Below are 141,209 nucleotides of genomic sequence, written 5' to 3'. Positions count from 1 at the left end.
TTTGAGGCACCCTTTTTGCTCCTTCTTCCCCTTCCTCTTCCAAGCGTTCTGGTGCCAACTTTTGGCTGGGAGGAATCTTCAACAACATAGTCCTTTTTACCCTGTTTTCTTATCTCTGTGGCTGCCGCTAAGAGCACTTCTTGTTCTTGCTTATTTATGCTGCTAGCCTCTGTATTCTGCGCAGGTGATATAGGTACAACTCCATCAAGAATTCCAAAACCTTTGGGATTTGGTTTCTTTTTCTGTGGTCGTTGCAAGCTGTGCTGTTCCACTTTTCCACGCAGCTCTACTTTGCTCAGCAAATACTTTTCCCATTCTGCCCGCATTACCTTCATAAAAGGTAAAACATAAGCTAAGCAAACCCTAAAGCTAATCAATAATCATAATAGGCTCCAGATACTCTCATTAAAGAAAATATTATTAGCTTTATCTAAATAGGCTCAAGCACCAATTTCACTCTTTTTTTTTCCACCTGCCAATTATCATCCAGTTTTCCACCATAAAGGAAGTAGGGAAAATTATGGTGTACATGCATGAATAAAGTGTCGAGAACATCTGTAGCATATGCTATAGTGAAATAGAAACATCCGATATAGAAAAGAAACCTTTTCCGGGCTGTTCATGATGCACTCTTCAAGCTGCATGCATGAGCGTTCATCTTTGCATGCTACTAGCACAATGCCACCATCGTCATTGTCACCTATAGCCAAAACTTCTTCCCCCAACAAAGCTTGCTTTTGTCTTCCATCTTCTATCTCTTTGAGAATCTCCTGCAATCAAATTGCCACATCAAGATAATAGAATGGAATGTATCTAACTATGCATGTCAATTTGTATGCAGGATTTAGCCACAGAAGCCAAAACATGAGGCTAGATCACAAAGAGTAATTTACCTTGAGATGAATCACCAAGTTATAAATATATCTGTGTGAATTCAAAGTCCACTAATAGAAAACACAACTATCAGCAAAGCAAGTCTATCAGACAGCCAAAAAAAGGAACTCACTCACTCACACGTAACACCTTCCACTTTGGTGTATGTTCCAAAACCTCCTCAAGGAATATCCCATTACTTTCGGTAGCGGATGAAGAACCAGTAGCTGCCAAATATGTAAAGAAAATGGACCCAAAACCTTGTCAGAAAAACTTTATAAATCATATTTCTTTTCAGAAGGGTTTGAGAACCTTTGACCAAGAATTTCAGAAGATACCTAACAAAGAGTTAAATGATAGAATAAATATATGCCTTACCTCCATCTTTATCATTGCCATCTTCCTTATATTTTCTCTTTCTGCCAGTCACGCTCTTACTCTTCAGCGCATTTAATTGTGTACCATCAGCACGCACAAAATGATAAACCCGTTTCTTTGCATAATCAAAAATCTTATAACTGGACTCTGCAAATATCCAAACAGACCGAAAACTCTCCGACACTCGCAGTGTATCCAAATACTTTAAGTAACTCACAGCATCATACCTACCCAACAACAAATCCAACAAAAAAGATAATATGAGTCTTTAACAAGTCAGCTGTTGCAATAGATCAGTGCAGATTTTAAGCAACACATCAATCATAAGCAAATATTACCAGCAGAATTTAAGCGGCAGGTCAGTTAAGATTCCAAATGCATATTAGTCAAAACAAACATAATTCACCTGAAATACAGAAAGGTCTCTTACCATAATATAATTCATGAAGCTACATGAACTTTGTTGAACTGCAACTAAAACAATTCAAACGCGAGGGTCACCAAGTAGCCCCAGAATTTCTTTTAAAGGTGACAAAAGTGAAGCTAACACACTATGTGGGAGGAAGAAATTTCTTTACTTAAGATTGGCAGACTTGTAATAGGGAACATACATCAAACAAATAAAATGAATCAAGCTAACAGAGGTGAAGAAAATCCCAATTACCTTACAAGATAATCCAACAACTTTCTCAAGGTCTTCAAATCAGAAACAAGTTGCTTCGTCTTCTTCCCCAATGTATGCCAAATCGGATCCAGCTGCCTCCTTACAATCTCATCAAACGACTTGAACAACCCGTTCTCTACCGTAAGATCCTCCACATCAACCTTATTGGTCTTTCTCATCTCCTTCAAGCAAGCATCCATGACTTCAATAATAGCCTTCTGTATCCCCACCATGTATTTGGTCATGGGCACCCTCACGTCCACCACCACTGGCGGGTCTCGCTCCAGGTCCTGCGACACATACACCTGAAACCTCGGCCAAAGGTGCAGTCTTTTTATGTACAAAGACTTCATTATCCGCTCCGTCTTTGCAAACCCCGAAACCATCGCATGGGGCTTATCGGAGAAAGCGCGAATACAAACATTACGGTTGAAAGACTTGAGAATCCGAGCAATGAAGGCCTCTGTAGCTGTTTCGGTGAGGGAATGCGCGTGGAGGATAACAAGACCCCCAATTTTGGAGGTGGGGATTCTTTGCGTGAGAAGGTCGACGATTAGAATACGGGAGGTGACGAAGCAGACGTTAGCAGAGGAGTAGAGTGAGAGGCGGTGGTGGTGGGGAAGGTCGGCGGAGATTTCAGGGATGTTGAGGTCCGGGAGGAGGTGGTGAAGATGGGATTTGAGGGAGGAAAGGTTTGGGGGTTGAAGGAGGAGGAGTGTTCCTTGTGATGGGTCGTGTAGAAGGAGGAGGGAAGAGAGGAGTTTCGGAATGGAGAGCCCAGAAGAGAGTATCACCAGGCCCCCTGTCGGATCGTCGAGGAGGTCCGTCACTATATGCTCGTGGAACTGGACCATCGGCGGCGGGTACGAAGGGTCCGCTAGGAATGTCTAAGATTGTAGATTCTATAGGGATTGGAAAATTGGAGGGTAGTTTGAAGTATTGAACAGTTTTTTCACACCCGTTTTAAAAAAGAGAACGGTTTTCAAAGGTAAACCCGGTCTGAATCTAAAAACAGCGTCGTTTTCGGTTTTTTGACATTGTTCAGTGGAAAGCCAGACCGGAAAACTTGGCCACAGCAGTTGACATTTGAACAAATCATGCCACATTTGATTCAATCAACAATGACAAAAATACAAAATAAAAATCCACTTGTCGTCATTGTTTTGCTTGTAGGGATTTTCAAAGAAATCAACATGCAAATGCAGGAGAAAAAAAAAAAGAGAAGATTTGTATACAAAAAGCAACAACAAAATCCACGATTCGGGGTTTATCATGTAGGATAGGAAGGATTCCAATATGACTGACTTGGATTGTTTCTTGTTAACAAATACATATGTGATATACCCGCCCTAGCGGGCAATTAAGCAAGTTTGTTCGCAATTTCCATGTCCTCAGGAAGAACATGCAGAATCTAATACAGTACTAGTGTATCCCTTCCTTCCTCCATTCCTGATGATCGGCTAGGCCTAGGCTTATAAAAATTTCAATGTTTAAATGCCATTTCATTTGGCACAATATGGTGGGAATATAATTGGGTCTCAAGTCTAACCCATTTAAATAGAAGCACAAAAGCCCATTTGGTTTGAGTATGAAAACACATTATATACACAAATGATATTTTATAATTGAGAGACTACGCCATCATCGGATCCGTGGCGCAATGGTAGCGCGTCTGACTCCAGATCAGAAGGTTGCGTGTTCGATTCACGTCGGGTTCAATTCCCAAATGTCTTTCCGACCCCCCCTATTGTTTTCGTTTTTTGTTTTGAAATTCTGTCTTCTGTTACTTGCCGTGTTTGTCAAGAGAGGAAGGGGGTGCAGTTAGTGAGATGGTTTCATCAATTAAGCGATTGGGAAAAGTATTTATGAAGATGACGATGGAAACTATGCAGTAGATTGCCTGGAAGGGAATTACTATTGTCTATTAGCTTATTTAGTCATGGAATGGTTGTTGTATAACTTGTATTACGGGCTCAGGTTAAACGCCCGCATGGGCTTGGAGTATTTGACCTTATGTAATTGGACCTGTACTTGAATTTTTGTCACAAGTCAAATCAGCAAATTTTCTTGAGTCCAATGGGACTTGTTACCAACTAGATGGCCCAATTACTTCTAGGACCCAACAAACCAAAAGAAGGGGGAGTGAGTGCTTATTATTATTGCTTAAAAGAAAGTAGGTATAATAAGTTAACACAAAGTGTAAAAGTAAAACTGTCTTTGTTAATATTATTATTTATAGCACTTGAATTTCTAGTTTTCTTTGTTGGATTGATGGGGATATTGGGGCGTTTTGCATCTCAATAGGACCCGTCTCCATCTCTTCTGCTTGGTAAGTTGAGTGAACACCATATAATACATAGAATATAGTTATCAAACATGCCCATGTAGCAAACCTTTGGAAAGATAGCAGTTTTAGTGTTGTCATCAGGAACAAACTAAGGAAGATTGATATTGCAGCTGGCCATGGCATCAATGGCACTGACCATTCCTCCCTCGATCGCCCCATGCCTTCAGGAACCATGTAGATAAAAAGCCCAGTCATCGCTATCATCAACCCACCAAATACTGGTAAACCCCACAAATGCTGCTCAAGTTTCCATGACAAGGAGAAGCCGATTGCAGAAGATGAGAGGACCAAGAGGTACAAGAGTGTGTGTGATGGTGGGTTCTTGCTAATGATCACGTATCGACGGTATATAAGAGCATTGGCCACCAGGTAGAACACCAATAATGTGCTGATTGATATCATCTCAAACACAATGCTTAGGTCTGTGAAGAGCGCAATTGTTGCTGTGCAAAGCCCTACAGCATGAAAATTAATTTAGACATTTCTTAACTTTCTGAAAGAAAAAAAGTTAAAAAAGAATCAACCAGTACGTACCCAAGAAGATTGTGGCATTGACTGGGGTGCCAGTGGAGGGATTCACCTTGGCTAACCAAAAAGGGACTAGCCTTGCCCTTCCAATGACACAAAGGTATCTAGCTTGGCCTAACATGGCAACCAGAAGAGAAGCAACAATTCCCAAGCTTGCTCCAGCACCAACAACATTGCTTGCCCATCCCCAACCAATCTTTTGAAAAACCATGGAGTATGATGCTTCTTTTGCTATCTATAAAACATTTTTAAAAACATCGATCCAATAAGCCACAAAAATATGCACTACGAAGGACCCACTGATGCACCAAAATATATTTACCTCATTGTAGGGTACCATGACACACAAAGCCAAGGCCATGAGGCAATAAAGGGCAGAGACAATGAGGACAGCGCCAACAATGCCCACAGGAAGGCTTTTGGATGGGGTTTGGATCTCTTCAGCCATTGTTGAGACTGAGTCATAGCCAATATAGCTAAAGTAAACTATAGCTGCTCCATCAATAACACCCTTCACACCAAAAGGTGCAATCCCTCCCGGCTTTACCAAGTTCTCAACACTTCCACTGTGGAACCCAGCAATAATAATGAATCCAAAGAAAATCACATGAAACACTGTCATTATCAGGTTCAGTATCGAGCTCTCCTTTGTACTGCAAAAGGAATATCATCCATCACTTTCAAAATCCCACTTAAAACAAACAAAAGAAAAATATATCAACAACACTACTTATTGCTATTGACCCTTGTCATAGCAAAATTAATCTAGTAGCACAAATCTTCCTCCACCAAGACCCAAAAAGACAGAAATATACACTGAGAGAAATAAATGTGCGTGAATACAACAAAGTAGAGCTATAAAATTAAGTAAAAGAATATATGTAAAACAAACCTGTGGCAAAGACAGAGAGTGAGAAGAATAATAAGAGCAACAGCAGGGATATCTAACATATTGTAACCTTTTACTAAACCATCCACTTCAACCCTCCATGAATTGGAATTGTTTTCTCCAACAGCGCGACACAGATAGTCTGTAAAACTTCTTGCCACTGCTGCGTTGGACAAAACATACTCCATCAGTATGTTTGCCCCAGCAAAGTACCCCACAAACTCTCCTGTTCCATTTCATTAAAAAAAAATAATAATTCAGAATTGATGAGAGAATGGTATTTGAAATTGTAAGAACTCTAGTGTTTTTGTTATGTACCAAATGTCACTCTTAGATAACTAAAGGCGCCTCCAGCGACAGGAATCTGGACTGCAAATTCAGTGTAACACAGAGAGGAAAGCAGTGCTGATATTCCGGCAATGATATAAGATATGAAAACTGAAGGGCCAGAATTTTCAAGGGCCACAGGACCTGTAGTAACAAACACTCCCACACCAAGCATTCCACCTATACCAAGGGCTATCAGGTCATACCACTTGAGTTTCCTCTTCATGTCAGCACCAGACCTTAGCCTCACTTGATTGAGCTCTTGGTCTGGTGTCCACGTTGCTAGCATTCTCTTTCTAAGCCTGTGAGGAGTTTGGGAGAGAGATTTGAGATATCTTGAGAAGGAAAAATTGTTGGGTGCAGATTGGTTAACATTGGTAGTCATGTTTGTGAAAAAAGAACTGGTGGTGTGGTGTTTCTGTCTTGGTTTAATTTCCATGAAGTGAAGCATAAGGAAAGGGTTTCTATATGCGTTTGGTTAAGAGGAGGATATATTGATGCTTTGTGGAAAATACATAGATGTCCTTGGTTTGGCAATTAAAAAGACAAAAGTAGCCTTTTCTCACTCACTAACAGCCACAGCTTTTTAAGGCCCCAAGAGGCCAAGACCCACCAAAGGGGTTCTTCAAACAGGCATGCAAAAAGGCTTATCCATTTTGATTATTAATGAATCATAATATTAGTTGGGAAGGGGGATCCTTTGACCCTATTCTTTTGGAATTTCCTCTATGAACTTTGAAAAGATGTGACAAAGCATCCCACAGGCACATTTTGGTAAAAGCAATGTTTTAAAGATTTTCAAGAACGTTTGGACTTGATTCCTCAGTACAGAATATAGCAGTTCCTCTGTATCAATACATTTCTAGTGCTTTTGACTCCGGATTATCTAGATTTCAGAGCTGTAAGTGCGATAACATGGATCCATAATTCATTTCTTTTTCAAAAACTAACAAAAAAGGAGCAAAGGATAAGGATTGATTCATTTCTTGCTTGATTGCCTTACCTTCATAGCTGAGATTCCTCAAACTATGTTAAATATATTAAAGTTTATTTTAAGTAATAGCAGAACAATTCAGTCGATATATAGTTAGTCACATACCAGAGTAACAATGATGAGATTATACTGCATATAAAAATTAGGGTCATTTATACGTATATAGCAAATTCTTGATACTCTTGTTATAATAAGCATGGCCGGTTAACTGATAATATAAACTTAAGTAATCTCAAACATCATTTGTCTGAGTCTGCAAGTGGTCTAGCTATATAGTTTTGGATTAATATGTTTATTTTTCAGTCTACCTAGTAAGAAGTATATACCTTAGCATTTGTGAAGCATATCTATGCAGATTTCTAAGTCGTAGCATCAAGTGAGTCTTTTACTAATAAAGAAACTCATCATATACCATCCATTGGAAAGGTGCTGAAGATCCTTTTCACTAGCCGCCCAAAATGGCTTTATGTAACTATCAATAAAAGGAAAGATTGGGTGAGAATTAGTTATAGTAGTTAACAGTTAAAAAGCATAAAAGAAGAAGAATTTTCATTAAAAGTCACAAAGTGGTCTATCTGTTTTTTTTTTTTTGAGGGGGGGGGGGGGGGTCTGATGCTGCGCCAGAACCATCTTATGAGCACCAATCAAGTCAAAAAGGCACAATTCCTTTATGTTTGATTAGAATCAAATCCAATATCCAAACCATCCATTCAAATTAAAGATAAGGAAGAGAGATCTTAATCTTGATGTATAGTGACCTAGCTGATAATTAGGTCCAAATCCAATTGATTGTCGTCACCAATAATACTTATATACAGTATTATTGGCATCAATAAGATTTTTATCTTTTTGATGATTTGAAAGGAATATATAGTGCCATGAGAATTTTGGGTTGTCATTGAGTGGTCCATGGTCCTCTTAATTCCATATCCTCATGTCAGAATGGGAGTCTTGGCTGTTTTACATCCATTAGACCTTATTTTGCTGGCAAAATCTACTTGGATTTCATTTCTATGCAGTGTAGGGGCTATCAAGACCTACAATGTGAAAAGTCTGTTGTACTAATCAATAGTTTTCTGAATTGAAATGCTTAATCTTGTTGTTTTCCAAAGTGAAATCATGAAACTGATCTTGCAGTGGATATTGTCTGCTAAAACTCAATATTATGTAATGATTTTTAAGCAGGTAGCTTCTCAAGGCACTTCCTTTTTGCCTTTGCCTATTCTTGCAAGTATTTCTAAGGAAGGCTGCTTCTTAGAACCACTGACATTAATTTTCTACAAAAAAAAAAAAATTAAAAACAGAGTCATGATGTGGCTGGCTCTATATGAACAAACAATCAATTCTCATTGAACATCAAAATCTCTTCAAAATACTCATGAATGAACAGCTAAAATATAGCAAGGTTTCTAGGGTTCAAATTGAGCATTGATCAAGTGGGTTAGTGCTAATGCCTTACTGCGGTTGTGAGGTCAAAATGATTACTACAAACTCTGTTGATCATAACAGTAAATTAACCAAAAGGAAAATTGAGAACTAGCTGACTTCATATATAAGTGTTTCTGCAACTTGGTGTATACATGACAATTATTTGACTTTCACTGATAATATTGGGTCCAGAAAAGTGGCAATAAACGTCCATTTCTTTTAAAAAGTCCAAATTACAGTTAACCATTAAGCGTCAACAGTCTAAAGCATCTATAATAGCCATACATAGAGAGATTGGACAGATTTGGAGCCATTAAGATTGGGTTTATTATTTAAACTAGTCATACAGTAGTGAGCATATTCACATAACTGAATATTAAGGGGAAGCATTAAGTGAGTGGAAAATTTTCTGTTATTTTATCATATTTATGTGCTTTTCAATTTGATTGGTAGTTAAGTTGCACTCAGGAAGGTTGTAAGAATAAGAGGCATTCCTGAGGCCTTTTGCTTTTGATTTTCTTTTCCATTTCTAAGTGGGTCATTATACATTTATTAATTTCCATTGACCTCATTCTACACCTCTCACTCCTTTAGTGAGTGTTGCAACAGTATCTATTACATTAGATATGTCCGTTTTAATATCTTATGCCAATGGAACCTTGGTCTTGTCATATGTGAAAAGTTCTCTGTTTTGTATATCAGATGAGACAATCTTAGTGGCAAAAAGACCGAGAAACGAAAGGAGAAGAGGGAAAAGAGCGAGAAGAGGGAAAACTTGCCTTTTCCTTAATTTTTTTAAAATGAAGAATCGACTTATAGATTGAGAAACTTGTCCTCTGATTAAGCCCAGAAGTTGTTATAATTGTTTAGCTGTTGATTGTGGAAGCAATCCATACAAGGCACCAACCTAGTGAGTCATTGGCATTCATCTAAGCTAATGAAATTCTTCATATATCTAGTCTCCCACTAAAATGAATCATTATCCTAAGATCATGAACTATGACCACATGACCTAATTAATTTCCCTAGCTAGAGAATAGGCCTTTCCATCAAAGGAAAAGTACCCTCCTTTCTGCAGGCATGCACCAAGAAAGATATCCTTTAAGGTCACATTTATGTGCACTAAACAAGCATGCATACCCATTATGCCTTCCAGCCATAGCATGGTTAAAGGCATTAAGAAACCTTTCACATTATCATCACACTCATGTTCTCTTATTCTATACAAGATAATGACACCACTTGTTAAGGGAAATGATTGTAGCTTCATTGCCTAGCTATTCATTTATTACTAAGCAAAAGCCAAAGTTGAAGGATTGAAATGAATAGCAAGTTGAAATCGCACAACCATTTTTAGCAGAGTCATTTGTATGTGTGTATGACATGATGTTTCTGATGGGTTAAAAATCCTTGATATGAGAAATAAGCAGACTAATGGAGATCCTCATCATTTCCATCAACTGCCAACCATATTAGCCATGTAATTATGTCATCTGGAATCTATATACTTTCCTCTTTTGGATAGTAGCACTTGTGGATCCATGAGTAATAGCAGAGTTCAAATTTTATAAGTCATCTTGACATAGTGGAAGCTCTCTAGACACCATGACAGCATTTCACCTTGTGAGATTTTTTTACTTTTATCTTTTTGTTTCTTCTTCTCTTGTTTTTTTCTTGTTTGTTATTATGCTGTTATTGGCTTTTAAGATTACATTTTCCAGCCACTTGAGCAAACCCCAAAAGTGAAGTTGAAAAACTACAAGAAAATGGAGTTTAGTTACAGTAAAAACCATGACTACCATATAAAACCAACCGAAAGTGACATGGAAAGTAGGACAAAGATTGAATTTACCAATACGAAATGGGCTGTGTGGATTTTCCTTTGCTAATCGAAATGTTTTCTTTCTAATTTTAATGTAATTTATAAAGATGGTCTGCCATCATTGTAAAGAAACCTATGGATTTTGTATCATAAATAAAAAGCAAGTTGATTGAAAACTGCTCTGGGCTCTGGCATGATTCATGGCCAACCCAATATTGTATACTTTCTGCCTCACATATGTAACATCACCAATGAAAAGTGATCTTCATGTCTTTTCTGCATGCCATGCTTTTTTTACTTAAAAGTAATTAAATGAAGGGTTTATGAGTGTTTCATGCTTTGAATGATCCATCACTCTCTTATCTTGTCCTTACAAAACTTCAAATGCCAACAAGAAGGACAAAACCTTAAGCAATACAAATATATATGAATACAAGGCAATGTTTTTGAAGCTGGAAACCATAAAGCAGGAATATCACACGCTAGTTGGTGTCTTTTGGCATTCATCAAGTCATGACCTTCTATGGCGCCCATAAAAAATTTGCTACTTGAACTAATTCATTCAAGTATGAAGAAGATCTTTCTTCGGATTCTTTCTTGCTTTATTGTCCATTCTTGAACACCATTAAGGCCTAGCTAGTTCTGAAATCTTTTTTATGGAATACACTTGATAAAGTTCAGTTGGAGCTAGCACACCCAACATAATGTGGGGTTGGCGCCTTTTCATCTATTGTCCTGATGATGTCAAATTTCATATTTGCTTTTAAAGTAGTGACTTTTAATTTCTAGGAATCCACATGAATGTTGTTCTCTTGAAAACAGCTAGAGGATTTTCACCGGTGGTTTGCTCCTACTGCAACCATCAATTGTTTGTAGGTGCGAATCGAGGTGTTTTTTTTTTTTTCGATTGTAAGAAATCTTTGCGTTTGCGATGCGAGGATAAAGCTGCATATATCTTCCTTTTTTTTTTCTTTTTTTTGTTTCAGACCCCGTAGTTGTGGCAAGTATTTGTGCTACGTACTGAGATATGATTGAGACTGATGATAAGGATTTTCAATCATTAGTTGTAGAATGCAATAGAGGAGGTGTTGGAATGATAGAACCAGATTTGTTTGATGACCATAACATAACCTTAACCAGATCAATGTACCAGGAATCTAGTTATATTGAATTGTAGATATCATGAATAGGTGAAGTTTGTAATGATTCAAACCATAAAGAATTGGTCTGATCTTATTCCTTCAACTTTAGTCCAAAAGGCTCTCTCTCCTCTCCTCTCCACCTTTTACACATTCAAAAAACAAGCTTCCCAAAGCTGACAATGTTGGTTTGGTTGGAACAAAATATAGTAGACTTTACCAACATAAAAATGTGTACTCAATGCAGTTGCGAGAAAATAACTAACTAGCAAGAAGCAATTATTCATAGTTGCAGAATATGACTAAAAAGTCTCATTTTCTGCCATTATCATTTCACTATATATTCAAAGTTGCAGAAAATCAATGAAGCAAAACTAATTGGAAGGGAATTTTTTTTTTTTCCATAACAAAGAAAAGAATAAAGTTATTGGTGGTCTTTTCTCTATCACTATCACATTGTGATTGTAGGATTTTAATGGTGGGGGTGGGGGGTCACAACGTGATGTTATTCCTACTTCCTAGGTGGTCTATCAAGAGCCACTTGTAAATCTCCTAACCAAACGTTGTATAATCTATTCTCCAAATGATATGATGCTGTAGGGCTGCAAGGGTGTTGGCCTTTGAAAGGTTGAACACAAGTGATGATGATAATATTGATAAATATAGGTTAAAAGGAGATTCCAAAATCCTGTATGTGCCTCACCATGAAGAGAAAGACTAGTAATTAATCATGAGTGTCATTGGCTTGTCTGCCCAGCTGAATTGGAACCATGTACTGCTGGTGTTAGCTTTTGAAATATTGTAATCATTCTTCAAAATTCCAACCCATTTCCAACTTCCAACCAAGTGTTTATACATAAAATAACGTGGATTTGCGTCTCTTTTCGCCAGATTTTAGGGATACTTGAGCGTCAAACTTGGGAGGAATCCATATAAAACATGTCATCTTTTCAAAAGTTGCTTAAACGAAGGGAAAATAACATTTTTCAACAGATACCACTATCAATTTCTAAAACCTTTAAATTGTATCAGATGCTGCTACATAGATCCACATGACTACTTACATGACCACCACCTCTAACGCTGTATCGGAGACTCGCAGGATTTACACAGCCAATAGAGTCTCACCTTTTAGCAGGGTAAGTTTGCTAGTCCAACAAATTGGAATATGGCTTTCCCCATTAAACAAATGAATTGCACAAATCTATTCATACAACGTTGGCAAGTCCCATAGGATTGGTTTTCCGAAATTATAAAACTATAGCATGGATTTGTCACCATTGACACAATCTTGTCCTTTCCTTCTCAAGTATATCTATATCTGGTGTTGCCTCATCACGTCAATAAGCTTTGCGGCCAGATTTCATGCATTGTGTAATTACAGCGGATTTCTGTTTACGTCTTGGTATAGTGACTACCGACATCGAGTTTTACGCAGGGCAGCATACCTAAAAGCGAGATAATTGGCAATCTCATTACAGAGTATATTTATGCAAATTTCATCAGATTCTTTACAGAAAAGGGCTCACCATTGTGGTACAAATGGCGCCGTCCAAATCAGTGAAATCACATCACCCACTTGGACTGGGTACCTGATGAAAACAAGTACAATCATGTCACAAAGACGGACATTAGAGAAGTTATAAGCGATGCTGCTGGAAAGAAGGCCAATCTACACTCTACAGTGTTGAATACACAATATTTTAGCATTGAGCAACAGCTTAATTCCAGTTCATGAACCATGCAAATACTACATGGACTCAGTACAATCAAAATCAACAAGTAAGGCATACAAATATGCACATCTGTATAGGAAGCAAGAAAATGAACCAAGAGAAAGGGTAAACAGTAATAAGTAGATTTTCTATGGATATTCTCAAAAAAACAGACATATATACACCTTGAAAAGCTCATACACTTCCAAGAAATGCAAAAATGAAGAAAAGAAACAAAACCGCGATCCTAGGACCTAGGTCCACGGAAATTCCAGCAAGAGTATGAGTTGCATTTGCATTGGAGATTTGGATCTTTCCTAGGATATAACCATCAATAAATGCTTTATCCTACGAGAAAACCATAACATGGACATAGATACTAAACAATTGAGCAAACAACTTCAAACAGTAGCTGCATGTCTGCACCTCAAAGCTTCCATGCAATCTAAATCCGGAATAAAACTCTTACCAGCTGTCACCCAAGTGATATATCCCGTCCATCTAAAAGTAACAACCCATGCTGATTATAATGAACCTGCAAAAGCACAAGGCCAAATGCATGATATAGTCTTTTCATCTGTATGATTTCCCTCTTACAAGTTTAAAGGGAAAACATCCTCAAGAAGCTAACATGTGTACCAAAATCGTCCAAAGAACAACAAATCCTAATAAAGAGAGCAAATACTTCTCACAAAAAAATGTTTGACATCAACAACTTCAACCGCAGTTGCCTTTAAACATCAAATACTTCCATAATCGAGGTTCCGAATGAGAGAGTATTTACATTAGCACAAAATAGGAAAGCATACCTTAACATTTAGGAATTTTCCCGGTTGAAAATTCGTGATCTGCCAGAAAGGGGGAGAACCATTAGTTCAAAACAAGGTATCCTCTCCAATTTCAATTCTTTAGTTGAAAGATTATATGATCCCTTACTTAACCAATGACAACAAAAATTCGACGAGAAGGCAATTATCTTATTGTTTAATGCATGAAAATAGAGGTCAGTATGAAATAGGAGGTTATGGCAATCACATTAAATAGTGGATTAGCGCAGCTAGTCCCTAAATTCACTTTATGAACTTAGATTCCTCAGATTCCTCCATCTTGAGCCTGCTGTGATTCAGCTTAGACACCAATTAAGAAATCATCAATAAGCATAGCTACAAGGACACATTTCCACATATAATGTGATTAGGAGTGCAGCTATATGGGTATCCTTTCAATCTTCATTCAAACCTCGATTGTCTATCAACCAAGGGGGATAAAAGTTCAATGATTGTGAGTAACTAATTAACTTTGGTAGCATATCAAAACTGCTAACAATTCATAGCCAATAGGAGATTGCGGTTTGCAGCTTATCATAGAAACACTTTAAAGCATCTCATTCAGATCCAAAGGTCGAAATGTTATAGGATTAACCTTCATTTAGTGTTAGGCACATGTAAACATGTAGTCAATGATAATGATTAATGAACTACTTAAAATAGAAAAATTGAACTTTGAAACAGAAAATTTGGCTCATATGGATGTTGAAATTATAAGGCACTGATTGACGAAGAAGTTTTCTTAGCTGGAACACCTGTTAACAACAAACGGAAATAATTTGGTTACTATACGAAGTATGGACACATACCTCATGCATGTTCTCTAAATATAGAAAACCGGGAAATCATCATAAAGATCTGCCAGGAATATCCATCACTTTTAGGTTTTCAATAGCAAATTTCGAACTAATTGTCAGAAGAAATATATTAAAATGTAAAGATGACTCATGGCTATTGAATTTTTCACACGCTGATTCATGAAGACCCAAAGACAAACAAAAGCAAGTCTCTTTCTCAATATTCTAGGACTCAAACTTGGAAAGGTGAAACTAAAAGGGGAAAATCATCCCTAGAAAAAAGCATCTAAAATTTTAGAAGAAAGAGTATGAACCAAGAATAAACTCAGAAATATGATTTCCCAGACTGGCATACCTAAGAGGAAAAAAGACTTTCTTGTCACTCATAAGAGTATCTTGACATCAACACCTAAACAATAAGCAAATGATAGTTTGACTAACAAGACACCAAAAATGATAAGTCTGCAGCAGTTGGGGTCTTAAAGACATCTTCATGCTATGCCTTGACAAATCACAAGCTCGATTTGGCTACAAAAATAGTATTTAAGAGCTCAAATATGACTGGAACCTTGCATCTTTGCCAGGTACATGCAAAAAGTGCACCCCTTGCAGGAGAGATTAAATATGCTCCCAATGTGTTTGTCCTGCAAACAAGGATAGGTGATTATACCAGCAAACAAATTCAGTTCTAAGAAAGATAAAATTGAGATGAAAAGTTATGGTACCAGTCGGGCAAAGGGCTAAATACATGACTTTCGGGTGTTATTAAAGCATGGTCTCTTTTGTAGACACTGCGTGTGAAACTGGGAAATCTGCCAAGAGACAATCATGGGGCATTTCAAGTTATTAGACATTCTTTCTGGCCCTAAGACAATTGGAACATTGAAGTATTGAGTTATCAATTTCTAAGCATCATGTAATAGCCAATGAACCATACAAAATTGCCCTGTATGATTGCTGTTATTAGGAGAGAGTTTTAATTTTTCCTTCTCTCATTAGAACTTTAGGAGTATTCTTTTTTATAGATATATTAAGCAATGCTAGGCGCCATTTGTCTCAAGAAAAATCATGCTTTTGGAAAATTCCTAACCATGAAGATGCGGAGGCGATAAAGTGGGATTCGTGGCCTTCCAGTACAGTGGTTTCTCACTTCCATCAGCATTGAAGATGAAAGGCGCCGAGAAAAACCCTCCATCACTCCACCCAAATCCAATCAAACCTCGTAGAAACAGAGAAATCAATAATTCCATACCGTAACCAAAACCCAACTGCATAAAAATGTTAAATTTTTAACTGATGTGTTTTCTAGGCATCCAAACCGAAAGTAAGTTGAGGAGATAAAGGGAGGGCGACAGTACCTATTAGACTGAACGAGAGAGAGAAAATAATACCGCGAGAGTGACAACGGGTTTTGCATTTCGTTGGTGAGTTTGCTGGTTTCCTTTAGACCAACTCTTGCGCAGCTCCGTTCGTGTGTACAAGATCAAGATTTGTCACTGGCCTATTTGATGTCAGCAAGCAAGTAATAAGTAATAACATCCATTTTATTTATTGTTATATTTTGTTTTGTTTTTCTAATTAAAGGAAATACAGCAAATAAAGGAGTGAACAGCCTCAGCCGCGCAGAAAATTAGAAATACAAAAAAAGAAGTGAACAGCCGCGCATGCAGAAGAAGCGAGGATTTAATCGAACAGGGTTTATCATTCGATCTGCAAATTCAACAGGCGTCGGTGCTCTCTGCGATATACGTGTAGTATGGACTATGGAGAGCAATTCGATGGCTTCTTTAGCATCTTCACTCTCAAACAGCTTTCAACAAGTACCGCCGGTGGCTATTCCGCCAATGTGAGATTCTATTTTGGCGACGACGGAGTCATCTCCATTGCGGCTTTTCGAATCGCTTCTCCATGCATTGATTAATACTGTATTGCCTTTACCTCATCAAAACTAATTTGAGGGAAGTTCGGTTTTTAGAAGAATTCATTTTGTTTGTTCGGTTTTTGAAAAACAATTATTTGAGTGGCTAGGTCGGATTTTTCTTTGACAATATCATAAGCATAAACTTGAACCTTTTGTTCAAAAAAAAGAAGAAGAGTAGTTTTCTTTTGCCTAGTTTGATTTGCTACATAAACTGTGTGACTTAATTGAAGTAATGATTTGGATCTGCTTGATTCACTTAGGATTTTATCAAGGACGAGAATATCCACTCTGATCGGCGCCACCATCTGGCTTTGTCATCTCTTAAAGAAACTTGGTGAGTTAAACCACTGATTCTGGTAAAAATCATTGTAATTCCTTTTTTCCCCTTCAATTTATGTGAAAGCATTGCGTCATGGACTCATAGGAACATGATTTTTTTTTTTATTTGTTGCGTCTATATTTATGCATTTTGAATGAAATAGAAAAAGATTCCATTTTCAATCTTTTTTGTTGTTTACATATGCATATCTATGTGAGAAACTGTTTGTCAATCTCATGAATGCAAAGTTCACCACCAACTTTTATAAGGTTACTTGATGGGAGCATCTTGCATCTGGTTGATGCAGACAAAATCTACGTCATGAGCCGGACATAAGGAGTCCTAATGTACCCAACCAAATAAATTTTGGGCCAAGGACAACAGCGGGATTGGTTAAATAGTGGTGCCCCCCCGCTCCCCTTAATATTTCCAATCAGTTTCCTCTCTCTGTCGGTATTAATCCATTGCGACAGAGTGGGTTGTTAAGATGTAAACGGTACTCCTGGTGCTATGATCTGTGTGTGCGTGTGTGTCTGGCTCTATGTTGTCTTGTTTTCCATCTCTCTCAAATGCACGCATATTTTCTTGAGTTTAAACACACTTTCAATATGTTTACTAATTATGCTTTCTCCAGGGACTAACCATGGTGCTTTGCAGTCCTTTTTTGTGGGGATGTTTTATTCCACTAATGAAGATGGTTCGTGCAGTTGATCGCGAAATTCTTAACCTGGTTAGAGTGCTTTAGTTGATATGTCTTGGGATTTCTTTTACACTTGCCTGTAAAATTGTTGCTTACTATCTACCTTGTTTCTTGCTTTGCTTTTTTCTTAAAAAAAAAACTCAAGAGTTTTGAATAATTTTTAGATGTTATTAACAAGCATGTGCCTGGGAGGTTTTAAAAGCAACCTTGGTGCCCTCTCTTCTAAGATCTATTGGTCTCTCTATCGGTATGGTTCAAAATGAAGAGTTAAATAAATCGGGTGCAAGCTCTACATTTCAGGGTTCAAACAACTGGATACATATTTTGGATATAAATAAGGAGTACATGCTATCTCTGTCTGAATCTTTTCCGCTTTAACAGATCACTAGCATCATCGGCGCAGCTCAAATGCTCTCTAGACAATGCACACATGATATCATGTGAACTTAATTTAGGGTACTGAGATGTAATTTTTTTTTAAAAAAAAGCGATAAATAAACCATAATAACCAATTAGCACATAATCCTGATCCCTAACCAGATCATAGCTTAAAAGTAAACCACTAAAATACTAAATGGTTCCAAAAGTAAATCGTGATCGGAAACGTTGCCACATTTAATTTGAAACAAATGATAGGGGCTCAACTCTAACCAATCGAACTGATTACAAATGCCGACAAAACGCATAAAATAATCTCTAACCTATTACCATTCTCATCACCCAATTCAAGACATCAAAACCAACACCACAACATGAGAGTCTTAAACTGGTACTGTCTAGGATCTTATAAGAGGGAAAAAAAACACATTCCAAAAAACATCCACCGCCTATTTCTACATCCCTGCCACCAAGACATCCACCACTTATTTCTACATCCCTGCATTGCCAACCACCAAATAGGCCACAAACCTTACAGTAAATCTCCATCAGCAGAAAGAAACAGCAAATTATTGAAATAAGGACCACCTAAAATTAATGAAAAACTAACACCGCCAAAACAAATTGAGCAAGCAATATATTTTAACTCCAAAGAGCAAGCAAACTGCAAAGCATATTCACCAGTCAATCTATTTACAGTTCAACAACACTAACAATACCTTACTCATTTGCAAGACAAATAGAATGTTATTTACTGTAGTATTCTTTTACCTTGCTGTGTGTGGCTGGATGTAAATGGCAAGACACGTACAGATTTCATTCCTGTCTTCCAGACAAATTTAAACCATTTGACCTCTTAACTTTCACTGACTGCTGACCATATTGGCTACTGCTGATCTTTATCAGTTCATTGTCCATATTAACTGGATAACACCAATTACTGAATTATACGTACTAATTATTCTTCAATTTAAATATCCTCCTCAACCAAATTTAAGAAGATAATCATGTCCAGATGCACAAAAACAGGGAGAGCAAATTTATACACAAATAGACCGACTTATGAGAACAATATATACTTAAAATGAAAATTACATGTGACAATCGTACCTAAATAAACATTGGCGTGCATTGTTTGCACTTAATTTCCACTATTTTTAATTTAGATTGCAAGAGTGAAAATGATGTCCTTGATGAACTCAATTAGTCAACTAAATTCACAATTTCCTTCCTGAAGTCCTAATACTTTTCAACTCAATTAGCCAATTAAATTCACAATTTCCACTCTTTTTATCGCGTTTCACCCTCCCAAAAAATTTTAAAATCCCAAAAAAGATGATGTCCTTGATGAACTCAACTCTGATTTTTTTCGCCATCTATGAAATCACAAATTTCTCTTCTTATATCGATACTGTTATTTTTTTACAGTTGTTCTCCTATGTTTCTTTTCCACTTTCGCTCTAGAGGGTCTGTTACTTTCAAAGTATGAGTTTTTCTTTTTTCTGTAGCTTGAGACTAAAAGTGAGAAGAGAACAATAAAACATAAACTGACTCACATCATAAATTCCGGACCATGGTTGATGTATAAAACCGTATTCACTATCTTCAATCCAAAGGCATCTCTTGTGGTTCCGTGGATTGACGGAGCTGCGAGATCCATGAGACAAAACCAAGACAAAAGATCGATTACCATTCACAAAAATCATCTTCCCAACTCTCGATTCCAACAAATAAAAAAACAAAGAAAGAAGTCATGATCAACAACCTCAAATTTGAAGATCAAAATTAATGCATCAAGAACACAACCAAATACAATAAATATAGTAATTTGACAAACCTTTCCATAAAAACAACAAATCATTTTTACCATCAGTCATTTAAATACAACCTATTTAACATGTTAAGCTACAAACTAAATCAAAGAAGCAATCAAGGAAAGTAGAATTACCTGATGGAATGTTCATTTCATTTGAAGTCACATCAAGTCACTTTCATACTTTACAATATAGATTTTTGAGGGAAGCCCGTAATATTTGAATCTTTGCTATGTTTTCTTGTCCATGTAATCTAACAATATATTACCCATCGAAAACTTCTAATCCGTTATTTTGTATACAGTTTTAAATAAAATTCACTCATGAACCTTGAACCCATGTAGTAAAAAATAGGTCCATGTTCGTAGTGGCTGGATGTGAATGGAGAGACCTAGATTCTCTCTTTTCTCGTTCAAACATTCAAATCTCCTATAATTTACCGGGTCTTTTTGGCCTCCAATTAATCCATCATTGATCTATACTTTAGTCACCTATAATTTCATTTCACAAAGTTCCTATTCCCACATTTACTGTATTATCTTTCTAAATCTTTTCCTACACACAGTAACGCAATATAAACAAAGATGCTAAAAAGAAACAAAAAAAGAAGAGCAAAGAAAAGTAAGATTGCCTAACATTATGCTCAATAAGGATAACACCAAAGAAGGACAAATGGTAAATCAAAAGCCAATATTCCCTGAAACAAATACGAACAAAGCAATCAAGAAAAAAGGACTACATAAAAGGAAAAAAGAAGAAGAAAAGAAACCAACAACAAAGCAAATGAACGATTAATCAAATGCATGGAACTGAATGTCCGAAGAAAACATCCAAAAAAAACACCACCATAATAAACCGAGCACTGACAACATAACAGGAAAACATAAAAAGGGTTGTTGCTGACAAGACTCAATTGCATAGGATACTCTCCAACGATTTTAGTTCAATCAAAAGTGTAAATTTTCCATCAAAGAAATGCATTTGGTGTACAAAAAGAACATTATCGATGAGAATTGACTTGGCTCCGTTTGGTAGAGTAGAAAGTTTGATTTTCAATGTTAGCGGAAATGTTGTAGAAAAAAAGCTGAGCTTAAAGCTGTGAAATATGATGTGAGGTGTTTGGTGAATTAAAAGCTGACGCTAACGAAATAACTGTTGACAAAAGTATTATCTTGAATTTAATAATAAATTTTTAATCATTTTTTTTCATTTTGTTATTAAAGTTAATTTAATAAATATAATTTATTATTAAAATTAACTTACGTATATTAGAATTTTTATATCAAAACTGAAAATGTTAATTAGTCAAATAAATATTATTAGATTAATTTTAAGCATAAATAAATATCACATTTAAAAATTATATTAAATTTTTAAACATTTAATTTATTAAACTTATAAACAATAACTACTTTATTCAATATATTATTAAAATTGTGGGGCCCACATTAATTAATGTAAAAAGTCAAAAAGTTAATGAATTGTGGGCCCCATTATTAAAAAAATTTAAAAAATGTGGAACGTTTATGCTAGAGAAGCTGCTACACAATATGCAACGGAACCGGAGAGAGGCTGCAGATCTGTTGTACCAAACAGGCAGTTAGAGCCTCAATCAATGGCATGGATTCAATGTCTACTACATCATCACCTACAGACGACCAATGAATATATATAAAGCAAGTGACTAAATTAGGATGTGCTTATCTATCTATCTATTGTCCCTCCCAGTTCAATGACGCACACATCAGCTGGATCTGACTTCCTATCCACCGTTACCTACGCTACTCTCTCTATCTAGTCTTGAATTGCATCAATGATGTAAGGTACAACCTGAAAATTGCACAAATTGAATTTCAATATAATATAAACTTATGAAAAACCAACTTATAAGAGTTGGAAGTGACGGAAATTAAACCCGCACTGTTTTCCCCAAATAACCTCCTCCTCTCCTTGTCAATAACCAACTGTGATTGTGAAACAATACGGACAAAATAATTAAAATCACTTAAATTCGGTATAAATCTAGTGACTGTTTTCTATCACCAACATTAATACTTGCCTGATAAATCTTTCTATGAGTGATTTTGTTGTCAGGATCAACTTGATATCCATGAACCTCCCATAGTTTTCATTCCAAGATCCAGGTCCACCTTCCATACCCAAAAAACATGTTCATCAATTTTTATTAACCCAAAATACCCTTGTCGATTGGTAATCCAAATTGTGCAAGAATGAAGTGATAACAAGTTTTTGTGCACCTCGCCAAAGGGGACATGGTTCCGACATAGTGTTTAAATAAGGATCTGAAATTAATTTTAAAATTAGTTACCAGAAACAACACATTTGAGAAAAATTAGCCTAAGAAATCCCAAGAAGAATACCTATTTTGGCGCCCCTGTTGTATGCGTACGCTTAAGCCCGAGTGTCACATCGCTCAAGTGTGGTGAAGTGGAATGTTTTATAAGATTGGACAATCCTATTACTAGTAAGCCGGTTTTCTAGTGCATAGTTAGGTCTATGATAATTGGTATCGAAGCCAAACCACACTTGGGTCGGGCCGCGTAAAGGGTTACCTGTTGACCCCGTACCCTGTTGAGGGTGTTAGCCGCTTGAAAGCCTCAAGCAGAGTACTCTCAAGTGTGGTGAAGTGGAGTGTTTTATAAGATTGGACAATCCTATCACAATTAAACCGGTTTTCTAGTGTATAGTTAGGCCCATGAAATCAATATGTAAACCTGTGGTTGCCACCGACAGGAGACGATATTGTGATCGACGAAGGAGGGATGGCGATGGCAGTAATCATCTTGGCTATTAGCTCGAAAGAGAGGTGAGACGATGGCAAGGATAAGGTTGAAAAATTGCAATAAATACCACGTGTGAATCTCATGTTAATTCAACAATAACAGGTGTGTCTATGTATGAACCTCGGCTACAATGGATAATACCCACAGTCAGTTGTAGTATGAACCTGGGCTACAATGGATAATACCCACTATCGATCACTTGTAGAACGCTAGACACCTGTCTTCCAAAAAATATAAAAGGAAACAGACTTGTAAATCGTTGGATTCCTCACTCCTCTTGCACAAGGACAAGTTTCTTATGGACGTTGATGTACGTAATTGCTTGTTCTTTTCATGGTCATATGTAGCACTTGAACATTATTGCATTCTCTTAAACTTTGTTAGATAGACACCTGGAATTGTGCAGTTGTGTTGATCTGGATTTTGTGATGGAGGTGCTTTACACCTTGCATTTTTCTTATTTATTGAAATTGCTAGAGCTCCCTTGGGGACTAATTGATGAGGCGTTATTGGTAGTTGGTGTTGTCTGTTGGATAATGCTTCTAGTTTCATTCCCCATCACAAATCCTGTATGTAGTTTTATCACTTTTGAGTTTCACAAGTGTAGGAAAAGTATGGTGAGATGAGAAAATTTTTGGAGAGGAGCCATACACGAACCCCCTGGTCCCAATATCCCAGCAGTGTCTCCTTCCATTATTTGCTCCAACTGGGTTAGGATCCTTATTGGAAAGTGACGTCATCATTCAAATATCATTGTGGTACTGGTAGTCACCGTCTCTGAGTTGGGACTGTTTGGGAATGTTATGTATGTAGGAGCATTGAATAGTAATTTTTATACAGCAATCAACTAATGCATGTTTAGTGAGAGTTTAGGCCGGCCTTTTTCTTATTATAATGAGGACAATTATTAAACTGATTCCATTGATTTGTGTAATTTTTTTTATAGCTTCATCAAATTGTTGTTGGCTGGGTCAGTGCAGATTTACTTAAAAGGAGGGCAGGCAAGAAGCTAAGCCAAGAAGGTTACTTGAATGGGAACAAATGTGAATGCGCAAAGGTTTCGTCATTGAAATGTCATGCACGTGTAACATGAGGGCTGCAGCTACAGTACATATATATATATATATATGAGCATATACTTTGCCCATTGAGGTTGGTTCCAAATCCAATTGCCTTTAGGAAACTCTACTCCAGTGCTAGTAATCTTATTTTTTTTGTCTTTATCAAGTTGTGCGCTTGCAATCTGTCATCGGATCCATGCAAGCATGTATAGAGTGTGACAGATGGAGGAGAATTGAAAAGATATTTACCTACCCCATTATAAGATTCGGAAGCACTACATGTCCCTAATTTTGATGTCCATAAGTGTCCATAATCTAGGTGGCATGAGGAGAAGTGTGGGGGACCATAGAATATAAAATGGTTCCCCACACTTCTCTTCATGCTACCTAGATTATGGACACTAAAATTATGGACACATATCATTTTAGTATAACGATTTCGTCAATTAGACTTGAAAATGAAATTTCCTCTCTTTAATAATAATTATGAAAGAGTCTTTGCATAGTCAATGACTAAGGGCTAGTTTGATAACGCATTTGTAAAGTATCAAATATGTTGACAGAAATAGTGATAACAGAAATGCTTGATAATTTTAATAGCAGATATATTGCTTGAATGTTGTGTGGTGTTTGGTTGAACTTTTGCTAGTAACATTTTTGTTTTGTAGCATATTATGATAAATTACGTGTAGGGGTATTATTCATATTAGCTGTAATTGACCAATATACATGTATCCAATTGTAAAAGTTAATATATATAATTTATATATATTACTTTTAATAAATTAAATATACGTACTTAATTATCAATTAATAAATGAATTAAAGTTTTAATTAAATTAAAATTATTTTTAAGTACTTTATTAAATGAGAAATATTTTATAATATGTGGAACTACTTCACTTGAAGATTGTTGTTGTCTTACAATTACGCAAAAATATATCCATATAAGTTTAACACATATGAGGGTAAAATTGGAATAAACATATTATGATGGGGACAAAATGGAGAAAATGGTCCAATGTGGGAAAATTGTATCAAGTAGTATCATTTTCAAAAGTAGTATAAATGCTCTCTAAAAATCTCTAAGAATATGTGCCCATATTATGGTGTTTGGATGACTACCAACATTTATACTAGTAAGTAGTATAAATGTTGATAGAAATTGTTATCCAAACAAGGCATAAGAGAGTCTACATAACAAGCACGCATCAATACATCATCAGTCGGTACTCAGTAGTGGGTTATGTATTAATCTATCTTTCTGGACCAAGTGGAGGGAAAAGTCTCCATGGACAGCCAGCTCCCTCTCAGTCTAGCTTAGTATAAATATGGGGGATTGGATTTCTTTGCAATTCCCATCTCTCTTCATATAAAAATAAAAAAATGGTGTCTGCTGCTCTTACATTTGGTTACTTGATTTTCATTTGCGTTGTGGTTGTCGTGCCTGCCCCATGTTACTCTCAAGACGCTTTTACATGCTCAAGAGCTACCAATTATGGTAGCCCATATTGCCAAGCAACTTCAAGTAAGTATTGTTAATAGTATAGCTTTCAATTCATGCAATATTTATCAACTATCTATTTATAATGAATTTATGAGACTTGAGATTTATAATAATGTTTTGTGTAGCGGGAGTATGCGGGTTTGGTGAATATGGAAGGACGGTGAATTATGGAAATGTGGCTGGGGTTTCAAGGCTTTTCAGGAATGGAAGTGGGTGTGGTGCATGTTATCAGGTCCTCTCTAATGCCCCTATACATACATAGTTACGTTTCATTATAATTAACCAAAAATTTATAATTAATTGTATTTTGTACCCCAAACAACTAAGGTGAAGGGAACTAGACCAATTGTTTGTTATTTTGATGGATGATGACTTTTGTACTTTGTAGTTTTTTTTTTAATTTGCAGCTGCTTAATTAATAAATTAATTTCAGGTTAGGTGCAAGGCACCCCATTTATGCAGCGATGATGGGGTAGATGTGGTTGTGACCGACTACGGTGAGGGAGACCACACGGACTTTATAATGAGCCCGAGTGCCTACGCAAGGATGGCATGTGATGCGGCGGCCTCGCATGAATTATTCGCTTATGGCGTGGTGGACGTAGAATTCCGTAGAGTCCCATGCTCAGGAGGAGGTTATGGCATTCTCATCAAGATCCATGAGCACAGCAAATATCCCGACTACTTGGCCATAGCCATTCTCTCTGTTGCTGGAAAAAACGATGTCTTAGCTGTTGACATCTGGGAGGAGGATTGCAAGGAATGGATAGGCATGAGAAGGGCATTTGGTGCTGTGTTTGACACCACCACCACACCAAGGACTACTTCCATCAGCCTCAGGTTCCAAGTGAGTGGGAGTGCAGGGCTGACATGGGTGGAGGCACCCAATGCCATCCCACCTGATTGGAAGCTTGGGACTGCTTATCAATCCAACATTGACTTCAATTGAACTACTTACTACTCTCTCTTTCTAGCTAGGAGTGCCTAGATAGTGGGAAATAAGAACTCTGTATTTTTCTTCCATGTGATGTGATTGTGAGTATATGTGTCATGTATGAATAAAAACATATAGTAGTAGTCCTTGTCATTGGACTTCCTGGATTTGCAGCACTTATCTAGCAAGTTTGATCTTGTACTTCCAAGTCAAGTCAAGTCATTTTATCTCTCCCACCGGCCGACTTCTTTGTTCTGGAAACACGTCTTCCATCTTCGATTTCGCCTCAGTGCTTTCAATCTTGAGCATTTGTATGCATCACCTCATAGTCGATTTCTCCTTCCACTTGCCTCTCTCTACAAAGCAAATATAATTACTTTTTGGCATGCATCTTCGATTTCGCTTCTGTATGGATCCCGCCTCTGTATGGGTTTCTGCGGGTTTTAGGGTTTATGCTCTCCACTATTCACTCTCTTGCCACAGGGCTCTCCCTTTCCAAATCGATCTCGCCTCTATATGAGTTTGTGCGGGTTTTAACTTTAAGGGTTCGCTCTGTCCAAATGGATCCCGCCTCTGTACGGGTTTTAGGGGTTCTGTACTCCTCTGACTGTTATTTGCTTGGTCGCCTGAAATAGTTGTTACTGCTGTTAAAAATTATTTGGGTTTCATGTATGACAGTGTGCTTTTGTTTATGCATGTGTGTGATCTATTTCAGCTTCAATTTTTCCAGTTGTTGGTGTGCTTTTCTTCTTCAAAGGCAGATGACATCAGTTCTAATCCCCAGGAAAAAGATAGCCTTTAATCATTTTTCTTTGGGGTATGTATTTACTTATATAAATTGATATTGATGAACATGGTTTGTTGTTTGGTTAACCATGTCTTCTCCCTCATGCGTTTTTGTTCTGCCTCCTACTAATTTGTCAGTTAACTAGGTTGGTTTGGGCTGGTCTTGCCTTCTTCATGTGCTTTTTTTAATTGACCAAACAAATAAACATTGATAGGTGCTATTGCCTTCCATAATAGGGTTACTAGGATATTATTAGTATATTATTTGTTTGAGGGATATTTTTGATATATAAAAATCATTATCTTGTAATGTGTTCACTGGGAGAGGACAATGCATTACACAATAGAATGAAAAGAATAATGTGGATCCTACAAAAAGAACAAAGTTTATTTTGTTAGATTTGAATTCTTAAGAGAGAGAGAGAGAGAGAGATACATTTCCCACGTGTTTCTTTTTGATTGTAGTGGGAATGTTGCTTAGCAAGAAAGCTTTTTCTTTTTTTCCATTTTTCTGTCACAAATAATTGTGCAAGTAATTTGCCCTTTTTTTGTAACAAACAAATAGGATAAATTAATGATGATTAAGCTATAAAAATAATTTATTGTATTATTTTATATTTATTTGTATAAAAATAATTTATTGTATTATTTTATATTTATTTTTCAAATTTTTGTTAAATCTTACGATTTAATTTTTCGATCTTTCTTGTCGACGATAAATTAATGATGATTAAGCAATACCTGATGTTGTAGAAAATTTCAAGAAGGCACAACCCAGAGCCAGCCTCCCCACCATCTCAGCCCTTTGGGCTGTGGCAGTTCCCAGCTGTGGCAGTTCTCAGCCCATCCACATGGAAAAGGCTGGACAATGAGTTGAAGACTTGGGCAAGCTTATAAGCTAGACACCAAGCCCCTCAGACACAACCCAGAGCCAGCCTCCCCACCATTTCAGCCCTTTGGGCTGTGGCAGTTCTCAGCCCATCCACATGGACCCATCCACATGGAAAAGGCTGGACAATGAGTTGAAGACTTGGGCAAGCTTATAAGCTAGACACCAAGCCCCTCAGACACAACCCAGAGCCAGCCTCCCCACCATTTCAGCCCTTTGGGCTGTGGCAGTTCTCAGCCCATCCACATGGAAAAGGCTGGACAATGAGTTGAAGACTTGGGCAAGCTTATAAGCTAGACACCAAGCCCCTCAACAACCGATGTGGGATTTTAAAACCGATGTGGGATTTTATTTTATCGGGGAGGAGCACACCTGCTCCGATACCATGTAGATATTTCTGGGCCCTTTGGGCCTCCCCCTAAAAGGCCTATTAAGGGGAGAGGGGGCTTGCTCCTATATACATGCACTTTGCCTGGTTTATGACCGATGTGGGATATTTCATCCTAACAGATGTTAATTTGTGATAAGTGACGGGTAAGATGGATGATGATTTTTTGTCATAACAATACATAATAATGATAAGAAACTCAAGAAATAAGAATGTTATTACAAATTAGTAAATTACACATTTGTTATGTTAATTAAAATAAACATATTCGAGTCAAAACTTAGAGAGAGAGAAGTATACGTTACGTCGTCGGCGCGGAAGGTGGTGGTGGGTGGGGACAGTAGAGTGGGAACCTCAGTCCCAGCCGTAGCTTTGTCGTCTATTTTAGACCTTGGCCGCTACGAGACAAGCCTATCCTTGCTTTAGAGTGCTCCATTGAGACTTTTTTGTTTTCTAAGATAAATGATTTCAACATAAAACGAAAATAAATAAAAGTAAAAAATAACACTTACAGAAAACACAGTGGCCCCACAACAAAAAGCAGTTCGTGCAGACAGAGGGATTCCAAGAGATGATGATAGTATAACGAGTTTAATTAAGTAATTGATTGTTTTAAAGTGGAATTTTTTTTTTATTATTTAAAGAGAGATCTGAGTTTCTTTAACATTGACAATTTCCTTTGTAGGCGCTGGTGGAGAAAGCGTATATGGGGGGAAGCTTCTAGGTAATGAATTGTTTATTTTATTAGTTTAGTGATTACTCTTTTATGAAATCTTTATAACCATACAGTCTATAAGTGTGTATTACTCATTAAAAAAAGTCTATGAGTGTGTAATTGCTGTTGGCTACATACCGCTGGTAGTGGATATGGATAATCATAGTAGTCAAAGCAAATTCAATTTCCCTTCTCTCTTAAAGCTTTCACAATTTAAAATGTCTTGTGGGGAGTATGAACTTATTTGGCATTCTGCTGGATCCACTGTTGATGATTCTGTGTTCATGGTTATGCTAATTGTTGGTTGTTAGGCCGCTAGAGTCATTGGACCTCCTGACCAATATCACGTTTAATTTATGTTCCTGACGTTCTTGAGATGCATTCCTTAGTGTGTCCATGCATATTTTGATTTAGATTTTCAGGACTTAAAATTCTTGGAGGTAACAGTGCATGTGATGCAAATAAACCCAGAATCACAAAAGGTCAAGAACGAAAATAGAACAATATGAGAATCACTCTCAAGAACAATGACTCACTCCTAGGAATCTCTCCTATCAAACATTATTTTCTCAAATCAAAACCAGGTAATCATTTCATCCTAAAACCAGACTTAAATAGTAAAATAAGACTTAAATACGTCCCAATTGTAGTGCTAGAATTAAGCACCTTATTATGACAGTTGCTAATCTTCCGTCACCATCAATTCCATGATCAAATATGCTGGTCTTCCACCACGATCTCCTCCCCTAATCCAATCTTTTGACTTCCCATATTTGTCTCCATGAATTCCTTGAGCCTCTGCTGGATCTGTGCAATGATAGCCTCTTCAATCTTAATGTCAACTTGCTAGGCTTGAAGCCCTAGGCCTAGCTTTGCACCATACATACTCTCACACACACACACACACACATATATATATCCATGTTTGAGCTTTCACTACATTGGCTTGCTAGCATTCAATATTGCATCAGCATGTGACATTATATAACTGATATGAAAAGTCTGGTAATTAACAGTTAGTGAATGAAATTAGCAAGTGGGTTTTCCATCAGAGGGGCCATCTAAAGGTGAGGCATGTTGTAGTCTGTGACATCCTATTCTGCATTGAGTTTCTTTTTTCTACGTATGTTCTATCGTATTGAGTATTGACACTTATTTTCTATTTGCAGACGTTATGAGACACTGAAAAGTTGGCGAAGCAAATGGCCCTGCAATGTATAGAATCAAAGATAATCTGGTTATCATTCGAAAAATTCTTGCCTGACTACGTTATCTTCCAATTAAACAGCTATAGGTAAAAGTCAAAGTTTGGTTCTGATCTTATGCATTTTGTGCTATTTTAGGAAATTTTCTTCGAGATATATGACTGGTCTGAAAAGAGCTATATGTGGCCAATCATGTTCAGGTCCAGTTCTATATGATCATTCCTTATGTGCTACAGACCCTATCAACTGATCAAAAGGTTTGCTTCCCTGATGCTGCATGTACATGTCATCTCCATATCCAACATACCTAGACATCTTACTTTACACGTATCTTTCTGATTATGCAGGGTCGTTATCATACGGTACATCATTCAAGGTCCCTGATGTTTATGGAGTTTTCTGATTCAAAATTGAGTGTCACAGACTTGGATACAGTTGCTTATCGCTCTCTAAACAGGTGAATTTCTCAATACTTTCGGCTGCACAATAGAATACATGTCATGCATGATTCTTTCAATGTGAGGAAACCATCATCGAGTTTATTTGTGTTCTTTTTTCACCGCGTGAAAATGTGATATCCATTCATTTCTGCTTCAGTGTCACAGACTGGTATTAAAATAACTATTCGCTGTCATTTTCTTTTTTGGGGTTGGTTTATGATTTTCATTATGGGATTTTCTATGGTTTATCGTTCTTAGAAGTCTTCTTCTTTCTCTTCTCTTCCTATTTTAGATTTGTGTGTCTGTAACTTTTTGAGATGAGAAGAAAAATGGACAGTATTGTATTTGTCTGTCTTGGTTTGAACTGTGAAGATTTTCGAGAGAACATGTGGATATACACTGACAAAAAAAAGCATACATCAAATCACCCATGCAAATTAATTTTGTGATACAATAGTAATAAAAACAAATTACAGAAACTCAATGAGTTTAAGGTTTGATTGCTATTCTGTTTCAAGTCATTAGAAGAAGAGCAAGCAATGTATTCTCACTCAAGAAAGCCAATCATTTATGGAGTTGCAAGTATGTGTACAATGGGTTTCTATAAAGCTGATTTTTGGTGGGGGAAAACTTGAGTCGAATTGCAAATGTATAGTGCTTTTCGAGTACCTTCTTAGATTTATGTGAATATATGCCCAAGGATTGAACATTGTAAATTCTGTATCATAGTTAAATTATCCAAAGATTGAAAAATGGTGTCTTCTCTCAATGCTTCCTTTAGCCGATATCAAATTATTATGCACTATGGTAGAACTTCATGCCTGAAAAACAACGAAAGGGTAACACACCCGCTGCAACGCGCGAGATAACCACCTACTTGTACATCTGCATTTTCCTTTTTCATCTCTAATATAACAAATAAGTTCTCTCTCTCCCTCCCCCCTTTGAATTCTTCTTGCTAATGCTTTTTTTGTTTTTCCATTTTAGAGTGGATTGTTTTTAAACTGATAAAAACATATTTTGAATGGGTAAGAGTGCTGGCAGCACAAATGGACCGTGATTACCTTAACTTTTGCTGTCAGTCTTTCAACACTAGAGAGATCTCTCTGCGGAGAAGTGTTGATTTTGACATCGTGGAATTAATGGGAGGCACATAATTAAAGACAAAATTCCTATACCTGGTCCACTCCACTCCTTTGTGCATATATGTATATACTCACCTGTAACCGAATTTGGGAGTAGGGCGGCTAATGCCATCAATAGAAGACATTGTGGAATCTTTGTCCCCACCAGGCCACCATTTCTTTTTCTAGGTATGCCAGGGTTTCTTTCTTTTTCCTGTTCAAAGCCTAAATGTGGCACCATATGTCTAAGCTGGTGCTCTAAAAGTCAATGTTACTATAATTACCCCCCTCTCCTTAAACTTTTTTGGTCTAGAAATGACATCTTCGGACTTTGCCACATATTTTTTCCATTGACCGTGTCATATGCTTTCTTCATTGTCAAAGGGAATTCACATAAACTATAGTTTCTCTCCTTCAAGCTATAATGCAGTCTTAACAATGAGCTCTTGGTTAATGCCTATAAGATTTGAACCTCCCTCACGCTAGTAATAATAATTTCAAAACAAGCATGACTTAGCACTAAAACAAAAGAGAGAGGGAAAAAAATAATTTACTTGGTGTTTGACAATGCATTTTAGTGCCTGACGTGTTGACTTGAAAACTTTTTTCGTGATCATGAATGGACTTGGAACTAGTCTCCTTCAAATTCCATAACTCTTCCTCCATATCCTTCACCTTCCTAGAAAGGGCATCACGCCTGGACCTTATTCCTCTACGAATGCCTTAGCTTTCATTCCAAAGTATGCTTGCACAATTTCCATCAAGTGATCAACAGCAAACTGAGCCAGCTGCACGAATTTGAGGGACTGCCACCGATTGTGTAGAAATCTTTCATTCAAGTCCTTTAACCTTGGTGTCGCACACTCTCTGTAGTCTGTACTGTGTTCCAAACGGAAACCAGGAAAAACATTTTTTGCTCTTGGACGTAAACTTGAGTTTGCTGTAAAGTCTTCATACTTGGATAACAAGCCAGTAAAAAATGAACAGAAAGCAAAGTGGGAAAAATAGCAGAGCAGATAAGAGAGTGAGAGAAATAGCAGGACAGAGGTCTTCGTATTATTGATTGTTGTGTTTTGTGAAGGAGAGTAAGTCTCCTTTATATAACATGAACTTCATACCGTTACAAGTAACCTCATGAGTCATAGCTACGACACAGACTACCATACCACTTGCCATACACAGCACACACCTTTATACATACCATACCTCGTAAATATTCTAACAAAGCCTTTAGGATGGGGGCTAGTTATTGTGCGATGATAAGCGCACCAATCTGCACGAGTAGATTGACAATGCAAATTCAGACCACATTAAGCATTTCAAGAGAATTAACTTGTTACAACAGATAGACATATCAAGACATGCATATAATTTAGCAGTTCCATGACTGCGGAAATGCTAGTGCTGAACTTACAGTGGTGATAATTACCAATGCTTAAATAAATTCACACGTTATCTTCTCCCTGCCTCAGTACATCCGACCTGTGCACTTTGAAGAGCCACAGTAACAACTCTTCTTCTTAACATTGCCATCAGAATCATAAACCTGATCTATCTTGTAATTGTAATGGTAAGTCAACTCCTTCAGTGGAGGAATGTTCTCGGCGGCAAACATCATAATGTGGGGAATCCTCTTGTCCTCGTGGTCATAGAGGACATTTTGGGCATAAAGATTAGGAGAACAGCTATGGTTGATGAATCTCCCAACATTTCCATACCTTGCGGCATCAATGGTGAAGCCAACACATTCGACAACTTCATGGGAAGTTGATTGTGTCTCATGCATCATAGTTGAAAGTTCATTCCAAAGATCACCATCATTGTAGTTGTCCCCAATATCAAACAGATACTCATCCATACCAGTTCTTTTTTCAGCTTCATTCTCTTCAAGGAGCTCTCCCGCATACTCACCTATGAAACTACCTGAATGAATAAAATCTAGAGATCTCAAGCCCCAGCCCCGAGATTCAGTTTTAAAAATTTCAAGCTGAAATTTGATACCTAGTTGGCTGACTCTATTATAGCAAGAGTGTGGACACTTGCAAGATGGACCACACTCATAGACAAGGGGCTTTGTTTCAACTATAGCACCATTGTGGTTATATGGGATCTCACCTCCATTCTTGGCAACACAAGAACATTTCCCTTCTAAGCATCCATTCAAACAATCACATCCCTTGGGAGGAAGAGAGTGGTACCAATCTGGATATATCATGCCAGTCACATACTTGAAGGATGGGGGCTTTTCATCATCTATTGTGTTAACAGCAGATATGGGAATTGGCTCTTTCCCTTGTGAAATATCATCCACACAGACACCATTGCGTACTTTTAATTTTTTCGACTGCTTAACTTCTTTCCATGCAAGCTCTGGCTGCCCTGGAATACGTGTTAACCTAAATTTAAAGACCTTACTACCATGTGGGCCTATTTGCTCCCAATAATCTTCCACCAAATATAACCCATCATATACATAAGTCCGACCTCTTGCATCTGAAGTGTCAAAGGCCCAATCCTCACCGCGGATAACCCTTATGGGATTCTGTGCATTCTTACTATTTGCCAAAGCAAGATTCCCTCTTTCAAGCTTCTGATCTACATGTTCCTTATTGCTACCATTTGCCACATTCCCTCCTGAGCCTGTATAAGTTAAGACATCTGAATCCAACTCATTATCATAGCCGCCAGAAGCTACAACACTTACAGCAAGAGAAATTCCTCCATGCTTCATGTAGTCTATGCCACCTTGAGTTAGGCGATGCATGCCAATAATATTAAGCTCCACCCTGTACTGAAACTCATCACCAACTTCAACTCCAGGGACAGATCCAATTATTTTATCTGTGTTAATATATCTGTTTTTGTCCTTGAGAATTTTCGCTGCTTGACAATCAATCCTCCTGTGTCGATCCGCTGGCTTTGCTTCAGCTTCCCGCAAGAGCTTCCGACAGAGAGCTTGGAACAGACGCAATGTTTCTCTCACCTTGTTTCGAGTGACATTCCCATCACTATCATTGCTTTTACCAATCAAACCAATGGGCCAGGATGGAGGAAGGCTCACATCAATATTATGTGCACTAACATGAGACACTTCATCCTGCCGTGTAGAATTTTTGACATCTGAGGCAACTAGTTGATGCATAGCTGGAAAAGCATTTTGAGTGGAAGATGACCTGCGCCTTGAAAATGTCCCTCCAGATTTTTCTGCTTTAACTTTCCTTGGCTTCACAGCAGACTTATACCTTTCTAGCAATAAAGGATGATGTTTCTTCCCTGTACTTTTAGCAATACCTCCAGCCACATTAGCTTTGGAGGATCCTTTAACCAGCCTGCAAGGAGAATTTGACGCAGCCATTTCTGACGAGAATTTCAAAACTTCACAATCTTCATCTTGCAAATGATTCTCAGATCCAGACAAATCAGCAACATTCTGGTCAACAGTTTTCACCTTTGTGAAACCAACAGAGTCTTTCCCCAGACCTTCGGCAACACTCTTGTCCATTCTGACAGCAGTTTTGAGCTTTTTATTCTCCAGTGCCGTAATAATTTTGTCTTGCTTCCCTATTCTTTTAGAAGGCCGCCCTTCAGATTCAACTTTAACTTCATCCCTGACAGATTTAGGCTTATATCCTTCCAATTTGCTAGTCTGATCATCTTCTCTGCCAACATCCACTCCCATTCCCTTCACATTAGTCTGCATTGTCCCTTTCAGTGGCTCGTCTTCGCTATTAAACTTTTCTTGTCCCAAACACTTGCGTTCTGAAGAATCTAGAACTTCCAAATGCTTTTCCTCGTTAAGAAATGGAACATTTCTTCCACAATTTGGAGGAAAGTCTCTAACAGCAGAAACTCGTCTTCGAGGAGGATAACTTCTAGCCAAAGTTTTCTCCAGATCATTCCCATTAGGGTAAGCAGCGGAATCATTGTGAAGTGGCAACAATCCCAAATCACTTGGTGGAACCAACTCTTCATCCAGAGCAGCATCATCAACCTGGCAGAAATCGTTTACTATGGCACATGTTTCTTGTTCAAAAGCTTCAAGTGGTGTAAACAGTCTGGCATTATCCAAAGCTCCCACCCCCTCTGACAAATCTACTGCTTCCATCTGCTTGATATCCACTGACATAAGCCCATATTTGGGATGTGCTGAACTCTTAAGCCTTTCAAATTCAGATTCCGAAGTATCTTGTTGCCCAAGCATTTCCACACAAACTGAACTTTTCTGTGCACAGGTAGACTGGGTCCCAAACCCGGTTTCAGATAGTTGAATACTACCATCTTTATACGTACCCTCCAAATTCTCAACTGTATTGTTAGGAGCCTCGTCTTTGTCTGGTCTCAAACTGCTACCAGTAGCAAAACGTCCACACCCTGGCGGGAAATCTCGAACAGCAGAAACTCCTCTCTGCTTGTAAACGGGCAGACTGATGTGTGAAGGAAAGTGATCATTTTCCATCATTTTTCTTCCTGATCTCGCCTCTGAATAGCTACTACTGCTCAAGTTACACACTCTTGTTGACTTTGCATGCACCACACTGTCCACAAACCCCATAGCAACTCATGAAATAAACAATGAAGCGCCCAAAACCGACCTGAAAGCCAAAATAATTATCATAGACATAAGATAAAATCACAGATTAAACAGAAATCAACACAAAAGTTGCCACGATGCCCAATAAATCTAAAATTAAAAATAATTTTTGTTTTTTTTGAAACGAGGGAAATCCTATGCTTTGCACAATTGAACCTCGGCGACTTGAAGTGGCCCCTCACCACCAGCGTTGGTAAGACCGCAGGCTTATTCTTGCTATGGATATTCGAATCAGGGTTGTCGCCAAGCTAGTCCAACTTATCCAAACGTCGGGGGACAAGGGCCAAAGGGGCTATTAGTCCACAGACAGTTGATCCCAAGTGAAGCAAAGGGTCCAATCAACTCAGTTGTTAACATCATGAGTTCCATTACTTTCTCGAGCACCAGCCCATCACCATACATTATGTCAAATACAACTTGACAAGGTTCGGTTAGGCATTTTAAAGAGCACACAGCTTTTGGTGTTCCGAGACATGTTCTAATAGGAAAGATGATCAAATGCATAGCGAGGACATCAATACCAAGGGCGATAACGCAAACACCACGCCACCGACTAAATTTTCAACCAAACAAAAAACCCTAGAAAGAAACAAAAGCCAAATCAGATCTAGGGCATGAAGCACAAAGCGATAATTGCAGAAAGTAAGTCATACAAGTAGACACACTCACACACAATTAGAGAGAGACCGTACAGAATACAGTAGACCGCAAATTGTGGAAAACTGACCGCCGGTGGAATATAGGGGAGCAAATTCAGATATTGAAACGGAAAAGTACCACTGAAAAACGAGCTTACAAGTTTTTCCGAAGCCAGGAGCCAATTTCTGGTTTTCACGGTGCCGACAACATGACCAATCATGGAAACAGCTTTACGGCTTTCAGTCTTCAGTAACCATGGGCTAGACTTGATGGGCCAAGCCCACCCATGTAAAATGTAGCTGAACCCAAATAGCGCCAACTTCACACTTGTTGGTTTCTATTTCTAACCGTCGGTTACGTCATCCACCGCATAAAAATGGCGGGAATATAGTTTTATAAATTTTTAAAAAAGCAAAGAAAAAGAATCTAAAACGGCGAAAAAGAAACCCAAATGGATGAGAGGCAAGTGTCCTTTGGATTTTAAGGATTGTCCGAGAAGATGAAGAACAGTGATCCTAAGCTTCGATCGTCGGGCTCAGCCGTGCAAGGATCATCATTCCCTACGGAGACAAAATTTTCTTCTCATGCATCACACAAACAAACTGACTACTCCTGTTCTTACCATGCCAAAGTAATAAAACTGAAAAGCAAGTCAAGTGTGTGTTGTTTACACGTAATTTCCGCAATACCCAATAAAATTGCATGCATAACTCAGAATATTACCACCTCTTTTGCACTTTTGAGCCATATATATTACATCCTGTTTTCAACCTATACAAAAAAAAAAAAAAAAACCCACCCGAATTCATCTCTTGAAGCATCGAAAGTGTTTGAGAAGATTGCAGGGTGAATTAAAAAGCAACCATCAAACCTCATTCACAAGCTTTTATGCACTTGATATGCAAAACAAGTTGCCCCAGTCATGATATGCCGCAGAAGCTGCATCTATTATTTGGCCAAGTGAACAAAGTATCATTTTACAAACATCACTACCGACCAACAAGATGTGGGTATATACTGCTATTACTAGTGCTCTCCTGTTGGCCGTAACTTATAGTTGGATTAAGGAGCTCTGCCTGTGGGAATGAGCCGTTAGACGGCACATCCAGCAGCAGATCCTGGTCAGGACTTTCATCGACAAAATGAAGAGAGTCCAACATGAGAGAGCTACTTTCAGGAGGCAATGCAAATAGGCTTCTTGGACTAAAGCAAGAGCCATCATTGTCCATGAGTTCTTTGCTTTCATAAGACGCCTTCATGATAACCCTTTTAGGGCTCTTCATCACACCCTTTGCTTCTGAAAGATGAAATATAATTTTGAGAACAATTCCATGTAAACTATGTATATGTTTAAGCACGCACAATTAACATTCACTGAAAAGAACTGAAGAAGCAACTTCTATAGAATAACATAAAGATGGTCACTCAAGACAAATCCCTATCATTTTGAACTATAGGAAAAGGATGATGCACTGTTCATTTTTCCAGTGAAAAGATCAGTGGCCCTATATTGCTGCTCCATTAGAAAATTAAAGCCATCAGTCTATCTTTCAAGACCTGAAACATTGTGGTGTCAATACTAATGTCAGCTCCAAAAGGATGATTAGGATAGATTACATATGCAATCTCAGTTGTCGCTGGTTATGTGTCATCGGCATTCAACTACACGTCATTTTACATATACAAGTTTTTCCTTCAAATTTAAAACCGGGGTACAAAAAGATGATAGAAGAAAGGCATCAGAAATGATGATGGATTTTTTTCAGAAATCTAGCTTCAGTAATTTCAATCCAATGTCACAAAGATTGACGCTTGAATCCATGCATATTACACAATATAATTAAGCAGACAAATTCTTCCAGCTATTTGCTGTGAGACATCAGACATGTTATTTAACCTTTTGAAATGTCAAAGCTCAGCCCTTGTCAACTCCATAATATGATATACCCAGCCAAAATATTTGACTAACCTAGAATTTTATGATTTTCGCTGTCATGTGATCTCTTGATGATAACTGAATTATTTGATGCAATGGCATTTGGTCCTCTTCCAACAACAAGTTTCCCAGGGCTATTCTTAAGTTTCTGCAGTAAAAAAGAAGAAAAGAATGGTAGGTAGCATTGCAACTTGATTCCACTCTCCAAATAATTTATTGATGTTGTTTTCATCCAGTAAAACTAGTAAGTGCAGAAAGCAAGCCAAACCTTCAGCTGATGATAATGTTCCACCCATTTGGATTTTGTTAAATTGAATAATGCAAGCCTTTTCAAAGTCTTACAGTCTTCAGTCTTTGCACCTGAGAAGGAGATATCAAATACTCCTTCCGCCAGTAGTTGCTGAAAGGAAGACATGTTCTCTTTGAATTGAGGACTATCGAACATGTTTCCAAGGCTGCAAATGCAAATGCAACAATACATCAGAATTAATAGATCACGCCTCAACTTCTTGGAAACTTGCTTATTCAGTTTCACAAAATTGATTGGACGCAAATTATATTCTTGTACAGTCAAAAATCAAGAACATAGATACAATTGGTCAGTACACTTATTTTTTACATGCGACTTCTGAAAGATTATATTTGGATGCAAAGACCTTGGGCAATTGAATGTCAGAGTTACGACTCAAACTAGACTTCAACACTGCAAGTATTGAAGTAATGCACCTATAAGTGCAACTTTGAATAGCGGAACTAACCTAAAAACAACACATTTTGTCATTTAAATTAACAGATTGTTTATTATACCAATGTGACTTGCAATTCAGAGAATACTGGCCGTGGATAAAAAATAGAAAATCGAATGAATGTCATATACCAACCTATCAGGAAGTTTGGCAGTGTCAGGTGAAGGTAAATATTTAAACAACTGCTGCTGCTCCTCACTTGACAATTTTTTTGTGAACTCCTCGAAGTTAAGAATATCCTACACCAAAAACAAACAACAACTATGATATGCTATTATGCTAAAGAGCACTTAAGATGAACATGTTTTGAACATTACTCAATTCAAGACTAAATATCACTTTCCAGCTTGAAAAGCTAAGAGATAGGCAAGAACCGCATACCATATGAGAGAGAGAGGACGTTATATTCAGGTATTAAAATGGACAACAAATATACACCGTTGAAAACATTTTTTTTTGCTGATTATGTAAGTATTTCTCTTTTGAAGAACATTCACATTAATATAGAAACTAACTTCCAGATTATTGAGAAACCATGTGCAGTGTTCAAAAACAATTCACAATATCAGATACATAATTCTCAGGCTCTATATGCTTCTAAAAGAGCCACTTATTACTTAATTGATATTTTCTTTTTGCTAAAAACAAGCATATCATCAGATAATAACCTGATGTTTGACAAAATTGGCACCATAGAGACCATCAAGAGAATATAAAGGATGAAAGCTCACATTGAAATCTATATTACACAGTGGTGAACCACGACTTCCCAAAAGTTGTAGTTTTTCATGCTGAAACTTGTCCCTGAAATTCCAAAGAAAATGGAACAATTAACCATGTTGAGAGTAATATTCTTTTTTCAATTTCTTCTTTTCTTGTTTCGTATGAGTAACTAAAATGCATCTCATCTGCTTTTACTTCAGGCCAATACTTCAAAAACATTTGTATCCCATATCATGCAGTAAATCCACAAATCAACCGCCTTGTAACATGATTTACAACTTACAATAACTCTAGAATTTGTGGGAAATTACACAACCGAGGCAGTCCAGTATTTTTGCCACATGTTTAAAGCCTATATATCCACTAATCCCCATGTATGTATTCATTAATGTGTTGCATTATATCTTTCAGAGGCGGCATGGATTACAACTTCATATTTGAGCTAAAAGCTAAAACCTAGTTTGCAACTACTAACAAACAATTGGCTAAAATTCTTCTGCAATTTCTAATGCTGTATGAATACCTTTTAGGCTGCTGTAGTTGCATCCCTTGTCCCATAGCTTGTTTAGCTTTGTCATTCATATACCTTGCTGCACTGACACTCGTATTCACATTATCTATGGGGAGGGCCACAGAACGTGAATATGCCTCATTTGCCGAGTATTGTCTGTTTTCAACTGACAGAGAACTTGCTTCAGATTCCTCATCTTGAGCTATAGAGCTAGGATGTCTAATGAGAACGCTTCCATGTCCTATCTCAACCGAAACCATTGGTTTTTCACTATCAAAAAGCAAATCCTCTTCAGAAGATCCAGAGAAGTAGGAAGATTGTTGCTCATGCAAAATAGTATATAAGTCCTTTGTAAGTTTCTCAACAGGAGAAGGCTTTGGACGATTGACACAGGTCCTCTTCCTAGAGGGAACTGTTGAGTCCCAAACAACTGACTGAGCTGGACCTGCAAAAATGTCGAAGAAGAAACTGCTTAAAGACAATATAATAGAGCAAAATAGGAATGCGAAGTCTTAAACCTTAGCAAATATACATCAGAGTTCTTGATCAACAAAAATAGTGCTGGTAAAGAGAACAATAAGTCCTGAGCTACTTAAAACTGAATCTGCTTACAGTAATAGACTGCCTTAGGGAAAGCCTGAGATTATGCTAACATTAGATAATCAATTACATTAAAGAATCTTTGATTAAGAGAACTCAAGGACACATTCTGGCTCCTGTTAGCAACCGAAACCACCATTGGAGAAGGCACGTGCCACAATGATTATTACAAGGATTAAAAATAGTTGAATTCCCATATGCAGATTTTCAATAGTATGCAATTATTCAAACAATAAAAAATTATCTGTCTGTTTTAGAGTTGAGCAGATGCTAAAACAAATTTTCAGCTGATATTTAACCTGTCAAATCACTAGCATCCCCACTGCCAAATTGAGCACAGCTTTCAGAGTTAGATATCGCTGAACCAGAACTTGATCTATTACTAGTATCTTCATCTACAACCTTCCGGAAACCCTGGCTGTAGTCAGGGGCAAACCCTCCATTTATGATGCTGTCATGATTTAGCTTTCGTTTTAGAAGTTTCAGTTCTTTGTTCTTATTTATAGATATGCTCTTCACTCTGGACACCCTATGATCCTCGTAATCATCAGGGTCGGCACGAGAATGAAGTGGAGTATAGTTTGCAAGAGTTCCCTTTGTCCGCCATCGAGATCCACATGCATTGCACAATACTGGCTTGTCAGGAGGCCCATTGCGCCAGAGAGGGGTGCCTGTTCCCAAAGCTTGGTTGTCAACAATTGATGCATATTTAAAAACGCTGTTTAGAATATAAGAGTCAAGCAATACAGAAAATCACTAATACAAATATTCAAAGAAAGTGAAAGGTTCAAAATAAGAGAAGTAGCTGCATGCCATGAAACAAGCACTAGTCAGCAACTGCTTATGTGAATGTTTTGTTTTTCATTCACACTAGCAGTTGGAAAATACATCTAGCATTTTATTCAACTGAACATGCAACAAGGAGAGTGCTTTCTCAGACTCTATTGAAAAGCATAGTACTGAAAATTTTTCTGCTATTACAAGATAAAATTAATATAGGAATGCTTTGTCACACCATAATAAACGGATCATGACCATCAGGATAGACATCTTCCAGCCTCTTAAGCAAGAATCTAGCTCTATTGTGGGTTTACTGGTGCTCTTTGAGCAACTGTAGTCAATAAAATATCGAAGAGGCCCAGACACCGACAAATACCCAGCAGAAACTTACAAGTGAAGACTATTCAGGTGAATGTTGTTCACTGATAGAAAGAAATAGATTATGCGACCCTTGAGATGCTCATGGGGAACAAAAGTTTTCAGAAGTAGATATCTTACTCAGGCAATGGATATAATACAAGAAGAAATGTCAAAAAAAAAAAAAAAAAAGATAGTATAGTAGGCTTGCGATTATGCATTAAACATGCAGAGGACTTAGGTGGTGGTCTTTTGGATTCAACAAGCCATCCTTTTCGATTCTCGAAGTACAAGGAACAAATCCTTATTGCACGTCCTCCAAATGAACAGCATACATAGGTATAATCATTCAAAAGGAAATGTCCGGAAGGCAGCTAGGGTCCTACGAACAGTATAAATGGGAAAAAAAAGTATAGAAATGAAAGCTTATATTTGAAGTACAGCCGGTGGTGTGATTTCCAATTGTAGTGTAAATGGAATAGAAAATGAAATAGGACTCCACCCTTTGATTTAACTGTCAAAATTCAAAGCATATGTGTACTGTCAAGACCAGTGGTACAAAGTTGGAATGAATTGGAAATCAAAAAACAACAGTATTGTTTACTAGATTTTTCATTCAACAGACTGCTATTTCTATTTAATTTTTCATAGCATCAGTTACAAAACTGAACCTCCCAAGTTGTAACCACTTGCTTGGTACAAAGTTGGAATGAATTGGAAATCAAAAAACAACAGTATTGTTTACTAGATTTTTCATTCAACAGACTGCTATTTCTATTTAATTTTTCATAGCATCAGTTACAAAACTGAACCTCCCAAGTTGTAACCACTTGTTTCCCACACATACGGTAGCTTAGGTGGCTAACCGGCCATGTTGTGGTGTTCAGTATCAGTAGCACCCACAGAAAATCTATTCCGCAGTGCCAGATGTTGCGTGTTCAAAGCTTCAAAACTCTATGAAAAGGGAGGTTAAAGCATAAAAGTATGATGCAGAAATTATAGGTCTTTGTATAAGAAACAACACCTACTTATAAAGAGGGATGATGGACAAAAAGAAAGATATTAAGTACTTCAAGAATTTGGTAACAAGAATAAAGATTTCTTGCAGCATTGAACACAAATAACTTCAAGAGGTGGTTTGATAGGATTGTCCCACATTGGAAGATGTGGGAGCTAAGGTGTTGTCTATAAGGGGAGGTATGGGTCTCCCTAAGACCCCAAGGTTTTCTAGTATGGGCTGGGAGGCCTTGGTTACAGCCGGCCCATGTGGGCGGGTGTTGGTTGGGCCTTGGGTGCTGAGCGTGTATGGGCGCGACTCTATTAATGGTATCGGAGCGTACGATCTTGACCCACAGGGGCAAGGGCCCTTCGGAGGGGCTGGCCATGGTGCTCGACCAATGTGGGCGTTGGTCTTGAAGGGGAGGATGGTATCGGAGCGTACGATCTTGACCCACAGGTGCAAGGGCCCTTCGGAGGGGCTGGCCATGGTGCTCGACCAATGTGGGCGTTGGTCTTGAAGGGGAGGATGTGGGAGCTAAGGTGTTGTTTATAGGGGGAGGTATGGGCCTCCGTTAGAGCCCAAGGTTTTCTAGTATGGACTGGGAGGAAGGTTTTCTAGTATGGACTGGGAGGCCTTGGGTACAGCCGACCCATATGGGTGGGTGTCGGTTGGGCCTTGGGTGCTGAGCATGTATGGGCGCGACTCTATCATGGCTTCAAGATGAGTTGGGGTGTTGAGGGTGCAGTAGAGAGATTGGTTGAAAACAAGTATATTTTGGAATGATTAGCTCGTTGTATATTTACTTCAACATTTAGAACCCATAGAAAAGCTCAATCCCACAACATTTTCAGAAATTGAACTGAAGTGCTTCGATAAACGAAGACACAAGCCTAAAAAAAGAGGCTGCCAATGAGTGTGGGAAGGATGAATGAGGAGGACAAACACTCACAAGTCCAGTACACAGAGACAGAAAATGGTTCAGAACAACTGATGGACTAATTGTTTAGCAGTTCCAAATTCCAATTGCCCAGACTACAATTTTAAGAAAAAAGCACACAGGAAAAATTTCTATCAAAGAACTAAAATGAATGTGGGAAGTTGTGTCATAGGGGTTCATCTTTCTGTGATTGATCCTTGATTCAGCGAAACAAAACGCAACAGGAACAACATTTGAACTTGGTGTTTTGGGTTCAAAAGCCATTTAAGAGGCAATGTGAAGACTATACAAATCAAATATAGAATCTGTAAATGACAAGTATTCAAGAACTGAAGACTCAATTTGCCCCAGTGGGATTTGTTGAAATTTCGACCAACTGCAACCAATAGATAAAAGGTTGAGAAAAAGGAAAATTCGAGGAATTGGAAGCAACTGAATTCAATAACTAAGTCAAGCTCAATCCACTATAAATATCCAAATACACTTCCGGACTCCTCTGCTTCAAAATACATATAGCAACACAATTAACATATAGAAACGACTCATTTTAAATTTATTGACTTTGCCCAGTTAATATCCTCTTCTTTGCGTATAACTATTCATTTCATGGCAGAGCATTTGTATCAAGCAGACAGACATTCATTCGGATTAAACGAAATAGACAAGTCAGGTTTTCCTCGTATATTAAAAGGGGGGAAAAATGGAGAAACAACAACTCACTTGCAACTCCACAGTGATAGCAAGGCCCTTGCTTGCCCATCTTTCTCTCTTCTCCTTATCGTGAAAAAGTAAAAATCCGAAGAAATTCACGACCAAAAGGGCGAAAAACTAACTTATATCGAAGGAGGCTACAGGAGAAAATGAAAAAAGAAATCGAAAAATTGTGAAAAATACTATGGTTATCTTGAAGCCTCTTATGGCATATACTGCTGGGTTTGGCAACAAACCCAGAAAGAGAGTTGGCAAAAGCCCAGAAACCCAGAAGAGTATCTGTGTCAAAACAGTCCAAAGAAGATAAAAAAAAAAAACTCAGAAATAAACAGGAATTTTCTTTGTTTCTATGGGCGATCTCTTAGTTTTAGCTGGGAATCTGTACAATCCAATGGAGAAAAGAAAAGTCCATTGAGAGAGGAATCTAATAAATGGCTATGAAAAAGAGGAAGGTGAAATTGAGGGATGAGAGAATGTGACCGAGTGTATGTATTATAACCTCTTGTGGTTGTATTGTATATGAAGTAAATGTTTCAGCTTTCTTTATTTTATTTACTTCTTCTTGTTATTATTGAAATAATTTAGTGTTTTTTTGTCCATCTTATTCAGAAAAATATTAGTTATCTTTTAACTGATACAGGGTAGAGGAACATTATTGCACATATATCCTGTTGCCTATAGACTTTTTCTTCTCTGTTGCCTAATAAATTTTGAAAACCCCATAAATAAATCAGAATTTTCAAGGCATGGTTTTTTTAGCATCATTGGAAGAGATTTAGAAAGAAAAAAAATGGAAATGCATAAGCAGGAAAGGGAGAAAGAAACAAGAGGGTGGGTTCCTTACTTTTCTCTCTCTATCTCTCTCTAATATTCGAGGAAAAATAAAATATGTAAACTTCTTATGTGTATGTGGTGACATGATGTTGATAAATACAAATACTGAGGGGTCTTCCAAAACAGAAAATATTTTTTAAAAAAAAAAAAATACATTTGGCTTAAAGTCACCGTCCCGCGTGATGATTCATGGTGACAACCCCATTTTGTCACCGTTTGATTTGGTTTAAGTATTGTAAACTGGGACCCACATAGCATAATATGTGTTGGCATTTAGGAGCAATTAGAAATCAATAGGGCTGTTACTGATTTATCTACAAATCCGACGTGGTTTTAGTATGACCATGGCAAAAGGCAAATCTCCAAATTTAAAAAAGAGAGAGAATTTATAATTTCCCCTTCCCCAAAATGCAATTTTTGTCAAAATTGATAAGTTTTTTTTTTTTCCTGTTTTTGTTGTTGTTTATAAAATGAAAAAGAGAGAGAGAGAGAGAGAGAGAGAGAAAATGTTGTCCATTATGCATAGTGGGTATCACACCTTTGTTAGCTTTTTAGCTGCGTCTTCTTTCTTAAATATCATAGTATTGATTGGATTTTGGAGTTGGCATAAAGTCTAAAAAATTTACTATGAGGAGGGTGAGGGTCCATTCAAAGTTTTTAACCATCGGATTGGATTGGAAGGTTCCTTTTCATCAAAGGATTTTGACCCCAAAACAACCAGCAAGCGCACAACTCACCATGTCTATTGTAATCTATTGATTCACATCCGATGACTCTGAATTATCAACCTCTGGAAGGAGTGGGTCAATAAGCCAAAAGGTCTAATCCCATTCTCTGGTATAACCAATGACCCAATCTTCAATTCTTTATATTTTAAATTGATATATATCCCTCTTACGAAATGTTCAAAATAGCCCTTGTCATCTTCTTTTTTTCTTCCTGTTTGATTTCTAGTTTTTCTTGTTATTGTTGATTTCTAAACTAACCCATCTAGAATTTGCCAAGACCATCCAGGGTGAGAATGTGAGATTCATTTGGGGTCAATGTTAGGGGCCGTGTGCAATTGCTTTTTGTAAAAATATATTTGCCACCAAGAGTCCAAGACAACAACAAGCATTCTTAATTTTACAGGGGATTGAAAGAATTTAAAGAAACTGGGAACGCTGAGACTCAGAGAGCTCACACATTTACAGCATTAGAATAAGCGTGACGTTACAACAGGCATCATTACGAGGTTCCAGCATTTCTTTGTCCGTACACAGGATGGCTCATTCCTGGCTCTGAATTGGTACCCTGCCTCAGCTTTCTCTTCTTCCTTGGGACCTCATGACATGGAGCAAAAAACTCATGCTTTAGAGCATCATCTGCGCTGATCCTCAGTCTTGGGTTTACGATCAAGCACTTATCCACGAGATCAAAAAGCGAGCTAGGGAACACGTAAAGGAAATATTCTCTTTGTGTTCATTTTCCACCAATTCTGTAGTGTCAAATAGGGCAAATACTGTGTATCATATAGTTCCTGAAGTGAATTGGCAAGCTTTAGTTCAAATTCATAATTCTGACAGATTTATATTTGTGTAGATCAAAATTTTGTATTTACCCCTGGGAATGCACATTCTCGGTCATGCAGCTTCGCATGTTCCCATATATCTTCACTGCCATTTAACTTAGCAATATCCTTTATGTTCCTGAAAGAAGTGATTTTGATTAGCAAAATATCGAAACAAGATAGGTCCTAAGACATTTATAGATTAAACATGAGAATTCTTACTCTTCAGGATCACCATAAAACGGTGTTCTTCCAAGCATAAGGTAAAGTAAGGTGACCCCAGCAGACCAGATATCAATCTTGGGACCTTGATGAGGACATCCGAACAAGACCTGCGTGAATTACATGATGCATCATTTGCTCCATTGGAGAAAAACAATATCAAGAAAACTGAATACGTTACAGTGAAGCACATAGTTCTAGTAAAATCTTCTTACATTACCATGGGAACTAGAGCTAACTGCAAGGGAGTGAGGGGCAAATTTGCTTAAAAAGAGTCAACAATATTGCTGTGCTGCAATGGGCATTAGTGAGGCCAATTACTCACAAAAATTGATTATACCATGGTTCTACTTTGGAGGGCACAAGTTGTCAGATGTACAACTAAGAAGGTCGTAGTATACATGCCTATTTGAAATAGATTTTCAAACAAAACTAATTTCTTGTTTTCACTTTTGGCAGAAACTGTTGTGTCAGCCCTTCATCATTTGATAGTAACCCACCCCCATAGGTGCTGGATACAATATTCATGGAAAAAGGTTGATCTTTCAGCATTGTAAACCATCACTTGTTACTTTAGCCATCCTAAGGCGCTGACATTCAGTATGTTCTTCAGCACTACTAGAGAAACTTTCTCAAATCTCTCGACCAATGTACTTAAAATCAATATTGCAATTGAATGGGTTGAGGATAACCTCATTTATGTAACTTCCTTGTTTGCTTTGTGAGCGAGAGCAAAGATGTTGAAGCTGGAGAATTTGGAGAATCTATGTTCAAAGCAGCAGCATTCCTTATGTTGGTTTAAATTTAAACTAATTTTCATCATAATGACTTTTTCCCTTATCTCCAACTAAATGATTTGACTTCCATCTCACCTTGTTCAGATAACGTAACTTTATTGAAAGAAATGAACTCTAAATGCTGTTTTAGTGCCTCTAAGCAGTAAACGAGTGTATGCTATAACCATAATACCAGAAAACATCTGTAACAAGTCCTCTTTAGCTTAATTAATTTAGAAGGAGAATTATCCATTTCTTTCTCTCCGACACAATTTTCAGGAAACATTATTTGAGTGATAATTATTAATAAAATGAGGAGTCATCGTTGTGCTATCAATTGTAAAATTGCTTTCAATCACAATTATCTTCACAATTCTATCAGTTAATAATAAGCACGCTTTTCTTTGGCCTAACATCTCAATCTTTATATTGATAGCAGTGCAGAATTCTATTTTTAGAATTGTCATGGCAGCACTAAATTGATAGCCTAAGAGCTGATCTAAATCAATGCAGTCATAGTAAATTCATTTCAATTACTCACCTCTGGAGCTCAGAAACCTTTGGTTCCAACGCAAGGACCTTCTTTCTTCTGCTTTACATCTCCTGAAGGCAAGTTAAAAAATGAATAGTTCTTGCAAAAACTTCTCGTCTAACTAAAGCGTTCACACCATGCTAATAATCACACCTTTGCTCTCGACTGATCCAGCACCAGTAACAGCCAAGCCATTTGAGTGCAGTGGCATTGGAGTGAGAGAAATAAATTTCATAGCCACATTTGCTGGGGTGGCAGCAATCCTTTTCCTCATAGGAGCTGGAATGCGTGATGCTTCATGATTTGGATGTTGCATTGCTTCCTGCAACAGGCTGTTTAACTCCTTCCTACCTTGACAAGGAAAAGGTTCTCTCGGCCTCTCTGCTGAAGGAGTTCTAGTACTTGTCACTTCCTTGCCAGACATCACCCCAGAACCATCTGGACCCTGACTTTTTACAACATTCCCACTGAAGAAATGGGAGGCCTTTGTTTGGTCCACAACCTTCCTTTTTAGGTTCTTGGGTTCTAAGGTGGAGCCTTTTGTTTCCTCAGGATTGATAGGCCTTGATTTAGCACTTTGGGGAATCTTCGTTTTTGTGGAATCTGCTTTGGTGTTGGGAAGCGGGACCTTATCAAAGCTTAGAGAATTCCCCACCTTTAGTTTGCCTGAAATAAGTTGACATTAGTTCTAATTTCTTAAATTTCAAAGAGTAATATTGCATCACTTTGAACAACACAAAGTAGCTTCTATAGTAGATGTTGGTTTCCCTGGACAATACTATGCAAATAGGAAAGGCATCATTGATCTACAGAAGTACGAGTTAAAGGAAAGATCTTAGACAGCATTCCTATCAGCAAACAATTTATTTATTTTGATAATTTTATAAGTTGATCACTTAATATTTTTGGCGTGAACCCATCTGCAAGGCAAGGCCACATCAGACATATCACTACAGAGCAAACCTCCTATTAGCAATCACCCACAAACCATCAATGCTGATTAAACTTAAGGTACCTGAGATGGGATTTTATTCACTGAATATCGGGTAGCACATTACAAGAAAAATGAAGAAATAGAGCATTAATTCTATGAAATAAATGCATGCCATTCTACTTCCAATAAGTAATGACAAGACCAGGGGAAAAAAGGAGCTTACAAGAAATCCCACACTTCTGATGCAGGTCCTGGAAATTATAGAAAAGGAGCCAAAATATGCGTCAAATTCCAACAATTTGATAAACTCTTTTGATTAAAAAAGGAAAGAAAAAAGAAGAGGAGTAATCGGTGGAACCAAATCAAACAGTCATCCAAATATGTTAACAAGTACTACTAACCACCGCAAGGTTGAAATCAATAAGATATCCTTTATTGTCCTTGCGAAAGAAAAGAAAGTTTCCAGGTTTAACATCCTTATGAATTACTGCCTGCATAGATGAAAAAGACAGAGAATCCTTACGCTTTATTGGTCTTACAAGAGAAAAGATAGTTGCAGGTTTAACATCCCTATTGGTCAAAAGTATGCTTGCCTGCTTATGAAGACTTGAAAGGGCTCTGAACATGCATTAGCCATACCATTGAAGCTGAGAAACATCTATTTCTTCCTTCAAAACCTAGAAATATTAAAGCAAATGTCATGTTGAAGAATTCAACCAAAAAAATCTTGCAAACCTATTACTTAAAATTTACCTCAGGTCTGTCATGTTGAACATGCTCTAAAACAAAACAATCAAAATTTCCATTCTTGATGCAGCTTTCATATTTGATAACAAAGTTTCTACCCCTGAATAAGTATCACTTGCAAATTAGAAACATGGGATCCTTGAAAGTTGTAATATAATAAACATAATTGTAATCACTACAAAGCAAAGAGAACTTCCTCATAATTCTTACCCAAATCTCTCCAGCATCCTCAGCTCATTGTTGACATGGTGTCTATGTGCCTCTGCATGATGGCCTAAGGAGTTGAAAATGAAATTGGGAGAGTAAATTGCTCTGACTAAATATCAGTATAGCTTCAGCCTTCAGTAAACAATGCGTAGAATTTGTAAGATATTTAAAAACATTGCAAGGAAAGCATTGTTATTTATGTGGATACATAATTGCAAGTCTAGGGGTAGTCACCTTATACAATCACAATGCAGTCTGAGGCCATAACCCTTTTTTGCATTGAATTCGAAAATTAAAATGACATCTAGGAACTTCAGCATGCATAGTCCCTGTCTGACACTATGTTTACACAGTCCAACACTAAGTCTACATAGCCCGACACTATGTTTACACAGTCCAACACTATGTCTAGTGACCATCAAAAAAAATTCAGAAATCAAAAGGGACCAAAAAAATGTCACAGAATACGTCATCTCACATTTAATGGGAACTGTAACTCCATTGTTTTTCCTTCGAGCCCTGTAAACAGTTCCATAACCACCTGGCAGTTTAACAGTATGCTATCAATAAATCCCAAACACAAATGGGTTGGCAAGGATAAGTACAGAATACTGAAAAACAAAAACAAATAATTTTAGTACCTGAACCTTCTTCCTCTTCTATGGCATAAGATTCAAAATGCGGGAGAGCCTTGAGCTCTCGTTGATCCTACAAAGCAAGCATCAACAGTTCTAGGTATACAAGAAACATAATTAATACTAACAACTTACGCTCAATTAAATGCAACAGGGCTTACCTTGAGAAAAGCAGAGTTATCATTTTTCTGTCCTTTGTCACAACTTTGCTTTAAAATCTGCCTACTGCTGATTGCCATCTTCTCTCTTTCCCAATATTGGTTTTCTTTTAGGTTGCTGTCACCCTTCGGGTATTCTACATATTTGTTCAGAAATCGCCGTTTTGGAGCGATTGCATCCCTGAGGGTGATCTTCATTTTATTTGAGGGGTGCGACAACCGCTTTTGAGCAATACTTAAGTCTGTTGCTAACCTCTTTGCATGACTAGGTGTTGACTCCTCATCCAAATATGGTACCTTATTATTACAACTCATCTTATTCATTCTTTTAAACTTACTCCACTGATCTTTTCAAAAGGCCACTATTAGACGGCTGGAAACAGTTTTGTCCTTCTCCTTTAGCATCAATGGAATCAACTAAGCACTCATGCATACATTCCATGATTCTCATGTGTTCAACACTATCAGTAGTAGCACCACAGCCATCATGAACAATTTCAGCGGCCTCCATCCCCTCCACCGGTGATGCATGGCTCTTTGCATCTTCTATGCAAATCGTGGCATCAATATTTCTTATGCCTCCGAAATCTGTCTCATCAGTGCCTGGTTCTTTGCACGAAACTTGATTAGTCACCATTTTAACTGGACTAGCAGATCCAATATCAAAATCTCTTGTCAGTGTTTGCTTAAGTACCTTCCTCTGCACAACTATGCTTTTATTCATTTCATCAGGCAAGTAGTGTGCCAGCATCATTCCATTTATCATGACTTGTTGTTTGTCACAAGGCTGCCAAAATATACTCCTTCTAATGTATTCCGTTCTGTGAATATTTACCTGTATGACCAATATAATTTAACAAATTAGTAGAGAGTGAACTTACTATGTCACATATTAGCAGCAAGTAGAGAGCAGAAAGTTTAAAATCATTTTATCAAAGAAGATAGTGATGACTTGGAACTGGGGTCCATATAAGTATGACCACATATTGGTATTGCAAACTATAAGGCCCTATACTTTCAATAAAAAAAAAAACAATTATGAAGGAAAACTATAACAGCGTTCATGTCATAGATAAGGATGGAAAAACTGGACTTTAGCACTGCATATTTCACAGGATAAATGGTAAATTAGGCAAATCGAGCTGCCACCTCCTAATAGACATTAATTTTCAGCATCAGTAAATTGCTAAAGTAGACTTTAATACTCCACTTGATATCAATTATTATAAAGCTGAGATGTGGGATTGCTTGTGAGCCCTCCTTTTCCAATATCCTTTCACTCCTTTTCCAATATCCTTTCACGTGATGTATAAAGGAACATAATTACATTCAACAATGTCGATAAATCAATCACAAAGAAAAATTCAAAATCAAAAAAAAAAACAAGCTAATGTATTAGTAAAATAGTTAAAAGAGAAAATTAGATCGCTAAGCATATATTAAATTCTGACGAAGATATTCCCGGCAAATCAGTAACAAGAGCATCCATACCATACAGGAAAAAAAAATGAATTAGTTTGAAAGTACCTCTACATAGTCGCATCGACTTCTTTTGGACACTAGCACCTTCCCTTGATCTGCAATCAATAAACAAGTAAACAAATCAAAATCCAAAGCATAGACAAAAACCACCAAGGAGCAGCTCAGGAATGGGAATTTACCATTACAACCTTCTGCGAAGTCCAAAAGTAACCGCTTTCGCTTCCTAGCAAAACAAAATTTCCAAAAGTCGTTCCACAGTATATAATCATTGATCGCCACTTGTCGCACAAACGCGTCAAGGCCACCGGCGAGTTAGGGAGAAAGCAGAGAAACTCGATGAGATCAGGGGATGCAGGGAAGAGAGTGCATCAGGAAGCGAGCTCATGAGGAAGAGATGGGCGACCGAGTTGGACGATGAGAGCGAAGAGATGCCATGTCTTTCGTTGCAAGTCAATGACGGAGAGAGAGTCTGTGGCGAGTCAGGGAAGTGAGTTTCCATACCGAGTTTGTGAGAGCGAGATCTAGGGCTTGAGAAACGGAATGAAGAAGATGAGAGTGATTTCGAGAGAGAGCGCGGATTTGCTGAGTTTTAAGTTTTTGCACGTGTAAAGTTCCCGCTTACATCTTTCCGTCTGGGATATACCAAGTAACTTTAAAATAATTGAAATTCGAAATTTCAAATTTCCTGTTAGTGGAGTATTAGCTAAAACGTTATTTGATAAAAGAATGGGGAGAAGTATGCTGGAAGCCCCTGTACTTTGTGAAACGGATCGTTTGAGCCCATGTACTTTATTTTGGCTCTTTCAAGCCCTCCTACTTGAAATAATGTGCAACGTTAGCCCTCAACTCCATTTCCGTCCACAAATGCTGATGTGACACTTATTATTTGACATGGCATGCAATTTCTAAAAAAAACAAATGCTGATGTGGATTAAACTATACAAGTCTCTCTTCATTAGGGCTTTCATCGGTGGATTTCATATGTAGCCACACAGATAGAACTCGAGCTCTCCTCCATCGCGAACCTTCGATTTTATAGACTCGAACTCGATTAGGGTTCTTCGCGAACTCGCAATCTCCCGCACTCGAACTCTCCATTGCGAACTCCAGGTGAGAGCTCATTCTTCATTCTAATCTTTCGTTGTGGTTGCGATTAGGGTTCTTGTTGGATGTGCGATTTCGATTTCAATTTGGGTATTAGGTTGGGGTTTCCTTTTTCGATTTGGGTCTTTTATTATGTGAATCAGTTTCGGTTTATGGGAATCTACAGTATGATGGGAATCAGTTTGGCTTAGGGTTTTTGGGTTCTTGATTAGGGTTCTTCAGTATTAAGGGTTTCCAATTTTGGTACAGGGGTTTCATTACAATGGTGAAAGTGAGAGCAATTCGCACTTCTTTCTCAGAATTTGAGGTATGTGTTACCATGTTTTAGAATTTTTTGTTCATTGATTATTGGTGTTATAAGATAGCTTCTGTTAATTGATTATTGGTGTTACAGGATAGCTCTAGTTCAGATAGTGATTATCATGAAGATGTACTCCCAGAAGATAATTCATCAGAAGATGATGAAGAAATTATTGCTGCCAGAGAGAAGCTAAAAAATTATACTAGAGGATGGAAGTCAGTTGCACTATTGCAGGAAAGTGACAATGAAGATGAACAGAATGCAGGGGCTAATGATCCTCCAGATGAGACACAAACAAATGAGGATGAAGATGTCTTTGAGTCTGATGGTCAAATAAGTGAATACATTGAGTCTTCTGACCCTGGTAGCTATAGGGATAGCACTGAGGAGGATCCAGAGCTGAGGGATGATGCTGTGAGGAAGAAGAGTAGATTCCCATCATTCAAATCTCATAAAGGTATACCCAATTTCGAGCTTAGTATGTTGTTTAATAGTAATGAGGACTTCAAAAATGCGGTGAGCAATTATGCTATATTGACTAGGCATGATATTAGATTCACTAAGAATGAGCCTGATAGGTGTAGAGCCAAATGTATGGGAACTTTTGACTGTCCTTGGCTTATATATGGGTCATATGATAGAGAAATTGATAGTTTTCAAGTGAAAACATTCAATCCGGAGCACAATTGTGAACCTAAAAGGGGTTTGAAGAGACTAACATCTAAGTATCTGATCAAGGAATTCTATGATTTAATTGTTGCACACCCAGACAAAAAGATAAGATATCTTAAGCCATTTATGGAAAAGAAGCTTGAGTTAGATGTTAGTTTAGGTCAGTGCAAAAGGGTTAGGAAAACTGTCTTAGCAGATCTTGAAGGTAATTGTGTTCAAGAATATGCAAAGCTGAGGGACTATGCAGAGGAGTTATTAAAATCTAACCCTGGTACTACTGTTGATCTGCTTACTGATAGGTAGAATTTGGATGACCCACCTATATTCAAATCATTCTATTGTTGTTTTAAGAGCTGCAAATATGGTCTCTTACATGGTTGTAGACCAGTTTTAGGTGTGGATGGATGTTTTTTGAAAGATTTGGTGAAAGGGGAGTTGCTTACTGCTATTGGTAGGGATGGTAATAACCAGATGTTTCCAGTTGCATGGGTTGTTGTGATGGTTGAGAACACAGAGACTTGGACATGGTTCTTGAATTTATTGAGACACGACATTGGCACAGCTGAGGGAGAGGGATGGACACTGATTAGTGATAGACAAAAGGGGTTAGTGGGTGCTGTAGCAGATACTTGGTCCGAGGCTGAGCATAGGTTTTGTTGTAGGCATTTGTATGCAAATTGGTGCAAGACATTCTCAGGGCGACATCTAAACAACTTGTTCTGGACCCTTGCAAAGTCAACAAACAGGTATGATTTTGATCATAATTTGAAGCAACTTCAGGAAGTGCATGCAGAGGCTGCCAAAGATTTGATGTTGGTTGATCCAAGGTACTGGTGCAAAGCCTTCTTCAGTACACATTCCAAATGCGACTCATGTGACAATAACTTGTGTGAGGCATTCAATGGAACAATTTTAGAAGCAAGGAACAAGTCCATTATCTCTATGCTTGAAGACATTAGGCGAGCAATGATGCGAAGAATCAGAGACAAAAGATTAGGTGTATCTAAATGGAGAAATGATTGGGGTCCATTGATTCATAAGAAGCTTCAAAGCAACATTAGGGATAGCCACATCTGGACATGTGAATGGAATGGGGGGGGGGGTAGTTACGAGGTCAAATGTGGGAGGAGTCAGTACGTTGTTCGACTGCGACAGGGTGTGTGCACATGTGGTGCATGGGAGCTTACTGGCATTCCGTGTGCACATGCAGTATGTGCAATACATTATGCTGGTGCGAAGGCTGAAGATTACAAGGTGTTGTGGTACAAGAGCAATACGTATCTTAGGGCATATCAAAAACCAATTGAGCCAATACGCGGGGAAAATATGTGGCCAAGGAGTGAGCAAGAACAGGTGGTGCCTCCAAAGTTACGAAAAATGCCTGGCAGACCAAAGAAGAAGAGGAGAAGGGAGATGCATGAAGTAATACTAAAAAACAACTTGACAAGAGTAGGGAGGTCTATGACTTGCCATGTTTGTAAAGGGAAGGGCCACAATGCTAGAAACAAAAAGTGTCCAGGAAGGAGTGGACCAAGCAGCCAAGTGAGTTACCTTACTGCATCATCGGCATCTCATCTAGTTGCTGCAACTACAGGGGTTGCAAGTTGACAATTATCTGGTAGCACTTCAATTACAAGAAGAGGCAAATATGTTAGCCCTTTTCAGAAGGATTGCAGACCTAAGTCCCAACCAAGGAAGAGAGTTATGCTATCTGGTCTTGGATTGTATATCAACCCTGAAACAGGTCGTTCGATCCTCAATGTAAGTTATTTCATTCCATAATTCATATACCTTGTAATTGAGTTGGATATTAAATGCTATTTTGTGATGATGTTTTTTGCTTTCTTATTTTGTAGCCGGGTACATCAATGTCTAGGATTATTGATCGAGGTATTCAGAGTTCGAGGACAAAAAATATTTCATCTCAAGATGCTGCAGGATCTGGTGAACCCATTTAACTATGTTAGACTTATGATTTTAGTATGTTTTGGATGTCTATTTTGTGGATTCAAGACTTATTAAGTATGGTTTGGATTATGTTTTATGGAATGTAACACAATTGGATTATGATTTCTGGAATTCATGTATGGATTGTGTTTTATGGAATGTAATAGGTTTGGATCATGGTTTTTGAAATTTAAGGATTCATTATGTTTTTTGGATTTTCAGGGCTAAATTGACCCATTTGTGTAACTTTTAGGGGCTTATTTGACCCATTATTCAAAGTATAAGGGCTCCCCAAATCTATGAAAAGAAAAACTTAGAAATAATTAAACGGAATGCTAAACAATTGGAGAAAAAAATTTAATATTAAATAATGACATGTGGCGACTTATTATTGGCCTTAGACACTTGTGTGCCATGTCAAAATTTAAAAAATAAAAAACATTTTACACATAGACAGTTAACCGACACGTGGTCACCGTTATAACAGAATTGATCTCAAGGGCTCAATTAGCCCATTATTTCAAGTAAGAGGGCTTGAAAGAGCCAAAATAAAGTACATGGGCTCAAACGACCCGTTTCGTAAAGTACAAAGGCTTCAAGCATACTTTTCCCTAAAAGAATGTTCATGTTTTGAGTTTGGGTTACTATCACACTTGCTGAAAAAAAATTCAATTGTAAAAAATGTCAAAGTCAATTCTGTTTCCGTTATTTTCTTTTTTCTGGCTCAATGTATCTTCCACGTTAAAATTTTATTATCCTTATGGTTTAATTTAATTGTTGGCTTAATTATTAATGACTAAATAATACTCATTCGAGTAATTCCTTAATGCAGACATTAGACATAGCCAGCAATTAGCATTTTAATCCTCACAAAATCCACTAACACCTAAATGGGTTAATAGAATATGTGGTCCCTGAAAGATGGTATGTGTTTCAATTTGTATCGTAAAAATGAAATTGTGTCAATTTAATCACCCAATGTTTATTTTGATCCAAATTGATCATCTGGGTAGATTTTATCAATTTCGGTAAGACAACTTGTCGATGTGGCACACTGACAGGTTGGCCATTAAATCATTGTGTTTATGTGAAAAATAATTAACCCACACCTAAACCCTAAACCTTGATAAATTTGGAACGATTTCAGGAGGCCAAACTCATCCAGTGAGTATCTAAACCCTAAAGCACGTAAAATGTACACAAATCTCAATCAATTAACATTCTTTGACGAAGAATGAGAAGACTATACAATCAGAGTCATGCTACACTTAACACATCAATGGGGCCGAACAAAGATCTAGCAAAACCAGTTGATTAAGGACATGTTTGCAATGATCAATATACAAAAAGAAACTGAAGCAAATTTCCACCCAAAAAGACACCCAAAAATTGTAAAAATACAAGAAAATATGTCTTCCGTGGTGCATATATGTAGGCAAGTCATTCTGTTGATGGGGAAGACAAGGAAAGATTCAAGAGGAGACCAACCAACATTCCTATGATTCCCACAAAGATTGCAAATTTGAAGGAGAAGCCGGGGTCGCTTCTCCTATATCTTCGACGCTTCAGACTGTCCTGCAGAGGGAAAGAGAGGAGATTATGCACTAAACCAATCATCAGCTATATTACATCTGATTCTACAGAGCCCACATTATAAAGACGTGCTGACAAACAAGAAGTGAAAACTGATCCAAGGGAAATTATTTATTAAGAAGTTTCAACAAAATATAATCTTCTAATCCAGCCAATCTGCCATCATTCCACAATTCATCAAAATATATTGAATTATTGAGGGTTTCCTATTATTAGCTGGGCATATCTTCAACCTTCTAGGAATCATCTTTATCAAGCTTGTAGATTGGAGATGATTGGCAAGCTGAGTTGCACACTTGACCAGTGTGGGAGGACATGCAAACTCAGGGGAATTGCATCAGCATAATCAGGGGGGAAAGCCTCTTCTATTGACTCAATCAGATACCATTTGATATTTTGATTGACTCGTGAAAAATGGCGAAGCGTCAATTATGTAAGTCCTAGTCATGCAAGTACTGAGTAGACTTTATGCAGTTATCAGTAAGAGAGGGGATAAACACATGCCCCTTTAGTATGGACACAAGGGAATCATGGTCATCACAAGTTCCAATCACATCTTTTGCAAGTTAAAGAACACATCTTGGTGCTTGAAAAATACTTAAGCACACGTTGACCTGAGTAAGCAGACAAACAAACCAAACCAATGCACTAATCAAAAAATAGGGTGAACTAAAAGGTGAGCACAAACCAGTTCCTGTTGCAGTTGTGCTGTTTGTTGGGCAGCAGCATCTCTTTCTTCTTTTAGACGCCGTAAGGTCTGATACAACATACAGAATCAAGTTAGAAAACATAACAGAATATTCAAAATATGAAGTAATTTCTAAAGCACTGATAATGCCATAATTAATTGACGGGATTGTATCAAATAGTATGTGGAATTATGGATGTATCTCAGTATCTCACTATCACTTATACTCAAGTTAGCCATTCCCAGTATCTAGTCATAAGTTCGAAAGCATGAAATGACAAGGTAAAGGCCGAGTACTGCAGGCAGGTAGAAATGTAACTGAAATATCGCTAAATAAAATTGGAGAAGATATCACTTGAATAAGAAGCACAAAGGGCCTTCCTGTTGCAAGCACCAATCCCACTACCAAGCCAACAAGAAAGAAGAAAGTGATTCGATTCTGGACATGTCTGACAGTACTGGTGTGTGCAACTCGAAGGTCTGCAAAGGCTTGTGGCTTTTATGTCTTAATATCTACTATGTCAAATTTATAGGGGAGATACTGTGAATCAAAAGTAAGATAATTAAAACATGCACACACATAGGCATAAAACTTTCTAGGAAATCCCTCTCTAAGAAGTAATGAATACGAAAATAGAAGAACAATATAACTTACAGAGTCAGTATCAGGATTATGTGTGGAGTTGTGTAATGCAAAATCTCCCGAGTTTCTTTGATCTGAAGCGGGATTGATGCACACAACTCTAAGCTTGCACTCCTCTATCGTCTTTCCACTATCCTTGTTAAACTGGATGAAAAATCAAAAATTAATTTATAAGTCCAGCTCACTTCAAGAATTGTAGCCAGGCAAACAAAGGATGAAACCATTCTCAAGTTGACATACTTACAGTATCTGGTGGAAGCTCGTCAACATCAGAATGTGGAGGCACTACTGTACTCTGTATCATGAACTTATCTTTACATTGCATGTTTGGAGGATATTCTTGTTGTGCTTGGAGAGTAACTGAAAACCCAACAGGTAATTTTTTGATAAATTAACCAAAAAGTTAGTAAAAGACTAATAACTTAATTATCCAATAAGGAACTTTGTAAAGCGGGCTGCTGTATGTTGCACAAATAGTTGCATATAGTTGTGTTTTTTTTTTCGTGAGTAGTTGAATATAGTTGCTTAAAGCTAGTTGTACTTCTTTTAGATTCAAACTATTGTAACTTCAGAAGAATATAAAATTTTCTTGATAGAACAAGAAATATGAAACCTCTAATAATACACGAATCCCAAGGCTGTATAACTCCAGTGTTGGGTCGAACAAAGTACTTCTTAGGAGAAGTGGTTTTAACCTGTCCACAAGGGGAAAGAGGATATCATCAGAATCACAATTTATAAGTAATACCAGCTTCATTATAAAAAAAAAATGATAACAGCGACAACAACATCAATAATAATAATAGCTTCAAAAATTTGCATTCGGAAGCAGTGGAACTGTGGAAGAAGTTTATACTTCTCTAAACTAATAGAGGTGGTACCTTAAAAGCAACATGGCGTTCTGTCTTGTTTGCAACTTTAAGATCACAATAGCTTGGCTTCTCGAGCTCAACTGCTTGCACAAACCATCACAATAAGTTGTGAGAGAGAAACTCTTAAGAAATTTATTATATAAGCAAAGTAGCAAACATATTTATACCATTTCAGAAAAAAGACATTATCAAGTCTGTCACTTTCCAACTAGTAACAGATAGATGTCATATTTCTGGACAGAATTTATATGGGTTCATCCAACAAAAAATGCACATAATTTACAACAGTTGTTACATTGCTAAGAACTTAGTCTAATTCTTAGCAAGCAAACAGGGCATATACATCCGGAATAGCCTCTATACAAGTTCTGAAGTTTCAAGGAAATAACATAGCTCCACCAAGCTTTAAAATAATCTATCTTTTTATTTGTTTGAATGGATTCAATTATCTATTTCAATTCATAGATCTTCCAAAAAAATAAAATTTGCTAACAAACTTCGCCCACCTTGTTTTTCACCACTGATTATCACAACAAGAGCAGCATTTTTCTGAGAGCTTAGCATAAAAAAATTCTTATGGGCTTCCAAACAAGGAACAAGAAACAAAGAAAAGTGTTTTTCATTTTTCTTCATCACTGAAAAAAAAAGACATTCTGAATCAGATAAGAATCTCTCTTGTGACGTCCTCAAGGCATGCCATCTTCAACTTTTCCTTCCCCATCTCCTTCTCATTCGTTTTTTCGTGCCTTGCCCACTAGAATTTCATTTACGTGCATATAATATCTACTTAGAATAGTCGGAACCTTAATCACTCAACACACTTCAATCCACAGCAAGAAAGACTGGGACCATTTATCCATGAGAAAACGCACAACCTCCACCAACTCATGCAGTTGCCTGGTTATCTCACCCAATATCCGTGCCGTGCAAGTAATGTTTTGATTAATGCATCATAGAACAGAATTTCACAGATTTCATGCTCTTCACCAACTCTCATCGCTAAACAAAGCTACAATTCATGAAAACCAAGACATCGATCGATAGATATAGATAGAGGGAAAGGGTATACGTACAAATGAACTTGAGCTCATAGGGATGGACGGATATAAATTGATTAGTACCACCAGCGGCAGTCATGGCGGCCCCCAGCGCACACCAGATCGAACTCTGGAAACCGCGAAAATCAAATCAGTGGCTCCATAACTCAATCGTCAATCACTTTAATCAAACTGAGATAATCTGAATGGTCGAAGAGAAGACAGAGTAAGAGGAGATGGAGAGGAGAGAGAAAAATAGAGAACAAGTGGCGCAACGAATGGCAAGGGAATAACGAGTGGCTGAGTCCAAACTCCAAACTTGGTATTCGAAATGTTCGGCGGCTAGATCGGGCCCTTTAGTTGTATTTGGTCCAATCCAATACCACATGGTACCCGGTGGTACATTCCATAGAGAGAGAGAGATGGTCCTGTGGGATTGGAAAGGCAGAGCTTCAGATAGAGAGGGAGGAAGAAGGAGGTGACGGACGCCTTCTTGTCTTGATTCTTGAAAGTTGAAACAGAGTATTTCGGTATTTCCTCAGAAGTTTAATAAGAAGTTAATCGGTTGATTTAGAATATCTAAAAAAAAAAAAAAAAAAAAAATTGAACACTAAATCATAGAACCCAACCCAGTACCCACTATAATTTACAATGAAAAATAGAACAATGACGAAACACTTTTATGTCAAGATTCAAGACTGGAGTTTATATTTTTTTTAAAAATGTCAAATGCGTGAAAAAGATTTGTTGGAATGATTCTAACAATTTCACATGATCTGTACCATTGATTTCACATGATCTGTACCATTGAATGTATTGAGTATGATATTGTCAAATTCAATACATATAATTACGGTGGATTTGCTAGAATGATTCTAATGATTCTATATGGTCTGTACCACTGAATGTATTAAATGTGATGTTGTCAAATTCAATACATAGTTACAGTGGATGGTGAAGATGATTCCAGCCCCCATCCCTTCACTTTGCTAAGAAAGGAGATGAAATGGTTGCTTGAAAGCAATACCAATCACTTCAAACTTTCTTTTTACTTGAAACCAATCAACATCATCAAGCCTTTCATCACTTCCTTTGTTGGAAAAAAAAAACAGAAAAGAAAAATTGGTACGCATATCAACATCGAAGAAGTATGAAAAGGTTCGACTTTCTTCGAAATCTGGTTGCCTCTAAAAGTACATCATATTTCACAAAAATTAAGGAAGAGCTAACAAGGGCTACCCAAAGAAGATCGGGCTCTACAACATCTCAGGCAGTTGGGGGACTCCTTTTCACTTTGAACATAACCAAAAGGCACGACTGCTTCCTTGTCTCTCATTTGAAAGTTGAGAACCTGGGAAGCTTGTCTCTTAGATAGTCCAATCTTGCTCTTCTTACCTTCCTATGCTGGAGTACTTTTATCTCCCTAATATTTGGTGAGTACCTGTCATTAAAACCAGTGCAGATACGTCAGGATCCTCAGTATTCTTTTCCACAAAGGATGTACTTGCATAAAAAGGACGAAAATGAATACATAATTGAAAGAAAACTTTAGCACATCAATCCAATGAGGATTTTCCCCCTTGTCAGGAGCAGCAGCAATGCAGAATCGCAATCATGAATCCGCTCAATTGTCATCATGTGAATTCTTGACATCATTAGACCATAGTTGGACCAACTTCATATCCTCCTCGTACGTTAAAGTTCAAACTGCTTGCATGTTTTCCGATAAAATGTGGAATCAGACCAAGGTAGCCAACAAAAAACCACTTGTTGACGCATTAACACATCATTAGCTATGGCTTCAGATGGTGTAACTTTCATTTCCATCCAAGCACATTACTAATGAGGTCATAAAACCTTCAGACTGGGATTTATCCTGAAAAATATTTTTTGCCAAGTGATCCGTTTTCGCGGTGCAACTTCACCATTTAATGTTTTAAATCACGTGGTGTATACAAATCCTATAATGCAACTCCTAAACCTGAGCATCTGTATCTAGACCAAGCTCCAGCGAAATCAGGCAACATAAATATGGCTTACAAATTATAATCCCTGCTAACATAAGAATATAATACGACATGCCCAATATCCTAAAAGCTGCTTCAACGTTAGTGCAGTAAGAAGAAGCACCATAATATAACCATGGACAATCCCTAAAATGTACACACAAAATTACAGTTACTTTCGTTTCTACTAAGAAATGTGCGGTTCAAAAGTGATAATCATAGAGAAAATAAGTTTTATATGCACAAGGCCCACCTTTCCCCCCTCCCCAAATTTCCAAAGTACGAGGTTAACTTAGACTCGGTTAAGTATAAACAAAACGGTAGAGAGCGAGAACAAGTCAACCAACTGCACTCTTAATGATAGGGGAGCAACAAGCAGATTTCACATTCCTGTACGATCATACATATTCATAAGCAACTATTATTAAATTTTCTATTCAAAGAAATAAGCATTCATTGCCATGGCAACATCAGACTGACCTTTTCAATGTTTAGCAGCACAAATTTACATTATCACATAATTCATCATACAAAATTATTTGGCCAAAAATAACCTAGCTATTATTTATTCGAGCCAGCCGAAACAGATAGTCATCACCTGAGCCTTAGTAATGATGGGAGGGAAATACTTACAGAGGGAAGACAATTTCTACCCCTACGCCGGCAACAATTTTCCGAATTCGAGTGGTGGTGTGGATGCCGGCATTTTGTCTAGACATAACAATACCTTTGTAGAAAGACAATCTATGCCTATTTTCAGGAACTTCAAGTAAGTCAACAAACAAACCAATCTCATAAGGATTTCCTTCAATGGACATACTTAAGAAAGAGAGTAAAGTAATTACCAATTAATCTCCACAATATCCCCAGTCCTGATATCAGGAACAGGCCGTTCCTTTTCCGCAGCCTCAACTGCTCTTTTGTTCAATATCAACTCACAGAACAGCAAACACATCCCAAAAGTATAATGAATTTCAAGAACAAACATAATATTTTTCGAAAATTCACTTTAGATGCTCAAATTTTCATCTTTAAAAGAAATCGAAACACCAACTCGTTATTCAAAAGCCAGCAAAGGGTTTACGTAGGAGACCCCATTTACTATCCTAAGATACTGAATAAGGAAAATTCACAAATTGAAGATGGTAACCCTTCTTTCTTCACATTTTGTCAGCCCCCTGTTTCATGAATTTTGCATACATGCTTGGAATAGTGAAAATTTCAAGAATAATAATACTAGAGAGCACCGTTTTTATATTTTAAATCAGTTAATTTTCTTATACTTTCTTCAGTTCTTGACCATCAAACAAGAAAAAAAAACTAAAATCAGACCAAAGGCGACCATATACCTACCCCCATTATCTCTCCGAGCTTAATTCGAGACTTTCTCGGAGGCCTCGCTTCTTTGACCAAGGCCTCCCCTTCTGAATATGCTTGAGCTTCTGTTTCTGCTTCAATATCTTCTTCAACACCACTTGCCTCCGTCTGTTCCTCCACATTCCCAGTTTCACCTACAGCCTCGGATTTTGCTCTGACAGAAAAATCTCGCTTCCCTTGTAATCCCTCTCCATCCCTGGCACTGCAGTGAGTGAACCAAAATTCGATCCTACCGAGCAAGAAAACAAATTGGGAATCGAGACGCGAAGACTGAATAAAGGTCCTCGAGTGAGAATCGGAGAAAACCCTAAAAGCAACTTCTTCGGAGGAAGAGGAGCGTACCCTTGAGCATGGCTAATTGGGTTATGTATAACCTGTTAGCGCAATTAAATTAGAGTATCAAGTAATCAGGCATCAAAATTGCATAAGCTATAGACTTGTGTAAGTGCACATATGCGTATAGAATTCGATAAGAGATAAAGAGAATTGATAACGGTACCTTCGAGAAAACAGTGGACGCCATAGTTGAGAGAAAAAAAATGAGAAGTTGGAGAGCGAGCTAGGGAGCGGAAGTCATGGATGTTGGACAATAATCGCATGCATACAGTAGCATATATAGATAACATAGCATCACATATGAGCACGAAATCAAATGCTTGAACTAAAATACCGAAACCGTATTGACGAAGCAGCTGACAGTTGGCAAATCTCCGAAATACCTGCATTTTGTGGGTCCACTAAAACGGACAAATCTCCTTAGTAGTACCATCCATTTAGTCATATAGTGTTCTGAAATTAGATGATAAAAGAATATTCAATTAAGGCTTCGTTTGGCAGACAATTTTGTCAGTAGCTTATATGCTAGCAGATATGGTGGTAGCAGATATGTGGATAATAATGGTAGTAGATATATGTTGTTTGAATGGTTGGTAGTGTTTGGTTCAATTTTTACTGGTAACATATAAGCTAGGTAATATTCTGTGACAAATTACATGTAAGGCTATTATGCATTAGCCTTAAACAAAATCATTAGAAAAATAATTTGTATCTAAATAACAATTAAATAATTAAAAAAATAACAATTAAACAATTAAAAAAATAATTTGTATCTAAATAACAATTAAAGAATTGGTTCGTAGATATCTTTTTATTGGAATTAATGGAGATTGCAGAACAACATCAATTTCCTCTCTCTTTTCCTGGGAAATCGTCAGGTCTCAAAGTGTTAACTTCAACATGGATGGGGTTATGTTGCTCTCGTTCAAGTACTCAATCACCGATTCAAGTCCACCACGCCATCGATTCAGATCCGCCTGCGGTAGAGAGACTACTGCATTCATATCCGTTTGCGGTTGATTCGCTTATTAGCAGAACCTCCGACTGAATCGAGTACTTGAACGAGACTATATTGTCGGCGATGGAAAGGAGGATGCGAATGTGATCGCTGGGGAGAATGGCCTTCGCCGGAAGAACCTCCGCCTGTAAGGCTTCGATCAGCGGGGAGTCGTTGCTGCTGGAAAGAGAAGTTAGAGGGTGTAGTCATGGAAATTCATTAACAAGTGGAGGGTAGATTGGAGAGAAAAGTCAAAATGATCCCAAAATGGTCCCTCCTAGCACCATTTTCATTTGACAATAATACTGTCTCAATATTGTCTGGGAATTAGTGCCAGAAAATTGCTGTTTGTTTGCCAACTATAATATATGCTACTAACCAGCATATATTGTCTCTAAAATGATCTCCCAAACGGGGCCTAAATATAGTAGTAAAGCTGTAAATTTTACTGATGGTATAACTGTAAATTCTGGAAACCTATGGACAGAATGGTCCTTTGACAAAGCAGATTTTAGAGAATAAAATCTGATTAAAAAAAAAAAACCAATAGGTCAAATATCGTGAAACAAGTTTTGCTTTTATTCCTTCTTCCTCTTTCGTTTTCTTCACCGTTTTTCTCCCTCTGCTTCACACCAAGCAGCCTTCCACGCCAACCAACCACCTCCGACAAGCCACTTTCGTCCAGCCTCCTGTTGTCAGCCACTCCCGAGTTCCAACTAAACACCTTGTCTTCTTTTATTTCTTAAAGCAACGGATTTGAACTTCTCTCTTGATCTTTTTTGGGTTGCCACAAAGGATAGGGGTGTGCAAATTTCGGTTGTAACCGAACTTCCGAACCGAACCGACCGACCGTTAACCGAATTTATCGGTTAATATTAACCGATTACGCGGTTCGGTTAGAGATTTGTGAGTGATTCGGTTTTCGGTTAATGGTTCGGTTAACTAAAAAAATTAACCAAATTAACCGAACCGAACCGAATATGTAACATATTATATAAATATAAATATATAATATATAATATAATATGTGTATAGATATATAATATGATTATTCTTATAAATATATAATTATGTTATTAATTTTCCACCTATTAATACTTATATTCTTCTAAAAAATTAAAAATAAACCTATTACTACTTATATAAAAAATTCAAAATAAATATAATATACATCAATTATTAAGTATTAATTCATGTTATCAAGTAAAAACTTAGTAATTTACCATGTAATGTAACACCTTCGATATATTATATATTTATATTTATCAAGATTAAATATGATAATGAAATAATATGACAAAACAAATACTATAAACCATTAAACCATAAATCCTCAAGTTAAAGGTCCCAACAATATAAAACCTTAAAGGCTTAAACCTTTTGTTTTTTTTGAAATGGGAACTCTAAACCCTATAAAACTTTATGAATGTAAACCCTAAACCCTATTAACTATATAACCATAGTCATGTTATTGTTATAGACTTAAATCCTAACCGATAAAACACTAAACCTATAAACCTATACTCTAATAATATTAACCCTAAACTCTAACACTATAAAACCTTAAACCTTTTGTTTTTTTGAAATAGAACCCTAAACCCTAAAAAACCTTATGAATGTAAACCCTAAACCCTATTAACTATATAATTATAGTCATGTTATAAACTTAAATCCTAACCGATAAAACACTAAACCTATAAAACTATACTCTAATAATATTAACCCTAAACTCTAACACTATAAAACTTTAAACGTTTTGTTTTTTTGAAATAGAACCCTAAACCCTATAAAACCTTATGAATGTAAACCCTAAACCCTATTAACTATATAACTATAGTCATGTTATAAACTTAAATCCTAACCGATAAAACATTAAACCCATAAAACTATATTCTAATAATATAAACCCTAAACTCTAACACTATAAAACCTTAAACCTTTTGTTTTTTTGAAATAGAACTCTAAACCCTAAAAAGCTTTATGAATGTAAACCCTAAACCATATTAACTATATAACTATAGTCATGTTATAAACTTAAATCCTAATCGATAAAACACTAACCCTATAAAACTATGCCCCTAAATGCCTAATTAAACTATATAAATCATATTATATACTAAATTAGTAACACATTCCACATAATATAAATATATAATAAATGATTAAAAGATCATATTGTAGGCTATGCTATTATTTATTATTGATTATATAATAAATGATTAAAAAATCATATTATTTAATAAAATATATTTATGCACTATAATTCTGGACCATTGATCTAAAAGATCAATGGCCCAGATCTAGGGCAACATCCAAATGAAGGCAACGCAGCCAATCTCAGATTCACATTTCATCTTGAGTTTTTCTTCTTCTCTCTGCGACTCTGCCCGTCTGCCACGATTCTCCAATCTCCACCTAGTCTAGTTCAGCTTTTGCACCGTCGGGCGTCGGGCATCGCACGACTCTCCAGCAGTCCAGCTTTTGCATCGTCGGTCGTCTCACGCTGCCTCCCCAAATCCCCTGCTTCACCGCTAGTCCACTGCATGACCCAAGGTATAAACTTCGCATCATCTTAGTCTTCTCGGGATGTTAGTATTTCTGTGTTTAGATGGGTCGATAAGTGATGTAGGTGCGATAGCATATCACTTCTATTTGGCATGGGATCTTAACAAGAAGACTTGATTGATACCGCAAGCTTTAGTTACCTTATTTATTTATTTATTTTACCTATCAATCAATTTATATAATTATATGTTGTTATGCGTGTTAGTGGAGGCAACTATTGATTGAATAAACACAAACAGAGAATTTATTCTCTACATCTGCACGGTAGTTATTTGATCTCATTCTCAGGTTATCAATGGCTAATAATCATGGTCAATCTGAAGCGAATACAATAACTTCTCCATCTCCTGTCAGTCCCGTGCCTAGTATCAATGAAATGAATAACAACTTGCACACTTCTAGCACTGCATCTACCCCTGCAGTAGGATCAACTCAGCAACAACCAGATTCAGATGGAAATTTAAAGGGAAAAAGAAAGGCAATTAAGGAGAGGAGTGAAGTATGGGAACACTTCACAAGGGATATAGAAAAAAAAAAGAGTACTTGCAATCACTGTAAAAAGGTACACTGTCCAGACTAAAAAATGATTTACTGTTGAATGTTGATGAGAATTGATATCATATTTTTGTTCTAATAAATTTGGCCAATCCATGAAAACAGGTTTTTTGTTCAGATTCAAAAGCGAATGGAACAAGCTCGTTGAAGTACCACCTCAAGTCATGTATGAAGTTTTCAAATGCTAGTGATCCTCGACAACAAGAACTGCATTTTCAACATGCTGATGGCAGACATGGTGAGGGGAACTTAGTGCCTTGGAAATTTGATCAACAAGCAATAAGAATGGCAATTGCGCGAATGGTAATTATTGACGAGCTACCTTTTAAATTTGTTGATGGCGAAGGATTTAAGCAATTTATGAATATTGCTTGTCCTAGATTTATTATGCCTTCTCGTTGGACAACTGCTAGGGACATTATTGAATGCCATGATAGTGAGAAATTAAAGTTGAAATGAAGAAGGTTTGTGAATGTTTTATTTGCACTGAAGTTTGTGATGACAAAGGCATTGTGGGGAAGGATCCAATGAGCCATCTAATGCCATATCAATATTTGGCTTACTGCTTTGAATTGTATTTGTTTTGTATGGAGTTTATGGACTATCTTTATTTTTCATATTTTGTGGTTGTCATGTTATATATGTCATATTTTGGGCTTTGACCCAAAATATAAGGCTTTTGTGCTTTCTCTTTGGGTTTTGCCTTTGGCCCAAAATATTTGAAATTAACCGAACCGACCGAAATCTAAACCGAAATTTTAGGTTAACCGAACCGATGGTTAACTCTCAAAAAAATACTGGTTTGGTTAGATGGTTAAAATTAACCGAAAAAATTTGGTTAGGTTAAAAACATGTTAATAACCGAACCGACCGACCGATGCACACCCCTAACAAAGGAGGATTTAACACTAAAAATCTCTTTATTGTGTCCATTGGAACTTGGGTAAGATTTCTATAATCTTGTAATTGAATTTTTGGTTAGGATTAGTGAATATTGAATTTAGGGTTCCTGATCCAATTTGGGGTTTTGTTAAATTGAAGTTAGACTTGATAAATTAAGTCATAATATGTTATTTTTCATTAGGTTGGCTCATTGGATAGTACTTGACGCGTGTTGGTTAAACTTGTGAAGTTTGTGGCTACAAGAGGTAGGGAAACTACCACCCTCTCTAATAATTCTTTGTATATCTTGTATTTAATTCTTTTAGGAAAATTTTTATTCTCTTTGATAATTCTTTTATGCCTTGTATTGAATCATTGTAGGAACTTCCTAAATTCTTAAATTCCTTGTTCCTACAATTGTTTGGTTGTTGTCCATGGATAATTGTTGGCCTCTATTATTCTTTGTCTTCCTCCATGGACATGTTGTTGTGGCCTAAGCCACTGTTGTGGGTTTAGATCGTCTTGCATCCATCATGTTTTACTATGAATTTTCGTAACAAAGATATCGCATAAATACTTTTATTTGCATCAAATTCTTTTAATGCATTAAAGAGGAAAATTGTAAATTTATTCAAAACCAATAATTTGCATATTTTACACCCTTATGGAGTTCAAGGGATGAGGGGTCGGGAGTGACGCCGGGGTTTCGGCCTGGACATTGTGCGACTCCTAGGAGGATCCCGAGTTTATTGGACCGCAAGATGGGATTTTGGAAAATTGTATTGTAAACTGTTTTGGGTGTAACCCAGTTGTACTATTGTTGTTAAAGTAAGTTATTGTAATGATATAAAAATTTTATCATTTGTAAATGTTTGAACTGTATTGTAATGTGGCATATATTGAGCCAAGTTTTGTGGACAATTGTTGGTTGCGTTGTTCTTGTATCACACTGTTCGGTGTGGGGTGTACAACCCACTACCTGTTTAGGTGTCCGGATATCCTTGTTGTTTGAGAGTACACTTTCCTTAAATGGATCCTCCCTTGTATGTGATTGTAACCTTACGTGTACTTGTATACACTAGGTCAACGAGTGCTTCGACGTTCGGTGTGCCTCAATTGTTCCACTTGTTGTTTTAAATATATATAATATTTTAAATGTATATATATGTTGTAAATTGCATTCATTGATGCATATTGGATATTGTACCTTACCATTTATCCATATTCATTGTTGTTATGTGTCATGTTTATACTTTCTTAGCACTTTGAGTGCTGTAAATCTTTATAGGGGCCCGAATCTAGTACGGTTCCTTCTGGTATTGTAATTCTGTATCTCGTTGTTTATCGTTTTATTTTTATTTCCCTATTGGGCCTTTCGCCCATGCCTTCTTTTCTTTCTTTTCCTTCCCCCCCTCAGGTCAGGAAAATGTTCAGGATCTGCTGTGGGAGGCATGACAGTGTGGTGTAGCCCTTGTTTACTAGATATCTGTTTCCTTACCTTTAGTTAGGATTGTTAAACGTTTTAAATTGTTGAACTTTATGTATGACTCAGTCACCTTTGACTTGAGCTATTGTTTTGTTTCCGTTGTGATATTGACCACTGAGGTCTAGCATTCTGATTAAGTGAGTTGTTTTGTTGCATCTGTTTGATGTGGACCGTTGAGGTATTAATTACTATAGTAGTATTGAATTATGTTTCTGGAGGCTTAATGCCATTGGAGTCCTCTTTAGGACAATTTTCGATTTCTGTGTAGGCTGACGCTCATTGTACTATAATGTTGCGTCATGTCTGTCGAATTTTGTATGTGCGTTTTTCATCTCACGACCCCACCCGAAACGAGGCGTGACAATCTCAATTTGTCCCTACTAACTGGTGCCTTCGCTATTTGGACAATCTCTTCTAATAGAGCGTTTCACACCCCGAGTAAGCGGAAAAATAATATGAGTGACTAAATCGAACCAATATGAACAACACTCTCAGACTAAAAACATAAACACAAGGAGACTACATTCAATGTATTTTTGGATTATTAATGGGCCAAAATAAAAAACTATTTGAACAAATTTCTTCCAATACAGCGCTTCACACCACGAGTAAGCGGCAAAGCAATATCAGTGACTAAATCAAACCAATATGAACATCACTCTGAGACTCAAAACACAGACACAAGGGAGACTACATTCAATATATTTTTGCATTACTAATGGGCCAAAATAAAAAACTTGTGTGCAAAAATTCACACCACGAGTAAGCGGCAAAGCAATATCAATGACTAAATCGAAGCCAAGGGAGACTACATTCAATGTATTTTTGGACAATCTCTTCCAATATAGCACTTCACACCACGAGTAAGCGGCAAAGCAATATCAGTGACTAAATCGAACCAATATGAACAATACTCTCAGACTCAAAACAGGGAGACTACATTCAATGTATTTTTGGATTACTAATGGGCCAAAATAAAAAACTTATGCGCAAAAATTCACACCACGAGTAAGCGGCAAAACAATATCAGTGACTAAATTAAACTACATTCAATGTATTTTTGGATTACTAATGGGCCAAAATAAAAAAACTTGTGTGCAAAAATTCACACCATGAGTAAGTGGCAAAACAATATCAACGACTAAATTGAACCTAAGGGAGACTACATTCGATGTATTATGGGCCAAAATATCAGTGACTAAATTGAACTACATTCAATGTATTTTTGGATTACTAATGGGTCAAAATAAAAAGCTTGTGTGCAAAAATTCACATCATGAGTAAGTGGCAAAACAATATCAACAACTAAATTGAACCCAAGGGAGACTACATTCAATGTATTATGGGCCAAAATAAAGAACTTCTGTGCAAGAATTTTAGAAGCATGCATGGGCCTAGTCTCGGCAAAGTGAGTGGGTGTGTGCATGTGTGTATTTAATTTCAAGCCCATAATGAAGAGTCTTTCTCCTACAAAAGCTTGGGTGTCTTTGGGCCTAATGCTTTACTTCAAACATTAGGTTTATAAGCTCAACATTCACATTGTATTTATCCAATGTGAGATTCTCATACACACTTATTGCACTTTGTTCATTATTAACATGGCTATTTTGGAGTCAATTTTCATTCAATCGAAAAATGGTTCTGAACTAAATTAAACTTCAAACTCGTCTCTTCAATATGAAGATTAAGACTCATCAATTATATTCTATGACTCTCTTTAATTAGTCATTAAATTCTCTCTTTAATTAGTCATTAAATTTAGGTCAAGTCATGATTGACCATCATTTTTCGAAGAATGGATTGTATACTATTGGGTTGAAAGTGTAATTTTTGAGACCTTGTCTGCATGTTTTTATTATAATTTCGTGTTCCATATGTTCCAATTCAATCCATATTGTATTATTGTGAAATAAAAGATCTTGAATACGAGTTTCATGTTGAAATTTAGTCAAACTTTCAGATTTTTTTTTTCAATTTCTCACATCATAAATTTAAGACTATTTCTAGAGACAATTTTATGTTTTTAAGAACAAAAACGTCTATGGAAACATATTTGTGTAGCTGATTTACAACCATGTGAGGATACAATAAATCGACATAGTACAACTTTCCGATCATGTATGGAGTACCCTGTTGGCCAACACTTTACACTTTAGTGGGTCGATCCGGTGCGAGCGGGGATTAGTGTGGGTGTGGTACGGGCTTAAAGGTGTCTCCCACAATTGGGGCCCTCCCAGGACACCTCGTGCTCTAAGCAAAAAAAATAAAAAATAAAAAATAAAAACAACTGTACTTCTTGCACAGTAAATCTTAACAAATACGTCACTTATTCCAATAAAATTTTTGATCTAATTAAGAGGTCCTTCGGTAGTTTATACCTAACATGTTGAATCAAGCTAGAAAGTTGTTGCAAGTGAAGTCTGTAGTTTGTACATACTTGGGTTTTGAAGCCAAACCAAAGATCCGAGCCCCCACCCAGATCATGTAGGGCATCAGTTGAGATCGACTCTTCAGACACCCGAAGTTACATTATTCTAATAATCATCTTCATCTTATCAACTTTTTCTTTGTTTTCTTCGACAGCGAAAACAATCATTACAAGTAGATTTATTTGTGGTTGAAAAACTGATTTGGAGCTTACTGGGTGATATTTTCAGATCTTCCACTAGTATTTGGCGAAGCTTCTCATTCTCCTCTCTAAGCTCCTCAATGACTCTCTGGTGTTTCAATACCTGAATACACACACACACACAAAAAAAAATCTTTGGACATTTCTCAAAACTTATAGACAAAAATGGTCAAAGATATTAAAGGATTAATCATTCATGGGTACAGACGGAGACCCTTCACACATGAAAAATGGAACAAGTTCATGATAATTCATGACCATTACACACCCAAGAAACTTCATTGAATAAGACTACACATTGCAGTGGAACCGCGGGGTTTTGGAAAAACCATAACAGTGATAAGTGTTTCTTTCTAATAGATACAATCAAGTTTATGATCGATGAACCCGCAACAAGAACACTATGATTGGAATTTAAGCTGAGTTAAGATTACTAGCCACGGTAAAAAAGTACCATTTGAAGCATGTTGTTTTCTGACCGCAATCGCCCAGCCTACAAACATAGAAATTAGAATATAACTATAAAAAGTTTCAGTACAAAGTACAAACATACATCCAACATGAATAAGTATTTAGGGCACTAGAAACTTGTGTGATAATGGTTCAGAATGTTACACAATAGCACAGACGAGATATTTGCGATAATGCTACTTGTTATTGTTTTCCATATTGCAGTTTCATATGTTTTTAGTATAAAGAAAAGAAAGCTACTCAGGGTACTGATCCTAGAGATAAAACGTAACGTTTTCCATCTCACACACACAATACTGACTCATATAAGGACAAAATACTGTGATTTTTCCTCTTTTGCTTACAATTTGAAATTATTTGTAGAAGATTTAATACCAAGCATAATGTCTGTGCACCATGTTACAGACTGGCAAAAGAGCTCTAAAATTGTAGCTTTGAAAGATGGCAGATAGGCTAGAAAAAGTTACTACTATGTTCTATTTATAATTTTATAACGTCAAATGATATGAAACAACATTGCAACGTGGGATGGTCATAAAATATATGTTATCCCTCAATATACGAGGCGCATCACGCATGTTACATGTTTGCTTCTTGTCAATCTTGCCAATTAAATCCAGGATATCATATTGAATTCTACACCGATTATAACTGCGTGGCTGTTTTGCAAAAGGGAATTAATACTAGATACTTGAAATATCTACAAGCTAAAATAGTCATTATTTCAAATTGCAGGGCAGTCACAAAAACAGGCGCTCTCCTTTGTGCACACACACACACACTTGTAAACACACGTTCGTCTCAAGTACTTACATTAATTTCTCCCCAAATATCCAAAAACCACTAGTAACTTGTCTTTCAAAACTTTAGTCACAATTATCCGAAACCACTAGACAGGGCAATGGTTTAACCAGGCATTGTGCAACTTGTTTAAAATGATAATTCCGCAGTAATGGCTTCAAATTTAAGAATCTAACACAGTATTACCAAGCAAAACCACCACCAATGTTAAACAAAGAATGATGCACAAGAGTGAGTTTGAGAAAAAAAAAAATTCCTAACACAAAATAAAGAAACCAAGCAAACTGAGTAAATGTATTACCACTTCATTTAAGTTGGTGTCATCTACTGAAAAAGCTGGATCCTGTATAAAGTTGCCGATGACCTTTTCTGTTCTGCCAAAAGATGTGTCAACCTTAGTTGTGTCTGATGCAAACTTTTTGTAAGTTGAACCTGGGGTAATATTTCCATGCATAACCATCCAGGCCTAGAGAGGAGTTGTCTGGAGGTTTTGTTGCCATTTGCATAATACTTCCTGTTCGGTTTTGGATTGAGGGTTCACCTACCATTACCAAGCTCATGCCACTTTGCATAGACAATGGAGTGGAACTTTGACCAATAGATAGATCATGAACTATTCTAAACTTAATCATCATCTTTGTCATCACTTGCTAGACAGTAGACAATTCAGAGAAACTTACAAATACAAGAGTGGCAAGTGAAAAACAGTAAAAGAACTTATACTTGTGAAGGGAAAGAATACCTACCACAAGAGAAGCCTGAATCTTCTGAGCCACCCCAGGTTTCGTAGAAAGGCCTGACACATAAGATTACGTTCCCTCATTTCCATCCCCCAGCATTTTGAATCTCATTTATCGAAAAAATCCCATTATTGAATCATTATTTATCCAAAAATATGGATCAATCTAGCAACGATGGAATTGAATATTCTGTTTACTAAATCACATGAAATTTTATCCTAGTATGAACATCGGAATAAAGAGCAAATTGGAATTTGAAACAGATACAATACAAATGGAAATAAAATGAAAAATTTGACTTAACTTAGACTTATTTTATGGAGTTTTAGCTTTGTATAAATAAAGTCGTTAGTTCTGCTGCTTTTGGAGAAAATTCCAATCTAACTTTAAAGCTCCTGAATTATTGAAATTGGAGCGTTAATTTATTTAAGAGTAAAACATAAATTCCCTCCAAGGATACAGTTTAACAATTCAAAATTGTATCATAAAATCACTTCATCAATTTTGCAAGCAATAAATTCATTTGGTGAAATTTATCTCTATAGTTCTCTTATTTAGACATCTGCTGCTAAAGAATATACAACTAAACAATCCTATGCAATGGCAATATAGTAACAAAGATAAGTGGCATATCAAATAGAATATTCAAATATAAGCGAACAAAAAAATACACTATCTAAGAATTCTTTAGAAATTTTAGCACGTTATTTACCAACTCCAAAGCCATGGCCAAAACCAACTCCACATCCAATGCCTGCTTCAATATTTTTAGCTCCCAACTTCCTCAACTGAAAATGAATTTGTGGTTCGAGTATTGACACAGACATTACACTTCATATGAACCAAATTTTTAAGAAAACATAGAAAAGCGTGAAGAATTAACTTACAGCATTGTTTGCATGCTGGCTTACACCAGAAAATGCGTCAGTTGCACCTCTGGTCGCACTCGTAACTTGGTTCATCATTGGAATCGCACCTAGCACATAGTTTAAATAAAATTTTACATATTAATCTCTCATAAAATATTTAGATGTCATCTCACCTCACTAAACAAAAGCATTTAGATGCCTCTTGCCGTACAATTATGCAACAGAGAATGCAAATACAAGTACCCCCACCCTTTCTTTCAATCACAAATATGTATATATATATATATAAACAATGACTTGTAACTATAGTAATTCGAAGCCCAATATAGGAAGTCTAACTTTAAAATGATGTCCAAAAGCTTCCAATTGCATTTCATGCATAGGAAGTCAATTGGCCAAGAATACTTACTTTGGATAATCTACAAAAACAAAAAAAGGGAAGTTGTTCTTGTCAACAGATGTTCACTATGCAAGTAGAGGAAATGCCGAAACATTTACTAACCCATCATACTTGGGCCAAAGAAGTTTTGGAGACGTTGTTTAAGTTATGTATATCTCATGGATATCATTTACAATTGCACTTCAAGGAGAGGGAAAGAGATAGCTCAAGAAATACCTACACCAATATGGTGGACAACATGGAAAGAAAGAAATGTATGAATTCTTAAAGGGAAGGGATCTTTATAACAATTGGTGAAGGAGTGAATCTTGTGATCCTTTTCCTTCTGGAACAGTGGGGATATAGCGAAAAAGGAAATTGTACTTTTGGATGCCACCCCCTTGGTTCTTCTCCTTAACAAAAATTTGTTGGGCTCCAAACACAATTTTCTGTTTTGGCCACACTCTCATCTCCCCTGATTACCGGAAGCCTTCCTGCCCTCACAAATATCTTGCCAACCAAGATGCTTTTTTTTTTTTACCTCTTTCAATGTAAAGGAGAAATCATAGCAAGAAATAAGTACTAAACTGAAGCTGCTTCTGTGCTATCGACACAAAATTATATAAGAGGCAGAATATCAACAAGTAATGTTCTGTTGATAAAAGCAAGGTTGCCTACTAAACAAATTGCCCCGGTATAATTTCATAGCTTCCTAAGGACTAAAGGAAAAACGATATTAGAGAAATGCGAAGCATCCCAACTCTTTATGACAAAGAGCGTTTGATTAATCGGTCATCGAGTCGAACATTGACATTCAAAAGTAGCGCAATTTTTGAAATTGTTTACTTCCATTTTCAAAGTGTCTCAGGGCAGCCCAACAAAACTAGAACTTTAAGACAGAGAGAGAGGCAGCGAGAGTTGTTACCGAATGGGGTGACCAACGCCGATGCCAACACCACAGCCAATGCCAAAGCCAGTGAAGACCTGGCCCACTTTCAGAGTAAACGGATTCTCTATTTTGATCCCTCGGCCGGGATTTCCCTGATTGATGAACATCGTGCTGCCGCCACTGGCAGCTCTACTCTCCATTCTTCAGCGCCCTTGTCTCTATAAAAGCTCCCCTTTTCTTTAACTCTGTATATCGCATGTATGTCTGGAGTCTGCGTTATTGTCATAAGTCATGTGACGGCGTGGAGTTGTCTTTGCTAGGAGGTTGAAGCATCAGCAAGGACGGTCTGAAGTGAGTAAGGAGGATTCTCTGCAATATCGTTTACCGTCCCGTCCATAATCTAAATCCGTCCCCCTAAACCCTAAAATGCATCTAAAATCTAACGAGTTATAGATAGACGATTTTTGATCCCATTTTTCATATGGACGGGACCACTATTTGGGCTTTGCATTATACTTTATGGTAGTTTTGGGCCATTGGCCTGGATAATGAACAGGTATTCGGTTTACTGTCCAGTGTCTATTGCTCGGTCCAGCTCGGAATACAGTTCAAACTTCAAAGGCAAATTCAACATATTGATTTTTTTTTGTTTATTTTATGACATGAATCATCGTTTGATCTATGATCCTTTGATCGCCCCACTCTCCTCGAATAAGCGGAATAACTGATAACTCCTAGGATGTTCATGTGAAATGTTAAGAAATTATTCATTCTCAGCCAACTCTCGATCGCCCCTGAATGGTTAGATTCAACTGATTCACGATATGCATCTCTTGAAAGAAAACAAGCCAGTCCCTTATCGATTTCTTGATGCTACTATTCGTCTAAGTTGTGCAGACAAACACATATAGATCAAATATGTATGTTGGAATAACATTAGGATGAAACCGTAGAAAGAAAGAAAAAGTAAATCACAGGAAGTAGGCTAATTAATATATTTCAGCAAATGTCATGAGTTCGCCAATAAAGGAGGAGAATGTGGTCCCAGATGTGACAGACGTGGAGACGGTTACAATCGATGCAGGTGATGCTGGAAGCATGAGGACAAAGATGTTCCGAGTGAGGAGGAGGCCTTGCAAATTAGAGGATTACGTGTGTAGGGATGTAATGCTCCTAGTAACAGAATAAAAAGGGTTGAGTGGTATTCTCTGTTTCTCCCTCTAATTCTCCTGTAATTCCCATATTTCCTTTCAGTAATATATATATATCCTTTTTCGGGTCATATCAACAAACCACCAAATTTTGGCATTTTTTGCAATTTCAGGCACAACTGAAACAAACGAAATACGAATGAGTTTTCAGTTCATGTGGTGGCTTTTTGGAAAGGCAAGGATAACGTTTGTTTGCGACAGAATTTGAGTGTTGCGAACAAATAAAATCAGACGATGTGTACAGGAACAAACCTCTTGGCACAAAGTCTCAAAAAAGGGCGTAAACGCAAGATAGATGGTGGCCTCCAAGGGGCGCAAACACACGAGGAAGAAAATGAAAAACTGCTAATTAGATTATAAGCTAAACGGAACTTACATGCTCTGTTTGAGTATTTGATTGATCAGACCTTGTAAAATCTAAATCTAGGCTTATATACATGTCCTCTACAAAACTGTTAACACTAATATTTACAATTAGATCCGTTGATTTGTTGCCAAATGTTCCACGTTCTCTTAATTGATTGATAGTGTAGAATAACTGTTTTCTTTCTGCCCGACACGTGTACTCCATGTGGTGTTGTTCCATTTCCGTTGATCTGTAACTTCCACGTCGGCCACTTTCTTTTACACATTGAGGTGTTTGTGTAACTGCTGCAGTTTGTTTTGGTCGCTCATTAGCTATTTGACCGATCTATCTTCATTCAGGTCCCTAGCTCGTTCAATCCTCGTACAATCTGACCGTTTTCTTCTGCCCTCGTTCAACGAATTGGACGACGCAACATTGATGTAATTTCGATCTATTTTTATATGCAACAATGTTCATTTGAGTTCTGCCCTCATTAGGAGATGGAAATGTCATCACAATCCCTCCTCCTCCTCCAGGACTAGTTGACCCAAACCAGTACGAGGCATGAGCAGGTTTGTTCCCTTCATTAAAAGCTACCTCATTGCCTCCTAAATCATCCTAACTTGAATATTACACTTCACTGCAAAGCCTCCAGTGTGACTGTACGATCACCTCCTTCCTAAAACTTTCCACATTGATTACTTGAGGGGATTCTCTCACGAACAAACAAAATTCACCACAGATTTTCTACCAATTTTCGATTCTGCCTCCTCAATACACACCATTGCCACTTCATTAGCCGGATATACGGTTTTAGAGGTGAAGACCATAGTTTGGCCATCATTTTTGTTCTGGCTCGAGGGGAAGAAGCTAGCAGGAGAAGTGTTCATCTTCTTCAGATTTGGAAAGTAGAAAGTGGGTATTCTAGCAACAGTATCAGTCCTGGAGAATCATTGTGAATATCAGCCCATTTTTTGAGGAAGTTGTTCTTGAAAAGAAGGTCTGCCAGTAGAAGGCTGCAGCTAATCCCAACCGAGTATCCGCCACACTGGAAATTGGTCACCTGGATCAATGGAACCCATGCAAAGCATTAAAACGGCCCCGTTTGAGTACTGCAAGCCTCTCGTCTTGAATAATTAAGCAGCTTAAATTTAAATATATAGACATTTATTTAGGAACCTGAACAAGAGTAGAGGAGGGTACTGAGGATTCTGTTCCTCAATATCCTTCCAGAAGACAAGTTGAGCCCCTGCGTCCTTGTCCCTCTCCTTCAAATCAAGAAACTCTGCCACTGTTACTGGAAGTTTTGCTTTAACAAGTCTAACCCCAGAATCATTTGCCACAATCTCTAAATATCCATGTCCCTCTTCCCCTCTACGTAGGCGTCCGCTGAGCACAAGTTGCTCTGCCTGAGCCCTGGCCAGCGACTCCTTGACCCATCCGGTGGCTAACTACCCAGAATCCTCATCCTCCACCTTGTTGTAGTAAAACAAAATATTAAAGCACCTCTGGAAAACACCGGAAGCAACAGCGTCAGCCACCGAGACTTGGTGTACTTGTCGTGGATCAGTCACCTTGAATGGTGGCACTGTCTGTACAGCTTCGATGTGTCCTTCCATTGCCATTTAGCTTGAGATAACAAGACTTGATTCACTGATAAGGTATTTACGCATTCAACTGCCCAGTACCCAATTTATTGTGGAGTATGCTTCACATTATTACTTTCTCAGTTTTTAGGAGGTTTGATTGATTAATGGGGTATCATAAGATTGGTTTGCTGTTGAGATACCTAATACGGTTATCGGTTGACAGTTGGGAAGAGGAAACACAAACTAATTTCTGTTCTTCTTATTTTGTGATTCCAATTAAAAACACATTAATCCATGACAACACTGCATTGCAACCCTCTGAAACCAAAAGCCAACTTCCCCCTCTTGATGGACACGTTGCTAGAAACATCATTTATTATTAGGGATCGAGTCCCTTACAGAACTAAATTTTTTTATTAAAATGATTCTAAAATTAAAACATTGAAGAGGGAAGAAGGTATGGTTGACCCCATTCCATTTAAAGAAAAATTTCGAGTCCCCAACGAGTCAACTGTCCAATTCATTAATGATGTTAAGTTCCTCTCCTTTTCATTTGGATGCAGTTGGAATGCACTTTAGGAGTTGGTACCTTCTCATGCAGAAATCCAATCAATGTGGATCATAGACCAGGTCATTTGCTAGTGTTTTAAACATGTCAGAAAAATTAAAAATACATGGGCCCGTTTGATAAGATGCCAGATTACAAACCAACGTCCAACAGGAACAACTAGCTCTTTGGCTTCTGCCACTGGTCTGTTCTCTATTTATCAAGATTGAGGAGGTTAAACCATGTCTATATTCCCCATGACCAAAAAAGTGGCATTCCCATTTACAACCAAGTACTTGTAGCCTTATCAACATTAGTTCCCACTGGAGAGATTGTCTAGCTGACCTGTAAATGGTAAATCAACAGATTCTGCTAGTAGACAGAATTGAAAACGGACCATACAACCAAGCCAGGTGCAATAGAGGCTTCTGCTGACATCGGTAAACTAATTGTCTTATTTCTCATCAATGTCAATGGTTAATAATCTGGCATTTGGTCTCATACAATATGTAAACAAAGCTACAAACTCGCATCTTAAAAAGAAAAGCCACAAACTGCAAAAGTATTATACAAAGTAAAAAAAGTACGCTTTCATTGACATTTGAAAGCAATAATGCTTTCTCATATGAAAGACCTCTTCAGTGATGAGGGCCATCATTTGAACTCGTTTTCCTATGATGTTGAGGTCTTGACGAGGCAGTATCTTCGTTGTGTTGAAGCCCAGCTCCACTAAAGTAGGAAAAATCTTCAAGCAATTATATGGACAGTTTTCAAACTCTTGATTCTGTCAATGATAAGGTACATGATTAGCATTGTTCATTAAATAGACACATTGATATGAGGATGTGGTATGTCGTATTACAGAATAAAACAGATATATAAGCAAACTAAACATCTTGCCATGCTTAACAACTCCATCCATAATCCATCAAACAGATAATTTCAAAAGATCCGACATATGAATTTGGAATCAATGAAGCAGGCCATTAGGATCCCCATCTTGATTTGAAGTAGCATAGACAACACCACACCACTCACACAAATGAGCATAAAATCATAACCAAACAGAAATTTTACTCCCTAAATTGATATTCAGATAAAAATAATTACCATAGACTCTCCAATCGAGACTATCACAGGATTAGAAAGTGATGACACCATGTGCAAGTAGCCAATCTGATGCAGGGCGGTTTGAGGAGGATCAATTGGCGTTAGGGTTTAGGGTTGTTTTCCAGATTTAGACTTCCTATTTTCCAGCACGTAGTGGTCCGCCATATATATTTGGCTTTAGGGTTGTTTTTCAGATTCAGTTTTGATTTGATCAATAAAATGCAAAATTACCCAGCTTTACAATTATCTGTATCATTCCAATTTTATCGGAAGTTACCAAAGGAACACTCAACTTTACAGCTGCATAAATATATTTTTTAACAAACAGAAAATAAAGCATATGAGTCTTTCAGGCCAAAACTTCCAACTTTAGGAATGTTCACATATATACATATCCAAATGACTGTAGAGGCGATAATCAATCAAAAAGTAAAGAAACAAGCGCAGCAGAGTAAAAAATCAAGAAGATGGAAGTCCAAGAATAGGAAGTAGTTAATGAGAACCTGGAGTGGAGAAGAACCAGAGGATGATGACGCAGAGGAAGAGGACGAGAGGGATGAAATGGATGGCGTTCTCGGCGGATCTGAGACGGGATCGCTCCTTCTTGGCAACGTGGGAGAGGGGATGGTATGTGGGCAACTCTAGCTGTTCCTCTTCCTCTGTCGATGATGATGAGTTGATCTTGGTCGAGAACTCGTCCGAGACTCTTGAACCGCTCGACGACCTGTGCATCTTCGTTAGAGGATTCAGACTCGTCATAGCCCCGACGGATCTCTCTGCAATTGCATACTTCAATTTCACCCAATTGGATCCATACATTGACCTTATTTTTATCGAACATATCTTACCTGAGGTGTTCCGTGTGTTGATTAGGAGGTGTTGGATTGGAGTCGTTGGGAGTGTTGGGATTTTTATATATAATTTTATACAAAGATTTTGTTCCAATAATTTCAAACGCCTTAAACAATCAAAGATTGACAGATATTTAAAACTAATACCTCCCAATTCAACACTCTTAAACATCTCAAACGGACAAGGTGTTAGTCTGTCTTTTTTTCTTAAAATAAACAAAACCTCTTACTCTCTGTTTCTTTTCTTTTCCCCTATATAGCAAAGTAGCAACTAGCAACCGTACCTTGTTCTGGAACCAATATTAAAGTATGTTACCTTCACAAGTGCTCAACGTTGGCCACCATATTTGACCACCGTGATTAACGAGGTTGTCCGCACGCGCTTAGACTAACTGGTCGCACAGCCCATCCACAGATAAACTAATATTAATATGTCACCGTTAGTTGCACCGATATAACTTTTCAACACTCGCCGCCGTTGTGGAATTAGTGTTGTTGTTCCGTGTGGTTGAACAGTTTCGTTTTTTCCCCTTTTCTTAGCCGTGTGATTAAAGTTAAACAGTTGAGGTACAAGAAGCAGCATGGAAACAACTGGCTTCTCCCATTCTCTCTCTGTATCACGAAATCACAAAATCATCCTTATTTGCAATCTATTGATTCTAAGGGGTAAACCCAACGCTTCATTCAAACGTTTCACTTTTAGCAGTTGTGGAATTAACAAATCCTAATAGAGAAATTACAAAATTGGAGAACAAATATAGGACAACACCAAAATGTATCAAATTATCCCGTCCATGGATAATTTTATTTTTATCATATTGTTGCATGTTGTTTGGTTTGCAAACTTGCAATTGGTAACGGATAATTCTAATTGCCATGATTTGCGTTATTGAAATCAAATGCCTACTATTTTCACATATTTTAATAGGGTTTGAGAAGTGCCTAACACGGAAAGTAAAGATTTATTTTGCATCAAATTAAATAGTGAGGACAAATATTGGCATCACAAAGCAAAATACTTGCTTCTTGTTGCATCTGAATCTCAATAACATGTAACTTCATGCTTAAAAAAAACATTAAAACAGTGACCCAAATGGTCAACAAATTACATTTTAACTCTCTAAAATCCGACACTAATGTTGTGTTAAAGATTACGCCTTATTTCTTCTCTAAAAAGTAAAATCTAGACTTGATTAACTATTTTTTATTAATATGATTAACCTTAACCGATTTGTAAAAACATATAATTTTCTTAGTTAAAGAAAATTTTAAAACAATGAATCTTTTATCCTCTCCGCCCGGGTCAGGAAGAATCGAGGATGTCCAGTGTGCATCACACGTGGCGGTCACCACATCCTGTTAGCTATGTCACCCCCAACTTCTTAAAACAATTACGACAAATCGGGTTCTCTTTTAAAACAACACGCACCCCCCACTCTTTTTCTGTTCTGCCTCTCTCGATTTCGTCTTCCAATTTTATAATCCTGTCTCTCTCCGACGATCACCGGTTCCCTTGAGTATCTCGCTGGAATATCTATTCGCTATCCGCATCCAACTTCGTAGTTCTCGCGTTTCCTTCGATCTGTAAGAGACGGAATCATGAATCCTGAATAGTAAGTTCCAATATTCCGTGGAATCTCTTTAAGCCCTTTGAATATATAGATTTGTTTTGCTTCCCTTTTTATTAGTTTATCACAGTTAGCGCGGATCCGTTATTTTTAATTTTCGTATGTTGTTTTTACCATTTCGTGTTTTCGTTTCTGCTCTTTGATTTCGTAATTTTGACGTTCCTGTGTTTTGATTTTAAGATTCGAACCTCGATTTGGTCTAAATTGCCTTCGTTGTTTAGATCTTGGTGGTTTTATATTTACATGGATCTGTCGACCGTCTTTTGTTAAACAACATTTATTTGATTTGACTAGTTCGACAATGAAGTTTGTCTTCGAGCTGCTATCATCAATGCTTGGCAGTGCGAGCAGATTTTTCAGATTTCATTGTTAATTTTATATTTTGGACCTAAAGATCTAGGTAATAATAGTGAAGAAAGGAGGGGGTTTTGTTGATGTTACTTATTAATTCATATAAGCTGTTAAATTGTAACTTTGGAGTATTTATGGATCGTCACAAACACAATTGATGAATCAAGAATTTATTAGGCATGATTTAATATATCCCTTGTTACTTGACAAGCTTTATGGATTTTTTTTTGTAATCATTTTTGGCTGCTAAAAAGTTTTGTAGTGTAGGATGTGATGCGCCTGAATACCCTCTTTGGCAAGTTGGTCTGTTTTATGATTTGAATATATGTTCATCACTTGTATGAGCATGTATTTACTATTCTTCTTTGTTCTGCTATTTTCAGTGATTATTTGTTCAAGCTTTTGCTCATCGGAGACTCTGGTGTGGGAAAATCATGTCTACTTCTGAGGTTTGCTGTAAGTTCTTATTGTCCTTTCCTGTCTCTACTAAGCAATATCTTACAATGTTAGTAGTCATATTCAGAAAGTATTTAGCATTTGTGCAACTGAAACTCGTGTTTTTGTGATCTTCCCTTTGGTCAGTGCATTAGTGCAATCATCTTTCTGTAGAATACATACTATGGAAATTTGACGGTTAGGGAAATTTAATCTTATTTTTCCGTTAAACTAACCTTTTCCGAACTTTTATGTCTTTAATGACGTTGTGGATGCACCAAGATGGCTAAACTGGCTTGACATCTTTGCTACTAGATTTCAGAATTAGTACTTGAGGCTTTGCCAAACTGAAAAACTAAAGAGCTGTAGTCGTTTCCCTTTTTTGTGTGAAGTTGTAAATTCATAGAAGAAATGAATGAAATCTTTGCCTCCCTTCCGCCACACTATTGCTTTCTAGTCTTATGAGGAATTGTATATTTTATGTAATTACAAAGTTGACGATTGATTTTTGGTCCACTTGTTGCCTTGTGCGAAGAATGACGATTTAAGCAGATATTTGTTTCTTTCTTTCTTATTGTCATTCCCTTTGTCTATCAGGATGATTCATATCTTGAGAGCTACATAAGTACCATTGGAGTTGACTTTGTAAGTCATCATTCCCCATTTTTCTGGCTTCGTATGTTCTCTCCATTATTGGATGGAGATTAATTTATACATAGAGAAAATGTTAAAATTTTAATTGTCTTGCATTCTGTTATGTAGAAAATCCGCACCGTGGAACAGGATGGAAAGACCATTAAACTCCAAATTGTAAGTTTTTTGAATTTGTTATTTTTTGCTTCATATTTCAAGGTTTAACTTTACTATCAGCAGCAGCGGTTTTTTGGCTATGATTACGGCATATTGAAGAATCTCAAAGAGTGGAAGTATCTTATCTATAAATATTTGGGGAGTTTTGTGCAAGGATATTAATAGTGTCTGGCATTTGATATCTGCCAGTCATGTTATGTTTTGAATTTAATCTTTTTTAGCAGTTTTTGTTTCTTGTCAGCCATACAACTTCCAATTTATCTGTCTTCGCTATGCTTTGTTGCTGATATTTTTTCCTTGCTTTACTGGCTATTTAGTGGGATACGGCTGGCCAAGAACGTTTTAGAACAATCACAAGCAGCTACTATCGTGGGGCTCATGGCATCATTGTAAATACTGCAATTTATCTCTTCAATCTTTTTTTGGTGTGTGCTTGCATTGTCCATTTTTTGATTTATTCATGAAGATTGATTTTTATCTGTTGGCTCTTTTGCCAGGTTGTTTATGATGTCACGGACCAAGAGAGCTTCAATAATGTTAAGCAATGGTTGAATGAAATTGATCGCTATGCAAGTGAAAATGTTAACAAGCTTTTGGTTGGGAACAAGTGCGACCTCACAGCGAACAAAGTTGTCTCCTATGAGACGGCTAAGGTAATGTTTATTTTCCATCCCGTTTTGCATATTTACTGAAATGAAGCAGCTCTCCTATTGAATATATGTATTCAGAAATTTTATTTTTTTGAGTTCCTGCCCTTGTATAGGCATTTGCTGATGAAATTGGGATCCCTTTTATGGAAACAAGTGCAAAAAATGCCACCAATGTTGAACAGGCTTTCATGGCCATGGCTGCTGAGATCAAGAATAGGTACTGAAACGTATTTTTTTTATTAGTGTCCTGCAATTGAGCAAGAGGAAGAGAGTGTGGTGCTGTTAGGCTGAGCACATTTGTGTTCCTTGTGCTGATATGTACTATTTGTTTAATCTGTTGATGAAGTTGCATTCAAATCATAAATAGATGTGTTGATGAGGTCCATGAGTGCATCTATAGATGTTTGATTAATTGGTTTTCTTGCAGGATGGCAAGCCAACCGTCCATGAACAACGCCAGACCTCCAACAGTGCAGATTCGAGGGCAGCCGGTTAACCAGAAGTCTGGCTGCTGCTCTTCTTGAAGACAGATTTAGTTCCATTGGGGTTGTGATGTTTAGTTTTTGTTTCTGTGGCATGTAAAACTAGTTTTCAAATTGGCTCAGATGTGAAGAAGATAATTGTTATGAATTTCTGTGTTGTCAATTCAACACTTTGTCAAAGCTTCAATTCTTTAAATGTATTTGATTTGAAGTAACATTTGTTCAAAGCAGTCCTATTAGTGAGTTGCGGAATTTCACCCTATAACAAGCGAACATACGGTAGCAGAATAAACCAAAAAAGACAAACAAGGGAGGCCTCAACACCACCTAATAGCAAAGCCCAAACGGAACAACGCTTTGGAAACACAACTACATGAAGACCTTAGAAAAGAGACCTGTCCATGGCTACACAGCCTAAGCTGCCATTCAACAAAAACAACATTAATCGCAACTTTGCTTTCAGAAAATCTCCTATACAATTAGCCTCGCCCCTAGTTTGAATGATAATGCTGGGTAGGGATTGCTGGGATAACTGGCAAAACTCACTCATCACCTTTTCCCTCTTCCAATATGGTCTCGGTTTCAAGACAAATAACATTATACTGCATCAAAAGCTCTTCCCATTAACCGCACAATATTTAAAAAATTTGATGCTCCAAATTGGTGCCATACAATGTCAACACATAGCAGTGGCAGTATCAAAATGATTTAATGCAAGGTTCAGGATCTATTGAAACAAATGAGCACATTAAAGGGGCAGATCAGTAATGCTAACAAAAACAATTATTCAACCTACAACAAAACTAAACTAATGACTAAGTTTAAGTGAAAATGATGATCCCAATGTGACCTGATTAAATATAAAGAGTAGCAATGCATGTCAGGAAGATATCCCCAGGCATTCAAAGCTGGGAAGAATATCTAAAATATACATCCACAAACTAAAAAGCAGTTCTTCAACACAGGAAACCATTCCTGTTGATAACTGTTGACTTAAAACTCAGGATAGATCACAAAAATTCTGATAAAGCATTCATAAAATCTCACTTAGAAGTTAGAACCCAAAGAAGGAAACTGCCCAGGATCCTCAATTGAAGGAGCTTCAAAATTGCTTGAGAAGCTGCCTCCTCCAAGGCCCCCTCTACGACCCCGCCCTCGGCCACGACCACCAGGATTGTAGTACCTCTCTCCTTCAGCAGGCTTCAGAAACTCATTTATGCTCACAGACTGCAATTAATAAGTTGAGAACGTCCCCAGTAAAAAATTAGAGAAGACATCAATAGAGAGGCCATGGCAACATCAACACCCAGGAGTATGCCCCACTAGATAAGTGAAAAAGACAGAAAGACACATCCAAGAACAAAAAAGGAAATAATGATTATACACAGGAAAAAAATCAATAAAACTTAATTTGTGAAAAATTTGCAAACCTTCTTGGCTTTCTCTTCCTTATCAGCAGTGTCTTTACCTTTGTCCTTCTCAGGACCCTAGCAACAAAGGCAAACAAATCAAAATCCTTTGACACCTTTCCACACTAAAAAAATTGAGAAGTATTAATTTGAATTACCAGTTGGATGAAAATGTCGACATTATTCTTCTTGTTTGAAAGCGGTTGCATGGACCCAAACTCTTTGTCCGCATCAACTTTCCTCTCCTCAGTCTTGAGAGTAAGTAGAGTCTTTCTCTTCTCTTCCAATAGCTTCTCATACTCCTCCAAAGTCATCTCCTGTTGACGGAAAATAAAATTGAAGAATTTAACAGAAAATAAAAAATGCCAACAAACATGAAGAAAAGTGCTTTCGACTATGCCGAAACCTCTCTAAAATTAATTTAGAAAGTTGCAATCTTTTATCAACAGTGCTTAACTACAGATACTCTGCGATCAACAGCATAAATAAAAAATGAAATCAATGAAGTTCATAAAGAGTTTGACTGTTATAAAGGTCCTTCGTTTGCACCTTGGGCATACATTAAGCAAAAGATGACTGACCATTGGCAAACCTTATCCCTAAACAATTGGGGCCTTGAATTGAGGAATGGTTGGTCAACAATAATATAAATCTATCAATAGGCGAGGCTTCCACCCCGGGGAAGTGGTGAAATTACATATTCACAAAACAAAAGCACAACCAGAGCAAAAAGTATAGAACTTACCTTCTCATCCGGCTCTTTCTCTTCTGGCTTGTGCACAGGATTCTCCTCCTTAACATCAGCAGCATCTTCCTCTCCTGGCTGCTTCTTAGCAATGGCATTCTTCTCAGTTTCAACAGTAGGTTCTTCAGCATCACTTAATTTGGAAACAAGAGGAAATTAATCAGCATATTTAATATTTCCCACACTGAAATGCACAATACAATAATCACATGAGATACTCACGGAGAAATTTCATCAGAGGCTGTTCCCCAGTTACCACGACCAGCCCCTTCACGCTTGAACGCATTCCTAGAAACAAGGCAACAAAAGTTGAGGGGAAAAAAACTTTAAGCAGATTACAGTCACTTGTTTAACGAAGAAAACAGTGTATCAATTACTAACCCGCGTCCAGTCCCACTATGACGTTCATATATCCTGCGAGGACGCTCCCCTTCTCCAGCTTCTCCATTGGTCAAACCACTGTGACGACCCCCACGGAAAGAGCCACGAGACCCGCTATAGCTATGTCTTTCAGAGGGCTCACGCTTTTCAGAGGGCTTCTCTGAATCCCCCTCTTTGGAAGGTCTGTATCCTCTGACAAAGCCATTGTTGTTGCCAAAGCTACTATTATTATTGTTTGAATCTCGATAAAATCCACCACCGCGGCCCCCACCGCGTTGAGGATCAGTCTTTGCCTCCCTCACTAAATAAGTAGAATGAAAAATATTGAATAAAATTGACAAACATGACATACAAGAATTACTGAAACTCCAAACACAAAAATTACCACATTTATTTCCTTTTTAAGTCTGTAGATATAGGATTTTAAAACAAATTTATTACATATCCAGCATGTCATAAACAAAATGAACATTAATCAGATAGAGTTCAAGAATGTATTGCCTAGGTAGTAGCACAATTAAGCCATCCACAAGCAACCAAAAGAATGTGAAGAGAGTTAGAATAATGAAGTGGTGCGCATCAAAAGAAGACAACTCAACAGCATCCAAATAAAAGCTTAAGAGTTCAGAATAATTGAATACATATCTAGACAAATATATGGCAACTTAAAAATATGTTAAGTGTCTCCAAAGATAAGAAAACTCTAATTGATTCTTGAATGAAAATAAACATCACAAAGCCAGAGAATGGATCAATAAATGATCTTCACCTCCAGTTTATTTAGCAAATAGGTAGAGGTAGATCAACTTCTATTAAGTACTGGTGGGATAGAAATGTGGAGATCATGCTGGACACTGCTAAAGATAGATGATTAGAGTACCTTAATATTGGGCTATTTGGAAATAGAGAACAAAACCTCATGCAACCAAAAGAAATAATGGTGAACGCTTTTGTTGACCCACACACTTCTTTATTTCTCCAATATTAACCCACACTTCATTTCTCTTATTCACTTCCTTCAACAACCAACTACCAAGACAACGTCAATTGAATCTCACATAAGGCAAACAACAAACAGAAAAATCTCTAGTGGAAGAACCTGATAAAATGAGTCGATAACTTGAAATATTGCAAAAATAGAACTCAAATATTAAAGACAAACATAAATAATAAATAAAAAATCATGTCACGCAATACGATAGCAACATGATAGGCGTCACTAATTTAAAACAAAATTTTCAATCATACGGAGAAGGAGAGAGGATTCTCATTAACCCATATACGGAAAAAAGACATACTACAGATTGCAAAGTAAAATAAATTCTTTCTACATAGAAGCTTCAGAATTGACTTCTATAATCGTTGAAGTTAAAACATTTCTAGTCTTTTTCTAAGCATCATAAATGAATTATAATACAAATGAAGCCGAAAAATATACCAACCTTGTGCTTCATCTGTCAATAATTTGCAAGTAACCAAGCAGATTATCAGATACAAAGTACAAGCCACTCATATCAACGAGTGAAATGGAGATTAGCATCAACAAGTCCACATAAGAGCTAGGGGAAACAAATTATCCAGAAACAGAAAATAGCAATCTCACCAGCTTGAGATGGTGGGGCCGGCTTGGTGGGTAACTTAGCTGGCTTAGCAGGGTGGACCTGAGTAATAGGAGCCGGCTTCTTGGTCTTCTCCAACTTCTGGGCCGCCGCGATGAGTTGAGTGGTGTCCTCGTTGCCATCAACGTCATCGTTGAGGAGGTCAAAAGGGTTCATGGTCGCCATTCTTTTGATTTTTGAAGCTCACAGAATGTAAGAGCCACAAAGATACACACAAAAACCAACCTTCAAAAGAGACTGCGAATAACAACAACGTAACCCCTACAACTTAATTAAGTCCATGAATAATGATAATAACATATCAGAGATTACGCAGATAATAGTGTTTGGCGTGTTAGAAAATTCAAAGGTATCGATTGCAAGTATAGAATGAAAACCCTAGGCATTGCGGCAGACAAATGGAACTGAACCGAACCGAACCTAATCTTAAAAACCCTACTGAGGTGAGCAATGATTCCCTACGGGCAAGTCCATCATACTAGTAGGTTTGTTTTCTTGTTAAATGTGACTTTCCTCTTTTTTTATTTTATAAAATAACTTTTTATATATAAATAAAAAGGATTTTGAATTTTTCAATTTGATCACTTAAAGTTCAAATGTTTCAACTTGATAACCTAAAGTTCAAATTTAGTAACTTGGTCAGATCATCACACTTCCGGGCAATCAATCTGCTTATTTGGCGAGTTGACCGAACAAAAATCGTCTACATGGCTTAACGGCGTTGCTGATTGTATAGATGTTGTTGATGTGGCAATAATCAGGTGGAATTTTCAATTTGATACTCGAAATCTTGATTCCCCCATCAAAGTCACATATCTTTACAAACCCTAGGTTTACCTATTCTCATATCTTCACAATCCCTTCTCTAATCGTAGAATCGAAATTGAAATCTTCACAAACCCATATTCTCACCTCTTCACAAACTCATATGTACCCATCCAATTGAGAAACCCCAATTCTCACAAACTCTCAACGGCATCTCGCGGAAGCATATCACCATCTCTGCTCTGGATCGTCACCATGTTGATGAAGTCGAAAAACTCTCGATTCCTTCCGTTCAACGGCTCAGGTTCCTTTAGTGGTGCCAAGATTCCTTCTCCTTTCACCTCAATCGATGCACTATAATATTGGGTATATATATATAGCTTGATTGGGTCATAGTAGTTGAGTAGAGAGATGTGTTGCCCTTGAGATTCTGATGAAAGTGGTGTGGTGATGGTGATTATGGTGAAAGTGATTTGATAAAGATTAGTGGTGGTGATTCTCGTGAAAGTGGTGTGGTGTCTTGGAGATTTAGAGCTTGACTGGAGATGGAGACAACATTTTTTAACTTTTTCTTTTTTATTTTGTTTAAAACATTTGACAATTAATAAATTTTTATTTCAATATCTTTTCCAAGTGAACAAGTGCCAGGCCACACAAACCAAAAATCAGTTGAAGATGATGGTCAAGTGCCACATAGGCACTTTGACTGACCAATATCTTAGAAATCTGATCGAGTTACTAAATTGAAATAAATTTGAATTTTAGGTTACCAAGTTGAAACATTTGAACTTTGGATGATTAAATTTGAAAATCTAAAATCTTTCGATGACCAAAAGTGATTAACCCATTCAATTTCAACATTTCAAGGGAAATCTCAAATGGGTTTCTCAGCAATGGAGAATGTGAAACTGCTTTTGGTAGAAAATTAGGAATGATTGAAGCAAATAGTGTATTTTCAGTGACAATGGGTGCATTTCTTCGCATTTGTTCTGAACATACAATTGGAGAAAAGAACTCGTGACGTCCACCAAGTGTAAATACGCCTCCAAATCATGACGACATTCCACGTCTGCGTTTGGCTTCGGATATGGCAACATTTTGGTCTCCAAACATTTTTGCCCCAAACGTTCATGTTAAACGAAATTGGTGTATTCGACGGCTCCCTATTTAGAGCACTCGAGCACTTGCATCAGTTTCTCTAAACTGATGCAAGTATGTATTTTAGATAATAGAACAAAGAATCCATTATATTGATGTATCTCCTCTAACTCATGAAATAACCCCCATATCTTAAAGGCTTCTATTGGGAGAATCACTTCGCTACACTTCCTTGAATTGGCTTGATGTTTGCAGGTGGCGAGATCGCCATAGAGTATAGAGGATTCAAGACTTTTCTCGGCGCGACCAATACCAGAGCAGAGGTTTCTTAAGAAGTTCCAGTTCCTTTTATGTTATGGTATAAGACATTCAAATAGGGGTGAGGCGCACTTCTAATTTTAATCCTCCGTTATCGAAGAGGGGGCACTGGATCAACACCAACAATATCCTTTTCACAATCATTTGACGAGAGAGAAGGATACTGAAGGCGGCAACGATATCTTTGCAAGTGCAACTTCCGCTGAAAGTCATAAATCGGAAGCCCCTTGATCTTCTAGTCTCTTGGTCGTTGTTGATATGAACACCAAAACAACATAAAATCACCTAAACCAGACATTCAGATCTAACAAGTTTGATTTCTTCTTCTTCTTGTTTTTTTTTTTTTATTTTCTCCATTTTCATCTTTTAATTCATTTTGTTTGTTCTTACATCCGGGTGTTATTTTTAATTTTAATTTTATATTCCACTACGACACTTAAATGACAACTAAGCAATTTTCGACGAGCAACTGATCGGAATTGGGCCATAATGACCTAATTGCTTAAATTTTAAACATATTGAGTGACTCAATTTGAAATTTTTTCTTTTAGTGATCTAATTGCAAACGATGATATATGCACTAAACCCTTTGTAATAATGTGTGCCACAGTCGTTTCTCTCCACTTCAAATCCAATAAAAAATTGTAAACAATGAATATCCAAAATTCTTTGAATGCTCAATGGCATCACATATATACATCGCGTAATTACCGTCACTCAACAAAGAATCTGTTTCTAAAAAAAAAAGAAGAGGAAAAATTATCCCTGGACACTTGTCAGCAACGGCTGACCAATAGCTGCTCGACATGTGTACCAGATGGCACCCCTTGATATCCAACTTGCCCAATTGGTTCTCCATTTCTCGTCTCCAAACCAGCCGCCTTCCTCTTCCGCCTTTTTGATGTGGAAGATGAATCTGGCTCTGGTGACCTCGACCTCCTCTTGGACGTAATTCTCACTGGGTCCGGCTCCCCCGAATTGACCCTCAAGGGAAAGTTGAGCAGTGCCCTGGACCCTCTCATTCGATATGCGGCTCGGTCGTATGCCAGAGCCGCATCCTCAGCAGTCTCAAACGTACCCAACCAAACCCGAGCCCCATTTGCCGCCGGGTCACGGATTTCGGCTGCGAATTTCCCCCACGGGCGCTGCCTCACTCCTCGATAATGCTTCTGCTTCTTTTTGGTAGGCCCATCATCCTCCGGTTTCACTGTCGACGGCGGCGTCCGTAATTCCGAAATTTCCGACTTAACCAGCGGAAGCGGATAATTATTATTAGTGGGACTTATTACATTTTGATCAGACAACGACAACGACGGGACCCAGCCAAGAGTTGTGGCGTCGCGTAGAACACTGTAGAGAAGCATTTCCTCGGAATCGTCAACTTTGAGCGGCAAGCCTCCCCAGTTCTCTGCAAGGCAAGGGTACAAGGTGCCGAAACTTGAGCTCCTGCAGTACACAGGAGTGATATTGGTATTAATGCTGCAGCTTTCGTTGGAACTCGTCGCATCAAGTTCACGTTCAGAGTCTCCGAGCAAGTGCCGACGAACTGATTCAAGAAAATTAGTTGAATCAGACTCGCTTAATGTTGAACTGTTGTGTCTCAGCATTTTCCGTAACTCCAAGTTTTTGTAATTTGGTTTTTCTGAATCTGATTTTTTTTGGGCTCAGGGGGAAGGGAGGAAAGTTTTTGTGGCAGAAGAGGATATTGGTAATATATATATACAGGGGAGAAATGAATGGTGCATGAATTTGGAGATTTGTTTATTTTATTTCGATTTTCTGGGTTTCAGGAGGGGTGTTTCTTTGAAGGTTCTTAATGACTATTGAACAATGTGACAATTTATTTTGCGATTTTAAATTACAAGAATTATGACATCATGCTTCTTAGGACATCATTTTGTTGCTCGTCAGACCAACTCCAGTGCTAAAAACTATATCAAACACGTCAAAATCATTCTCTCTCTTCTACTTGGCATAACTTAATTGGGTGAGTGAGTCCCACAATATACACTATTCATCAACACTTCATACTCATCTTCTTTATTTTCTCTCTCTTACTTTTTATCATCTCTTTCTTACTTTTCATTATCTCTCTTCCTTTTCATCACATCTCTCTTCCTTTTTATATCTCTTTCTTCCTTTTCATCATCTCTTCACTATTCATCAACTATATACATACTTCATATTTCAAGTGTCATTTTTAACAACAACCTATATTTCAAGTGTCATTATCAAGAAAGTGTGTTTTTAAGTGTTCATTTTCTTCCATTGTAGAACTCCAGCACTCTAAATTTTCCATAAAGTTCACTTTTCAACACTTGAAAATGTGTTATCAAGTGTTCATTGGACACGCTCTCACTCCGAGTTTATTTACATTGACTGAATTGAAAGAGACTTACCTGTAGTGTGTATATATATTACAGGGGAAGGGGATGAGGAGGTTGGAATTGGAGGGCCAATGCATTCGTAATTCTGTATTACTTTGCTGCAGGAAAATGTTATTTGTTGTCTTTTTTCCGGCCAATTCATGGTCCAAAAAGATATGAAGTGTAAACTGAATGGATTAGTGAAACCTTTTGAATGACTGGGAGCCTTTATCTTTCTTTTTCTTTTTTTAAAAGAAGAAATATCCGTTTTTGCTCATACAAATATGGAAATTTTGATGGCTATATTCTTTCTTTGGTATGAGAATAAGAATTTGGGGGTATAATTTGTTACCCATGTAAATGTTACAAGGGTAACAATTATGGAGAATAATTGTTACCATTGTTTGGTAAAGAAGGGTAAAATTTATCCAAGCATTCATTACTCTTGTTTGTTACGACTATAGGTTATTAGTGTAATACCATTACCTTTGTTTGTTATTATTGTAATGAATCAAACTAGAAAAAAAGTAAGATCATGTTTTTTTTTTATTGTTACGACTATCATGTATCAAAATTTAAAATATATATATATAGAGGCAGACATTTTGATAAAATATAAATACATATGCATATATATATATACACACATAGGCAGACACATATTATATATATATATATATATATATATGTGTTTCTAATGTGAAATTCTTCTCGTTGGAACTTATTTTCAATTACCATGTGTGAGGAGTTTTTTGGGGATTTAATTAAGGGGGTAATAGGTTAGAGTAAAACTTCCTATTACTTTTTATTACCCAGGTCCCCCACCAGTAAACTTTATGTATAAAAAATAAGCTCAATTACTAAAATTTATTACAGGAGTAAAAATTATACCAACATAACAAACACAAATAAACTTAAAATTTAATTACCTTTATAACCATTACACCCCATTACCCCTCTACCAAACGCACTATAACAAGTAAAAGGGCATGAATTTATTTAACACATTTTCATTATGCTAATTGCCCAGAAGGCAACTACGTTCGTTTTTATAATAATGGTTTTAGATCTATCTTTCCATGAATAATTCGAAAGAAAAGATATTGTAGGAAAGAACAGGCAAATTATGCAAGGTTTATTCGACGAAAACAAAACCTTTGAAGCTGATCCTCTTTGGTCAAATTAATAAGTTTCAGTTTGACGAAGAATTTCTTCATTCCATTATTGGGAACATGATATCTGGTCACCATGAGCCAACAACGAACACGTGCGGCTGCACCGCAATGTTTGAGTTCTCAAAAGACCATACATAGAGAATATAAATTATCTATAGTGTAGACTATCCCAGAAATTAATATACGTAGACCTTTGAACGAGACAATAAAGAAGAAGAAACCCGCACGTGTTCATATATAGGATGCTTCATGGGACCTTCTTCGCTGGCCTTTGTACGTGAGGGCCATATAAGCAGAGCACAGGACATAATTTTGAAAAGTATTTAATGAAATTAACATGTTGCTTAATTTACCTACTTCCATATCTAAATGTTCAATCAAGTTGCATATTTTTATCTCTATGATATAATTTTCCAATCCAAATTTGTCCTAGGACCCACATTTCTGAAATCTGTATTTTTTTTATTACCACAAGATTGATTTTATGTCCAAAATTTCCAAATCAAAGAAAGTACAAAGACAAAACTCTGCAGTGATCCGTCCAATTAACAGTGCATGTAAAATTTTAGAGTTATCAAAAAGAAAAATATGTAAAAAATACGAGGGCCACACCTCATCCACGCAACAAAAACAAGAGAACATACTTAAGAGCAAGAAACCCTAATTATGGGGTTTTGGATTTATGGGGTCGATGGGATTTAGGGGTTTATGAGAATTGGGGTTTATGAGAAAGCTTCTCCCGACTTTTCAAGCCACAAAGATTTCTTTGGTGCCAAAAATGGAGAATCCAGCGAGCCTGGGAGACTACCGCCCCATCTCATGTTGCAACACTGTTTATAAGTGCATATCTAAAATCATTGCAGGGAGACGAAACGTCATCTTGCCTCAAGTGATTATTTTTCTGCCTCTCGAGGCATTCGCCAAGGGGACCCTCTTTCTCCCTATTTCTTTATCTTGGCTATGAAAGGTTTCAGCGGCCTCATGAGCAACATGGTTCGAAATTCTTGGTTTAAATTTCATTGGAGGTGCCAAAGGAACCACATATCCTACCTTAGCTTTGCTGATGACCTTATGTTATTTTGCAATGCCAATTGAGAGATTCATCTTGTTGACTTTCCTTGTAATTAAGATGTATGTAAATGAGAGTCCTACATTTAAGGAATTGGTAGCAGAGATTATGGTAGTGATTAGGAGAAACTATATGAGTGAATTATAGGAATGATTGTTTCCACAATTATCTTTGTAATTATTAGAGATTCTCTAGGACTGTATAAGAAAGCATGTCACGGTCGTGTAATAGGAAGTTGCAATAATATTACTCTTCTTCCAGAACCAACAGTTCTTGTTTGTCTATCCTCCATCTTTATTTGTTTGTCAACTCATCTTGTTAAAGCTACGTTGGATCACTTTGCTAGTTTCTCAGGGCTTTGTCCAAACCAAGCTAAAAGCAGTATCTTCCTTTCAGGCGTGAATAAGGAAATCCAACATCAAATTGCCCAAACTATGGGGTTCCATATCAGCCACTGCCCTATTCGATACCTAGGAGTTCCTTTAATCACAACTTGGCTTCGTCATGAGGATTGCCAGCCCCTTATTGTAGGGGCAAATTGCTACAATCTTTGAAAGGTCAACTTTTATCTTTGTGGGGTCCGTCTGCAACTTTAAATCCTGCAAACGTCACAACAAGAACAACCGTGAAAGCTCCTTAATTGGTTTGGGTGGTGCCGATCGTGGAGGTTTCCGACGATCAAGTTAGAGTTTATCGGAGATGAAAGACCGGCTATGGTTTTAGTGTTTTGTCTGAGTGTATTTAGTAAGGGTTAGGAAAGTATATTCTTTTTTGTTCTCTTGGTTGAAAAGGTTCGATCCCCCCGCATATGGTAGAAGGGGGTCTTTACAAGAAAAGGAGGATCGACCTCAGGAATTGTGTGTTTATTCCACTTGTCCCATTGGACTAGATTGTACAGAATAGATGTATGAAAGTCCATTATCTCGGTTGTGTCAGGGTCGATAGGCAAATAATGAGATAAGGCTACAATATGAAATGATTATGACAGGTGTCGATTAGGGTATCGGTAGAATGGTAGGCGGTAATTAATGAATAGATATTCACACGAAAGAATGTCATACCTTGGGATATGAAGCTGTCATATTCATAAATGTCGGTTGTAACCTGAATTGGTTGGAACTCCTTTACAAAGGAAGTAGTTCATGAAGTGGCGCTTGGACATGCTAACGCCCTCGCTATGTTGGCGCCACCATACAGCCGCCAATTCAATAAAAATACCTTGAAACCTAGTTCCTGTTGTTAGGAAAATGTTACTGTGAACATGATTAAGTAAGTAGGCCAAAAGGCATTAGCTGCAAGTGTCAAATATGGTGTCAGACAAGTTGGCATGACTATAACTTTACTTAGGTATGATGTAAAGGTTATACGTGGGCCTTATATTGGCTGGGCCTATAGACTTGGATTGTCCAACTAGATTTGTCGTTCGTTATATGACTCAGTGGGGTTACACCATTTTTGACAACTACACTTGTTGGTAGAATCTTGGCCCGAATTCGTCACTGGACAGCTCAGTCTCTCACTTCAGCTCATCAAGTCTGTTTTATTCTCTTAAAGTCTATGGATCCTCAGTATTTCAGCTCCCGATTAGCAGTATTCGTCGTATAGAGACCATTCTGGCTGCTTTTCTCTAGTCTGGAACCTCCCTAAATAGCAATGGTGCTAAGATCTCCTGGTTCTATCTTTGCTTCCCTAAAGAAGAGGGTGGGTTAGGTATCAAAAGGTTTGGAGTAGGGCTGCCCTTCTCAAAAGAGTGTTCACTGTCCTCTTTTCCCCTACTTCTTTGTGGGCGAACTGGGTAAGAGCTAACCTCATTCGCGGGCGTAGCTTCTGGCACATTCCTTTACCAAATAGTCCTTCTTGGACCTGGCGTGAGATCCTTCAGAGTAGGAGCTGGTGCCGTGGAATGTTTAGGCATGTTATTGGAGATGGGCTTGACATCACTCTTTGGACTGACTTTTGGCTCCCACAAGGGCCCCTTTGTAGCCTCTTCTCTGCCTGTATTTTAACCTCTTCTGGCCTTGGTTGGTCAGCAAAGATTTCAGATATCATTACAGAGAATGGGGCTTGGAACTTCCCTAGTATCCCAGCTGATCTGATCCCTGTTTGGGAGACAATAACCTTCACCCCCAATCTTTGGAAGAAGGATCATGTGATTTTGCATGCAACTAATGGATCCTTTACTATTAAAGCTGATTGGAAAGCACTTCTTGAGCGAAGAAGTACTGACAATGTCCATCACTTGCTCTGGTTTACGCACCACATCCCTCGCCATTCTTTTAACCTATGGGTAGCAAACTTCTCTCGGCTATGGACTATGGATAGAATGAACAAGTTTGATATCTCCTCTGCTACTACTTGTGTCCTCTGCCACAGGGAGGATGAGACCCACCAGCACATCTTCTTCCAATGTGCTTAATCTAATGCTGTATGGACTCCTATTTCTCTCCGAACCTCCATGACTTGGTATTCTCTCTACTGGCTCGCTTTTGTTCATTGGGCTGCTTCCCACCTCTAGGGGAATAGTCTTGCTCATAGTATTGCCAAGCTCTACTTCTCGGCCACAGTGTATGAAGTGTGGTTTGAAAGGCACAATAGAATCTTTAATCACAAAGAGAGACCTGCCTCAGTAGTTCGTCGTGCTATTATTGACTCCGTCCAAGCTAAGCTTCTCCACTCCTCTCTCAAGGATGCTGGGAAATTTCCTTCTTTGATGAGCATATGGAACTTGTGATCTATGGTTCTTTGTTGTGGTTGCATGGTTTTGCATGGCTTCATTTATGGAGTTGGCTCCTTGCTTAGACAATGGTCTCTCTGGGTTTCTGTTGCCTTAATGGCGGAGGTGGTTTTCCTGCTTTGGTGATGTTTGGTGTCTCTCCTCGGGACGGGTTTTGTGCTCCTTGGTTTTGGCATGCTGGGTTTTTTGGGCCTGGATTTTCTTGGGCAGGTTTTGTTAAGTCCCTTTTTTTTTTGGCTTTGTTTGCTTGTGGCTCTCTGGCCCGGGTTCCTTTTCTCTCTTGGGGTATGCCTCTCGTACTTTGTACAATTTCCTCTTTTTTAATACTACTCTCATGGGACGGAGTTTGGCATTCATGGGATTTTGGGGATTTTGGGCGTTATGGGATTATGGGGGTTAGGGGATGTTTGGGTTTATAGGATTTTGGGGCTTTATTGGATTTTGGGGTTCATGGCATTCTGGGTTCATGAGATTCTGGGGTTCATGGGATTCTGGGGATGTTGGGTTAGGGGATTTTGGGGTTTATGGGACCTTAAACAGAACAGTGAAGTCCTCATCAGGACTTCTCCTTTGTATTTTTCTTCTCTGTATTGAGATGATAATAATGTGTCTACTAACCCTAGGTTTCTGTCATTGTTACACAAATTATCTAAATACATTTCGCACAAATTGTCTAAATACATTTCTCTCTTGTACTTGAGAAAATCAATTATGCTCTGTTTGTTTCAAGGAAATTAAGTTCATGGAAAAAATATACTTATTTTTCAATATTTGTTTGGGGAAAATTAATGTCACTAAAATTTTAGGGGAAAACAACATCCCTATGAAGGAGAGGAGGTTGTTTTCAACAGCATAGGGGTCCGCCGAGTAAGTAAGAGAGCAGAGGGCTCGATACGTTGAGAGAGAGAGAGCAAAGGTTGTTGCGAATGACGACCTTTCTCCTCTCTTCCTTTATTTCTCGTTTTCCACTCCCCTAACGCTGTCCCCTTTGCTATGTATCACAACAGTAGTGATTCTAAAGACAGGCATGCGCATTACTACAAGACAAAAAACAAAGAGGAAAGACGTCAAGTTTCCGTACCCTAAGAAAACCATCATTCACGTATAATAAATAGTCATGACAAGCACCAACCGATTGGCACAATTTCATATTTAGACATCCTGAGCGAATTGCTAGATCATCACACTCCCACAGAAGGAATTTGGTTGTTTGGAAGCCTACGTTGGTTATAATGAAGGAGTTTCAAATTCGTAGTCTATCTAAACAAACAATAAATTAGTTACCATTATCTAAACAAACAATAAACTAGTCACCATACTTTGCCTCCCTCTCCTGCCGAAAAAGACATCAGGCAAACATAGAATAATGGTTCGTTTTTCCAAAAGTGATCCAGTAATTATATTTAAGACTATATACATATTTCAACGAGGTGATTGAACTGAGCAAAACGAAGAAACCAATAATTTATATAACCATTAATCAATTAAATGCCAAATGTCCAATCACACTGTTTTACATACTTTTTTTTTTTTCTATAAAACAAGTTGGAAAAAAATGGCTGAACATCACGGACACAATGTCAATCAACATACTACAAATTGCAAATTGCAAATTATCAAATCGTAGTTGTTTAAATCAAATAGAACAAATAATTGAAAAAAAAAATCATATACTGCTGCTTCGACACTTCATGCCAGACATAAAATTCAGAGGCATGGATGTTAACAATCATGATTTGAGAAGCTTTGGGAAAAAATGAAAGCTATTAAGGTATCAACTCCATTGAGTTGAAGAGAACTACACATAGAGATAACACAAATGTAGCTAATCATTCATATTGCAACGTCTAGGGCATCATAAATCAAACGTTAGTATCAGTCGACTAACTGATAAATGATCCAAAAGAAAAGAAGCCACCAACAAAAGAAGCAACATATCCGAATCTTCCACCCAAATCAGACACATAGCCATAAGCATTCCATAAATACCATTCGAAATGTCTCGACACATTCAGGAATCTGTAGTGCAAGAGATTCATATTTCAATTATGCAAAATAAATGAAAACATTGACATCCAACCCATATTATGAAATCTTGGATTAAATAGTTAAACACAAACCTCTTCACCGTTCTTGCCTGGTCATCCAAATTACTGTTGCCATCACTGATGGTTTCAGACAAAGCTTCTGCAATATCCTTGAGACCCTACAAAAAGATAAAATGACACAGGTAATTGATGTAATAAATTCTCGCAAGTGTATAGAGTCTACGAATAGTACAATGTATGCAAGTACGAGGTCGATCTCACAGGGACTAGTTAATCTAATTAATACACCTAACTTGATGAATGATTGAGAAAAGACAGGAGAATGAAAGATTGATTGATGTAAAAAAATAAACAAGTAAAGAAATAAAATTCAGATTTTATATTCAATAAGAGAAGAACACTAGGGCAATGATTTCACCTAGCAATCCTATTACAAGTATTCAATTAGCAAACACACAATTATGGTTCCAATTCAAGGGTTGATTCTTTCTAAAATATGTTGGTTCATTTGTTCGCGGTGTCAACAAATATTATCAACAATGGATTAATCCTATTTGGTTCGCAATCGTTAACCCAAGGCTAATAACTCATTACGATCTAAAGAACTATAACAACCAATCAATCCCCTAAACCTTGTTCATGGGAGTCGACAATTGATTTTCTTAATTCCGGTTCCACTAAGACATGTGAATTCAGTTCGTTCCTTAGTCATAGCTTGATGAATCTAATTGAGCATTCAATTGGTGATCAGACAATCAAACAAACAATGGATTATAAGCATGGTAATTAAAGACATGAATCATTGAACCAAAATTATGCATTCATTAAATCGAAATACTTGTAATATTCATACTAGGCTACATCAAGCCATAACAAAGAGGTTTAGCTACAACTCATCATCCAAGTATCAAAAGTAAATGTAAGAAGATAAATCATGTAAGAAGATAAATCATGGAAGAGAGTTGAAGAAAATCCCCTTGATTTGATGGGATTGTTGTAGTAAGGCTTGATTCCTTGGATCCTTACGAAAGCTTGGAGAGAAGGAGTTTTGCAGCCTCAAAAACCCAGAAAAGAATGTGTCCAACCCTAAACGTGTGGCCCCCCTTTTATACTAAGCTTTTAGCACCAAGAAAACCTAATTCTAAGTAAATTCGGGAAACTGGTCTGTCGGGGTCCGCTTGAGTGGAAATGGCAGCTCTGAGCGGAAATGACAGCTCGAGCGGTGAAAAAATCATCTTCTAGTTCCGCAGCTTTGTTATGCTCCGCTCGATCTCTCTGGGCGCTTGAGCGGAATACTAGGCCGCTCGAGCGGTCATTTGTGCTGAGCTGTCCTATACAAAATTCAATTCCAATTCACTTCTTTATGATGCGATTTTCACTTCATAATTTCTCGCGGGCTCTCCTACAATAAAAACACAAAGAATTCATGTACTATCAACCCAATTCCATCAAAAATACCAAGAACGAAAATAGAAATATGCACAAAAATTGGATCAAATATATGCATATGAGTAACCATTTGTCAACCCACACAGGAATCAGCATTTTGAGCATGAAATTCTGGGGACTATGCCCCTCATAGAAATTAGCCTACAGGACAATGCAGACACAAACCTAGTTATATTTAAACTCAAAGCAATGATATGCATTAAACTACCTTAAGACTCGGGGATTTTGAATTTGTAAGCAAGCGACGATTATTGCCAGAAATTTTAAGCTCATCTTTCTGAAAAGTAGGGCTGTGAAAATTAACCGAAAAAATCGAACCGCCCGACCGAACCGATCGATTGGGCTGTTCATATAATACATGTAACTGAAAACTGAATTGATCGGTTAAGCTAGGTTAAAAAAACCAAAAATTCGGTCAATTTTTTATTTATCAAGACAAACCGACCATACCGACTGAACCGACTGAAATTATATATTTATAAATATTAAATATATAATATAGTTAAGTAAGTTAAAGTTGTTGTCTAAAGTTTTACAAATTTACAATTTTACTTATAAAATTATAATATTTTATTCTTAATAATTTCTTATTACTAATGACTTAAATATATTATAATGATAATTGCAATTTGGACCATTGAATTTTGAATCAATGGCCCAAGTGTGGTCCTTAGACCTTAAATTCGTTTTTTACTTTAGTCTTTCAAGTTTCAATCTTTCTTTACTTCTTTGGATTATGGATATTGGATGTGCAACATATGCTTTATGGGCATGAGCCAAATGGCTATTTAATTTTTCACATATTTAGCTAGTATACTAAGTTAGTGTATCAAGCCCAAATGTTTAACCAAAAAACCGAAAAACTGACCGTAATAATCGAAAACCGTTGGGCGGTTTTCATGTCAAGATAAGCGTGACCGTTGGTTATCGGTTTTCTATATCTAAAAAAATCAAAATTTCGGCCCGAGTGTTCCAATGTAAAATAACCGACCAAACCGACCGATTCACACCCCTATTGAAAAGAAAAAATAAACTAGTAAGAGATTCAAGAGCATTGACAACAGAAAATGATATTAGAAATGGGAATATGGGATATGTTAAATATCCCTGACATGACACACAATAACTGTTTGCCTCCATCATGGACAACATAAATGCTCAACAATATGTAGAATAAATATGAAATGCCAACATTACTAATTCTGGGACCAATCAGATACTCTGATTGTGGAACCACCAGTATAAACAACATGATATATAAAAAAAAATTACTTATAGTAAACAGTATAAACTTGAAAGTGAAAAAAACAATAAAGCAACTAGTTCTAACCTGCAAAAATTCAGGCATGTCCACTGTCGATGCTAAATTTGCACCGAAGTATAGAATGTGAATAAAGCAGAAAGATTCAAGAGAATAACAACACAGAATTTACGTGGTTCGGCAACTTGCCTAGGTCGTCCACGGAGTCTGATCTTTTATTAGAGTCGATGGTTGATGAATCGCTTACAAATGTCAAATAAAATGTATTTATAGGCTTGGGATATGTCAGTTGATGCGGTTAACTGCCTCTGGTAACCTCTCTTGTAACTGCTCATGTTAACCGTCGGTAACTGGATAAAACTGATTTTGAATGAAGTCCTTTCGTCTGGGAGAACCATACATACGGAGTGTACTTATTTACTCCACAAATACCCCAAGCCTTTTAATTTACCTAAATAAATTTAGGATAAATTCAAAGGCTTTTTCATGTTTATCATCAAGTAGTCTTCTAGTTAGATTAGGAGAGAGGACTGGGGTCCGACCCCCTTGTCGGATCCCCTAGCTGAACCCCAACTCCCTTGACGAGCTGGGGGTTCGGCCCCCTTTGGAAGCTCCTACTCCCGAGGGAGCAAGAATCAAACCCCACTCTGGAGCCGAAGCCTTACTCTCGGGCCGAACCCCCCTCTGGGGCCGAACCCCACTCTAGTAGGGGTTTGCTTTCTTTTCAAGTAGTCTTTCTGTTTCATATAGTATTTGAAGGATTTAGCCTCCTTGATATTTCGTACTAGTCTCTTTAACTAGTAGCAGAACTTAGCCTCTTTAGCAGTTTGTACTAGTTTCTTTAACTAGCAGAACTTAGCCTCTTCGGCTTTGTGTACTAGTCTCTTTAACTAGAAGTAGGATTCAGTCTCTTCGACTTTTTACACTAGTCTCTTTAACTAGTAGTACAAATTAGCCCATTCGACCAAGAGTTAAGACCCACTTAGTCTTTTATCTTTAATTAGTAAATTGAAACCTCTTTGGCAATCAAAGAAAGTTTAACATGATCATATGAAGAAAAAACATATTATTTTATTGCAAATATGGAACCCATAGGCATTGCCATAGTAGGCATTATACTTAGAATTCCCTGGAGATATTCCAAGTTCCATGAACATTTTTGCCAGCTTCATATGAATCAGGCTTTGCAGCCTTGGATGACTCATTTTCTCGTCCGCTTTTGTCAGGATTTATGTTATCATTTCTTTGGACTCCTTCCTGAGGGTAGGCTAATTGATGACCTTCCTGCTTATCTTCCTCAAGCTTGACATGCTGCTTTATCCTATCTTGTAATGCACTCATATTCCTTGGTGGTGCCATAGTCAAGCTCTCCCATAATTTATGATCCCGTGGCAGCCCCAATCGAAAGGTAGTCACTGCAGTCTTCTCATCACAATCTTCAATATCTGCATAAGTATTTGAGTACCTAGATGCATAGGCTCCGAGAGATTCTCCCTTCCTCAGGTGCAAGGCAAACAAAGTATCCAAAGTTGCCGGATCTCTATTGTTCGCTATGAACCTTGCGACAAAGATCTGTGCCAACTCCTTCCAAGATGAAACTGAGTTTTCTGGAAGCTGATAGAACCACTTTATTGCTGTGGTCCCCAAACTTGATGGGAACAATTTACACATAAGTCCGTCTCGGTTTGTCCACAAAGCCATCTTGTGCGAATACGCGGATATGTGTGCCACAGGATCCGTCTTTCCATCGTATATGACAAATGTTGAAGGGGAGAATTTGCTCGGAGGATCTTCCAGACGCAGAGCCCGTACAAATGGGGTAGAGGTCATCTTCTTAAGAGTCCTCTCAACCTCATTCTGAGCATTCCATTGGGCTTCTCCAGCATCTTTCTTCCAATCTACTTTATGCCTTTGGACGTGACTTCGGTGCCTTGTCCTTCTTGGTGACATTGGGGATTTGTATCTTGCCTTCCGTAGGGATGGATTGCGTCTTCTTCTTTCTGGGATTAGACCTCTCTTCCTGCGGGACCTTCCAGTACTCTCGCTTTCTTGCTCTCGAACACGCTTTGGATTCGTATCCCTATCACCTCGGATTTCACTAGCCAAACGCTTCCCCTTTCTCCTCATGGTATGGAGTCTTTCCCTTAGAGCTTGAGCATGCTCTTGTCTCTTTTGCAAATCTTCTTCTGCCCTAAGGAGGGCTTCTTCCAATTCCAATTCATTTGGAATTTGCTCTTCTATTTCATCATGATTATGCCGAGTCCTCTCTTCTTCTGGATGCGACAGTTCCTCCCGTCGTGATACTTCCGCTTCTTGAGACATGACTTATATTAATGAACTATTTTCCACAGACGGCGCCAATTGTCGATGCTAAATTTGCACCGAAGTATAGAATGTGAATAAAGCAGAAAGATTTAAGAGAATAACAACACAGAATTTACGTGGTTCGGCAACTTGCCTAGGTCCATGGAGTCTGATCTTTGATTAGAGTCGATGGTTGATGAATAGCTTACAAATGTCAAATGAAATGTATTTATAGGCTTGGGATATGTCAGTTGATGCGGTTAATTGCCTCTGGTAACCTCTCTTGTAACTGCTCATGTTAACCGTCGGTAACTGGATAAAACTGATTCTGGATAAAGTCCTTTCGTCTGAGAGAACCATACATACGTAGTGTACTTATTTATTCCACATCCACCTTTTTACCTTCAACAAATTTGCACAGGTACCACACACCAGCATTTGCAATGTCGTGGCACCAAAAAACACTGTTAGTGCACCCACATCTACATAAAAAGTGCGACTAAACAACAATAAACAAAACAAATGTGTTCTAACCTTGCCAACTTTTATATATGTTACAACGATTAACAAGAGCACATTCATCTAAATTCATGAACCCCCCTCCCAAACACCGAAAAAACCCAACACGATCCACCAAGAAACAGACAAGTTTATCAGAAGACGTAGAGCATGTCTTTCTATTTTCTACTTATCATACATTAGAAAGTATTCAAGCAATCCATCTAACAAAAAGAAATAGGCCAGTCCAATAATAAGTACATCTAATTTCCATGGACTTGCCTGTTCTTTATCCAAGAAAGGTCATTGTTAACTAACTACCTACGATAAATTTCATTCACCAAAAGGACGAGTGTTTGATCTTTTTGGCTTAGTATAGACTCTTCTTTCTTGACAAATTTTATTCCGGTTAGAAGAAAGGATGAGTCCTATCTTGTCTCAATTAAGAGACCATTCTAAAGGATTCAATCTGAATAAATCAATATAGTCCTAAATGGCTAGTCAAATCCATCTGAAAAGATCCAATGGAATGGGATTAATAAGAATTGCGTAGCAGCATATACGCAATCATTATGCATATATGCTTTGGGGAAAAAAAAACAGAGCAGTTTGCATACGAAAAGGAGCAGAGTATTAATGTACAAAAAAGGAACAGAGTATCAATTTTCAGGTGGGCCTGGCATTGTCCACATAAGGATTGTACACAACCCAACAACTCAGCCCAGAAAGAATAACATGCCAAATAGCCTTTTTTTGCATAATAATTGTCTGGAACATTAAAGGTGGCCTTTTCTTTCCCGGTTGTTTGATGAGATACATGTATATGGCTCAAATTTGTAAGAAGATTTTTTTTCAAGTTTTATCCAAAAAAAGATAAGACAAAATATTTTTTCAAAAAGACTTATGTATTGATATTATTAAGTGCGGAAAAAACCAAAATTCATTTTGTGTTCACCATAATTTATTGGTGAAGACTGAGCAAGTGCAATGGCATCTATTGGTTGTGCTGCTAGTTTATCACCGCAGTTTGCGTTGGTCTCGAAGAAGAGCAAAGCCTGTATATCTGCGCGTACAAGATCGAGGCCTATGGCGCCGATTCGAGCAGAGACCACCGGCTCTGTCATGGAGAAGGCAGGAATCAAGATTGAGAGGAATCCTCCCGAGTCCAAACTCACCCATCTCGGGGTCAGAAGTTGGCGCAAGTGAGTACTTTTATGTTTCGTTTCTGTGAAATCCAAACAGATAAGAGTAGATTATATGTTTAGATGGTGTCGTGTCGTTGCTTTGATTGATTTTGAACTAGCGGGTTTGGCTGTGCTTGTCATTTAATTTCAAACCCCACATCACATCATCCTAGCTCCTCGTCAAGTAAGAATCCAGCTAAGGAGGAATAATTTTTTTTGAGTCTCCAGACATACCTCCGCAAAACAAGAACGAAAATATGAAGTGTGAAAATTAAATACTTATCGAAGCTATTATGATTTATGGCTGCGATTATGAAAAAGAAAGAAAGAAAAACTGAAAGAGAAGAAATGGAGGTGGCTAATCCCCTAGCGGATCTCACATGTGCCTGAATCTGAATTCAGCTTCACTCTACATAAGAAGCATAATCTTTTTAGGAGTCCCAACTTTGAAGATAAACCTTGAGATGTAGTTCAGGATAACCTTAATGGCTTTTTAATAAAAAATAGATGAGCTAAATTCGTTTGTCTGCAAACAGATTGATATGGTGTTTATAAACTGACTTGTGTATATATGGGAAAGCTCTCATCCAATTGGGACATTTATTTTATTTGATTTTGTTATACTACGTGTGCATGTTGTAGCTGATGCTGCAATATGAATCGCAGGTGGGGTTGCTCTCCAAGCAAATTTCCATGGACATACTCAAGCAAAGAGATTTGCTATCTGCTGGAGGGAAAAGTGAAGATCTACCCGGATGGTTCAGAGGAGATTGTTGAGATTGGTGCTGGTGACTTGATTGAGTTCCCAAGAGGAATGAGCTGCACTTGGGATGTTTCAGTAACTGTGGACAAGCACTACAAATTTTACTAATTATGCTATGAACAATTCCTCCACTTCTGCTAAAATAAAAGAATGCCTAGACTGTGTATGCTACCTATATATGATTTCTTCCTCCTACAAAACAACCTACCATGTATTTGTCAAGTGCTACTTAGCTTTATCATAAAAAAAAGGTTCTATATATGAACCTAACCGTTATTTTATGTGAATGTGATGAAACTCTAACAAGTAGTTTCTCCCGTATATTAATATAGTCGGTGTTTTGGATTGAATTTGTGCTTGTATTTGCGACATGTTTTTGGGAAATAATATGTGAACTTCGTCCTTAGAAATTATTAAATTCAGCTAAGTGCACTTTAAACTGTGTGATGTAAGCACACTTCAGTGAAAACAAAATGTCCCACACCGACAAATAAAGTTGTACATTGTCCGTATATATGCAACGTGAGAGTCTATACAATGCTTTTGAATAATCTTTGAAAGATGTGGGTTGATCAGTTTGGCCCAGACTCAATGGCAGGCACCATATTCAGTGCCTTCATGACAAAAGTGTATGTGAATGCATCTTCTTGAAGCTTCTCAAATCTGCATGCAAACAAAGAAACGAGAGATCACCATATGATAAGAGCACTTAAAAGTAGCCTAGATCAAGTGGCAGCTTGTAGGGGGAAACAGTGATTCTCTTCATTATATCTCTACTTGTTGCTACCCTTTCTCCATCTGCTTCTTTTAATCGACGCTCTTTTAAAGGTGACTCTCTTTACGAGATAACCTATACTCCTGATGACACAAAAATTCCCGACACTCAGTTTCCCGTTGTTAATCCATATACAGTTTTCTCTAAGCAGTCACTGACTTTTACAAGGTCTGTTAAACAGCTCTTTGGCTCCACTTCTCCAAAAAATATTAAGGAATAAGTCCAAGCCTCTCGGTTTGATCAATGTCATATCCCTGCCTCTGGAGCAGAACAGTTGTTTAATCTAGCTCTTTCAGAAGATTTCCCACGACAATGGATGGCTCAAGGATATACCCATATCCATTTTGGTGTTGTTCACCTAGCCCTCACTTTTCATGGAAGAAAAGGCTTGCCGATGGTTTCTCGGCTTGCTTTGCTAGATGCTCGGTTCAAAGAATACCAGCATGCTTGTATAGCCAATGTGCAAACCACTCTTAATGCTGGAACTATCTTTGTTACCTTATTCCCAAACTACAACATGCCTCTTCGAGATCCAAATTGCTGAATGCTCTTAAAGTTCAAGTACAGATCTCTACAGCCCCACAACTGTTAACTACTTTTGTTGGCACTCTTCATTATCAGATGGTTTACCGTATTCAAAATCATGCTTTTGATCTACAAACCCCATCATCCACAGAAGATGCTCTTCCTTTTACGGTGGACTCTTCAGGAGCCTCTAATAATGCTGTCATCCCTAAACAGTTGGGTAAAGATGAGGTTTGTAAAACTCCTTCCCAGGTCATAGATCACCAAGTACGAGAATTCTTACAAACAGGACACACCTATTATGTCCACTGATCCCAAATACGTTCGGAAAAAGGATGACACGATGGGAATTACTTTTCCATCTCAAGAGACTTCAGTTGCTCCTGTTTTCCCTACTCAGATCAATGTTATTGAGAAGGATATTCCTATTGCGGCCTTTGATGGACATGGACATCATGTATATGCTTTCAAGGATCCTACAACTGGCCATTGTTACTGGGATCTTGATTGCACATGTAACTCCCTGTCTTTTTGCCTCAGACGAAGACGAGTTTTGTTCTACTCAGAAACGGCGACGTCGTAAGCAAACTAGTCAACAACGGCTTCAACAATGTTATGACTCTGGTGACCCTGAAGTTGATCTTTTAGGAGAACCTTGGGGAAAGTTTGACTACTATGTCCTCTATCCAAAGAAAAAAATGCCAGTTCTTACTGGCACAAAACCCTTGCCATGTTTGATGTTTGAACCAGGGAGTTCAGCTTATGATCATCAATTTTCCTCATTGGAATCTTATACAACTCCTACCGATCGGGTTAAACACTCTTGGAAGATTCAAGAAGATACGACAATGAAACCAGATAGTTCTTTGAAACAACCCTTGTCGGCTCCTGAAGCCACACTCAAATGGCAATCAGATAATGCAGTTGCTCAGAATAAGCTTCTGTTACAAATCGCTGCCTCTCAAGATCATTATTCTCAGGCAGGCCAGAAACAAGCTTTGTTGATTCAACAATTCTGTAAGAAGATTGATTTGTTACATCATGAATTGATGTATCTTGCAACCCATGGTCTTATGGAACCATCTCTTGCTCTCTCCGACAAAGAAAAGGAGAAGAAATTTCTTGAGGCTCAATTACACAATTTGGAGGCTCAAGCTCAGTCACGTCTACTCAGTGAATCTCGTTACTCTATGCCAACTATGGCTTTCAGTCCTCCTAATTACCATACTCAACCACTTCACTTCTCCTCTACAGACAAACTTCCATTTGACAGCTCGGCCTACTTGTTTGCATCCCATTCTATGTCTAAGCCAAAAACACCTCATCTTCCCTCTCAGTTAAACAGTAAAGGAAAGAGTATTGATGATACTACCAGATCAATCAATATTCTAACCTCTTCACCACAGACTAATCCTCCCTCTAGATTTTTGGATTCGTTGCTGATACCCTCTCTTGAGGTTTCCATGGTTAAGCCTGAAGATCCCTCTACCTTGGGCAACCTTCCAATTCCACCTCAACCTCCTGTTTCTCCTCCTTATATGTCTGAGTCGGACGATGATGAGGACCCACAACCAACCACAACTCCTGCTATGCCTCCTCCACCACCTGTTTCTGCACATCCTTTTACTTTGGATGATATACCTCAAACTAAGTGGAAGGAACAGATTGATGAGTTATATGCTTGGTGTGTTGCTCAGTTACAAACCCCTCATGAGTCTCCTGGTAATGTTATAAATCGGGCTACTACACGTTTCACTAGAAGGATTCGTGAATGATGGAATTCTTTAGGCCTTTACCGACATCAACAAGCGTGGAATGCAACAATTGATCAATTTATGGCGGAAGTTTATAATGAATTCACAGGAAGTTTTGTTCATCATGTTGAACAAGCTAGAGAAGAATACTTTAAGCTCAAGTGCTGTTTTTTTCAGCGATCAGACCTTGAAAAGCATTATGACCACAGGTCTAAGCGTTTTTATATCCTTCAAGGAGTTGATGACACCAATTTGAAGCAAGCTTTCCTCAAGTCCTTGCCTGATCCTCATGGTAATGAAGTTACCAAACTTCTTGATACTAAGTGATCTACGTTGGCTCAACTTTCCCTTGGTGAGTTCTGGCGCCATACTTTGTTAGCTTTAGACAGACTCTGCAATCAACAATACTTCCTCAGACAACTTAAAAAGACGAAAGTCATGCTTGGACAGTCCTGTGATCACCCTAACTTGAAAATCAAATGCGGCAAATCAGATTTGTCATTGTGAACTTCCTAAGCGACCTTGGAAAACTTGGAAGAAAGGACGTTCCACGTTGCGATCTTCTAAGAGGTTTCATCGCTCGTTTGGTACTAAGCGTTGGAAATTTCTTCGAAAACGATCCAAAGGGAAGCCTTACACTAAGCATGGTCGGTGTTTTGTTTGTAAAAAGCAAGGACATTTTGCCAAGAATTGTCCTCAGAAGGACCGCCGCACACAGTTGATACAACAGATTTTTGCTCATTGCACAAATTATGATGACGATATAGACGTTGAGTCCCAGTTTTCGCTAACTGCTGAGCCAGATGACGCTCAACTAGCGTTGAGATATGATGATAGTTCTGACTATGCTGATTATACTAATGACTCATGCTCTTCGGACTCTGATGTTGTCATGCTCTCGTTGATGCATTCACTACCATCTACCTTACCATATGCTCGGATGCAGTTGATCCCAGAAAGTTATGCTCGACCGATTCCGGTTATTGCTTTTCTGGATACTGGTGCAGCAGTTTCTATTCTTAATCCATCGTTGCTCCCTCCTGCATATTGGCACCCGCACTCTCAGGTTTTTAAAGCCGCCAATAATGAAAGGTTTACAATTGATTTGATCAGTAAGCATGTTTATCTGTGGATTTTCCCTACTCTCACCTTGAAGCATCAGTTTTTGGGATCTACTCTACCTGGAAAAGATTGTCTTCTTGGTATTGATATACTTCATACTGTCCTTCAGAAGACTCGGTGGAAGCCTGATGGTTTACACCATAAATCTTTCTTCGTTCCTTGGACTGAACTCCAAAATCTTTATCTTAGTGAGATATTTCATCCTCTTCGAGATCAGTTAGTCCAAAAAGCTTGTGCAGCAAGTCATACAGAATTTACTCAAAAACATCCTTTTCCTTTATGGAAAAATCCAGACTACTTCATTTCTCTCCCCTTTAAGAAGAATGAAGATGTCAACCCTACCAAGGCAAGTCATCGTGAAATGTCTCCTGAACATTATGCCTTGGCTCTTAAAGAACTGGAGCAGTTATAATCTGAAGGTCTTATTGAACCTACAGTCTCACCATGGGCGTGTGAAGCATTTTATCTTAATAAGCGCTCAGAACAGATCCGTGGCAAGATGAGATTGGTGATTAATTATCAGCCATTGAATCATTTCCTCGCTGATGATAAATTTCCTCTCCCCAACAAACAGCTCTGGTTCTCTCACATTGCTAATGCTACTTTATTTTCCAAATTTGACCTCAAAGTTGGATTTTGGCAGCTTGGTCTTATCCCTTCGGAAAGACCCAAGACCGCTTTTTGCATCCCAGACAAGCATTTTCAATGGACTGTTCTTCCTTTTGGTCTTAAAGATGCCCCTTCAGTCCTTCAGAAGACAATGACGAAGATCTTTGCACCTTTGGCAGACTCTGCGTTAATTTATATTGATGACATTTTGCTGTTTTCCACAGGACAAGCTGAACATGCAACGCTTCTTAAACAATTCTTTAACATTGTCAATAGTCATGGTGTCATGCTCTCAGAAAAAAAGATGATGCTTGCACAGGACTCTTGTGATTTCCTTGGGTTACGATTTACAAGAGGCTTATATGAAATGCAACCCCATTTGGCGTCCCAGTTGCTAAAATTTTCTGCTGGTCCTTTGTCTAAGATTGAGTTACAGCAGTTTCTCGGCCTTGTAAATTACATGTCTGATTTCCTTCCCAAGGTTGCTCAGCATCTCCAGATCCTCCACCTTTGTTAAAGAAGAATGCTCCCCCTTGGCAATTACAACATACTACTGCGATACAGGCTATTCAGTCTTAGGCTCATAATCTTCCTACTCTATAGATTCCTACAATAGGGAAACGGATTTTGCAGACTAATGCCAGTGATGAATGCTGGGCGGCCATTCTTTTCGAAGAACGGGATCGGCGTAGGATATTGTATGGATACAAATCCGGTGCTTTCAAACCTGCTGAGTTGCATTATCACTGTACTTTTAAGGAGATATTGGCAGGCAGCCGAGGAATTGAAAAGTTTCAATTTCATCTTCTGGGCTATCATTTCCTGGTTGAAATGGATATGTCCTCCTTCCCCAACATGCTGAAATTCAAGGCAAAGCTCTCCCCAATTCTCAATTGTTGAGATGGAATGCCTGGTTTTCTTAATTCACCTTTGATGTTTCTCATATCAAAGGAAAGTCTAATATCCTGGCAGACATTTTTTCCAGAAATCCCACTCTCCAAACTTCCATGATCATACTCTCTCTCATTGGTATGATTTCTAGTGAAGTCCTGACTGAATTGTCCTTTGAATTGCTACAAGATATTTTCTCTAGGACAATGACCCAACGTGCTTTCCGTTTATACCAATCTTTCTTAAAGGTTTCTACCTTAAAGCATGGTTGTCGTATTTCTGGTTCTCTTTATCACCCCTAGTTCCCATTTCTTAATCTTTTTTAGTTTAAAGACTACTATTATTTCCCTACCCTAATGATGATTTCTCTCCATTATATGCTCCAGCTCTATCATATAGCTTTCCAGCTTTCACCTCACACTCTTAAGGTTTATCTTAACCTTTGTCGTACCCATTATCCATATTTTCCTCCTCGACCAGAATGGACAAACCTCTCCATCTTCCTTTACTGGTTCATGAGCCCACAGTAAGGGGATGATTTTCTTAATTAGTACCAATATGGGTTTCTTAGAATGGTTTTCTACCGGCCTCTTATTTTGGAACATGATCTTCATTCTACAGGATTCCTTGCACAATACCATCCTGTCTACTATGTTTTGGATTTGACACTTGGCTTGTCGATGTCACTAGTCCAGATGTGGCTGATGTCACTCCTGATGTTCACTGTTGCAAAGATCACAATTATATGAATGCATTCAAACCACGAATGTGTGAATTCAATGGGTATCGTCCTTCACAGATTCCCAAAGCTGTTTGGCGACAACCTTATGCTGGTGAATTCGCGGATGAAATTGAATCTTATCTGTTTGACTGGATTGAGACTTTTGATACTGGTTCAGATTGGAAGACCAGAAGAATCCAAGAACAAAGATGGCCTCCATAAAGGCACTTTCCTTAAAGCTTGACAGACCTTCTTGTCCCCTTATGATGCATATTGTAAGATAAGGTGTGTGTGATAAGCCCTGTGTATAAGGCATGACAACAAATAAAGTGCAATCATGTATATTAACTAGGGTTAGTTGTCTCCCTAGTTAGCTACATCATGGTTAAGTGTCGGCGTTAAAGTTAACTTGACCTTAACAGACCTTAACTATGGTTGTAACTCTGGTTGTAATAGTGTTTGATGACCTTTATAAGAGGCCTTGTAAGATATGTTTTGAATAAGAAATGCATCATTATCACCAATCCCCCTCTTGTTCATAATGGTATAATGCACCATTATCACCAATCCCTCTCTTGTTCATAATGGTATCGAAGCCTACACATTAAACACTTTCACTGTTCTTCTTCCATCTTCTTTCTTAACTTTGTAACATGATGTGAAACTCAAAAGTAGTATGCTCTATGGTTGCCATGTTCTACATGGATCCTCCATATCAGAAACTTCTTGATTTCTCTACTTCGTAAGAAGGTGTCCTTGAGTTTGGAGATCTGGGTGAGCCTGTTATGCTCGGACTGTGTCTTACTGGTAGGGTTTCCTAAAGTATCTAGTATATAACACTATCCATGATACTTTTGGGTTTTCCTCCTTGTTAGAAATTTAAGTTAGTAAGGTTGGATAGAAGACAGTGATTCTCTTCATTATGTGCCTACCTGTTTCTAAATTGTGCATGTTTCCGTTGTTAATCCATATACAGTTTTCTCTAAGCCGTCACAGACTTTTACAAGGTCTGTTAAACAGCTCTTTTGTAACGCCCCAACCGGGGATGCTTTACTTTTGGTACCGTCTAAATCAAACCATAATTAATTCAATCATCACACCACCGAAAATTTCGACAACACCTCCCCATAATACGAAAGATGCCCACCTAGAGTAAACGCACAACAATACCTCAAATATATTCACAACCTAGGCAGGGCCTCCGGCCATCTAACAATTCATATTACAATTAAAATCTCAAGTCTAAGCAGGGCCTCAGGCCACCTAACAAATCATATCATCAATCAATTCTCAATCTAAGCAGGGCCTCATGCCACCTAACAATCACACACAACAACATATATAATCAACAACCAACGCAAGTAGCAACTGCAAACATAATAAATCGTCAGGACACAAAGTCCACAAACTCGGTTCGGGAGTCCCGATCACACGGAGCACCCTCTCAACCATCCATCCCACCATCGAATAGGGATATCACACAATATGTCTCAATCAAGAACATAGGTACGACAAAATAGTAATAACATAATCAAATTTTAGAACCATCTAGTCCTATCACTCTCCAGGGGTCTATCCATGTCACGCACGCTCCTCTTGATCCGCAACTCGGTTACAAGAACTAGACTCACCTGTGAGGAGGGAATAGGAGAAAGAAAAGGGTGAGCGAAAGGCCCAGTAGGGAATAATAAAGAGTAAGTGAATAATATAAGACTGAAATGTAATAACCCGAACTTCTTTTCATGTAGAAATTAGGTAGGACCAACATGTGTTGAGTATATAGATATATTTAAAATCATTAGAAATAAAAACCAAGTGAATTGGGAGTATACAAGTGGTTTAAAAACTGAAAATTTGGGTTATAGGTGTGTCGCAACCGGGGTCACGACGCGGACCGGCGTTGGAGGATGAAAAATGTTTAGAGTCGCCACCAATTGATTTAAAGTGCAATTGGACACCAAAAAAACTTGCGAACCAGAGAAAAGGGTACGGGGATCGATTGAGTGTGGGGAAGGTGTTAGGCACCCCACAACTCCCGTTTGAAAACGGTTACCCTAATTAATTTCATGGCTATCTTATGGATACTTGCTCTTTGCAAGATATAATTGTTAAAGTTTGAATTATTACTTTCAACACACTTATCAACTTATGATAGTGTTTGAAAAAAAGCTTGGAATATTACTATCAATTTATGATGGTTTTTATTTGGAAATAGGTTTGAAATAACACTATCAACTTATGATAGTTTTGGGAAAAGATTTGTAAGAATACTATCAACTTATGATAGCATTAAAAGAAATTGTAATATTACTAAAACTTATGATAGTTTTTATTTGGGGACACACTACCAACTTTTGGTAGATTTAATTTTAAACACTAACTTATGGTGTTAATGATAAAATGTCCTACCAACTTTTGGTAGGTTTAATTTTGAACACCAACTTATGGTGTAAATGATAAAATGTCCTACCAACTTTTAGTAGGTTTAATTTTAAACACCAACTTATGGTATAAATGATTATTTGGAAAAGTGTCATCTATCAACTTAATCTATTATTGCCAACTTATGGCAAATTCCTAAATGAAATCAAATAAAGTCCATAATTCGAATAAAGGGAATCAACTTATGATTTCCTTAATTGAAATGACCTATATTCAATTTTAAACTCATATACTTATAATAAATAAATAAAAATTCAAATAATTAATGTCCAAGTTATACATGTTAATGGGGGTGATATACCCAACATAAGGGCCAAATATACATACTTAAACAAAAAATAAAGAATATCTTAAGCAAAACCCTAAAATTATTCAAGCTCTCCTTGATCCCGGCCCAAATGATGTTCAACTCAATCCAAACCCAACAAACAAACACGAAAATGGGGTCAATATGGGTATTCAAATATAATATCAAACCAAACACATACTTAAAGATTTACATATACATATAAACATATATACAATATATGCGTATACACATCCAAATCATGTATACATACACACATACCGTACACATATAAACATAAATCTCTAAACCAAAAAACCTATACAACTGATTCCTAATGTTGCCGGGTTTTGAATAAAAACATATATACAAAACATCAATTATACTCAAGCCGGACATCAAAATATACTCAAACAAACAACAAATATATTCAGTATATTAGCATGCCATATTGACTAATTATGAACGAGTCAAATCCAAATCCCGTATTGCAAAACCAAGTCCAAATCCAGTACCAATACCACCGATTATCATTCTATATAGAACTTGAAAATTACAAGACCAAATCCGGCACAAAAACCAGCAAATCTATTACATCTAGCAGGGTAAAAACAAGGAATAACCTCAGTCAATCATCATCAACATCGAACAAAACAAAAAAAACCACGTCATGAACCAAATCTACGAGCAAAAGGTTTGAACAATAACGTAAACATATTGGCAACGAGTCCGAACAAACACATAGAATAAAACCAAATTTGAATCAAGGAATTTGAGTCATTACCTTCTCAAGGAGACAAAGAAAACCAAACTTCTTCTTTTTTTTTGCTCGGTTGCTCTCTCCAAATCTCCTCCTTTCTTCTTTCTCTCCTTTTTTTTTGTTTTTCCTTCACCAAAAGCCAAAGCCTCCCCCTTCTTCTCTCTCACGCCTCCTCTCTTCTTATTCTTTTTCTTTCCCCAATTTGTGCCACCTTTCTCTCTTTGTCTCCTTCTTTTTATTATTTTCTTTCCCCAATTTGTGCCACACCTTTCTCTCTTTGTTCCCCCACTTTCCTTATTTCTTGGCTTTTTCTTTTTTACTTTTCCATTCTTCTAGCAAAAATCATAAAAAGATGTGACATTTAAAACAATTCTCTTATTTTTAGATATTTTCTAAGATTTGATCTTATTGGGTCAAGATTTGAGTATTTAAGGAAAGGGATTATGAATATCTATGGGCTTATAGGTCAAAGAAATGAGCTTTTGCATTTTTTGTGTTCTTTTTTCTATTTTTTCTTTTTCGGATCGGACGAAATCCGGTTACTACAGCTGCCCCCCTTTGTATGTCCTTTATGAAATAAAAGGCAAACAAAGCCGTAGTCAACCGAGTTTCGTACGAGAATTGAAATGCGCGGGATCACTATGGCCATTCCCGGCTTGGCCAAATGTTTGTTCAAGAAAATAAAGGGGCACGGGATCACAAGGCCATTCCCGGCTTGGCCAACTGTTTGTGCAAGAAAATAAAGGGGCACGGGATCACAAGGCCATTCCCGGCTTGGCCAACTGTTTGTGCAAGAAAATAAAGGGCACGGGATCACAAGGCCATTCCCGGCTTGGCCAACTGTTTGTGCAAGAAAATAAAGGGGCACGGGATCACAAGGCCATTCCCGGCTTGGCCAATGTTTGTGCAAGAAAATAAAGGGCACGGGATCACAAGGCCATTCCCGGCTTGGCCAACTGTTTGTGCAAGAAAATAAAGGGCACGGGATCACAAGGCCATTCCCGGCTTGGCCAACTGTTTGTGCAAGAAAATAAAGGGCACGGGATCACAAGGCCATTCCCGGCTTGGCCAACTGTTTGTGCAAGAAAATAAAGGGGCACGGGATCACAAGGCCATTCCCGGCTTGGCCAATGTTTGTGCAAGAAAATAAAGGGGCACGGGATCACAAGGCCATTCCCGGCTTGGCCAACTGTTTGTTCAAGAAAATAAAGGGGCACGGGATCACAAGGCCATTCCCGGCTTGGCCAACTGTTTGTGCAAGAAAATAAAGGGGCACGGGATCACAAGGCCATTCCCGGCTTGGCCAACGTTTGTGCAAGAAAATAAAGGGGCACGGGATCACAAGGCCATTCCCGGCTTGGCCAATGTTTGTGCAAGAAAATAAAGGGCACGGGATCACAAGGCCATTCCCGGCTTGGCCAACTGTTTGTTTGAATTTTATGTAAGAAAATATCCATGAGTGTATGAATGTATGAAAGGAAATTGTATTTTATTTTTTCTCATTTTGAAAATTTGACTTTGGTTAATTGTTGTCAGCACCATCACCCCTATCATCCTGCAATCATCCATCATGAGAAGGCTGCACCTTTTGCCTCCATCCTGTCTTCAATCTGCCATGTTACCCTTATTCTTGTATCTTTCATTCTCTTTTTGTCTGATCTTTCCATCGATTTACTATTTACATCTGATTTCCATCAAATCCGGCATACCTTTAATGCTAAGCAAAATCTCCCTGGCCTCCCTTAATGCTTTTTAATGTCATTTAATTTCTTTTGACTCCTTTACAGCCAAGAACACCAAAATCTCTCCAGCTCCACCATGCCTTTTAGCGCCAAGAACACCAAAATCTCTCCGGCTCCCCCATGCCTTTTAGCGTCATTTAATTTCTTTTAGCTCCTTCACAGCCAAGAACACCAAAATCTTTCAAGTCCCTGTTAAGAACAATATCCTAATGCACTTGTCATAGTTCTCTTATTACTTTACTCAATTTCAAATAAATTCAATAGCATGGTGATGCTTGTACTATATGAGAATTTTGTGCAAGCAATCAAAATTTTGATGAAAACAATCAATGAATTAGGAACTCAGAAATGAATGACCTCAGAGCACTTTATTAAAATGGATAGATAATAAGAGAAACTGATGAGGTACATATATGATTCCAGAAGGTTTGAAACAAAGGAAATAGCAGAAATCTTTGCAAGATATAAATGAAATAATTCCGATTCCGCACGAAACTGCCCCAGTTTTGTGTGCACCCACTTTGCAATTATTGAATCTGACTATTTCCATATGAAGCTTCTTCCCCACAAATTCATCATGTATATCTTTGATCATAACCAGTTCAACTGTATACAGCCCTGCTATCTTTTATTCACTGTATTTCCCCATATTCTTCTCAAATCCTCATGAAGGCCTCTGCCAATTCCCCTTAATTGCTTTCTCCATGCCTTTTTTGATCTCAATGTTACTTGAAGCTCCCAGGACGGATTTTCACTCTAGCAGAGACTTTCCTCTTTCCCTAATTTTTGCCTGAAGCGCCCACAAGAGGTTTTCACTCCAGCAAGATTTTTGTTGCTCTAATTTTTGCCTAGATCGCCCTTTCGGGTTTTCAATCTAGCGAGCTTTTAATTCTAATTTTTGCCTAGGTCGCCCTTTCGGGTTTTCCATCTAGCGAGATTTTTTTTTTTAAACTATGGGTAATACTTTTTGATGGCGTCTGCATTCACCGGATTAGGCAATTCTTCTCCATCCATTCTTGTCAAAATTAATGCCCCTCCTTCAAAAGATTTTTCACCACATATGGTCCTTCATACTTCGGTGTCCACTTCCCTCGGTGATCTTTTTGAGGTGGCAAAATCATCTTCAACACTAAATCTCCCTCCCTGCAGCTGCGAGGTCGGACTTTCTTATTATGTGCTTTCATCAATCTTCTTTGATACAATTGCCCTTTACAAATTGCTCTTAATCTTCGTTCTTCAATCAAATTCAACTGCTCATATCTCGTTCGAGTCCATTCTGATTCTTCCAAACCGCCTCCAGAACTACTCGAAGGGATGGAATCTCCACTTCGATAGGCAAAACTGCTTCCATACCATACACCAAAGAGAAAGGAGTCTCCCCGGTAGATGTGCGTATTGATGTCCGATAACCATATAGAGCAAAAGAGAGCTTTTCATGCCAATCTTTGTAATTCTCTGTCATCTTCCCGATGATCTTCTTGATATTCTTATTCGCCGCTTCAACAGCCCCATTCATCTTCGGTCGGTATGGCGTCGAATTATGATGACGAATTTTGAACTGGTCGCAAAAATCCTTCACCATTTTGCTATTGAAATTCGTGCCATTATCAGTAATAATTCTTTCCGGGACTCCATATCGACAAACAATCTCTTTCCTCAAAAACCGAACAACCACGCTACTCGTCACATTAGAAAATGAAGCAGCCTCCACCCATTTGGTAAAATAATCAATAGCAACCAAAATGAAACGATGCCCATTAGAAGCCTTTGGCTCAATTGGACCGATGACATCTAATCCCCACATAGAGAAAGGCCATGGTGACGTCAACACATGTAATGGATTAACGGGAACATGTGTCCTCTCTGCATAAATCTGGCACTTGTGGCATCTATTTGCATAACTTATACAATCTCTCTCCATGGTTAACCAATAATACCCTGCACGTATAATCTTTCTTGCCATTGCATATCCACTGGAGTGAGTCCCACATATTCCTTCATGAATTTCCTCCATGATTTGCTTAGCCTCAGCAATATCAACACATCGTAAGAAAACTATCCCATCATTCCTTTTATAAAGAACATTTCCACTCAAGAAGAAAGATCCCGCCAATCTCCTGATGGTACGCTTATCATTTTCTGATGCCCCTGATGGATATTCTTTCTTCTCAATGTACTGTTGAATATCATGATGCCACGGTTTACCATCAGGCTCTCCCTCCAAATTTGAACAGTAACCTCGAACTTCTCGTTTCTCGATTTTAATCACCTGTACTTCCCTTTTTGGGTCTACATCAAACATTGCTGCCAAAGTTGCCAGAGCATCTGCTATTTGATTTTCTTCCCTTGGGATATGATCCAACTCCACCCAATCAAAAAACTCGATTAATTTTTTGATATGCTGGTAGTATGGAATAAGCTTGTCATCTTTGGTTTCCCATTCGTCATTCAATTGCCTAATCACCAACTGTGAATCACCATAGACCTATAGCCTCCTAATCCCCATATCAATAGCAGTTTGAATTCACATCGTACATGCTTCATACTCAGCCACATTGTTGGTACATTCGAAATACAACTTAGCTGTAAACGGTATAACATTCTCTTCAGGTGATATTAATACTGCACCAATTCCGCATCCTATGATATTAGAAGCGCCATCAAACAACATAGTCCATTTTGCCAATTTTTTTTGATTCTCTTGTTCTATCGACACAATCATGACATCAATATCTGGAAATTTCAAATCCATAGTTTGAGTATCATCAATCGCTCCCTCTGCCAAATAATCTGCTATTGCACTCCCTTTGGTTGCCTTGTGTGTGACATACAAAATATCATATTCTGATAATAACATTTGCCATTTAGCTATCCTCCCTGAAAGAGAAGGTTTCTCAAAAATGTACTTGATAGGATCCATCCTGGAAATCAACCATGTAGTGTGATAAAGCATGTACTGTCTAAGTCGATGCGCAGCCCAAACCAACGAGCAACAAGTCTTCTCCAACGTTGAATAATTTGCTTCACAACTGGTAAACTTCTTGCTTAAGTAATAAATGGCATGCTCTATCCTTCCTGATGAGTCATGTTGTCCGAGCACACATCCCATCGAACAGTCAAATAGAGAATAAGCGGCCTGCCAGCCACATGAGGCATCAACATTGGAGGACTTTTCAAGTATTGCTTGATCTTTTCGAACGCTACCTGACAATCTTCATTCCACTCAGTAGAGTTACTTTTACGCAACAATTTAAAAATAGGTTCACAAGTAGCCGTCAACTGTGAAATGAACCTAGCAATATAATTCAATCTTCCCAAGAAACCCTTAACTTCCTTTTCTGTCTGAGGGGGTGGCATCTCCAAAATCGCTTTCACTTTATCAGGATCTACCTCAATTTCTTTCTTGCTTACAATAAAACCTAACAACTTCCCCGAGGTTGCCACAAATGTGAACTTAGCTGGATTCAACTTCAACTGATGCTTCCTTAATCGATCAAACAACTTTTGGAGATTCACAATATGATCTTCACCTTCTTTGGATTTTGCTATCATGTCATCCACATAAACTTCAACCTCTTTGTGCATCATATCATGAAACAGAGTGACCATGGCTCGCTGATAAGTAGCTCCAGCATTTTTGAGACCAAATGGCATGACTTTATAACAGAAAGTTCCCCATAGAGTAATAAAAGTTGTTTTTTCGCGATCTTCTGGTGCCATCTTGATCTGATTGTAACCCGAAAATCCATCCATGAAAGAGAAGGTAGAATGTCTGGCTGTATTATCCACTAAAACATCAATGTGAGGAAGAGGGAAGTTATCCTTCGGGCTCGCGCGATTGAGGTCTCTATAGTCGACACACATCCGAACTTTGCCATCTTTTTTAGGGACAGGTACAATATTCGCCACCCATTCTGGATATCGTGCCACTGCCAAGAAACCAGCATCAAACTGCTTCTTCACTTCATCTCTTATCTTCAACAACATGTCTACTTTCATTCTCCTCAACTTTTGTTTCACAGGGGTACATTCTGGAATTAATGGCAACTTATGAACAACAATGTTTGTATCAAGGCCCGGCATGTCCTGATAAGACCATGCAAAGACATCCTGGTAACTATGCAATAAATCTATCAACTTCTTTTTGCTTTCTCCTTCAAAGGCAGCTCCTACCTTGACTTCCTTTTTCTCCGTTTCAGTTCCCAAATTCACGACTTCAGTTAACTCTTGATGCGGCTGTATTATTTTCTCTTCTTGATTGACTTGTCTTAACATCTCAGGAAAAATCTCAACTTCTTCGTCTATTTCATAGTCAGATTCAACATTGTTAATGGGTGCATCAAAATCTGGGTCATTAAGTTCGTCCTCTTTATTATCATCATTTTCAATCCTGTTAAAGAAATGAATGAAAGTGGTATTGAGAATGGAGAATAAAACTTGAATGAAGATGAAGAAACATGAATATGGATGACTATCAGGAGATTTTCATTTCATAGAAAAGGAAATATGAACAAAGATAGAACATGCAATCGCCATACTATAAAATCTAATGAAAGCAAAGTAAAGCATGCTCATTACAAAAGACCCAAACGAAAGCCGTGAGCTAGGCCCACGATGGTAGTGCACTCGGGATTACTCTTGCAGGTTCTTGAAAGATATTGGGAGCTCCAGACTAGTCCAGTTGCCAAGTTTGAAGTTTGAGGGACGCGAGATGACAAAGCAAGGTCTAACAGCCGAACTCTGTTCCTCTTCCACCACAGCAACTTGGAACTCCTCAAACTGATCACATATATTTGCCAAAATTGCCCCAGTTTCATCTGTTGAGTTTCCAAATGACAGTTTTCCAAAAACTGCCCCAGTATCAACCAAACTTATCTTAGTCTGTATCCCTCCATACACAAAACTATCATAAAGCCAAGGAATGAGTTTCTTTTTAACTTCCAGCTCCTTTCTTTCCAGACGAGCAAACCTCTTCGCTTGTTTTTCTGCTTGCACATGGTTCTTGTCAATCCTGGTCGGCTTATAACCCAAGCCCCAACGTTCTGGATGTTTCACCATTTTTACTGGCTTCTTAATTCCTTGTCGATTCTTACCAAGTCCTTCTCCCGGGCGAAACCCTTTTTTCAACATAAATTTTGCTACATTCTTCGTAACCTTGGATACTTGTGGCTTTAAGGGAGAAAGTCCTTCCTTCACATAGCTAGCACTAGCAATTTCAAAAGATTGGAATGAACTCTCAATCCCCTCTGTCGGAGCATCAATAGGAGAACTATTAGACAAGCTGGCAACCATCCATTCTGATTGACCCTTTACTATGTAAACCCTTCCATCATAAAAAAATTTGAGCATTTGGTGCAACGATGATGGAACAGCTCCCGCAGTGTGAATCCAAGGGCGTTCCAACAGGCAACTATAGGTTGGTGAGATATCCATTACCACAAACGGCACATTGAACGTTACACTTACAACCTGTAAAGCTATTTCAATTTCTCCCATAATCTCTCTACGTGTTCCATCGAATGCTCTCACTACCATTGGTACTTGTCTTAAATAAGATCTGTCAATTGGCAGCTTCTCAAAAGTCTCCTTTGGTAAAATATTGAGGGATGACCCATTGTCCACCAGGATACTTGCTAATTCCTTTCCACGGCACATGGCTGAAATATGCAAAGCTTTGTTGTGCCCCATCCTTTCAGGCGGAATATCATCTTCAGTAAAGGACAACAAATGGGAGGCCAACACATTTCCTACAATGCCATTGAAAGAGTCTGTAGGAATCTTGTCTGATACATATGCCTGGTTTAACATTCTCATCAAGACTTGTCGATGTGGTTCAGAACTCATTATCAACTCCAAGATCGAAATCTTTGCAGGGGTTTTCTTCAATTGATCCACCACTATGTACTCACTCTGCCTAATAATTTTTAGGAACTCCTGAACTTCCACATCAGTTACAACTTTCTTTTTCTCTTCTGGGCGTACAAAAAGACCTTCTTCTGGAATAAAACCTGACTTTTCCACTTCAGGTATTGCTTTCCCTTTCCTTTTACGCTCTGCTTCAAGGTCCACCATTAGATTCCCTTCTGTCTCATTTCTCGTGTAACATCTCCCACTTCGGGTAACTCCACCAACGCCAGAAATATTATCTACCACTTCTCCTTGCTTTCCACTAGCTCCTGCTTCATAATTCCATGGCACAACCTTATCATTCTTGTACAAAGGATCTATCCTCGGAATCACACTCACTGGCTTGTCCTCTATAGAGTATTGCAAAACAAAAGGTTTCACGCAATTCGGCCTTGGTCCTTGATAGTAACCTCCTAGGACATTGACTTCATTTGATTGACCTTTCACCTCAAACTTTATTATCTTCAAATCCATCAACTGTTGTACCTTCTCCTGAAAGCCACAACAATTCTCAATAGCATGTCCCCTTTGTCCTCTATGGAACTCACAAATATTCATGTCATCAAAAAGTCCACGTTGAACGGGTGTATCCACTGCCACTTCCTCAACTAATCCTTCTTTCCTCAACACCAGAAACAACTGGCCCAACGGCATTGCAATCTCTGATACCCATCTTTTTGTAGTACAAAATTCTTCAATGGCATTCACCCCCTCCTTCTCATGATTAGGCAATGGATTGTTGTTGACATTTGGTTTATTGATTGCACTAAGATCCAGCCATTTCGCTTCAATCATCCCCTGGACTATCCTTTTGAATTGTAAACAACCTTCAGTTGAGTGCCCGGGTGTTCCTCCATGATATAAGCATGTGGCATTAGGATCATACCAATGAGGATATGGAGGTTGGTGGACCCGTCCCGGAATAGGAGCCACTGCTCCTTGCGCTTGAAGTTTCGTGAAACATTCAACATAGGTTATGGGCAAAGGATCGAAATGCTCAATGGATCTTCTGGGTCTTTGGTTTTGGAAATTTGGACGAGGGTTTTGGTAAGTGTTTGGGCTTTGAAAATTTTGGTAAGTGTTTGGGCTTTGAAAGTTTTGGTAAGTGTTTGGGCTTTGAAAGTTTTGGTAAGTGTTTGGATTTTGGAAGTTTTGGTAAGTGTTTGGGTTTTGCGAGTATTGATTGGGTGATGGTGCATTGAATCGGGGTGGATAAGGATTTTGGGTGTGATTATGATTATAGTAGGCTCCTGGGCTTGACATCCTTGGGGCATTGCTTCTTGGGCGATAATCTGAAGTAGGCACACCATAAACAGCTGGATTTGAATCAAAATTCACAGAATGCACTTCAGTCCTTTTGCCTTTACTTGCCTTAGCTGGATCCGGTTTATCAAGGGTGGGATAATGCAGAGTACCTCTCTTCATGCATCGTTCAACTCGCTCCCCCGCTTGTATCATATCAGCTAAGTTACTATGACCGCCTCCCGCCAGATTAGAAGTATAAGGCTCTTGGAGAGCATCAATGAAAGCGTTCAACAAATCCTTTTCTGAAAGGGGTGGAATTATTTGGGCTGCCAAATCCCTCCATCGATGGGCAAATTCCCTAAAGCTTTCCCCATTCTTCATTGTTGTGTTTTGCAAATCGTAAATGGTAGGGATCTTCTCTTCATTATGCTTATACTGCTTCATAAACATTTCAGCCAAATCCTCCCACGAGGCTACAGACGAAGGATTAAGGGTATTGAACCACCTTTGAGCTGCCCCAGTCAGACTATCTTGGAAATAATGCATCAACACTTTCTCATCACTTGCATATGGCTGCATACGTCGACAATACATTGTTAAATGATCCAAAGGGACTCCAGTGCCATCAAACAAACTGAATTTTGGTAGTACAAAGTCATGTGGAACATTCAAATTCTTCACCAAGCACAAATTGGCTGGGTTTAACATTCCCGAAGCATTGAAACCCTCCATGGCTCTTAATCTCTTCTCCAACTTCTTGATAGCATCCATCGAGTTACTATCTTCATTCCGAACTCCCTCAGTTACTACCCCGCCAATAAAAGTTCCCGCGATATCAGCACCGACTGGGAAGGGATTCTCATGCCCATGAGGATCAACTTGATGAATGTAAGTTGGGTTCTGAGTCGTTGCCTGTTGAGAAACATATTGATGCTGGTGCAAACCAAGCAAAGATTGGTTACGCGTAGGAGTGAACCCGGGTGGGTAAACTGGTACTTCTTGGTGCAAATGATTCTCAGGAACCTCTGGTGTTTCAGAATTTTCGGCTACCCTCTTTCCTTTCATTAGCAACGCCATATTCTTCATCAATAAGGCCATCTGTTCTTTGATTTCAGCTATATCCTGATTCTGACTATGCTCACCCATTTCCTGCTCCATATTCTCAATAATTCTTGATTGTAGGTGAGTCTGATAGGGGTGACGATGTTGTTTCTTGAAAGCTATGATTAATGATGCACTAAAATTCCCTAATTTGAAAAAATGTAACAAGGTTATTTTTTTGTTTTGTTATTTTTCTTCTGCATGCTTGTGTGTGAATCCTATATAGTCATTGCAATTTAAAAAGACAATAAAAGCAAAACACCATTTCATTAAAGCGACTTTTATTTTTACATGATAGCCTTGAAAATAAAATTAATCCCTAGTTTGGAAACCCTCCATGTTGGAGCACTCCAATTATCTCTAGGTCCTTACGAAGATTGGCCAAGAATTGTAGGACTTTCCCGAATTCTGGCCCCTGAAGCACTTCATCTTGGCTCAATTTTGCAGCTTCTTCCTCAAAGGCAATAGCCCATGCAGACAACTTTGTCACTTGGCACATTGCTATCTCAATCTGACGGGTAAGCGTAGACCGTGCCTCACGATTCTCTACAAGTCCATCAAGTAATGCCTCATTCTCATATGCTAGCCTGACCATCTCAGTCCGGTTATGGTTTAGCAACTCTTGATGTAACACTCTTAGCCGCTTAATTTCTTCATTCGTTCTTCTCATGGCTGCTTCCATTGTGACATTTGCTTGCTCAATTCTTTGGTGTTGGGACTTCCAAGCTTTAAGTTCCTCTAATGCATGTGACATCCCCACTTTTGCCCTTTGGAGTTCAAATTGCATTTGTAGGTTATTTTGTTCCAACTGCTTCCTCTTCTTACTCACCATTTCTAGTTCTTTCATTTCCTCCATCTCTTGTATCTTTGCTTGAGAGAGCTCTTCTTGTGTTAACTCATACTTCCTTTTATAGCTTTCGGCTTCTTGAGTCATCCTCAGTAACGCTTCTTCTAAATTCTGAATCTTCTTCACAGTTAAGTCCTCGACTTCTTCAGTGTCAGGCCCTTTCCTTCTGTGACCCGTATGCACATTTCCTTGAAACCTCAATTCATTTTCCCCTACTATATTCTGAGGTATCCTTGTTCTTTCCTTATGGGTATTTCCTCCTTGGATATGATCTTCAGAAATAGTTTTGCCCCTCTTCTCATGCCATTTAAAGTAAATTAGGGTACCATCTGATGTGTGCTTGCCTCAATTCGTAATCTTGAGATTTTTCCATGCTTGAAGTATCTTTCGTACCCTAGGTACAATCAACTCCAAATCTTCTCCATCATCATAAGAAAAATCAAGATCTAACAACCCATGTGTTGCTGGAATATAAGGATTAGACCCTATTTGCCTAAATACTAATGCTGGTGCTTGACTGACAGCTCCCCACGGGCCTAGAAGAGGGACCCAAGGAAAATCTCCACACCTATATAGAAATGTGTCAGGCAAAAACCAAGGTGCTTTTCCTTCTACACTGTGAACATCCAGGGATTGCAAGATCTTTTCCCATTCTCCAATATTCGGGTGGCCAGGTTTCCACTTTGCCTCTGTGAACTCCAATATCGGTCTCCTTTCTGGCCGCGTATGATCCTTAAAGCCAATCTTTGGAAAATGAAGCTCCCTACAGTATTTAATGTGACTTACTAACCAGATTCCGAGCAAAGCTGAACATCCATTGAACCTTGCTTTTATATTGCGACGACAAAAGTTGAGAGAACGAATCGTTTCACATATTATTGCAGGAACTGGGTTCACACCGCGATCTACCTGATTAAAAAGCTTGATCACTCTCCCTTCCACATATCCTTGAGTGCAAGGAAATAATATAGCTCCATATATTGCAAGTGCCAATGCTGACTGTCTCAATGTTGTCTTCGGCTTTCCCTCCACATATTTCATCAATTCCTCAATTGGAAAACACCACTTGCTCCCTTTGAATGAACCCATCCTCTTGACATTCTCACTCTCACATCCCAACATCTTGGCAATAATTTTTTCAGCTGACATGTTTTCCTGGAAGTAATACATTTTTGTATTATGAGGCTCCAATTGTAGTAACTGAGCATATTCCTCAATTGTGGGTGAGAAATCTATTTGCCCAAATGTGAAGCACCTATATGCCGGATCCCAATATGAAATGGCTGCTTGAAGCAATGTCACTGGTGTATCGACCCTTAGCAGACTCCCCATGAGACCATATTTTTTTGAGAACTCCGGGCTTAACTGCGGACTTTCCTTTGCCCATAAACTTATCAGACGTGGCAATGTGTGACTCTGAAATTCTGTCTTCATTACCCTTGGTAATAAGACATCCTCTTTCAAACTATCTCCATGCTCGGATTGCATTCTGCTCAACTCATCTCTTACGTCATAGATGTCCACCTTTTCATATATGGACACCCTTGACGCCATCCTGTTTCAATTGAAAGATGTTTTGACAATATTATCAAACCAAATTGCAATGACTGTGCCTATGTGAATTCCATGGGAAAGGAAACCAGTAATGGAAATTACAATTAAGAATGTGTACAACAAAACATCAGCCGCAAATGAATAAATCACACAAAAATAAAACATGCCATTACATGGGGTAACCTAAATTTCTGGAGGTTTCGGCCATGGATCTAGGGCTTTATAAAGTGCAGGGGTAAGTTTATCTAACTACTCCGCGAGGTCCCAGATCATGTTGCTTTTAAAATCCCAACTATTGGGACAAAAGCTCCTCCCTTAACTTTTAAGGGAAGTCGATCCGGTGAGGATATCTTCCACTATCCATGCGGAGACGGAATCTCACGAGAATAGTGGTCAACCCTCTCTAATACTAAAGGTAGAGCCCGGGTGGTAGGCTACAGTGAGTGTAAATGTATGAGATGACAAATACTTTACCACAACAAAATAAATCAACATCTCTAACATATAAAGGAAACAAACAATTAATCATACAAAAAGAAGTAACCGTAGCCAATCAATTTAATCATATGGGCTTGACCCTCTTAGGCTTAAAAAACCTGGTTTCCCCAGCAGAGTCGCCAGTTGTCGCAACCGGGGTCACGACGCGGACCGGCGTTGGAGGATGAAAAATGTTTAGAGTCGCCACCAATTGATTTAAAGTGCAATTGGACACCAAAAAAACTTGCGAACCAGAGAAAAGGGTACGGGGATCGATTGAGTGTGTGGAAGGTGTTAGGCACCCCACAACTCCCGTTTGAAAACGGTTACCCTAATTAATTTCATGGTTATCTTATGGATACTTGCTCTTTGCAAGATATAATTGTTAAAGTTTGAATTATTACTTTCAACACACTTATCAACTTATGATAGTGTTTGAAAAAAAGCTTGGAATATTACTATCAATTTATAATGGTTTTTATTTGGAAATAGGTTTGAAATAACACTATCAACTTATGATAGTTTTGGGAAAAGATTTGTAAGAATACTATCAACTTATGATAGCATTAAAAGAAATTGTAATATTACTAAAACTTATGATAGTTTTTATTTGGGGACACACTACCAACTTTTGGTAGATTTAATTTTAAACACTAACTTATGGTGTTAATGATAAAATGTCCTACCAACTTTTGGTAGGTTTAATTTTGAACACCAACTTATGGTGTAAATGATAAAATGTCCTACCAACTTTTAGTAGGTTTAATTTTAAACACCAACTTATGGTATAAATGATTATTTGGAAAAGTGTTATCTATCAACTTAATCTATTATTGCCAACTTATGGCAAATTCCTAAATGAAATCAAATAAAGTCCATAATTCGAATAAAGGGAATCAACTTATGATTTCCTTAATTGAAATGACCTATATTCAATTTTAAACTCATATACTTATAATAAATAAATAAAAATTCAAATAATTAATGTCCAAGTTATACATGTTAATGGGGGTGATATACCCAACATAAGGGCCAAATATACATACTTAAACAAAAAATAAAGAATATCTTAAGCAAAACCCTAAAATTATTCAAGCTCTCCTTGATCCCGGCCCAAATGATGTTCAACTCAATCCAAACCCAACAAACAAACACGAAAATGGGGTCAATATGGGTATTCAAATATAATATCAAACCAAACACATACTTAAAGATTTACATATACATATAAACATATATACAATATATGCGTATACACATCCAAACCATGTATACATACACACATACCGTACACATATAAACATAAATCTCTAAACCAAAAAAACTATACAACTGATTCCTAATGTTGCCGGGTTTTGAATAAAAACATATATACAAAACATCAATTATACTCAAGCCGGACATCAAAATATACTCAAACAAACAACAAATATATTCAGTATATTAGCATGCCATACTGACTAATTATGAACGAGTCAAATCCAAATCCCGTATTGCAAAACCAAGTCCAAATCCAGTACCAATACCACCGATTATCATTCTATATAGAACTTGAAAATTACAAGACCAAATCCGGCACAAAAACCAGCAAATCTATTACAACTAGCAGGGTAAAAACAAGGAATAACCTCAGTCAATCATCATCAACATCGAACAAAACAAAAAAAAACCACGTCATGAACCAAATCTACGAGCAAAAGGTTTGAACAATAACGTAAACATATTGGCAACGAGTCTGAACAAACACATAGAATAAAACCAAATTTGAATCAAGGAATTTGAGTCATTACCTTCTCAAGGAGACAAAGAAAACCAAACTTCTTCTTTTTTTTGCTCGGTTGCTCTCTCCAAATCTCCTCCTTTCTTCTTTCTCTCCTTTTTTTTTGTTTTTCCTTCACCAAAAGCCAAAGCCTCCCCCTTCTTCTCTCTCACGCCTCCTCTCTTCTTATTCTTTTTCTTTCCCCAATTTGTGCCACCTTTCTCTCTTTGTCTCCTTCTTTTTATTATTTTTCTTTCCCCAATTTGTGCCACACCTTTCTCTCTTTGTTCCCCCACTTTCCTTATTTCTTGGCTTTTTCTTTTTTACTTTTCCATTCTTCTAGCAAAAATCATAAAAAGATGTGACATTTAAAACAATTCTCTTATTTTTAGATATTTTCTAAGATTTGATCTTATTGGGTCAAGATTTGAGTATTTAAGGAAAGGGATTATGAATATCTATGGGCTTATAGGTCAAAGAAATGAGCTTTTGCATTTTTTGTGTTCTTTTTTCTATTTTTTCTTTTTCGGATCGGACGAAATCCGGTTACTACAATGATCAACTTCTCAATGCAGGCAATAGATCACATAATAAATTCTGCTACAAAATCAAACTACGTGTCTGCTGCCCAGATATATATAATGTATATAATGTTTGGATATTTATATAATATATCATATATAATAGTTATCATAATGTTTGGATATTTATATAATATATATAATATATATTAAAAATTTTATGTTTTTCGGTTATAACCGTAACCGTAACCAAAAAAATATCCGAAATTTTACTAAAATCATAACCATATCCAAAACCGTAACCGAAAAAACCGAATCCAAAAATCGAATAACCACGGTTACGGATCTGTTCTCGGTTTACTGATCGGTTGTACGTGGACACCCCTAGCTAGGAAGAAAGAGAAATAAATGTGTAAACCAAATTCAAATAACATATTTTTGGAATTTCCTATTCAAGTTTACATTAAAAGATTATTCTCGATAACCAAAAATAAATATTCTTAACAAATACTTAAAAGGAAAACTAAAAATATGTGTAAGAAGTCAAACTTGCTTAAATCAGCAGAGTACTACATGCAGTTATTCTTATTTTGTTTCATACAAAATATCATATAGCTGAACTCTTTTTTTACGAGTATAACACATGAATCTAAGTCAATATAAACACAATAATTGATTGGCTTTGTCATATTCAATACATTCGGATAAATATGAAGCATAAAACATGAACTTGGGCTTATGGAATGTGTATTTTCTAGCCTTTTATCAAGAATCCCAAGTCCAATATCAAAGTTAAAATCTGACCCTTGTTAAAAAACTTAAAAGAAGAGCAAAAATAAGAACTTATTGATATTGATAAAACCAAAAAAAAAAAAAAAAAAGAGGAGAAATGGGAAATCAATTAGCATACCTAGGCTTTGTCCATCCCTAACATACCAATACAAGGAAAAAAAAGTGCATAATCCACCTGGGATGGGAGGTGCTCCAATTCCTAATTGTAATTTTGACTTCATTTCTCTCCAAAACTATGTTAAATCACAAAATAAAATGTGTGATTGAGTGTTTTGGTATTCATAATGTTATAATATAGTGGATTTTGGAAAAAAAAAATCTAAGAACTAAACTCTAAATCATAAGTCCTAAAGCATAAACCTTAAACACAAACAATTAAGTCCTAAAAAATAAATCATAAACCTAAACTCTAAACCCCAAACACTAATTCTTAACTTATATACTCTAATATGTTATTTTTAAAAAAATAATAATTTAACATGATATTTCGATGGTAATTGGAGTTAAAATTGGAGCCCCTCCCATCCCGATCCACCTATCCACATTCCAAAGTCAGAAAGTTGAGTAATATTTGTTAAATTAAAATATAAGTTGATCACGAATTAGGAAAAAGGAAAAAAAAAGGCTAAGTCGTAGGACAAATTTATAACAATTAGGACGATACATTAATTTAAAATCCATCAAAATAAAAAATTATGATTGCGTTTTTCTCGAATATATTATCATAAACTAAATGAATATTCAAAAAATATAATGAAGGTAATTGATTAACTTATATATATATATAAGATATATATTCAACAAAAATTTTGCAGAGATACTACTGACATCAACTTTAAATTTCTAGTAAAAATTTATTGAAGTGGAAGTGTTGTCAAAGGTAAAATAAGTTATTTCCTCATCTTGAACTAATGAGAGCATAAAATCATTCATCGATTGCATAATTTAAAGTGTAAGGGCAAGAATCATTCTTTTTTGAAGTAAAGAAGAATATGTGCTATCAATAATTGTTGCAGAGTGATATTATGAAACCTTGATGAGGAGATCATCTAGGATTTCTATAATCCCCTCCCATCATTGTAATCTCCAATTTCATCATCATCATTTTTTAATATTCATTATAAGAACTCTTTTATATTGCTTAAATTAAATATTATGAACATAAAGCCTCATTTTTTTTGTCAATCTTAAGATATTTCAAAATTTCCACAAATATGAAAAAATTGTCGTTGCAAATACAATGTCTTTTCTTGCCCGCAATTAAAATTTGTGTTTTGAATGGTCATATTTTGCTGCTCAGAGATTTTCTTTTATTCAAGAATTACCAATTTTTGAATTCAGATTCAGTCTTGTGTGGGGCAATAATCTCTAGAGAACTTGTCATATTTTTCTAGAAATTCTTCTGACTGCAACAGTAAATAAGGATAGTTCATGCCTAAAATCTAAAAATAAATAAATCTCTGAGCAACAAAACAAATATGACTATTCAATTCCTTATACACCCAAAACAAAAGCTACATCCTCCTAGCAATGCTTTATTTGTTACCTTTGATCCTCAAGACTCGAGATTCAAGTGAAACAATGAATCCCAAAAAAGAAAGTACTACTAGATAATCACTTTATATACTATCTCATCCTCCCACAATCAACACCACAAAGAATCAATATTTCTATCGGTGTTCCTGAAGTTTTTCTTCCGTTTAAGAATACAAAATCTCAAGCTCCCACCGAGTCCCCAAAGCTATCCATCATTGGTAACCTCCAACAACTTGGTGACATGCCTCACTTATGGCTTCAAGGCCTAGCCAAGAAGTATGGTTCAATCATATACTTACAACTTGGTCATATCCCAACAATGATTTTTTCAACTAGATAGGCCGAAGAAGTGATGAAAACTCATGATTATGCACTTTCAAGTCGTTACCCAGCTGTTTTCAGCAAAACACATTTTCTATGCTTGCCAAGATATTGCGTTTGCTCCCTATGGACTTACTGGAGGAAGATCAGAAAGATTTCCATGGCTGAACTACTTACTACCAAGAAGGCCCAATCATACAACTTTGTTAGAGAAGAATAAGTTTCCAGTTTGGTAAATCGAATTGCGTTGGGAAGAGATTTCCCAAAAGGTTTGGTGGATAATATGGTCGACGTGAATTTCAGAAGATGTTTGACGATTACCAAGCACTGCTAAGAGGATTTAGCTTGGGAGATTTCTTTCCTCCAATGGGGTTTATGCACGCTTAACAAGCGTGAAATCAAATGTTGCTCGGTTTTTGGATCAAGTAATTGATCAACATCTCACTCATTCTGCCATTATCCTATTTGGAAAAAAGCTATACAACTTGAAATGTTTATTATCTACTACGTCTATATATGTTTGAAGCATAGTTTTTAAACCCAAACCGGTTAGCGGTCGGACCGTGAAACCCGCGAACTGACGGCCTTCGCAATTTTTTGTTGAAAAAATACCGTTTGTGCACTAATTTGTGTCAAATAGTGGGTTAACCAGGAAAATCGTGCAAACCGTGAGCCGACAGGTTAAAAGAAAGCTCGCATGTGCTGTAAAATGACTTAAAAACAAAGAATATTTTATTTTTATTAAAGAATTTTGAGGCCAAATATGTTTATTTGCAACTTTGTGTTTGGAATTTGAATTTTGTATTTTGTTTATGAATTGTTTATTTAATTTGCTTATTGCTATAGAATTTAGTAAATTTTTGCCAAAATCTCCTCAAATGCAGGGGCTAACCGGTTAAGTACCTAAGGCATAGGTGGATGCATGGAGCTTACTACTTGTAGCCAAAGGTAATCTTAGTTTGATCTCCTTATATGTTTAAACTTTGATTAGTTTGGTTCATTGGTTTTGATACTTGTTGATTGTTGAAGAATTATTAAGTTTAATTTTCTTTTGACCCTGCTACAAAAATTTTCTGGCTTCGTCCCCTGAGTAGATGATTTGCTTGAGTTTGAGAATAAATAAAACAAAGAAGAATCGCTGTAACTTCTGAATTCTTCGGGTTCTTG

The 141,209-nt window shown here is 37.6% G+C and overlaps 14 protein-coding genes, 4 long non-coding RNA genes, 1 other non-coding gene and 4 pseudogenes across 37 annotated transcripts in view; 9 read left to right on the top strand and 14 right to left on the bottom strand.

Annotated features, from left to right (window-relative positions):
- The window catches only part of LOC119987233 (DNA repair endonuclease UVH1), a 5,004-nt gene extending 2,235 nt beyond the window's left edge, over window positions 1-2,769 (bottom strand). Inside the window, exons 1-5 of the mRNA XM_038832087.1 lie at window positions 1,916-2,769; window positions 1,252-1,478; window positions 1,015-1,100; window positions 606-770; window positions 1-329 (exon numbers count right to left, since the gene is read on the bottom strand). The exon at window positions 1-329 is cut by the window's left edge and continues 484 nt beyond it. Coding sequence (XP_038688015.1) covers window positions 1-329; window positions 606-770; window positions 1,015-1,100; window positions 1,252-1,478; window positions 1,916-2,769 — 1,661 coding nt within the window. The remainder of the gene's footprint in view (window positions 330-605; window positions 771-1,014; window positions 1,101-1,251; window positions 1,479-1,915) is intronic.
- A 792-nt stretch (window positions 2,770-3,561) lies between these two features.
- On the top strand, window positions 3,562-3,633 carry TRNAW-CCA. The gene has a single exon. It is a non-coding gene; the product is annotated as a tRNA-Trp (tRNA).
- A 441-nt stretch (window positions 3,634-4,074) lies between these two features.
- On the bottom strand, window positions 4,075-6,445 carry LOC119987482 (cationic amino acid transporter 6, chloroplastic-like). The gene is made up of 5 exons (XM_038832405.1): window positions 5,998-6,445; window positions 5,683-5,905; window positions 5,113-5,443; window positions 4,797-5,025; window positions 4,075-4,717 (listed from the first exon to the last, which is right to left on the bottom strand). The coding sequence occupies exons 1-5, from the start codon at window positions 6,443-6,445 to the stop codon at window positions 4,149-4,151; spliced, it is 1,800 nt and encodes a 599-aa protein (XP_038688333.1). The 3' UTR covers window positions 4,075-4,148.
- Window positions 6,446-12,395: 5,950 nt separating this feature from the next.
- LOC119987481 lies at window positions 12,396-14,749 on the bottom strand (annotated as a pseudogene).
- Window positions 14,750-15,037: 288 nt separating this feature from the next.
- LOC119986637 lies at window positions 15,038-16,207 on the bottom strand. Of its 4 annotated transcripts, none has more exons than XR_005465304.1 (5): window positions 16,087-16,204; window positions 15,819-15,996; window positions 15,454-15,540; window positions 15,297-15,372; window positions 15,038-15,083 (listed from the first exon to the last, which is right to left on the bottom strand). It is a non-coding gene; the product is annotated as an uncharacterized LOC119986637 (long non-coding RNA). The 4 variants fall into 4 exon arrangements; XR_005465306.1 differs by having other exon boundaries at window positions 16,120-16,177; XR_005465305.1 differs by having other exon boundaries at window positions 15,170-15,372; window positions 15,819-16,207.
- Window positions 16,208-16,730: 523 nt separating this feature from the next.
- LOC119986638 lies at window positions 16,731-17,898 on the top strand. Its single transcript, XR_005465307.1, has 2 exons — window positions 16,731-16,983; window positions 17,603-17,898. It is a non-coding gene; the product is annotated as an uncharacterized LOC119986638 (long non-coding RNA).
- Window positions 17,899-25,028: 7,130 nt separating this feature from the next.
- LOC119986582 (expansin-like B1) lies at window positions 25,029-26,374 on the top strand. Its single transcript, XM_038831205.1, has 3 exons — window positions 25,029-25,253; window positions 25,358-25,464; window positions 25,666-26,374. The coding sequence occupies exons 1-3, from the start codon at window positions 25,112-25,114 to the stop codon at window positions 26,179-26,181; spliced, it is 765 nt and encodes a 254-aa protein (XP_038687133.1). The 5' UTR covers window positions 25,029-25,111; the 3' UTR covers window positions 26,182-26,374.
- Window positions 26,375-28,883: 2,509 nt separating this feature from the next.
- Window positions 28,884-30,788, top strand: LOC119987525. 4 transcript variants are annotated; one of them, XR_005465457.1, is made up of 4 exons: window positions 28,884-28,953; window positions 30,114-30,181; window positions 30,288-30,406; window positions 30,497-30,788. It is a non-coding gene; the product is annotated as an uncharacterized LOC119987525 (long non-coding RNA). The 4 variants fall into 4 exon arrangements; XR_005465456.1 differs by having other exon boundaries at window positions 28,917-28,953; window positions 30,114-30,238; window positions 30,350-30,406; XR_005465458.1 differs by lacking the exon at window positions 28,884-28,953 and adding an exon at window positions 29,897-30,011.
- A 1,959-nt stretch (window positions 30,789-32,747) lies between these two features.
- LOC119986507 (histone-lysine N-methyltransferase, H3 lysine-9 specific SUVH6-like) lies at window positions 32,748-37,236 on the bottom strand. 9 transcript variants are annotated; one of them, XR_005465278.1, is made up of 4 exons: window positions 36,974-37,152; window positions 36,461-36,883; window positions 33,128-36,305; window positions 32,748-32,986 (listed from the first exon to the last, which is right to left on the bottom strand). XR_005465278.1 is itself a non-coding variant. In XM_038831091.1 (4 exons), the coding sequence occupies exon 3, from the start codon at window positions 36,263-36,265 to the stop codon at window positions 33,182-33,184; it is 3,084 nt and encodes a 1,027-aa protein (XP_038687019.1). In that variant the 5' UTR covers window positions 36,266-36,305; window positions 36,461-36,883; window positions 36,974-37,152; the 3' UTR covers window positions 32,748-32,986; window positions 33,143-33,181. The 9 variants fall into 9 exon arrangements, 8 of the variants coding, with proteins under 8 accessions (XP_038687019.1, XP_038687015.1, XP_038687013.1 ...); XM_038831091.1 differs by having other exon boundaries at window positions 33,143-36,305; XM_038831087.1 differs by having other exon boundaries at window positions 32,748-36,305; window positions 37,101-37,236.
- A 519-nt stretch (window positions 37,237-37,755) lies between these two features.
- Window positions 37,756-45,293, bottom strand: LOC119986509 (GATA transcription factor 26-like). 2 transcript variants are annotated; one of them, XM_038831092.1, is made up of 8 exons: window positions 45,254-45,293; window positions 41,759-42,130; window positions 40,872-41,304; window positions 40,357-40,429; window positions 39,761-39,864; window positions 39,148-39,334; window positions 38,913-39,027; window positions 37,756-38,240 (listed from the first exon to the last, which is right to left on the bottom strand). In XM_038831092.1, exons 1-8 carry the CDS (start codon window positions 45,291-45,293, stop codon window positions 37,933-37,935), a joined length of 1,632 nt encoding a protein of 543 aa, XP_038687020.1. In that variant the 3' UTR covers window positions 37,756-37,932. The 2 variants fall into 2 exon arrangements, with proteins under 2 accessions (XP_038687020.1, XP_038687021.1); XM_038831093.1 differs by having other exon boundaries at window positions 38,107-38,236; window positions 38,910-39,027.
- A 1,569-nt stretch (window positions 45,294-46,862) lies between these two features.
- Window positions 46,863-53,914, bottom strand: LOC119986615 (annotated as a pseudogene).
- Window positions 53,915-54,686: 772 nt separating this feature from the next.
- Window positions 54,687-57,355, top strand: LOC119987479. Its single transcript, XM_038832402.1, has 5 exons — window positions 54,687-54,731; window positions 54,819-55,696; window positions 55,781-56,939; window positions 57,063-57,158; window positions 57,254-57,355. The coding sequence occupies exons 1-5, from the start codon at window positions 54,687-54,689 to the stop codon at window positions 57,353-57,355; spliced, it is 2,280 nt and encodes a 759-aa protein (XP_038688330.1).
- Window positions 57,356-58,540: 1,185 nt separating this feature from the next.
- Window positions 58,541-62,804, bottom strand: LOC119986705 (vesicle-associated protein 2-1-like). Of its 2 annotated transcripts, XM_038831368.1 has the most exons (8): window positions 62,454-62,804; window positions 62,214-62,307; window positions 61,150-61,220; window positions 60,882-60,963; window positions 60,513-60,628; window positions 60,281-60,412; window positions 59,626-59,694; window positions 58,541-58,919 (listed from the first exon to the last, which is right to left on the bottom strand). In XM_038831368.1, exons 2-8 carry the CDS (start codon window positions 62,275-62,277, stop codon window positions 58,785-58,787), a joined length of 669 nt encoding a protein of 222 aa, XP_038687296.1. In that variant the 5' UTR covers window positions 62,278-62,307; window positions 62,454-62,804; the 3' UTR covers window positions 58,541-58,784. The 2 variants fall into 2 exon arrangements, with proteins under 2 accessions (XP_038687296.1, XP_038687295.1); XM_038831367.1 differs by having other exon boundaries at window positions 62,214-62,803.
- Window positions 62,805-63,093: 289 nt separating this feature from the next.
- On the bottom strand, window positions 63,094-66,329 carry LOC119987477 (50S ribosomal protein L19-2, chloroplastic-like). Its single transcript, XM_038832401.1, has 5 exons — window positions 66,231-66,329; window positions 65,537-65,914; window positions 65,029-65,114; window positions 64,817-64,933; window positions 63,094-63,618 (listed from the first exon to the last, which is right to left on the bottom strand). Exons 1-5 carry the CDS (start codon window positions 66,327-66,329, stop codon window positions 63,510-63,512), a joined length of 789 nt encoding a protein of 262 aa, XP_038688329.1. The 3' UTR covers window positions 63,094-63,509.
- A 2,842-nt stretch (window positions 66,330-69,171) lies between these two features.
- LOC119986514 lies at window positions 69,172-70,702 on the top strand. 2 transcript variants are annotated; one of them, XM_038831100.1, is made up of 3 exons: window positions 69,172-69,448; window positions 69,825-70,020; window positions 70,119-70,702. In XM_038831100.1, exons 2-3 carry the CDS (start codon window positions 69,835-69,837, stop codon window positions 70,470-70,472), a joined length of 540 nt encoding a protein of 179 aa, XP_038687028.1. In that variant the 5' UTR covers window positions 69,172-69,448; window positions 69,825-69,834; the 3' UTR covers window positions 70,473-70,702. The 2 variants fall into 2 exon arrangements, with proteins under 2 accessions (XP_038687028.1, XP_038687027.1); XM_038831099.1 differs by having other exon boundaries at window positions 69,190-69,446; window positions 69,747-70,020.
- A 203-nt stretch (window positions 70,703-70,905) lies between these two features.
- On the top strand, window positions 70,906-72,518 carry LOC119986515. The gene is made up of 2 exons (XR_005465279.1): window positions 70,906-71,161; window positions 72,313-72,518. It is a non-coding gene; the product is annotated as an uncharacterized LOC119986515 (long non-coding RNA).
- Window positions 72,519-74,437: 1,919 nt separating this feature from the next.
- LOC119986425 lies at window positions 74,438-79,589 on the bottom strand (annotated as a pseudogene).
- Window positions 79,590-81,346: 1,757 nt separating this feature from the next.
- LOC119987475 lies at window positions 81,347-82,341 on the bottom strand (annotated as a pseudogene).
- A 943-nt stretch (window positions 82,342-83,284) lies between these two features.
- Window positions 83,285-84,826, bottom strand: LOC119986634. The gene is made up of 2 exons (XM_038831275.1): window positions 84,466-84,826; window positions 83,285-83,636 (listed from the first exon to the last, which is right to left on the bottom strand). The coding sequence occupies exons 1-2, from the start codon at window positions 84,779-84,781 to the stop codon at window positions 83,623-83,625; spliced, it is 330 nt and encodes a 109-aa protein (XP_038687203.1). The 5' UTR covers window positions 84,782-84,826; the 3' UTR covers window positions 83,285-83,622.
- A 1,372-nt stretch (window positions 84,827-86,198) lies between these two features.
- LOC119987135 (GTP-binding protein YPTM2-like) lies at window positions 86,199-89,396 on the top strand. Its single transcript, XM_038831927.1, has 8 exons — window positions 86,199-86,426; window positions 87,176-87,248; window positions 87,825-87,872; window positions 87,990-88,037; window positions 88,355-88,426; window positions 88,535-88,690; window positions 88,801-88,904; window positions 89,115-89,396. Exons 1-8 carry the CDS (start codon window positions 86,413-86,415, stop codon window positions 89,209-89,211), a joined length of 612 nt encoding a protein of 203 aa, XP_038687855.1. The 5' UTR covers window positions 86,199-86,412; the 3' UTR covers window positions 89,212-89,396.
- A 577-nt stretch (window positions 89,397-89,973) lies between these two features.
- LOC119987134 (RGG repeats nuclear RNA binding protein A-like) lies at window positions 89,974-93,724 on the bottom strand. 2 transcript variants are annotated; one of them, XM_038831925.1, is made up of 7 exons: window positions 93,308-93,721; window positions 91,705-92,005; window positions 91,546-91,611; window positions 91,324-91,456; window positions 90,737-90,895; window positions 90,600-90,656; window positions 89,974-90,396 (listed from the first exon to the last, which is right to left on the bottom strand). In XM_038831925.1, the coding sequence occupies exons 1-7, from the start codon at window positions 93,486-93,488 to the stop codon at window positions 90,217-90,219; spliced, it is 1,077 nt and encodes a 358-aa protein (XP_038687853.1). In that variant the 5' UTR covers window positions 93,489-93,721; the 3' UTR covers window positions 89,974-90,216. The 2 variants fall into 2 exon arrangements, with proteins under 2 accessions (XP_038687853.1, XP_038687854.1); XM_038831926.1 differs by having other exon boundaries at window positions 90,253-90,491; window positions 93,308-93,724.
- A 2,307-nt stretch (window positions 93,725-96,031) lies between these two features.
- LOC119987340 (ethylene-responsive transcription factor 1A-like) lies at window positions 96,032-97,345 on the bottom strand. The gene has a single exon (XM_038832223.1). The coding sequence runs from the start codon at window positions 97,109-97,111 to the stop codon at window positions 96,281-96,283; it is 831 nt and encodes a 276-aa protein (XP_038688151.1). The 5' UTR covers window positions 97,112-97,345; the 3' UTR covers window positions 96,032-96,280.
- A 13,994-nt stretch (window positions 97,346-111,339) lies between these two features.
- LOC119987446 lies at window positions 111,340-112,642 on the top strand. The gene is made up of 2 exons (XM_038832367.1): window positions 111,340-111,610; window positions 112,259-112,642. The coding sequence occupies exons 1-2, from the start codon at window positions 111,396-111,398 to the stop codon at window positions 112,461-112,463; spliced, it is 420 nt and encodes a 139-aa protein (XP_038688295.1). The 5' UTR covers window positions 111,340-111,395; the 3' UTR covers window positions 112,464-112,642.
- The last annotated feature ends 28,567 nt before the right edge of the window (window positions 112,643-141,209 follow it).

Source organism: Tripterygium wilfordii, chromosome 20, assembly GCF_013401445.1.
Source record: "Tripterygium wilfordii isolate XIE 37 chromosome 20, ASM1340144v1, whole genome shotgun sequence".
NCBI lineage: Eukaryota > Viridiplantae > Streptophyta > Magnoliopsida > Celastrales > Celastraceae > Tripterygium > Tripterygium wilfordii.
Note: the sequence above shows the minus strand (reverse complement) of the source record. Positions and strands in the feature narration are given on the sequence as shown.

Coding starts and splice junctions, on each gene's coding strand:
- LOC119987482 (XM_038832405.1), bottom strand. CDS start 6,445: ATGGAAATTAAACCAAGACAGAAACACCACACCACCAGTTCTTTTTTC. Junction 5,906..5,997: donor TTATCTAAGAGTGACATTTG/GTACATAACAAA, acceptor GAAATGGAACAG/GAGAGTTTGTGGGGTACTTT. Junction 5,026..5,112: donor TCATGGTACCCTACAATGAG/GTAAATATATTT, acceptor AATGTTTTATAG/ATAGCAAAAGAAGCATCATA.
- LOC119986582 (XM_038831205.1), top strand. CDS start 25,112: ATGGTGTCTGCTGCTCTTACATTTGGTTACTTGATTTTCATTTGCGTT. Junction 25,254..25,357: donor ATATTGCCAAGCAACTTCAA/GTAAGTATTGTT, acceptor TGTTTTGTGTAG/CGGGAGTATGCGGGTTTGGT. Junction 25,465..25,665: donor GGTGTGGTGCATGTTATCAG/GTCCTCTCTAAT, acceptor AATTAATTTCAG/GTTAGGTGCAAGGCACCCCA.
- LOC119986507 (XM_038831087.1), bottom strand. CDS start 36,265: ATGGGGTTTGTGGACAGTGTGGTGCATGCAAAGTCAACAAGAGTGTGT.
- LOC119986509 (XM_038831092.1), bottom strand. CDS start 45,293: ATGGGCAAGCAAGGGCCTTGCTATCACTGTGGAGTTGCAA. Junction 39,335..39,760: donor ACTGCCAAACTTCCTGATAG/GTTGGTATATGA, acceptor TTGCATTTGCAG/CCTTGGAAACATGTTCGATA. Junction 39,028..39,147: donor AACATTATCATCAGCTGAAG/GTTTGGCTTGCT, acceptor TTTTTACTGCAG/AAACTTAAGAATAGCCCTGG.
- LOC119987479 (XM_038832402.1), top strand. CDS start 54,687: ATGGTGAAAGTGAGAGCAATTCGCACTTCTTTCTCAGAATTTGAG. Junction 54,732..54,818: donor CTTCTTTCTCAGAATTTGAG/GTATGTGTTACC, acceptor TTGGTGTTACAG/GATAGCTCTAGTTCAGATAG. Junction 55,697..55,780: donor GTTGATCTGCTTACTGATAG/GTAGAATTTGGA, acceptor ACATGGTTGTAG/ACCAGTTTTAGGTGTGGATG.
- LOC119986705 (XM_038831368.1), bottom strand. CDS start 62,277: ATGACTGCCGCTGGTGGTACTAATCAATTTATATCCGTCCATCCCTAT. Junction 61,221..62,213: donor CTATGAGCTCAAGTTCATTT/GTACGTATACCC, acceptor TTGTGCAAGCAG/TTGAGCTCGAGAAGCCAAGC. Junction 60,629..60,881: donor GGATTCGTGTATTATTAGAG/GTTTCATATTTC, acceptor TTGGGTTTTCAG/TTACTCTCCAAGCACAACAA.
- LOC119987477 (XM_038832401.1), bottom strand. CDS start 66,329: ATGGTACTACTAAGGAGATTTGTCCGTTTTAGTGGACCCACAAAATGC. Junction 65,115..65,536: donor AGCTCGGAGAGATAATGGGG/GTAGGTATATGG, acceptor TTCTGTGAGTTG/ATATTGAACAAAAGAGCAGT. Junction 64,934..65,028: donor GATATTGTGGAGATTAATTG/GTAATTACTTTA, acceptor TCCTGAAAATAG/GCATAGATTGTCTTTCTACA.
- LOC119986514 (XM_038831099.1), top strand. CDS start 69,754: ATGGCTAATAATCATGGTCAATCTGAAGCGAATACAATAACTTCTCCA. Junction 70,021..70,118: donor CTTGCAATCACTGTAAAAAG/GTACACTGTCCA, acceptor CCATGAAAACAG/GTTTTTTGTTCAGATTCAAA.
- LOC119986634 (XM_038831275.1), bottom strand. CDS start 84,781: ATGTATGGATCCAATTGGGTGAAATTGAAGTATGCAATTGCAGAGAGA.
- LOC119987135 (XM_038831927.1), top strand. Junction 88,038..88,354: donor AGACCATTAAACTCCAAATT/GTAAGTTTTTTG, acceptor CTGGCTATTTAG/TGGGATACGGCTGGCCAAGA. Junction 88,691..88,800: donor TCTCCTATGAGACGGCTAAG/GTAATGTTTATT, acceptor GCCCTTGTATAG/GCATTTGCTGATGAAATTGG.
- LOC119987134 (XM_038831925.1), bottom strand. CDS start 93,488: ATGGCGACCATGAACCCTTTTGACCTCCTCAACGATGACGTTGATGGC. Junction 92,006..93,307: donor GGCCCCACCATCTCAAGCTG/GTGAGATTGCTA, acceptor CTACTTATTTAG/TGAGGGAGGCAAAGACTGAT. Junction 90,397..90,599: donor AGGAAGAGAAAGCCAAGAAG/GTTTGCAAATTT, acceptor TATTAATTGCAG/TCTGTGAGCATAAATGAGTT.
- LOC119987340 (XM_038832223.1), bottom strand. CDS start 97,111: ATGCTGAGACACAACAGTTCAACATTAAGCGAGTCTGATTCAACTAAT.
- LOC119987446 (XM_038832367.1), top strand. CDS start 111,396: ATGGCATCTATTGGTTGTGCTGCTAGTTTATCACCGCAGTTTGCGTTG. Junction 111,611..112,258: donor GGGGTCAGAAGTTGGCGCAA/GTGAGTACTTTT, acceptor TATGAATCGCAG/GTGGGGTTGCTCTCCAAGCA.